This window comes from Spea bombifrons, chromosome 3 (assembly GCF_027358695.1).
Source record: "Spea bombifrons isolate aSpeBom1 chromosome 3, aSpeBom1.2.pri, whole genome shotgun sequence".
Lineage (NCBI taxonomy): Eukaryota > Metazoa > Chordata > Amphibia > Anura > Pelobatidae > Spea > Spea bombifrons.
The window spans coordinates 116,311,373-116,455,551 of NC_071089.1; the positions used below are offsets into that span (position 1 = coordinate 116,311,373).

At 39.1% G+C, this 144,179-nt stretch overlaps 10 protein-coding genes across 10 annotated transcripts; 7 read left to right on the forward strand and 3 right to left on the reverse strand.

Moving 5' to 3' along the window:
• The first annotated feature begins 323 nt into the window (after window positions 1-323).
• RHAG (Rh associated glycoprotein) lies at window positions 324-15,094 on the forward strand. Its single transcript, XM_053460613.1, has 10 exons — window positions 324-541; window positions 7,807-7,990; window positions 8,412-8,559; window positions 9,907-10,054; window positions 10,414-10,580; window positions 11,244-11,381; window positions 11,590-11,711; window positions 12,798-12,871; window positions 14,015-14,088; window positions 14,895-15,094. The coding sequence occupies exons 1-10, from the start codon at window positions 376-378 to the stop codon at window positions 14,970-14,972; spliced, it is 1,299 nt and encodes a 432-aa protein (XP_053316588.1). The 5' UTR covers window positions 324-375; the 3' UTR covers window positions 14,973-15,094.
• A 7,663-nt stretch (window positions 15,095-22,757) lies between these two features.
• Window positions 22,758-30,930, forward strand: LOC128482762 (cytochrome P450 2K1-like). Its single transcript, XM_053458654.1, has 9 exons — window positions 22,758-22,943; window positions 23,871-24,033; window positions 26,580-26,729; window positions 26,862-27,022; window positions 27,689-27,862; window positions 28,341-28,482; window positions 28,776-28,960; window positions 29,623-29,764; window positions 30,749-30,930. The coding sequence occupies exons 1-9, from the start codon at window positions 22,764-22,766 to the stop codon at window positions 30,928-30,930; spliced, it is 1,479 nt and encodes a 492-aa protein (XP_053314629.1). The 5' UTR covers window positions 22,758-22,763.
• Window positions 30,931-38,445: 7,515 nt separating this feature from the next.
• On the forward strand, window positions 38,446-58,925 carry LOC128484164 (uncharacterized). Its single transcript, XM_053460483.1, has 18 exons — window positions 38,446-38,671; window positions 41,039-41,201; window positions 42,261-42,410; window positions 42,629-42,789; window positions 43,596-43,772; window positions 44,105-44,246; window positions 45,150-45,334; window positions 46,457-46,598; window positions 47,176-47,355; window positions 49,456-49,694; window positions 51,839-52,001; window positions 53,211-53,360; window positions 53,530-53,690; window positions 54,306-54,479; window positions 56,090-56,231; window positions 56,851-57,035; window positions 57,935-58,076; window positions 58,391-58,925. Exons 1-18 carry the CDS (start codon window positions 38,501-38,503, stop codon window positions 58,576-58,578), a joined length of 3,015 nt encoding a protein of 1,004 aa, XP_053316458.1. The 5' UTR covers window positions 38,446-38,500; the 3' UTR covers window positions 58,579-58,925.
• A 3,252-nt stretch (window positions 58,926-62,177) lies between these two features.
• On the forward strand, window positions 62,178-73,653 carry LOC128482748 (cytochrome P450 2K4-like). Its single transcript, XM_053458637.1, has 9 exons — window positions 62,178-62,425; window positions 64,778-64,940; window positions 67,122-67,271; window positions 67,441-67,601; window positions 68,218-68,391; window positions 70,161-70,302; window positions 71,811-71,995; window positions 72,772-72,913; window positions 73,124-73,653. The coding sequence occupies exons 1-9, from the start codon at window positions 62,240-62,242 to the stop codon at window positions 73,303-73,305; spliced, it is 1,485 nt and encodes a 494-aa protein (XP_053314612.1). The 5' UTR covers window positions 62,178-62,239; the 3' UTR covers window positions 73,306-73,653.
• Window positions 73,654-84,872: 11,219 nt separating this feature from the next.
• LOC128482747 (cytochrome P450 2C14-like) lies at window positions 84,873-95,044 on the forward strand. The gene is made up of 10 exons (XM_053458635.1): window positions 84,873-84,989; window positions 87,282-87,483; window positions 88,059-88,221; window positions 89,000-89,149; window positions 90,425-90,585; window positions 90,871-91,047; window positions 92,033-92,174; window positions 93,117-93,301; window positions 93,800-93,941; window positions 94,701-95,044. Exons 2-10 carry the CDS (start codon window positions 87,295-87,297, stop codon window positions 94,877-94,879), a joined length of 1,488 nt encoding a protein of 495 aa, XP_053314610.1. The 5' UTR covers window positions 84,873-84,989; window positions 87,282-87,294; the 3' UTR covers window positions 94,880-95,044.
• An 8,588-nt stretch (window positions 95,045-103,632) lies between these two features.
• LOC128484165 (interleukin-17A-like) lies at window positions 103,633-106,342 on the reverse strand. Its single transcript, XM_053460484.1, has 3 exons — window positions 106,316-106,342; window positions 105,017-105,195; window positions 103,633-103,906 (listed from the first exon to the last, which is right to left on the reverse strand). The coding sequence occupies exons 1-3, from the start codon at window positions 106,340-106,342 to the stop codon at window positions 103,633-103,635; spliced, it is 480 nt and encodes a 159-aa protein (XP_053316459.1).
• A 4,688-nt stretch (window positions 106,343-111,030) lies between these two features.
• LOC128484166 (interleukin-17A-like) lies at window positions 111,031-112,771 on the reverse strand. Its single transcript, XM_053460485.1, has 3 exons — window positions 112,745-112,771; window positions 112,004-112,212; window positions 111,031-111,313 (listed from the first exon to the last, which is right to left on the reverse strand). The coding sequence occupies exons 1-3, from the start codon at window positions 112,769-112,771 to the stop codon at window positions 111,076-111,078; spliced, it is 474 nt and encodes a 157-aa protein (XP_053316460.1). The 3' UTR covers window positions 111,031-111,075.
• A 4,794-nt stretch (window positions 112,772-117,565) lies between these two features.
• LOC128484167 (interleukin-17A-like) lies at window positions 117,566-125,595 on the reverse strand. The gene is made up of 3 exons (XM_053460486.1): window positions 125,557-125,595; window positions 118,743-118,951; window positions 117,566-118,066 (listed from the first exon to the last, which is right to left on the reverse strand). The coding sequence occupies exons 1-3, from the start codon at window positions 125,593-125,595 to the stop codon at window positions 117,829-117,831; spliced, it is 486 nt and encodes a 161-aa protein (XP_053316461.1). The 3' UTR covers window positions 117,566-117,828.
• Window positions 125,596-129,871: 4,276 nt separating this feature from the next.
• On the forward strand, window positions 129,872-132,800 carry LOC128484168 (interleukin-17A-like). The gene is made up of 3 exons (XM_053460487.1): window positions 129,872-129,904; window positions 130,236-130,447; window positions 132,578-132,800. Exons 1-3 carry the CDS (start codon window positions 129,872-129,874, stop codon window positions 132,798-132,800), a joined length of 468 nt encoding a protein of 155 aa, XP_053316462.1.
• Window positions 132,801-135,972: 3,172 nt separating this feature from the next.
• LOC128484169 (interleukin-17A-like) lies at window positions 135,973-137,505 on the forward strand. The gene is made up of 3 exons (XM_053460488.1): window positions 135,973-136,005; window positions 136,338-136,549; window positions 137,283-137,505. The coding sequence occupies exons 1-3, from the start codon at window positions 135,973-135,975 to the stop codon at window positions 137,503-137,505; spliced, it is 468 nt and encodes a 155-aa protein (XP_053316463.1).
• Window positions 137,506-144,179: the final 6,674 nt, after the last annotated feature.

Consider the following 144,179-nt stretch of genomic DNA (forward strand, 5'->3'; position numbering starts at 1 on the left):
AAATATAAATTCAAATAAATATACTTTTTAAAATAAGTAGAATAATACATTTACGTTTTTATAAATGCTTGGGTTTTTTCCAGGGACATCTAATTCATGTTTTACGTTATTTTGATGATATTGCCTATTTACTAAAAATACACTTTTTAATACATGGAACAGCATGCAGTCTACTTTTTGCAACAAGTGTTTTTTTTTTTTTTTTGAATATTTTTTTTCTTTCCTTCCTTGGAGGGAGTGTCACAGACCCCCTTTTTTTTGCCATGTCATTCATATCTACAGTACATGCATGCAAACCATTAAATAAAAGCTGCCCAACCTCCCTTTATCAGTCTCCTGCAGGACCTGACGGCAGACAATACGCTCCCAGCCACGATGGCTTTTGAAACTAACATGAGGTTTAAGTTTTCAATTTTAGCAATTAGCCTCCAGATCCTCATCATCATTTTATTCGGGATATTTGTGCGATACGATACAAATCATCACACAGTATCAAAAAATGCGACGGGCGAAGATGACACCTTCATTGATCTCTATCCTTGTAAGTATATATATTTTTTTTTTTGTAAATATTATAATTATAATATATATTATATATATATATTATATATTATTATATATTATATTATTATTATATATTATAATAATATGAGCTTAATCATTTTTAATGTTGAAATAAAACATTATCATTTTTTTTTGCCTTTTTTATGTGTAATCTGCATTTTTATGCCATTTGTTTGTAGGAGTTTAATGAATTTGTAATCTTAAAATGAAAAATAAAAATAAAGTAAATTATTAAAAATATGAAGAAAATATTTGAAGCTGTTTATACTTTTTTGAGTTTTATTATTTTTTATTTTTAATATTTTTAGTTGTAAATAATAATAATTAATAATAACAATGCATTATGATCAAGTACTACCCGCACTTTTGGTTGGTACAGAACAAAACTAAAGTTGGAATACAACATTAGAAACATCATTAGTTGTGATGACGAGTCCCCAAACCCTTCCCAGAAATAATTCTTTAATCACGAATAAAATGTTCCTCCTTTACATTTTTTGCTGGGAACGCTTAATTGACATGTGACAAAGAAGCAAACACCGGATAGGCTGATGCCATAAAAACAGATAAGGTTTCCTAAGGGTTTCTGTATTTTTTTTTCCACTTGATCCTGCAGCTTTGTTTGCAATTAATGTTTTGTCTAAGTGGAACATCACCTTAAATTATGATTTATTTTATTTTTTATTTTATTTCATATATTCTTTTTTTGGTTTAAAAACTTGATTTTTTTACATGACCTAGTATGTGGATCCCTAAGGGGGTTTAGTGTTAACCCCCCCCATCATGTGGGTCCTCATAGCTTGTTTTGCTATGGCATTACTGACCCTTTAAGAAGTTATAGAGGCCAATCACCTTTCATCCTGTTATTAAATCGAATCAAATCATGTTAATAATTACTCTTCATTCCTAGCACAGGGGTATCTGATGAAGGGTTTCGCAACAATCTCATCACGGGAAATATTACCCCCCCCCTCCGAGACCACCCTTTAGATAATGCTGCAACTCCCATCACCCATGCAATCGGCTGAGAATGATAGGAGTCATGCTCTCATTATGATAGAATTATACAGCTCTACAGTAATCTAAACAAAGGATGTATCCATGTTTTTGTTTCGTTAGACAGTTCTGGGGTCTTATACCCAATAAATGCAAATTGGTACAAAATAATTCGCATTGCGACCTCCGCAGAAATACATATATAATTTTATTTTTTACTCGATTCCCTATTCTATAGAAACATATTTCTCCTGCTGTAAAGACTCAGACCTTAATCAGTCGTTGGTCTCGTCTTAGATTCAGGCGCCGTATGTCTAACCCATCCATGTTTAAATCCCCTCACTGTATTACCCTCTACCACTTCTGCTGGGAGGCTGTTCCACTTATCAACTACACCCTCAGGAAACTTCCTAACAGTACATCTAAGATCTGTAACATCTGTTTAACGCAGATGAAGTTGGTTTTATCGGACACTGGACTGCAGGCAATTTGTTGTGATACTCAAGTAGAATATATAGCATGAAACTATTAAATTGCAGAATGTGGTTTCGACCAAGCGTATCCCACGTGCACAGGAGCTACAGCGGACTATGGAAATCATATATTTGGCTTTAACTTGCAAACTAGACCATAAGACGCGGGGCAGACTGTTCAACGGGATAACCGCGAATGCAAATTATATCAAAGAAACGGCAGCCAGCAACAGACATCACGATAACCATAACAGCCGCTTACACGGGAGCGTTCTAGAGACCCCGGATATTCTGGAGAGCGTTCAGAGGGGGGCTGCCAAAATGATGAAGAACTGGCAGGATAAAAATGATCAGGAAAGACTAAGGGATCTCAGGATGTCCGGCATGGAGGAGAGAAGAGAGAGATGGGATAAAAAACCTTTAAACACATAAAAGGATTTAACAAAGTACAGGAGGGGAGAAACAACACGAGACCAGAATCTAACACTAGAGGGTCAGAGGATTAGATGGAATGTAAGGAAGTGGGAGAGTGGTGGAAACGTGGAACAGCCTCCCAGCAGAAGTGGTAGAGGGTAATACAGTGATAGTATTAAACATGCATGGGGTAGACATACGGCTCCTGAATCTAAGACGAGACCAACGACTGATTAAGGTTTGAGTCTTTACAGCAGGAGAAGCGGGCAGACTGGACGGGGAGAACGGGTCTGATCTGCCGGCAGGTTCTACGTTCCCAGGGAGAGTATTTTTTGGGGGAAAATACTATTAGCACTTATGTGTTACGATGTTGCTCTAATATTACATGGTTACAGGGACTCCATGTTTGAAGCAGGATGGCGGGCATTAGTGTCCTCCTCGAGACATTATTCCCCGCGTACCGAGTGGCTTTGGCATTCAAAAGTCCAATTCATTAGGGAGGGCCATTAACGTCACATTCCATTCTTTAGTGAATTGGGAAAGTAATGACGCTTTTTTTCCCCTTGAGCCGAATGTCCCCTTCCTTTTTGGCATCATCGGGAGGGAAATTCCTTCATTAACATTTTGACTTCTTTTGTGAAGACCTTTCAGACCTTCTACAAGACCTATTATCGAGAGCAGCGATGATCTACCCCGGTTTAACGAAAACACACTCCTGGTGACATAACAAGACTATGTTTTCATGATGTTTCTGAAAAATGTTATTTTTCTGTATAAACCAAAATAACACGTTTTTTTGCCTGCAGGGAATCTTTAAAGGGACAGTCTAATGTTCCTGACGGCCCGCTATAGAAGAGTGCATTTTCTATAGGTTCCTTAAAAAAAGGGGGAAAGGTAAAGCACTTAACTGATGTAGAAGCTGCAGCTCTGCAGCTGCCACTTTCTCTAGGGATGCTTGCTTCAAGCAGCCAATCAGTGGCAGGAATCACTCCCATTGAAATCAATGGGAGCACTTTGCCTGTATGCACTGATGGCAATTGCCAAGCGGGAGCTGGCTGGAGGTAAGTATAACTTGTGGAGGGAGATGTGTTCAGCTGAGTTTACCTCCTGCAAGTCAACTAACCGGGGGGGAGGGGGGCGGGAATAGGGGAAAATGCTTATAGGGGACTTCTGTGTAATGACCCCCATGCATTTTAGAAAAAGACACTTCTCAGCTATTCTATGCATTAGCGTGCACGTGATGGTTGGAGTCAGGGCCGGCCCAAGACATAATGCCGCCTGGGGCGAAGTTTAAAATGCCGCCCCCCCCATTATCTACCCTTCCTCTGCCCCCCATTATCTAGCCTTCCTCTCCCTCCCTCCCTGCCGCCCCCCCCCCCATTATCTAACCCCCCTCTTGTACTTACCTTTCAGCAGTCCTGCGGCGAGTCTCCCTGCTCAGTCTCGGTGCCGGCTTGTAATGTTGAGCGCCGGAAATGACGTCATCTTCCGGCGCTCAGCATTACAAGCCGGCACAGAGACCAAGCTAGAGGGCTCGCAGAGGAGAGGGGTGCCGATCAGGTACTGACAACTTGGTAAGCGAAAACCACTTGGCCCTCTCTCTCTCTTCCGCTTTAAAAAAAAAGGGCTTCAAAAGTGCCACCTGGAGCAATTTCCCCACTCTGCTCCATTGTAGGGCCGGCTCTGGTTGGAGTGTATGCTTTCATGATGTCAGTACTAAGATATGAGATCATCAGTTCTACTAGATGTTTGTCCCCACAAACTTTTAGGGTAAAAGAATAGTATTTAAAAAAAAAAATACAAAAATAGTATTCCCAGGACTTCTGTAGGCATTTTTTTTTTTTGTATAATAATAGAAAACCGAGCCTGGCACTTTAAGGCCAGAGTCCACTAAATGATGTTTGTGTGGCTGAAGCTTGTTCAGCCGCATGTTTCCAGTTGTGCGGATTGTGGAAATGCGTATCCATCCTGCGGCCGCACACCCAAGGGCCAGACGTGCCGTGTGAGGCGGCATTGAAGAAAATTAGCCCACTTCATGTGAAACTGGCCCTTCCGGGCATATGCCTGGCCTAATAATCATTGAAATGATATAAGATATTGAAAAGCAAGCAATATTTCTTTAATTTAACAAATGGATTCCGCTGATAAAATTTATTTACATATATCTTATAGAAACATAGAATGTGTTGGCAGATAAGAAGCATTCGGCCCTCTGGTCTGGCCAACCTCTGAATAATTTCCCCGGCCTTATCTTATATCTAGGATAGCCTTATGTTTATCTCATGCTTGCTTAAACTCCTTCATTGGATTAACCTCTATTACGTCTGATAGAAGTAATACGGGGCACAACATTCACTAATTTCCATCTCTAAGCTCTTTTAATAACTTGGGGGGTATCCCATCAGGCCCCATCGACTTATTTGTCTCTCTTTCTCATTTTGTTTAATAATTACTAAATGCTAACTTTTTTTTGGGGGGGGGTTACCATTCTGGCTACTTCTGCGGAGTACCACAGCGGTTTCTTTAATTTTCTGCTCTTACTGACCAGTAAATAAAGAAATAATCCCATTTCTCCTGGATTCCATTTAAATGGTCCCCAGTCCTTCACACATAGTCTCATTTTAGAAAAGTCAGCTTTTCTAAAATCTAAAACGTTTGTTTTTGTGTGGTGTGACTCAGTCACTGTTCGTATATTAAACCGCACAGACTGATGATCACTAGATCCCAAACTTTCGCCTACAGAAATATCTGTTAACAAATCTCTATTTGTGAAAACTAAATCCAATATGGCTGCCATACGAGTTGGCTCCTCAACTACTTGTCTTAAAGATAGTCCCAGTAGGGAGTTCAGAATATCTGCACTCCGGGCAAAACCTGCTACTTTGGTTGCGGAATGAGGACTGCTATACCCCTAGACAGTGGCGGAACTACCGGGGTCACAGGGGTCGCGACTGCGACCGGGCCCTGGAGTTCTGCCAGTCGGGGGGCCCAAGGGGTGCCGAGCGGTTGCTGAAAACGACCGCTCGGCAACTCTTGGGCCCCCCTGACTGACAGAAATCCAGGATGCCTCTGCTCCCCACCGCCGCCGTCGCCTGCCTCAGCACTGCCCAGAGTGCAGTGTTGGGAGCGTGAGGCGTTTGTCTCGGGTGCCGGCGCTTCACACTGAGCGCCGGCACCCGAGACAAATGCCTCACGCTCCCAACACAGGAGTTGACGGTAAGTGACCTACAAAGGGGGGGTAGGGAGGGAGTGGGTAGATCGTGAGAAGGGGGGGTAGGGAGGGAGTGGGTAGATCGGGAGGGGGTAGGGAGGGAGAGGGTAGATCGGGAGGGGGGTAGGGAGGGAGAGGGTAGATGGGGAGGGGGGTAGGGAGGGAGAGGGTAGATCGTGAGGTGGGGGGGCCTTAACAGATTCTCGCACCGGGGCCCTGAGGTTCCTAGTTACGCCCCTGCCCCTAGACCTGCCCCCCTAGATTGAACCTAATTCAGAATACTGTTTGCTGTAACTACTTCACCACAACAACAAAAAATACATGGACTTCTGCCAAGATACCTAAAATTCTTACATTTGTAGCAAGCAGCTCAATTAAACAACTTTGAAGTAGCACTATTCGGAGGGCTGTGATAGATGTCTTGGCATTTACCTCAGAAATACATTTAAATTGTAATATCTAACAGCATAAAATGAATCAATATTATCAATAAAAAACACAGCATTTGGTTTAAATGGTTAACCCCTTCAATGCTGCATATTAAATGAATTTAATTTGGCATTAAAATGGAGACATTATTATTTTAATTATTTTTTTAAACATTTCTATGGTGTGTAAAATTAATTCAGACCTGTCTAAAAATGTTTGATTGTGTCATTTAAGACGTGATAAAATGTAGCGCATCCCATTTAGTCACTTTGGCGAATATTGGTCTTTATGTAGCTTTTTTCTGCAGTCCAAATTTTCTAACCATATACTTAAGAATCACAGTGCTTTTTTTTTTCGCCAGCGTTAACCAATTAACATGTAGATGGCTCATTGAATCTCATTGAATCTGGAACCAGAACTTCATGTTAAAGGTGCTGTTCCACTATTCCTCACCCTGAACGTCTAATCACATAGAAACAAAAAAGCATATACAGCTTCATCCTATCGGTGATTTTTTTTTTTACTAAATTCAGCACAGAATGGGAAACTTGACCTTTAATGTATGATTTAAGAGGTCTCAAGGGTTATAACGCAGAAAGATATCTCTCTGGTAATCCCACCATATATTCATTATCAAATAATCTCGTGTAATCTTGTAATAACCAGTTTATTATTTTGAAGGGAATGAATGGAATGCAGTGGGAGTAACGTGTACCTTTCCCGTTTACTTCTCTCCTGTTAAATCAAATACGTTCTACTTATTTATGGGGAATAACCATTTTTAAAGGCATTTTCTCAATTTAGTTATTTTTTATATAAAGAAACAATAATATTACACATAATAATATAAAATTAAACAAAATCGACTGAAAGGTATTAGTTTGGGGGAAAAAGTTATAGAACTATATCCATCCATCACCACGTCTCTTCTTTTAAGCATTTTAATGGAAATTTGCCAATTATAAATGGTTTCTCAGGCTGTTAAAGATATGATAATCTGTTGGCACAGTGCCAGGTGGAAGCCAGTTTAGCCAAGGAAAAAATACTGCCAACGGACTGCACTGTGGACTGTATGTATTACTACCCCGGCTGACGATCTGAAAGCAAAAGTCGAGGCGATAGGGAAATGAGGTTTCATTGGAAACTTTGTGTCTAACGCGGGCACAATGCCAGGGGATGAGGCTACCAAAAATATTGAACAAATGTGCTGTTGTGCCAGGGTGAATTAAGCTACGGAATCTGTGCCAACTTGATATCATCCTCCGTAGGGTTAATAGGTCAGCTGGAGAGATCAGTGATCTCACTTAATGAACAATGACGTAACAGGAAGCCTGATCGAACAGGTCATTGGCAACCTCATGTGCCTCCCCCTGGACCATCCGACTCTTTACTCTTTACATTTTCTTACTTGGTTATATTACATCTACTCTAGTTTTAGATTATGATCTTTTGCTCTAACATTTCTCCTCCTCTGAAATAAGCGTCCCACCTATTAAATCCCTTTATGTATTGCGTAGCGAGATCCTTTATCCTGCAAGCCATTTACCATTTTAGCCTCTCTTCTACAAACTCTCTCCAGAATGTCAATACCTTTCTCCAGATGTCTATTGGGGAAATTCACTATTTGGTTATCACGAAATTACTAGTGGGGAAAAAACAGCTTACGTCAAGATGATGATGTTGGTATATGCGCATAAATGTTCTTTCGTTGTTTTACAGTATTCCAAGATGTCCACGTCATGATCTTTGTCGGTTTCGGTTTCCTGATGACGTTCTTAAAGAGATATGGGTTCAGCAGCGTGGGAATCAACTTGCTGATCGCAGCGCTGGGGCTTCAATGGGGAATTTTAATGCAAGGTCTATGGCATCTCCACGATGGGAAAATCAACATTGATATATTAAAGTATGCTGAATGATATGATTAAATATTATATTACATACGATTATCAAGTATATTTACTTATGTTAAATATATAAGAGTTAAGTTATTTTTAATAACAAGGTTGATGCTTTCACTAGCAATCTCTTATGCTTATATCTATGTATCGAAATATACTTTATCCCAGCATTCATCTGACATTCCCCAATTGCCTATAGTTCCAAATTTTAATAGCTCCTTCAGAAATCAAGAAGGATAGAGAGGGGAAGATATGTATCATAAATACCCATGGTGCAACCCAAAAAACAAATTGGCCAAATTAATATATTAATGGAATCATTGGCTCTAATGATTAGGGCGCCATTCATGGATCAACCCCGATTTTAATCTGTTTGTACCCCTAATCTAATATATAAAGCTCAAGTAACCATTTTTTTTTTTGTAGAATGATAAATGCTGACTTCAGCACAGCGACAGTACTGATCTCATTCGGAGCCGTGCTGGGAAGGACAAGTCCCATCCAGATGCTTGTTATGGCAATTCTAGAAATCGCCGTGTTTGCAAGCAATGAACATCTCGTTGCCTTTTTGGGAGTAAGTTGTGTTCTGTTTATTGTGTTTTTTTTTAAATGCCGTTGTTAAGCAGATATAAGCAGGTGAATTGAACAAAAAAAAAAAAAATTCTACGGACGTATCATCATATATATAAACCCGATAAATTGTTCAAGTAGGACCCAGATATTACAATATTTGGAGGAGATGATGACCATTGCTCTTAACGTTTTCGTCTCCAATCCTACTTACTAAATTAACCCTCTTGTGTCAAATTTTCCCTTCTAATGAGGGAATCCTTACATCAATGAACAGGCAAAGGATTCAAAACGTTCTTCTAGCGATGCTCCATTTCACTGTTGTGCTTATTCTTGTTGGCCAACATTTTGATGATTATAAGGTGTAAATTCTTGCCATTCTCTTGGCACACAATGTCGCTTGATATTCTCCATACATTTCGTGATGATAGACCTCTGATGTAAAGAATCATTAGTCTAGGTCTACAATCAGACTAAGCTCACTCTAGAATGCACAATGGAAATGCCTCTCTTGGAAGCTCTATGACTTCCATCACCCTGTTTTAAACACGTGCCAATATATTAGCCAATCCCTGATGACCATATGCACACATAAAATACAGGTTTAAATCGTTTATACTTACCAAGAACCTGTGTACGCGCTTTGTGGCCCACCAGGAGGACAACCATGGTCCATACTAAAAGTAGAAGCCCCTTTGTGATAATAGGCGGTCATTGATGAGACACTAAAGTAACTGTCCTGGGCATAGATTATCGGGATCGACTCTTTGACGTCTGCCTTTTTTGGAACCCGAACATCTCATTTTTTTATTTAAATGGTCACATATTGTCCCTCACACAATAATATGAATAGTGACTTATTATAGTTTATTGGTAATTATGTTTCAGAAAACACATAGGTTCATCACGTTCCACGTCCACGTTGCTGTATTTGATCAAACTGCCACCCTTCAAATGGGTGGGGGAAAAAACCTTCTTCTAGACTTTGCTGTAAATGTGTTGGAATGTAGGAATATTTTGTTGATTGAGTGTGCAAAGAGGCATGAGACCAACTTAACCAAGAACGTACATCAACGTAACCTGGCCCATCTCTGGTTGGGATCTTCTCAAGTTTTCACTCACTTGGGGCATTATAGAGGAAAAATCTCCATCCACATACAGGCTTGTCGATTTAACAGGATGATGAGGGGTCACCGCGGTGAGCTTCTCCTAAAAGAAGGACCCTACATAGTTACCATAGTTACTGCTGTAGACTCAGTGAAATGCTTTAGTTCAACGGCACACTGCCGGTTAGCGAATCGAGCCCTGTTTCATATCACTCTTAAGTGTCTCAATTTGTTCCGTTTTATAGGCCAGTGATGTTGGTGCATCCATGATTATTCACACTTTTGGGGCGTACTTCGGTCTAGCTGCTGCAGCGGTTCTTTATCGACCAGGCTTGAAAAAAGGCCATACGAATGAAGGGTCAGTTTATCACTCCGATTTATTCGCCATGATTGGTAAGAGCCCATGCTTGCTTCATACACATTTTAATTATGATAAACACTGAAGAGATACACATCAGTCACTCCATCAAAAATTTCATTTTAAATTGATTTTTTTTCTTCTGATTCATCTTATTTTCTCCCAACAGATTTAACCCTTTTGTATACACATTTATATTTTCCCATTAATGGCAATACCGCCATATTTTGCCCATGGGCTCATTCTTGGATCTGGCCAATATCTTTTTGTAAAATGCCTAGGTATCTTAGTTATATAAACAATGTTTGCCATTTAATCGATTACATATATAGTTCAGACACAAGACTAAATGTAATTTTAATACTAAAAAACATACTGTTTTAATCACATTCAGGAACCCTTTTTCTCTGGATGTTTTGGCCAAGTTTCAACTCTGCCATTGCCGAACCGGGCCTGCCTCAACAAATGGCCATCATCAACACCTACTTCTCTTTGGCCGCCTGTGTACTTACGGCATATGCCTTCTCCAGTTTGGTGGAACACAAAGGCAAACTGGATATGGTACGGAACTCAAATGAAAGAACGCTGAATAGAAAACAACAATGTGAACCAGCAGGGTCCAATATTAAATGTTAAAGACCGTTCGGAATCTTAGGTTATGGCCAAAGCCATTAAACTGATCAAGCTGTACCATAGAACCTGTATCTACTTGGTAGACCCCCAGGAAGACCACCATGGTATCTGCTATAGAAAACCCCATCGTAATAGGCAGCCATTGATGTTTAACCAAACTGAGATCATGAGCAGGATTTAAAGTATGGGCAAAACAAATAGTATATTTTGAGTCTAGGTATATGTATCATGTGACCCCAATGTATGTGAAGTTAAGGTATATGTATCATGTGACCCCAATGTATGTGAAGTTTAGATATATGTATCATGTGACCCCAATGTATGTGTAGTTTAGATATATGTATCATGTGACCCCAATGTATGTGAAGTTTAGATATATGTATCATGTGACCCCAATGTATGTGAAGTTAAGGTATATGTATCATGAGGGATGGCATCAGTAGGCAGCAACTCTTTGTTGAGGCTCTTCAAAGCTTTTGTGGGAGCATAATGAGCTCTTTTTAATTAGTAAATTACTAGAATATAAGAAAACAGAACTCTTAGTCCTTTGGTTGCATGTCCAGGTACTAATTTGTCTTGTACTCGTTGCAGGTCCACATCCAGAATGCTACCCTAGCTGGAGGTGTTGCTGTGGGTACATGCGCAGACATGAACATTGGCCCATTTGGAGCCATGATCATTGGTTTCACTGCTGGGATAATCTCAGTCGTTGGCTTTAAATTCTTAACAGTAAGTGTGGAACGAAGGTAAAGAATCATTTTCATAAAAGATTTAAGCGGTGCAGGAACACTTCCATGTAATCTGAATGCAGGGATCAAAGAGATCAAATGTAAATGTTTAAATTCCCTCACTGTTTTAACATCAATTACTTCTGCTGGAAGGCGGTTCCGCTTATCAACCACCCTCTCAGTAAAAGTTTATGAATGCTGTTTTACAGCCAATTCTAGCTTCAAAGCTGAAAATTCAAGATACTTGTGGAGTGCACAATTTGCACGGATTGCCAGGAATTCTGGGAGGCATTGCTGGAATAGTGGCTGCTGCAATGGGGGCCAAGGATGGGTAAGTTTATTTCATTCTGCTTTATAATATTTATTGTATATTGTGTACTGTTGTAGCCAGAGGAGGACTGGCAATGTGCAGCCCACAGTCAAGTCCACAGAGTGGCCCTGGAATAAGGCATTTAAACAAGATTTGCCCCTGAGAAATATGTACATTATCCAAGTCTGCCCTTTATTCAACAATAAGCACTGTATATAACGCACATACAATTAGCACAGAAGGGATTCAGTCAGGGATAACTCTGAACACCCTGGTGGCTGTATGTGGAATTGCAGTTAACATCCAATAAAAGGTTTTAGGCCGTGGCTCAAAATCTTCAAATCGAAGCAACCCAGGGGGCAATTGGCCTCCTACCCCCTTTGTCAGCCCTGATTGCAGCTACATATGAAAATAGCAGGGCATTTAGTGGCTCCCCTACACAGCTGGAAGGGGGGATCCAAGAACCTTGTTTTTAAACTAACTTATTTTTACTTATTATTTTATGATTACCATTATTATTTTTTAACTAAATTTAAGGAGCTTTTTTTAAAAAAAAAAACAATTGTGAGTTGCAAGTGAGCATATTCACACCAAATGTCCTCACCTGCAACTCACCAAATTTAAAGTCACAGGCAGCCACAAGTACATACAAGCAGCTTATATATACACATAAATACACAATATATATATTTATTTATTTATTCATTTTTAATTTTTTTCCAGCTTCCATGTCATCTTCAATCTAGGGCACGTTTAGGGGTTTATTCTTTCATATGTATCATTCCAAGAAACAATACCTGGGCCTCCTCAGGGGTTGGACTTACGGCGCTCTCCTTCTCCTTATAGGAGGCTAGAGGGGGTGTGAATGAGATAAAGGGGCAGGGCTGGCTGCACATGGGGTGGAGCTAGTCCTAAATCACCTTGAAGTGGGTGGAACTCAAACAGGGAGCGGTCGGGGCCGAATGCTGCTCCCCGATCCGGCAGCCTGGTAATGGTAATCGGGTCTCGTTTCTAGAGCCGCCAGGTAGGCAAATTACCCGTGTTGTGGTAAATACATGTGACATTAAATACATTATAAATAACCAAATCCGGTGACTCTGCTTCCAGCTCTTCTCCCGTCATGCAAGGGGCTGCTCTGGCTGCAACGTTTGGGATTTCTGTTGTTGGAGGAACCATTACAGGTGTGTATGAGCCTTACGGAAATCTCTGTTATAGTTTATAGGGGGAGAATATTCTCTATAAGAACAATAGCTGTATGGCAAGCAAGACAAAATAAACATCTCAATTCAGTTGTGTCTAAACACATGCCTCTTTAAATGCCATTTTATATGTATACCCCATTATTTGGTTAAAAAAAAAAAAAATAACATTAACAATTAGATTAAAAAAATATAGTAAAAAAAGTTTTTTTGTAATTTTACTTCCACAGGTAAGATGCCATTGCTGGAAAAAAAAATCTATGTTCAGCAACATCTAATTAGCTCATTGTTTATGATCCACACGTTTAAGTGATATTTTACTAATTATTATACATGAAAAACATGCAAAATAAATATTTCCTACCAGCAGATGGTGCATTCGTATTAAAATCTGCACAACACTAGCAATATACTGGGAGTGCAGCTGACAGCATTAGTTAAAATACACTATATGACCAAAAGTATGTGAATGCCTGACCATCACACCTATATGAGCTGGATGGAGATCCCATTCCAAAACCCTGGCCATTAACAGCTTTTGCTCTTCTGGGAAGGTTTTCCACAAGATTTTGGGGAGTTTCAGTGGGATTTTTGCCCATTCATCCAGTAGAGCGTTTGTGAGGTCAGGCGCTGATGTTGGACGAGATTGGCTCGCAATCTCCATTCCGGTTCATCTCAAAGGTGTTCAATGGGGTTGAGGTCAGGGCTCTGTGAGGCCGGTTAAGTTCTTCCACCCCAAACTCCTCCAACCATGTCTTTATGGAGCTTGCTTTCTACGCTGGTGCTTTTCACAATGTTTTGGATCAGCCTAGGGGCCCAGCCCGTCCCTGTTTGTGGCAAAGGTGGTATCCTATGACAGCGCCTGTTCTACGGCCAAGGTCTGTCTATAGAGACTGCCTATGGGCTTCAATTTATACGCCTGTTAGTAATGGGTGAAACAGCTTAACTCAATAATTAGGAAGGGTCCACATACTGTTGGTCGCATGGTATACCTCTGTTATTATTATCATTAACATATTGCATTAAATATTTAAAAACATACCCTAAAACGTGTTCGTAAAACTCTTGTTAAGTTGAAATTGTTAATTAAAAAAAACACTATATTCAATTTTTTTTTCCTACCAGGCTTCATTTTGAAATTGCCATTTTGGGGACAGCCGCCTGATCAAAACTGCTACGATGATACACTTTATTGGGAGGTAAATTAATACAAAAGCTACCTTTTCTATGCCCCTGACGTACTTCATAAAAATTGTCTAAATATTCTCTTATAGACTATTATAAAACGAGATTAAAGGCGCTGTTCCACCTACGGTGATAAACTTTTATTAAGATAAAGTCCAATAGAAACACAATTCCTAGTACTGTTAAATTCCAAAACACTATTTTTTTAAAAGCTTGCCTGATTTTGACTAATGAGCACATGAAACAAAAACAGGAAGTGGCAGGCTGTTGCCATAGCAACTAAAAAGCCTCTGAAGCATTTGTCCTCTTTTTATGTGACTAAAATGTTAAAAATAAGAAAAAAAAAACCATATCTGTTCAGGTTTATTTGCTTAAAATGATAGAGAGTGGAAATAATGGTTTGCCTAAGTGGAACAGCACCTTTAATTGGAAATTTAATTTAGAAACCAGCATGGCACAGAATGCGAGAATATGTTAATGGTCTACTTTTAGGACACTCTATAAACAACTTAATAATTTATGCAAAAATCAGATTCTGACAATGTTTCAAAGTTCTGGTTTGCGGAGAGTTAATGATTGATCACAAGCGCCCAAAGTTAAATACGGAGGTTTCTCGTGCTGTTCTCTGAAGTCTCTCCGTAAAAGTGCAGACAGGCTGTTTTCAGAAAATGTGGCAAGCAGGCCCAGACTGGCCAACTGGCACACCGGACAGATGTCTGGTAGGCCGGAGGGATGCCATGCCTACCAATATGGCCGCCCCCCCGGCGGCGTATCTCCTCCGTCTGGCCCTGTCGTAATCCTAAATTAATTTTCGTTCTAGGTTCCATTGGAAGAAGAAGAAGAAGAACATGATAATCATTACCAGGATCAACATGGAAAAAACAAAATTGAAGCTTAAAATTCCTACATTCGTCAACCTGAGAATTAACACCATTTAAAATGTTTCATTACCACCTCTTTCAGCTATGGACTGCAATCTTCTAATATATATATATATATATATATATATATATATATATATATATATATATATATGTGTGTGTATATATATATATATATATATATACCGTATATATACGGTATATATATATATATATATATATATATATACATATATATATACGCAAAAAGCCATTTTTTTCCAAAGAATGTGGCCTATGGTAATATTCCTTGTAAAATTGTACTACACTATCACCAAAAATATAACAAAAGTAACTAGTTAACTGGAATAAAGTCTTTACAACTGGAGTTATTCTAAATAATGCTTAGGAAATGGATCGTATTTTTATGCACAAGTAGCTATATATAATAATATATGTGGATCAGTCTTACTTATGTTATAATCCATAGGGATATAAATATGTAGGATTGGATGTGGTTATATGATACTTCAAATATATATATATATATATATATATATATATATATATATATTAATTATGAATACAAAAAAACGTAGAGGCACCAGGTGAGAAAGACGTAAAGGTCTGAAAAAGGCTTTTTGGGAGAGAAATATTTTTTTCTTGCTTTTTTTACTTTTTCTAGTCATAATCTATTTTGCCAAAACCTAAAAAGGCAACTTTACGCAATTCATAACAAAGAAAATGTTTCAAAGATTTTTGCACAATGCATGAATATTTTTTTCACTCTGTAAATGTACTTTTTTTTCATCAGCCTGCTTCATAGCAAAAAAAAAAAGATATAACCAAAAATAAATATAAATATATTTTTTATGGCATAAGTACTGTAAGGAATTGAAACATTTATACGTGTTCTGGGAAGAAAAAAGTTCTATAGGATAGGTCTGGAAACAACAGGGCATATATAATCTGAACAAAAAACTAAAACCTGCTGTTTTTGGAAATTGGTAGACACTTTTTTTTGTAATTAAAAATCTTGCATATTTTTGTATTTTATAACTAATGCGATATTAATCCTCCAAGAATAACCTCATACATCAAATAGTGATTACTATACATCTTAAATAATGATTGCTCTAAAACTACATATTATTAATCACATATATTTATGGCTAAATTGCCATCATTCTGTTAATGGCTGTTAATTCAGTATGAACCGACCCACAAAACATATCTTTTAAGTTTATATAATCAGACAATGATTTTAAGCATGAGCCGATTTTTATTTCTTATTCAATGAATAAAAAAATCTATATTAATATTAAAATATATGTCTTCTTCTTCATGCACACATTTGGTAACAGGAGCTTCGATTAATGTATAGTGGCTTTTTGTGGTCGTAGGTGGGGCAGGAAGGGTGGAAGGTTGGTACCAATCACTTTACACCTAACATTTACCTACATCCCAAAGGTTATCTTGGGTATTTGCCCACTCCAGTGGACCAAGGTATAAATCAATGTTCATTATTCATTACTATGTCTGCCTTAGTGCATCCACTACTAGTGTATTGCACATATTTACTGCTCTTCCTGTAGAGTTTTTTATCCAATTCACTTAGTCTTCCATTTCAGATCGTTCCTCCTTCTTTTGAAGCTCCATTTTCGATTTGGAATGCTACTGTCTTGAACTTCTCCACCCTTGTCCAAGATGTGCATTAAACAAATTTTCCCCTTCAATATTCACCATTTCTATCTGTCAGTGGGAGATATTAATATGGATTTACATCTCATTCTGTCCAGGAGACTATGCCCCATTCAGTACTTTACAACTCAAATATTATTATTTTTTTCCTTTAGAAAATTTCAAACAATTCTACAATGCTCATCAAAATGTAGTCCGGTGATCTGGAATCTTTTATGGATCATTTAAATTGTGCATAGGCAGTATGTTGTGCATAGGCAATATGCTTAAAAAAAGAGGGACAGATCACCTTAGTATAGAATGACGCTCGGCACGGTACGGGTATACTGATCCTTTCGTACTTTGGAACTATTCACAAAGAGCAACAATGCCCATTGAATAATATGTGGGTTTTTTTGGGGGTGGAAGGGGTTGTAGCATACAAGTAATTTTACACCCCGACATCTCCGTAATGGGCCAGCACAGACCTGTATGTGTTTAGTCCTTGACTTGGTTTGTGTAAAGTTTGTGTTAAGATAACAACCAAGGATTATCATCCAGTGGAGGAGTAACATTTGACATTTGGCCAAGGGGACAAGTTCAGCCAAGGTGACCCAAAACACATTTGGCAGACAATGTCCCTAATCTCCACCGCTGAGTCCTGTCCAAAAAGCAGAAAGGGTCAGGTTATCTGAATTCTACCTGTTACATTAGACACTTTCATGTCTACATGCAGAATCCCCAGTAAAAAGTCCCTCTCTGATCATCTCACTATCTCTTCCAAGGACAAAATATGTGTTATATATGTTAGACTAGAAGTGGCAAAAAAAAAAAAATGTTCCCAACCACCAAATGTGTCTGAGTTTTTTCTCAATGTTCCTACATGAGTAAACACTCAATTACTGTAGGTAACCGAGCTTTTCGGCTAAAGCACTGGTTTTTCAATTTTCACCAAGTTGTAGATAAGACTACATGATGGGATCTTACTCACCGGCAAATTACTTGTGTGGGCAATGAGCGAACGGGTATTATTAAGCTGTAAAAAGTGGAGGCTTTACATTAAATATTCTTAGATTATTAAATTAATATTCCTACAGCCTATTTGGGATTAAACACAGAAACATAGAATCTGCCGTCAGATTGGCCCCAGTCGGCCCCCGTCTAGTCACACATTTTTTCCTGCTGTAAAGACTCAAACCTTAATCAATCGTTGGTCTCGTCTTAGATTCAGGAGCCGTATGCCATACCTGGGGACATCCAGGCTCCAGCTATCCAGAGTGCTTGTTTTTTAGGGTGCAGGTGGGCAGTCATGCTGGCGTCAACGAGCGGGTCACTGACGTCGGTCCATCAATGCATGTTTAAATTCACGTAACGTATTAGCCTATGCCACTTCTGATGGGATTCTGTTCTGTTCCTTACATTACATCTATGCCTCTGACCATCTAGTTTTAGACTATGGCCTCTTTTTATTCACACGCAGACACTGCAATGCCACTTGGCCTTTCCTCCATGCCCAGTCTGGCATGATAACCTGTTAAGCAAACAATAACACAAAAATAACGCAGTGGAAGTATCTGCTTGTCAGGTTACATTGTTTGTTTAAAGCGATGCTGGTCTCCAGCAGGGTCATATAAGTTGACCTGGCAGAGGTTCCAGTTGAAGGAGGTCCATGTGTCCTCTATCATCCCAACTAAAGATTAATTGTGCCACTCGGCATTCACCGGACCTTAGTGGGCACGGGACATCGGGGAGCAAAAAAACAAAGACGTTAAGCCTGTGCAGAACTGAATGATAACTTTTTATTTTAAGAAAACCAGCCTTCCTTTAATTGGTTACTCAACGCCGATTATCCCTCAACTAAATCAGGTAATTCATCTGCTTAAAAGTTAAAATCTGGACAGATCAGAGGCTAAATTATCAGATCCAGACATCTCTGGATTCCCTGCTGAGATAGAGATCAGGATTTGTTACTTTTTACCTAGTAATGCTGTGGCTGATGTGATCATTATATAATGATATATAACATTAAATAAGGTCTATTGTTATTTTTAATATAACATTCAATTGAAGAGTAAATAAATTCATGTCTGCTTATCCCAATACCCCCAAACCCCAAATAATGGTAGGTGACTAGAAACTTGATGTAAAGGGCATTGACCACAAACAATGAAAGGGGCAATCCAGCCGTTATATACACTATAATGCAGGTTATAGCTGAGTGGCCCCCTTTTTATATGTCCGTGGTGTCGCTCTTGCAAATGTATGGAAGGAGATGTGTTTGGCTGCTGGGTAATATACAGAACGTAGTGCCAGTCATCTTCAGCGCTGGCATGGTGAGCGTTTTGAGGATATCTAACGAGACCCCCCCAGTGCACATGGGTGCCAAGCACTCCCTTTGATCTCGACGGAGGTGAGAAATGCTGGAGCTGCAGCTTCTCCTAAAGGTAAGGAGATGGTGTCTTCATACATACTTTCCAAGTGTAACTTTCCAAAAGCTTGCTGAAAGGCGAGTATAAAAACGTCCGCCTGCTATTTTATAGCAGATACACTGTATCCTATAAAGCATCGTATTATACTCATAATAACTTTGGATCGCGTTAAACACCCCATTCCCTCAAGATTGTAAGCTTGCGAACCGGGCTCTCTCCACCTAATGTATTGGTTTGTCTTAGTCTGTCAATTCTCGTCTTGTCGGACCCCTTGAATTTATGTATTGTATTAAGCGCTGCGTAAACTGTTGGCGCTATATAAATAAAAGATAATAATAATAATTATAATAATAACGTGCCTTAACCATGTTTCCATGTCTTGTGTATGGGCTGCAGGTCACTTTTTATTATGACTACTTACATAGCGTGGAAAACTGACACATAAATCACAGTATAAATGCCCCACCGGGAAAACCTCCCTTTGTCTTTAATCCACTTCTATAAATAATCTTCTGGTCTTATTCTCTGAAGCAGATTGACCTTCCTCTCCTGGAGCTCTTTTCCCACTGGGAAGCCTCATTGTTCTTTCTTAAGGATCCAGCACTGTTGAGAAATAACCCGTTTCCCCCACCTACTCCTGACAAACATTTTTGTTACCTTTACTCCTTACGTAGAAACAGAATTTGCCGGCAGATCAGACCCATTCGGCCCGTCCAGTCTGCTCATTTCTCCTGCTGAAAAGGCTCAAACCTTAATCAGTCGTTGGTCTCGTCTTAGATTCAGGAGCCGTATGCCTATCCCATGCATAAATTCCCTCACTTTATTAGCCTCTACCACTTCTGCTGGTCGGCTGTTCCATTTATCTACTGACTTATAATACTGGGTCTCTGAGCCAGTCCATGGCAATGCCTGCTGTATTTACGTTATGTAATGCAGCCACATTTACTGTGTCTTCCCTGGTATTTCCTCGGAAGCAGTAACAGAAGAGATAGGAGAGAAGGGAGTGGGGGTCAGTGTGTGTGAGAGGGTGTGCAGCTGCAGAGAAGATAATGACAGGAGAGAAGGCAGGGTTAGGCTAGGCTTCCACTTGTTTTTTTTTTGCTAAAAACGCCCATAAAAACGCCAATTCAGCCACACTGCGTTTTTTAGTGAAAAAACGCTGCAGCCAGATGTTAGCTGTTCTTCAATAGGAAATCGCACAATGCCGTATCCACTTGGCGTTTTTGTGTTTGGCGTTTTTTCAGTCCTCTTTGGCGTTTTTCTGCTTTTTTGGGCTCTGTGGCAGTTTTTCAGAATCGCAGCATGTTGACACTCTGGCGTTTTTTGCAAGGAAATCTTGGCGTTTTTCTCCAATAGAAGTCTACGGGAGAGAAAAAACGCCATGAAAAAGCCATGTGGGTTTTTTGCCTTGGCGTTTTTTATGGCGTTTTTTTCCACAGTTACAATGCAGAGGATGGACCCAGTATCTGCGTGTCCTACGAGAAATAGGCTGGAAACAAAGTTCATATTGAATTTTACACCATTGGGAACAAACATACCCAACTGGATCCTGCGTGCCAAAAGCAACAGCAAACAATTTGCACCATTTGGGGCCAATCTTCCTGGAGGAGCAGACATTCGGAATAAAGCATGCCTTACAAACCACAGAAAAGAGACAAAAGGGTCCGCCGGGGCGTTTAAGTAAAACTCTACCGAGGAAATTACATCAGGACAGATACTTGCCATTTATCCTAATCCCTTTTAGCTGGGTGAAAATTCCAACGTGTAAAGGCTGGAAAAACTGCCTAAGGTCAAAAAAGCAATTTCCACAGAAAGGCTAAAACGCCAGAAAAAACGCCAAAACGCAGGTAAATGCAGTGGCAGTTTTCTTGGCATTTTTTCCTGGCGTTTTTCATCAAGAAAAAACGCAGGACAAAAACCCAAGTGGAAACCTAGCCTAAGAGGGGAGCAAGTTAGTGTGTGAGAGAGTGTGTAGCTGCAGAGAAGAAACTAGCAGTATAAATGGAAAGGGCAGCAAGAGAAGGGGGGAGGGGGGAGTCAGTGAATGAGAGACTGTCCAGCTGCAGAGAAAAAAAACATACACAGTCCATTCGATAGAAGCTGCAGTAAACTATAATATCATTCTTGCTTGTCTTGTCGTACATTTAGAAACTATACACTTATCCCATGCATGTTTAACCCCTTAAGGACAATGGGCAGTCCCTAAACCCATTGAAAACAATGCCTTTTGAGCCCGCACATTAAGGGGTTAAATTCCCTCATTATCCCCTGTATTATCTTCTTAACACTTTTCTTGGGAGGCTGTTCCACTTATCCACCCAGTTTTACTAAAGTAAATCTTTCTGCCATTAATAAAACTTCCTTACATTAAATAAAATTCGCAGGGGTTCTGTTGACCTCAAGCTACTAGTCTTTAAACTAGGAATAGGAATAGGATTTATGTGTGTTAACTGTTAGGGAATCTTGTGCTGCATCCACAGCAGTAGCGCAGTCTAATCTTTCATTCTAGACTGCGCAGAATCCCTGAGATTTTTACTTTTATTTAATGTAAGAAACTTTTACTTAATGTAAGAAATATTTTCTTTAGTTAGAGGGTGGTTGATATGTGGAACTACCTCCCAGCAGAACTAACTCGAGGTCCACAGAACCCCTGAGATTGTCATTTTGTTTTCCTCGTCTTTGCACCTCTCTAATAAAAGTTGTTTATTTTGGTTGATATTTTAAAAGGAGTTTTAAAAGTTGAGTTTAAGAGTGATCTGAGGTCAGATCTTTTCTGGCATTGCAATAGTTAAGTATATTTTTATTTTGCTGTATGTAACCTGTTGCATCCTGGCCCTGATTGTTTCTTGCGGAGGTTGCATTTGCTGAAATGCCTAAAAATAATTCTGGGAACATTGCCAAAATGCCAATTACAGCTTGTTTATGCCTGTCTGACTCCAACAAATGTAACATCTTCTAATATACTGGCAACCGTGTGAGAGGGAGACTGATGAGTCAGCTACAGCAGGCCAATGAATGAACGAATCTTAACGAAATTTGGGAGGCTTTGCCGTTCATTGTGGTTTGTTCCATTGGGGCCCTCTTTGTAATCAGAGATTTGTATAAATGCACCAAACTGGCTACTTTCATTTAAAAAAAATCAAGTTCATGCAAATCCAAATGCACAAGTCTCCAAAATACTCTACTGGGAAGGCTGAGCTCCTAAAGTGAAATGTAAAAGAAAAAATGTCCAAAGAGTTTTTTTAATGTTTTTTTTCAATTCCACTTCACTTTCCACAGGATGGGGGCCTTGTATGTTCTGTAAATTTCCTCGTATATTGTAATACCCAACAGATTTCAGGAGGATCCAGAACACGGGACATCCGACACAATACTACATGCAAAGGGCACCATGGGGTTAAACCCAGGCAATGCAGGTGTTAGCAAACACAGCAGCGGCTGGGAAGAGTTTAACCCCTGATCGGCCGCTGTACATAATATAACTTTAGACAGATTATTTTGTGGATGGTATCATGTAGTTATTCTTTTAAGCTTGGGATGGATAAAGTTCATGATGAACCATGAGACTAATGCGCTGGTTAGTGATTTCTTGTTTGTCCGGGGTTATTATTGGAATTAATGTTAAGGGTGTGCCAAAAATCCATTTAAAGCACGGACTTTCTTTTCCTCTGCTGCAGTAACTAACTTTTTGTCGCTCGTAACACTCGTGGAATCCAGAGGATGAGTCTGACGTATTCTTCAACAACATGTATCCTTCTGTCATTGGCTGTTCTATACGTCGTCCATATGCTGCTATCATGGATTCAAAACCGGAATTTCCCTCCTGGACCAAGAGCCTTGCCGCTCATTGGAAATCTGCACAAGATTAATCTTAAAAGGCCAACGGATGCCTTTATGGAGGTAATTTTTTTAATGTTATCAGATATATACGTTTTTCTTCAACATAATAGGGTCAAAAATTAATTCAGGTTAAAATCTCAGCCGGATCTGGTCATTTCAGACATGTAGCTTTGCAAATCTTAATTAGCCATATTATTTTTAGTGAAGTAAATTTCCCTACTTGCAGGACCTCATTAAACCTCGGCTGGGTCAACTGAGGTCTTCTTCCTTCCGAGGTCGATAAATGACCATTCATTGGGTAATAATAACAACTATTATTCAGGTGGCTTGGTTCATTCCTAGAGTGTGCGCTAAAAAGTCCTTTGAGACCCACTAGGAGAAGGGGGCTATATAAATACTAGGCGCTACGTTCACGGGTGTTATGTTAATGTGCCTTGAGCTACTTATTTTTCCATTCTTGGATGGACACTAATATTTCATAGCTTCCCAGAGATGTATTTGCCTTACTCCTGATTCCAAGAGAGTTTACTGAGGTCTTTAAAGACCCCAAGTGTATCTTCTGTCAAAAACAAATAAAATAAAACAATTACCGTAAAACTAAAAAAAAAAAAATGGTGGCGGAAACTCCACGTATCCTTTAGGAATGTAGAAATGCTCCCTTATACCTATGTGCATGCAGGGTATTATTATACTCAGAATTGTGTGGAGTTTTTTTTTTATTTTTAATATATTAATCATATTAAATGATAGCTTATACATAAAAAAATAGTATCAGATGAAAGATCTATATGTCTTTGATAACACAATATATAAATTATGTAGACACACCATAGTTCCATAAGCAATTAGATGTATTTCTCAGTACATAATAGACACATGTTTAGTAAATAGGGAAGACTTTCCAAAAAGTCTTTAAAAAGTTTAATTTCCAAATTTTTGGATACGTTAATTTCTATTAATTTCTTCATCCCGTGCAATTTATTTCAGCTTTCTAAGCAGTATGGTTCAGTGTTCAGCGTTCAGATGGGAAGCGTGAAAATGGTCGTCCTCTCTGGATATGACACGGTGAAGAGCGCGCTTGTTGACCACGCAGAGGAGTTTTCAGACAGGCCCTGCATCCCTATATTTGAAGACATCAATAAAGGATGCGGTATATGTCATAAGTTTTTTTTTTTATTCATTTAGAATGGTTTGCGACTCTGTTACAGGTTGATAAGTTTATTTCTACACGATCTAACTTTTTGATAACAGATTCTACTGATATTGCTGATAGCACTTTCCTGGCAATAATTATGACCCCTTTGAATGATAAGACGCAAAATGTTTTTCAGCATTCAAGATGTCAACCGCTTAAGGACCAGAGCTATTTTAATCTACAGTACAAGAACATCTTTCATGTTTTTGCTATGGCTATGCTATAGCTATGGCTTTCAACAATCATTTTTTCCCTATTTCTCATTTAGTGAACCTATGGTTCTAAAATATGGCTTTAAAACCATATTTATATATGTAAGACTTAAACCAGATACGTCTTTGGTCCTGTATGTCCATCTTTTCATGACGTACCTGACACTGTCATTGGTCACAAAGGGGTTGATTATAACAAAATAATCAATAAAAACTATTCTATAGATTTTAGAACCCAACGACCTCCACTGCATTAAGCCATACATTACATTACTCAACATTACTCAAGTCGGTCATCAATCTACAAAAATAGGTCCCCTTATGTTTACACTTTATTAGCAAAATAGGGAGTGCCGTAAAAGTATTTCATTGAAAAGTAAAACATTATATACTTTTTGTCTCTTTTAATATACATTTGGTAATGGGGATGTGTGACAAATTTTTCTGCATTAGAAAGAGGAAAAAAATATTTTTTCCATGATCATAACCCCCAGCGCTGTATACAGTAATAACTAGACTTGGGCGACAGCAAAGTCTTCGCGTTCGTCTTCGGGGAAAAAATATTCGTATTCCCTTTCCCGTGTTTGTTTCGGACGAATATTCGTACATGGTCTTCATATTCATTCTTTTCTTCGTTTTCTGCAGGTTTTCCAGCCTACCTTAAATCTTCCGTAGTATAGCAGGGGTTAATACGGGAATCCACAAGGGAGAAAAAAGCTAATAGTGTGAGAAAAATAAATTCCAAACACTCTAACCCACCGCTCATTTTGCCGAGATGCACCAGGGTTCATCAGGGTGGGGAACCACTAAAAGGAAAACCCAGCTTTGGCGCCAGGATTTAAAGGTCCATAAGATTGACTCTATTTGTCGCCGGCAGGGGGCTCGTCTGGCATCAACCAATGAAGAGCAGCTGCCCTTTCCCGTTACCTTAGTGTGACTGCTGCTGCTAACTGTTACAGTGTTATTCATTTGTTTGATTCGTAGGTTTGCTTCTGTTGAGTTATATGAATGATCCAACTCTGTCCCTCATTCATAAAACGAACCTATGAATGAAACAAATGTATAACACTGTAACAGTTAGCAGCAGCATTGACATAGCTGCATTCATTTCACACTAAAGAATGAATGGGAAAGGGCTGCTGCTCAGACTCTTCATTTGTTGATGCCAGACGAGCACCCTGCCGGCGACCAATAGCAATGTTAATGAAGTCCATTCCTCCATTGACTTTCATTAGTCAGAGTGTATGTGTGGGTGATTAAAACTGAGTGAAGGGCCCTGTTCCCGCAGTAATAATAATAATAGTAATAATACTACCAACAATAATAATAGTAATGATACCACCAACCATAATAATAATAGTAATAATACTACCAACAATAATAATAGTAATAATAATAGTAATAATACCACCAACCATAATAATAGTAATAATACTACCAACAATAATAATAGTAATAATAATAGTAATAATACCCCCAACCATAATAATAATAGTAATAATACTACCAACAATAATAATAGTAATAATAATAGTAATGATACCACCAACCATAATAATAATAGTAATAATACTACCAACAATAATAATAGTAATAATAATAGTAATAATACCACCAACCATAATAATAATAGTAATAATACTACCAACAATAATAATAGTAATCATAATAGTAATAATACCACCAACCATAATAATAATAGTAATAATACTAACAACAATAATAATAGTAATAATAATAGTAATAATACCACCAACCATAATAATAATAGTAATAATACTACCAACAATAATAATAGTAATAATAATAGTAATGATACCACCAACCATAATAATAATAATAGTAATAATACTACCAACAATAATAATAGTAATAATAATAGTAATAATACCACCAACCATAATAATAATAGTAATAATACTACCAACAATAATAATAGTAATAATAATAGTAATAATACCACCGACCATAATAATAATAATAGTAATAATACTACCAACAATAATAATAGTAATAATAATAGTAATAATACCACCAACCATAATAATAGTAATAATACTACCAACAATAATAGTAATAATAGTAGTAACAATGATAGTAACACAAATATATTTAGACAACCACTGTTCCCCAATTGTGACTGAATTTAATAATTCAGAGTATCAGCGTATAATATACAATGCTTTTGTCTTGTCGTTGTAAAATGTTCTATTTGTTATTAAAAAAAAATCAGCAGTCTTAATTCCTGATGAAATCATGTATATAATAACATTTCTGCATGTTTTACAGGCATTCCTTTTTCCCGTGGCGACAACTGGAAGGAAATGAGAAGGTTCACCCTTTCCACGTTACGGGATTTTGGCATGGGCAGAAGGACGATCGAAGATAAAATTATCGAGGAATGCGGATGTCTGATTAAAGAGCTAGAATTAGAAAAAGGTATTGCTTTCCCAACCATGTAAACAACCACTCATTGGAATTTGGTTTAAGGAACATTTTGGAAAATTGATTTCACTATGATTTGTGAGTTTTTAATGACTATATCTCAAAATGTGTGCCTTTATTTAACAGGAAACCCAACGGATCTAAGAATAATAGTAAACGTGGCAATAGGCAATATAATTACATCAATCGTGCTCGGCCACCGCTTTGATTACGACCATCCCACATTAGTTAGACTTATGGAGCTGGTCAACGAGAACATGAGGCTTCTTGGAAGTCCTTCCGTTTTGGTAACATTTTTGTTCAATTAGCTACTCATGTTACTTTTTTTATTATTCCATTACATTATTTTATTACATGTTTTGTTTTCATGTGGACAAAAAATTTCCGTTCCTTCTACCATGCGTTATAAGAAACCAACCAAAAATATCTAAAAGCAGAAAGTTAGGCCCCTTTTGGGCCGACGGTCGCTGAACCGTCACTTAGTTAAGGGGGGGATTCGACTTAAAGAACTGGTTTATTAAGGAAAGTTGTAAGTATTTTTATAGTGTAGAACAATTTTATCTACAAAACTAACAATATAAGCATTGAAAGTTGGTTTCCAGAGCAACTGATCAATAAAAACAAGAGGTTTGATTTATATTAACCAATAGGCTATAGGGAAAAGGCAAAGCAAACAACCAATAGGCGCGTGTCGCTTACAACCAATGGCGTAGGAGGTTTTGAATGCACAGCCAATCAGATAACTGCTTACTTTTCCTCGTCCAGGCAGCTTGGTTTAACCATTTGATGGGGTTAAGAAGAAGGCTGTCCTGTGCTGATTCCCCTGATAGTTTCCTAAATCTGCTGACATGGTCCTTAGTCAGGTTCCATCACAATAACTTAACTGATTAGGTGTAATTATTTAATTAAAAAAAAACGCACCTATTTTAGTCTTTTCTATGTTTTTTTCTTAGCTGTACAATTATTTGTCAATTTTCCGCTACTTCCCTGGGGACCATATGAAACTCAAGCAAAATATCGCAGAGCTGCACTCCTTTCTACAAGAAACATTCTTAAAGCACCTAAAAGAATTGGACAGAGACGACCAAAGAAGCTTCATTGATGTATTCCTTGTGAAGCAGCAGGAGGTAACAAAGGACAGTCTAATGTCCAATCATTAAAGACACATTGTCTATTTTCCGACCAATCACAGGATTTAACAGCATTCTTCCTGTTTCAGGAGAAGCTCACAAGGTGTTTTATTATACATATTAAAGTCTTGGGTTTAAAAGATCCTCAAAGCTCCCAGAATGTCATGGAATTATGCAAGTCTTACAGAGGCTTGGGCCCTGGAACAAAAAAAGGGCCCCTCTTTTCTTCCACCCAAGTCTTTATCTACGTCAACACAAATACAACATAATTAATGTAAAATAAAACCAAGACGGTTTATTGGAGAATTCTCTACGTTCCTCAATGATGTCACGCCCTGTTCATTTTAAGCGTTGGCCACTTCCAATAGCGGTGCATGCAAAACGGACATTGTAGCATTTTGATAGTTCCAAAAGTCTAAGAATAAAAATGTAAAACGTTGCACTGCATTCTTTTATATTGATTTGTGTATTTTAGGAGAAAACACATTCCACGTCTTACTACCATGAATTGAACTTGCTGAGCGTCATAACGACTTTGTTTTCCGCTGGGACGGAAACTACTGCTTCAACTATTCGATGGGCTCTTTCACTCATGGTGCAGCATCCCGAAATACAAAGTAAGGAATATAAATAAATAAATATATATATATATATAGTCTCCTTCCAGATGCCACTACAATTAAAAAGTTATTATTGTTGTCGTTGTAAGAAAGCATTAGAATGTTAGGAAAGTAGCTTGTATTTTGGAAATTACAGGCAGCTTGCATTGCTTGCATGCTGTTACATCTCACCCACCTCCTCTGGTGCTTTTATAGTCATTTAACAAGGTACAGTAGGTAGGAAATAATTGGTAAAAACATCACTATATAAGCAACTTGCAACTTTTTAGTGTCTCTTTAACTTTCATTAGAACGAGTACACGAAGAAATCGACAAAGTCATTGGAACATCTCAACCCAAATTTGAGCATCGAGTAAATATGCCTTACACAAACGCAGTCATCCATGAAACACAGCGATTCGCTAATATTGTGCCAATGAATCTTCCACGAGCAACAACAAAGGATATATATTTTAAGGGCTATTATTTACCAAAGGTAAGCACAGCGTACTCATATACTGTCCCAAACACCCTCACAAGGCATGACAGCTCATTAAAGAAAACGCATTCCCAACCATCACTCCCTAATGCCCCTAACCTTTCTCTGACATTCCACCCCTACTCTATTTTTTCTGCCCCCTTATGGACATGGAAGCAGGGATTACTCTGTTTATGTGCTATATAAGCACACATATTTACACAAACACACACTTACACACACTAACTCTCTGCTAACACACAATCTAATACATACACTTAAACACTCATGCTAACACACACTTACACACACACTCCCTCTAACATCCATGTCCCCCAGCCCATGCTTGATAGTAATACTTCAACATACATTTACTTGGGTGAAATCAAGAAAACACCTGCTAAAAATGCGTCCCCTCCGCTCCATTATTTTTTCTAGTTTTGGCTTAAAAGTGGTATGTCGTTATATAATAATAGGTTCATGTGCTATTTACTATACTGCCTTTAATTCATTACAGAACAAACCACTATACCTGGCAACTGAGATTTTCTAGGCGAAGTCCCAATTCCCTCCCACTAAAACTGCCTTGAAAGAGGGAGACACTTGAGAAGTTCCCAGTATAACGCCAGTCTTTGAAATAATAATAATAATAATAAAATATCTGTATTTTTAAAATATAGGGGACCTATATTATCCCGCTCCTTGAATCAGTTCTGTATGACAAGACACAGTTTGAGAAGCCTCAGTCCTTCCATCCTGAACATTTCCTTGATTCACAAGGACATTTTGTGAAGAAAGAAGCTTTCATGCCTTTCTCGGCAGGTATTGTATTGCTATTTAATTTGAATTAACATCATAACTAAAAAAAAGTTAGAAAATGCTAGAATTACACACAAAGTAAACTGTTGCTCCCCTTCCCCTGGACACAAAAAAGGTGGGACATAGAGAAGGTGTAGGCATCAACATTGCTCATGGCTGACATTGACTGGGGTCTGTGGTAGACAATTTAATGATATTCTATGGACTTTCACAACCCTTGCCGCAGACACTGGTGTCCTTGTAGGGACACTTTGCCTCTCCTTGACATAGAGAGGAAAGCACCACAATTGCTTTATGGAATGGCCTCCAATGGCTTCACACTCCAACCTGGGCCCACCTGTAGCTGATATGGACGATCAGACCTGCCAGTGTATGGCTCCTCGGTAGGTTGGTTACAAGGGAGATCACTGACCTCCTCAACCATCCCATTTACACAGCGGAGGTCTGTGTCGCAGCCTCCAAAGTATGCCAAGTCCATACCTCCCAACCATTGTCTGCTTTTGCAGGCATTTAGGGTCATGGTCCAGTTGGTGAGATCCTCTTTCCTGACCAGCCCAGGGAGATGTAATATAGATCTAGGTCTAGACCTTCACCTCAGCTCCCACATGGGAGTTCTTGGGTAAGGCAGGCAGACAGTAAATAAAATATGTATATGTTAGAAACTTACCATTTAACCTCTGGTTCTCAGGAACTGCATGATTGTTACACCCCATTAAGTAATCTCGCCCATATGGTTAAGTTGCTGATTGTTGTTGATTGATTCAGGCAGCTTTTGTAAGGGCGGAGGAATAGAATGGAGAGAACATTAAGACAGGACTCTGCAATCGACTTGGTTTACCATCATTCCCCAAATATTTACACAAACTGAACATGCTAAATGTATTACCTCTGTTCATCTTGGGTGACTCATGACACATGCATTTAAATTTTAGAGAAAAGATAAAGTGTGTGTTTGTTACTTGGGTTTTTTTATTATTATTTCCCCAGGAAAAAGAGCCTGTATTGGTGAAACGCTTGCAAAAATGGAGCTTTTCATTTTTTTTGTCGGTCTCATGCAAAAGTTTACCTTCTCCGCTGCTCCAGAGGTGACCCATTTCAACGTCAAGCCTTCTGTGGGCTTCACAATTAGTCCAATCACCCAAAAAATGTGCATTAGACCACGCGGTTAAGAGAGAAACATGAATCTGTGATCTCTTACTTAAATCTACTTGATAAAAGGCGCCTTTTTCAAGGTTATTGTTATCTTCTCAATAATACTAAATAACTTTTCTTTGCTTTTCTATTGGAGGCGCTGTAAACAGTATGATTTTGATACGTCCTAAAAGAGTCAACACAGTCAATGGTTTACCTTTGGCCCTATAATTTGTACAAATAATTCCTTATTTTAATAAAAACTTTTGGCGTGAAATATTATTTATTCACTCAGGAACAAAGGCAGAGGAGAACAATAATGTTAAAAGATGACAGATCTTGATTTAGATGAGATGAGCACATACGCCCTCTAGTGTCTGAAAATATATTGCAAATATGTTCATGCTGCTAATATGTTCATTAGAGCTGAAAACAATGAAAAATTTGGATGCCAATCTCAACAAATTAAAATGTAATTTGTCCACGTTTTATTTTAGTGTTTTTTTGTAAAATATATGTTTGATTAAAAAGGGCATGTTCATAAATGTTATAGGCTTTCATACAAGCAGGTAAAACATGTAAGACTGATGTAAAATGAAAATGTATGACTGTATGGATTATACATACAAAGATATTAGGAGACTTCTAGGACCTTCAATGTCCTAGCATTTGCCAAAAGAGGGTATTTTATTAAATAAGAGGCTTAATAATAAAAATAATATAGGAAAAACTAAGATTTGAGAAAAATTATTAAAAATTGTATACGTAAGTCGGAATATATAAATAGATACCAGGTCCAAACTGGCCATCTGGCACACCGGCTGGATATGCCCTGCCACACATGAGCATCTAAATGTTACACCATTAACCAAGGCATAAAAGTCGATTTTTAGCTTTTTTCAAATTTTGAGATTTTATTGTTCGCTACACTAAATAAACCTAAAAAAAAGTGTTTATATAGTAAAGTTAGCAGTACATGTACATGAGAAACCCACCTTTTGTGTATACCCTGTGAGGAGCCACCTGTTTTCTAGATATACACAATGATTCCTCCCCATTATCTCTCCTCTGTTGTTGCTGATTGTTAATGATTGGTTCAGGCAGCCTTTGCAAGCATTGAGGAAGAGAATGGAGAGAACCGTGGAACGTGAAATTGATAATTAAAATGATGATGTCATTATAATAAAAATTATAATATCTGTGAATTACAATGATTGACAAACACAAAGCTCAGAGGGTTGGTAGCTTTAACAAATTCATTTGCGAGTTTGTCAGCTCGCCCTTGACACAGAACAAAAAAACCTGGAGTACATGAAAACCACAAAGAGGCCTTTTGTAATGTGATGTATGAGGTCTGAGTGTGAGAGTGGGTATGATGGAGTAATTATGTTTTAATGTCAATGTATGCGTGTTTGAAACTGAGTGTGTATGCGTAAGTGTGAGTTTAAGTAAATGTGTAAATGTGTGGATACGTTGTAGTGAGTGTGTGTGCTAATGAGTAAGTTTGTTACTGAGGCAAGGGGGCCCTTCTTTTTGGTGAGGTTGATATGGCGGAGGGCATGGCTTTACTCACATGGCCAGAGCAGCCCCGCAACCATTGGCCTTAAACAGTCAAAAGAGTTACCTTCCTAACATGTAACCTTTATCTGCGCATGTTTATGATGTTAGGGGATGCATGGACATTTGTTGGTAATATGTATACCCAAGAACTCTCCAAGTTTCGTCCAGATACTCAGGCTAAAACATAGCTTCTCCGGGTCACAGCAGAGAAACTTTGAGGCTATTGGTCGCCGGCAGGGGGCTCCTCTGGCAGCTGCCCTTCATTATTTGATGTAAGAGGAGCTCAGTGTCGGCGACCAAGAGAGTCGCTCATACAAACCTTTAACTCCTGACGCCGAAACTTGGCCTGGGAAGGCTCCAGGAGTTAAAGGTCTGTACGAGCAACTCTATTGGTCGCTGGCAGCTGCCCTTTATTGGTTGATGCCAGAGGAGCTCAGTGCTGGCAACCAATAAAATTTATTTGGTATTCGGTTTGAACAACAAAAACGCACCAGGCAGTCGTGTTCGCTTTCATGTTCTCCCGAATATGAATGCTCTAGTCTGGTGGAAACACCCTGGGGAAATGGGGTAGTGGAGTGGCTGGAGTGGGTGAGGGGAAGAATGGAGGGAGTCGAGGGAGATGGGGCTAGTCCTCAGCCTCTAAACTATCCATAAGAGGGTTGTCTCCCAGCAGGCTGTGGATAAGCCTGCGGCAGTCACGGACTGTGACCTGCTCCCTCCTAAACACCAGGCGGTTCCTGGCTAACCATTACACAGCACATGCGCAGCATCGTCAATGGCGCCTTTGGTGTGGGTTTTCCTAGAAAAACTCCATAAAGTACAGAGTGGAAGGACAGGTACTTTCTTTCAACAGAGACCTTGAATTCCAACTCCAGGGCTCTGAACAAAGCCTGTCAGAACAAGTGAAGGGCATGTGCACGCTATGTTGTGTACATTAGTTAACCCTTTAACTGTACTTAGAATCATCAGTTAGTGGATGACCCCCAGCATCTGATTTGCTTCCAACTTGTGCCAAGTAGTCTGCATCCCAGACACGGTTTATAATGAATATTTTTTTTCTTGTTATTTCCTAAAGGGTAACTCATCATAGGTTTTTTTCTTTTTTTTAATACTAATATTGCTAAAAACCACTATTAAAATTAGTGCAATTTTCAGTTTCCAAAACAACTTTTCATCACCCAAAATGAAATAGCCCTAAAGTATATTTAGATATCTTTCCACTTGTTATTTTAGCCCGATCTACTAGACAAACATTGTTATCCTTCTGCCCTGTGGTAAACAATAGAGTACCTCAGTCTTAATGACCTTATACACGAATCTTATGTGTGTTACATAGGAAACATGTTATGTAGCCGATGGGGACAGGTTTGTGCTCTGTCGCAATAGACTCAAGGCGTTGTAATCTCTGTACATATATTGCATAATGTAAACATCTGAGTCTATAGAGGAGATTAATCTCTAATCTTTAGACCTTGCGGAATGCAGTCCAACGACGGAGTACAAACACAGGTAGAATTCTGCGCGCCAATCATTTCTAAAGGAATTGTAACTTAATATTAGGATATTTAATGACATTAAGACATTGTTATCCAGTTGAATAAAAAGCTGGATAAATCCAGAAAAAATTATAACGCTCTCCAAGATATATTTGAAAATAAGTGAAATTTCTATATATAAAACTATACTAAAGACTATATTTCCAAGGAAGGCTAATCCACAACTAAGTGGCTGCCAACAGAGCTTTTACGAGATACTCCTGACCAGGCGGACTTCTGGCCCACCTGATGGTCATCCTGAACTCTTAACTTCTTTATTCCTCTTTTTAATTTCAAAATTTTTGTTAATTTATAAAATATAAATTTTGTTACGCTAAAAACCCCAATGTAAACTGAAGATATTCATAATTTCACACTTAGTCCAGGTTGCGTTCCAGGACAGCAGACACAAGATGGGGCAAATGCCCCAGAGCCACCCCAGAGCTGGGGCACCACAACGCTACATGCCCTCCACCATGTGCAAGGAGCTTGGAAGGTAGGTTAGGTAAGTTACAGTAAGTGTATTAGTGAGTGTGTGTTAGACACGATGGGAAACTCGGCTTTATTTGCCCCCCTCGGCCAGAACGTGCGAGCCCTCCCCTATTATTTACTATTGCTTTCGATGTAGTTTTTGGTGTTGTATACTAGAATCCGCAGCTGCATATTTGAGTTTAAGCAGGAAGCTGAATTACAAGCCGTGTATTTTCTACTCTCCTGACACCAATTAAGATTCTGGAAATCAGGCCTCTTGTGTATAAAAAAGAAGAACAGATGGCCCTCCACGGGATTATACTTTCCAGTGGTGTATGCGCAAAAATAGTGGCATTACTACAGAAACCACAGAAGTCGCAACTGCGATGGGGCCTGTCTCTTTAGGAACCAGACGACCCCCTGCAACCACTTTAGGGGCAAAGATGGCACTGGCAGCATGTTTGGGGCAAAGATGGCACTGGCAGCATGTTTGGGGCAAAGATGGCACTGGCAGCATGTTTGGGGCAAAGATGGCATCGGCAGAAGGAGTTAGGATGGCACTGAGAAGCTGCTTAGGGCAAAGGTGGCACTTACAAGTTGTTTAGGGGCAAAGGTGGCACTGTGGGACACGTTGCTTGGGCCCCGGGGCAATTTTCACACTAAGGCCCTGTTTCTGGTTTCTGTGCAAAAAATATTAAGATTTCCTATACTTCTATTAAATTTTAAATTGCAAAAGAGAAATTGAAGCACAATCTGACACCTTAATTCGTAGCTGCAATCGTTATCGTTCTATAAAATTTGTGCTGAATAAACACATTTCGATCTAGTGGTAATTCAAAGGTGTGTAAAGGGTAGCTCTGAAAATAGATTGTAAGCTCTTAAGAGCAGGGCCCCCTTCTCCTTCTGTGAGTTATGAAGCTGTGACAGCGAAACGCGTCTGCGTGGTACGTGCTGACGCCATCGGATGGGGCGTCGGAAGTGCACGTAGCCACGGGGGACCGATATCTGCCTTTAGCGGGACGCTGCTATATGGATTAGTTATACGGTGTCAGGACCTAGGCGAGCAAGTCGGGTAGGAGCCAATGTGCAGGGGATACTGGGGAGTCTGTCTGTACCCCTTTATGCATATTGATGGGTAGATAGGTACAGACAGATTAGCAGGACTGGAAAACGGAATAGAAGGGAACTGAGGCAGAGACAGGGGAGTTGAGGCAGGGCGGACGGCAGGTACAGGCTCGGGTACAGGTACAGGCTCGGGTACACTGGCAGGTAAGCCCACTGGCAGGGCGGACGGGAACGGAGCAATACAGGGTTCTATTTTTTTTAATATATTTGGATCCATTTGAGTTTCTTCCAGCACTTTAAAGATTTGTTGAGTATGTATTTTGTATTATTCACTCACACAAACGTGGATTAGCTACCACACAGACATAAGAATATTTCGGGTATATCGGGTTCAAATGGGATGGAAACAGGACTATTAACCAAAGCCATAAAGGCTTCACAGACAATAGGTAATTGACTGGGAGAATTGAGAGGTTTCATTTTTTGAAGCCCTTTTGTCTGAGAACAACTTCGGTATATGATGTCACAACCCTGTGAGGTAAAGCTTGATAGTACTATGAGATCAGACCTAGCTGACCCATCGGACTCACAGTTTTAGACAAAATAGCAAGGCTATTGGATATTTACAACGTAACCTGGGGAATTATACACAAAGCAAAGTACAAGTGACCTAAAAGGGACTGGAATTGGACTCTAGAATTGGACAGGTTGATAAAACTTTGAATTTGTTCCTGATTCTGGAAAGCTTGCTTCCATCCTTACAGAGTTGAGCCATTGGAATTCCAAACTCAGTCAACAAATCCTGCAAAATATGCAAACTAGAAGGAGACAAATCCAGTGTCTCAAAGGTTAAAACACCATCCAGGTAATGGATAACCATGGGACAGCGGCAAAAACGGAACAGGAGCCAACACAAGGTCTCAGCGAGAATGTCCAAACAACTTAAAGGAGCCCGCGATGTCGGCTTTGGAAAACCATTATCCTTTCCCTGGTCTTACTCCAGCTTGAATGGCGTTATCTATGGAGGGAAAACTCTTCATGAGTGATGAGGAATGAGGAGCTGACAGTTCGAAAATCTCTTTTTTTTTAATGAAAATTTACTAACAGCAATACCAACCCTAAAAAAAAATTTACTGCAGTTTTTCTGAAGTAATACTGCAGTTTTTTGGACATGAAAAAACTGCAATACTGCACTTTTACTGCAGTATTACTGCACATTTACTGCAGTTTTACTGCATTTGTACTTCACTGTACTGCAGTTTTACTGCACTTTTTTTTTATATTGCAAACCTACAGTTGTAATTCAATGTACTGCAGCTTTATTGCATTTGTACTTCCGTACAAAAATAACTGCAGTAAATGTGCAGTACAGTGAAGTACAAATGCAGTAAAACTGCACTAAATGTGCAGTATTGCAGTTTTTTCATGTCCAAAAAACTGCAGCATTACCTCAGAAAAACTGCAATAATTTTTTTGTAAGGGAATTGGCTGTAGGGAAATGAGGTGTATCAAACCTCCCGGTCAGCGTCCAAACGAGAAGACCCCCTCCGACTAATCAAATTAACCTTAAATACATCTATTGATCGCTGAAACAAAGCTGGGTTATAGTTTCTTTAGAAGAGGGGTTAATAAGACTGAGGATTTCTATTTCCCATGGGGACCCCCCCCCCTTTCATTGAAACACTTCCTTAGTCAGGGGCCCAAGCTAGAGATGTAAGGAAGTTTTACTTTACTAAGTGGGTGGTAGATAAATGGAACCGCCTCCCAGCAGAAGTGGTAGAGGGGATTTAAGCATGCATACAGCTCCTGAAAGATGAGACCAACGACTGATTAAGGTCTTTACAGTAGTAGATGGGGGCCGAATTGGGCCGATCTGCCAGCACATTCTATGTGTTGTTGTAACTATGACGATATAATCAGCATCAGCAAAATTTATAGCTCTCTTTTTCCCCAATAATGGAATAACTTACCTTTTTTGTATTTTTATACATGCACTTTTTGGTGCAACTTGATATATTTGACGATAGGTGACAAAGCTTCTGGCATCACATACAGAAAGGGTTAACCATTAAAACGAGGCATTATCTGGAAATTAATCTTTCTTACAGTCTTTAGAAATAAAACCGAACAGGTGCGTTAGTTTGTTGCGTGAACATATTGCCTTGTCTTCTAAACAGCGCGTCAGGCACAACTTATGAATAAATCACTCGGTGGTCCTAATAAACTTGACGTTACAACATTTGCGGATATCGGTAAAACCGCCAGCATTTAACAAGCGCGGCGAGCCGGCCATCTACAAATGTAGTTTCTTTTGCATCAAAGGTTAGCGTTGTGCGTTCCAATAAACTGAGGGTGAGACTGAGAGACCCCAATATGTCCGGCTTGGGGGAGGGGAGTTGGGGCAGGAACATTTAATTACAGGAGAGAGGTTTATTTCAAAAGAGGATTATATAGTGCCATCAGATTCCGTAGCGCTGTACAATGGGTAGACAGGACATAACAAGCAGTATGTAACATAACAACTTGACTTACAGAACAACAGGCGAGGAGGGTCCTGCTCAAAGGAGCTTACAATCTAGAACATCTACTTGTGTTTTCTGTATCCATACATTATTTTATCCTATTCGCTTGAAAAAAAAAGCGGAGATTTAGCTTTTACTACAGTAACCTTCTCTGCTGGGAAGCAATTCCATGCATCCACCTTCTTTTCTCACACATATATATATATATATAGCTTCTTTTTTCCGGATTTTCGCCGGATTGCGGCACTGATACTGTCTTTTTGTACCATGCGAGGGGCGTTTGGGTAATTAGGCATTGAATGGTATCTTATTTCCGTATTACACTCCTGACATATAGAATGTGGGAGGTACTGCGTGTGTAATAGGAGAGCAGGGTGTGGAAAACATGTTTTCTCCCCGATCCTCCGATCCTGTATGTCACTGCAAGCCGTCGCAGGTCCCCGAGGAATCTGAAAATGGATATTTCCTATATAGCAACATTATTTTTGATACTTTTAATAACAATTTTATTCCTTTGCAATGTTTTGGGCGGCTGGACAAATTTCCCTCCTGGACCCAGACCTCTGCCGCTGATCGGAAACCTACATATTCTTAATATGAAGAAGCCGTATCTCACATTGATGGAGGTAAATACCCTCATGTGGCGGCGGCGGCGGCTAAAGGCGATGTCCTGTGATAGACTCCAGTGGAGCTGGACATCCGAGGGTTAATTTTTTTTTAAGGAAAAAGATCATATTTGCAATGGTTTATTGCCATGTAGTTCGCTGAATGATAGATGTCATGACTTAGATGTAAGTACGGACTTTTTACTTTACTGAGAGGGTGGTAAATAAGTGGAACAGCCTCCCAGCAGAAGTGGTAGAGGCTAATACAGTGAGCGAATTTAAACATGCATGGCTTCTGAATCTATGTCAACTTAATTTTCACAAGGAATATATTGTTTTCTTCTGACTTTATAAATTAGAAATGTAATATTTGTTAAAAATTGTCTCTTAAAAGCACAATGTAAAATATTTTTTTCAAAATGCTGAAATTTTTATATACAGCAGGATATTTGATAACATTATCAAATATGCAAAAGCTTTCCTGAAATATGTATTTAGTAACCAGGAGTTTACATGAGAGTAGTAGTTACTTAACTGAGAGGGTAGTAGATAAGTGGAACAGCCTCCCAGCAGAAGTGGTAGAGGGTGATACAGCGACGGGATTTATACATGCATGGGATAGACATAGGGCTCCTGAATCTAAGACGAGACCAACGACTGATTAAGGTTTGAGTCTTTACAGCAGGAGAACCGGGCGACTAGATTTATATGAATAAAAGATAATATTAAATATGACTATTAATAATAACATTAATAATAAAACTAATAATAATCATCATCTCCAGCCAAGCTCGACGTGTTGCCCATGCCAGTTGGCCTTCATTTGCAAGAGATTCCCCTGTATAAAGCATAGTTTCATTGGAGAACTATATAAAAAGTGATTCATTTAACATAAATTAATTATACATTATACAGGATGAAGCCATAGAAGCTCACTGGGTCGGCCTTCATGTACAATGAAGTCAGTGAGCTAAAGCTGAGATACCCAAATACTATTTTATTTACACCGTTTAATTTATAAAGCCGTTTTCTGCTGTTTCTATACACATTATCGGGGCATTTAGAGCTGTAGAGCCCTGCGATACCCTCATACCCAGCAAACATTCTGACCACCTAGAAAAGAGGGGGCATCAGGGGAGAAAAGGTGGCGTCGAGGGAGGAAAGAGGGACATCAGGGGGGGAAAGAGGGACATCAGGGGAGAAAAGGTGGCGGCGGAGAGGAAAGAAGGACATCAGGGGAGAAAAGGTGGTGGCGGGGGAGGAAAGAGGGACATCAGTGGAGAAAAGGTGGCGGCGGGGGAGGAAAGAGGGACACCATGGGAGAAAAGGTGGCGGCAGGGAGGAAAGAAGGACATCAGTGGAGAAAAGGTGGCGGCGGGGAGGAAAGAAGGACATCAGTGGAGAAAAGGTGGCGGCGGGGAAGGAAAGAGGGACATCAGGGGAGAAAAGGTGGCGGCGGGGAGGAAAGAAGGACATCAGTGGAGAAAAGGTGGCGGCGGGGAAGGAAAGAGGGACACAGTGACTTGGATCTCAGAGGGACTGATCCTCTTCAAAAGGGGAATTTGGAAGGTATTAACTGAAGTAATTTTGCCTTAATGGTTTTGTACTTTCTTGGTTGGAACACATAGCATAATGTGAACCCTAATGCTATAATTCCGCCCCATATCATATTGCCCAAAATGTTTCTTTATACCCTTATCTAGTATTAACAGGGTATATAATATATATCTTTGTTTTAAATGTATCTATATATATATATGTATATAGATATATATATATATATATTTACACACACATATATTTGGCACATAGGTTATTCTGTTAAATATTTAACTCTGTAATTTATGCACGAAAAACAAAACACAAAATAAATGTTTAATTTTTGGCGTTCTGCACTTTGATCAGAATTCTAAGTTCATCACCAGACAGTACTCCCAAAATGTGTGGTAATAAAGCCGGCACGTGCTGACGCAGCATTTTGGGACGTTGCCCTGGAAACAGGTAACTTGCTTGGCTAGACTATAAACTTTATTTAGAGAGGCAAAAGTGGAGTAACGCGGAACCTTCCAGAAAAAAAGCTATGAAAAGTCTATGAAAGAAAAACATGAAGCTAAAGAGATGATAAAAAATCTCTTTATATGCCTGAGATTAAATTCTATTTAAAATTAGATTAATACATTTTTTTATTATATTAAAGTTTTATTTTTCCCAAATCTTACATTTTTCAATTCAAGTAAAAATAAGCAATAAACTGTATATTTATTAGTAGATGGATCATATTTATTTACCTACATTCTGTATTGGCCAATTGTTTTTTTTTTCGTGTTTGTACAGAATTTCTTTGCTTCCCCCAAATTAACCAGCGCTCTCTTTTTTTCTTTGCTCCAGCTGTCTAAGAAATATGGTTCCATATTCACCATACAGATGGGCACCAAGAAAATGGTTGTTTTAGTTGGTTATGAGACGGTAAAAGATGCCCTGGTGAACAATGCTGAAGAATTTGGAGAGCGGGCATCGATGCCAATATTTCATAAAATGGATAAAGGAACAGGCAAGAACATCATTATTTAATATTTTATATTTTATATATTATATTTTATACATTTTATTTTTTTTATATTATATAATTCAATATTAAATGCCATTTTTACAGTTTTTAACAAAACTAAATGCATATATTGCAACTTCTTATAAAAGCAAGGGAAGGTGAGAATTTTTTCAAATGCTGGCAGGGAACGAGGAGGAGGAGGGGGAGAGTCAGTATGTGAGACAGTGATTTGCTGCATAGAAAAAAGCAACAAGAGAAAAGGGAGGGGCGCGTGGGCCATACACGAGTCTAGGTGTGTTAGTGTGTATGCAGGGCCGGCCAAGACTTAATGCCGCCTGGGGCGAAGTTTAAAATGCCGCCCCCCCCACCGACGCCATTATCTACCCTAACCCCCCCTGTTTAAAGGTACTTACCTTTAAACAGTCCTGCGGCGAGTCTCCCTGCTCTGCCACGGTGCCGGCTTGTAATGCTGAGCGCCGGAAATTGACGTCACTTCCGGCGCTCGGCATTACAAACCGGCACCGAGACCGAACAGGGAGACTCGCCACAGAGGAGAGAGAGAGGGGCGCCGAGCGGGTAAGCGAAAACCACTCGGTGCCCCTCTCTCCTCCGCTTAAAAAAAAAACGCTAAAGCGCTTGGGGCGGCAAAGTGCCGCCCCTTCAAAAGCCGGCCCTGTGTGTATGACTGTATGAGTGTCTGGGTATGATAGTGTGATTAGGTTGTGTGTTAGTGTGTGTGTCTGTGTGCACGTGTGTAAGTGTTGAGTGTGCTGATTGTATTAGTGGCATTGTATGGATGTGAGTTAGTGTGTCTGCTTGTGTTAGTGCGAGCAAGCTATATAACATAGCGGTTCTAATACCAACGCCAATCCCTACATTATATTACAGAAAGCATAAGTCTTAAAGGGAAAGTCCCATGGAAAAACAAATATTTTTTAAACCTTAAATACAGCAATATAGGTCGGCATTGAAGAAAAAACATTTTTTTTTAGTTTATTTTAAACAGGAGGGCCGGTAAAATTATTTGAGCACTGTGTTCATGAATACCCATGCTTAATGCAGGTGTCGTCATGTCCCGCGGAGAAAACTGGAAAGTCATGAGACGATTCACCATTACAACCTTACGTGACTTCGGAATGGGAAAGAGCAGCATTGAGGAGAAAATCATAGAAGAATGTGACAATTTGGTTAAGCAGTTTCTATCATTCAACGGTACAATATAGAGAAGAGACGTATTGTATACTGAGAGGGGATAACATATACACTGGGCAATATACATTCTAATAGAATTCATATGTGTTGCTGGTTTAGATTTTAATTAGAATTGGTCCATTTTTGGTTAACTACTGCATTCAGTCATTATAAAACAAAGTAAGCAGCTTTTTATTTGTTTCCGTAAAAATATTGTATACGATTGATGTATTTTTAAGGAAAACCATTCGATAACGCGGTGACAGTCAACTCCGCCATTGCCAACATAATCGTGTCGATAGTTCTCGGCCATCGAATGGGTTATGAAGATCCAACATTCTTGAGGCTCTTGAGTTTGATCAATGAGAATATTCGGCTCGTGGCATCTCCTATGGTTTCGGTAACGTGAAATTTCTTTTTTTTTTACTTTTATGAGCATAAAAGCAAAAATCCACTACGTAAAATACATAACGAGACTATTGTACATTACTACCCAGACCTATCATGGAGGCCAGAGGAGCAAACCCATACAAAACCCAACTTGTTTTTATTGCACACGTTTGGGATTAGGGAAATGAACTTGGACATTTAAATATTTTCTCATATCAAAATTACCTTGGAGATAAAATAAAATGAAAAGGGCTACATGTTTTTACCGATACATCCCTTTTTTATATGGTACATCAACTGATGTTTGATGTTGTCAACATACCATGAGAAACACATGTAGATCATTTGTGTCCACCTTCATCTTGCATCAAGCGTTACAATTTAATTCCCTCTAACTTCTAAATCTGACCTCGCGCTCCCTCGCCTCTGGCAGGGCTGGGAATATACTTGGATTGAGGCCTAAACCCAATGCTAAAAGTCCTGAGTTTATATGGTTGACGACATGAGGTCTCTTGAAGAGCTTGCAGTCCTAGACCTTCAAGCGGTATTAATACTAATACTAATACTTACGTGGAAACTGCCCCAAGGTCCTTATTCTACCCTCCAAATGCCAATTTAAAAGTCCGAAAATCTGAGTTGCATTTGGAACCCATAAATGTATAGACACTACCACTGGATTGCTTACCCACATGACCCTGACAGATTTACATACAGAATGAGATATATGGGGAATTGATGGTAAATTTGATAAATTTTTTTATAAAAAAACCACCAGAAACCTGCAGTTTTAATCATTTCTTTGTGTTCCGTTCCCAGATTTATAATTTGTGGCCTAGTTTCTTCGGATTGCTTCCTGGAAGTCACAAAACCGTTCAAAAAAACTTGGCTGAACTAAACCTCTTCATAACAAAGACGTTTGTCGGCCACCTGAAGAATTTAGACGTTAACGATCAGAGGAGTTTCATCGATGTGTTTCTTGTGAAGCAAAAAGAGGTATGTTTTATATTTCTAGCTGTACGTTTACAAGAATGGCGTGTGTCTATATGTGAATATGTACGTTTTTGGGTGGGTCTGCTCACTAGATTATGGGTTGTCCATAATGTTGAGTTAAAAAAGGTTGCTAAACTAACAAAAGTCGCCATATATGTTCACATGACCCAACGTGACAAGTTAATTACCATAAATATTTATTAAGACTGGATTTGCTGTCAAGTTGATTGGAGTACATCGACGAGTTGAGTTGGACCCACCAACCTCCACTCCAGAACCAGCAGATGCCATCTTTGCCCAACCACATTAATTTAATCATATAACCCCTTTTTTAGGAGCAGAATAATCCCAACACATATTTCCATAACCAAAACCTGATTAGTCTTGTAAGAAACCTGTTTGCAGCTGGAATGGAAACAACTTCTACAACCATCCGCTGGGGTCTTCTTCTCATGGTGAAATACCCAGAAATTCAAGGTAATTATGGACAATATTATGGATTCTGAGTCAGCCAAGAGAGCAGACGTGAATTTTGTTTACAAATTATTTTGTTAATTAACCGAGGGAAAAACAGAATGACCATCCATAATATCTACTTATCTAGGTATCTAGCAATACGTCCTCAGGTGGCAGGGGAAACCACGGCTAGGGGGTAATCCTTGTTATTCCTGATCACTGTTTGATCAAAAGTATCCGTGAGAAGTCAGGAAAGTAATAATCATAAAACAAACAGAACATGTTTTTTTTCCACAACAGTATCACTTATGGTGTACATGAAAAGTGTTTTGGGTTTTTTTTCAGTTTTCACTCGCTTTTTTATGTTTAATATTTTATATTTTTTGAATTTATCGTCTAATGAATATAGAAGCAGTCTGTTAAAAAATAGACTGTTTTATGTAAGGACAGCCATGTTTCCCCTCAAAAAATATACATGTGTACTTGCACATACCTGATGCATAATAGCACTAGAAATGCTTGTAAAACATCCATTTAATAAGTAAGGAACCCTACACTACTAAACGAGAAACCCCCCAAGTGTTGCTGTGTGATATCAAGGCATCATCAGGGGAGCATTGGCATACCCCCCAACTGTCCAAATTGGGACACCTGTGTTGAGGTCAGAGGTGTGAGTGGCTGGGGTAAGACTTGAAACCAACTGCCCAACTTACCCAAAGAGGCACCCTGTGGCGCTTAGATGGAGGGTGTCCATTAAGTTTAGTCCGTAATAGCTCCCTGAGACAGTCAGAGAGGATCTCCCCGACTGTCCCATGATCCCCACTGCTGGGTCTAAATAAAACGATATCGATATATATGCTTTCAATTGTTTTAGTCTGTTTTGGGTTTCATGCAAACATGCCATTTCAATTTATGTGACTACAGAAAAAGTCCAAGAGGAGATCTCCAGGGTGATAGGTTCAGCAACACCTAGATATGATCACCGTTCCAAAATGCCCCTTACCAACGCGGCTATCCACGAAATACAGAGATTTGCAAACATCGTACCCATGAATTTGCCACACGAGACGTCTAAAGATGTAAACTTCAAGGGATATTTCATTCCTAAAGTAAGTTTTTATGATTATGGTCATTTTTAATCCCATTCTATGATGCTTTAAGGGAAAGAGTCAAAAATAAATAATTTCAGTATTGTACACAGCATTATAATGCGCCATTTTCTTCACATTATTCAAAATTTCCAGATCTATAGGCTTTACTGCAATTTCAAAAAAAACCACACTGAGCTGATGCTTTATGGCTATGCTAAGGAAGTCCTCCTCATGTTAACGAAGTCCCTTTTCCTAGAGCCCTTAATTATTTAGGAGGCCTCTCTAGGTGATTTAGGCTGAAACGTAATGTTGCATACTACAAAGCAGCAGGGCTGGATTAACCAAGGGGCACATGGAGCAATTGGCCCCTCCATGCTACACTGCTGCCATAACCTGTGAGGGGCCGTCAGAACCCAACAGAGAGGAGCCACTCTAGAGCAGATATGTGTATTACCTGATTAATCCAGTGCGGAGCCGGCTCCTCTCTCCCAGCGTCCATCCGCACCCAGACAGGGAGAGTGGGAGAGCTTTAAGGTCATAGAATGTAATCTGATTGGTCACAGGCTACACAGGAGCTCTAGGCCAGTTCAGAGGAGCTTCAATGCCTTTTTATTCCACCCCTGTGTTGTTTTGTTATGTTGTGCCCTATTTTTGCTAATTGTCCTGATATCAATGGGGCAGTTCTTGACCAGTTTTTGACTCTCTTTTGCTCTTTTTTTTGACACAAGTACAATATGTCTGAAAATATTTCTCTTCAGGGCTTTAGCAAATGTGTAGAGATACAATACAAAATGGCGGCTGAGGTTTCTGTGCTACAAGTGGGACCAGAAAGGGTGAAACATTATTGTAACACACGCATACTGGTCTACACACGTATAAGGTCTACTTTACTTATAAAGAAACCTCTTGGAGGGACCTCACTCCCAGACACTAGCCACATTACCTACTGTCACCCCATTTTATTGTTCATATTTTCATGATTGGTTGCACCTTCTGCCTATTGTCAGTCTTACAAAATCAGTATCTATAAGAAGATCAAGTCCAAGGAATCTAAAATCTCAATCCAATAATGTATAGGCTCTCTGGATGTTGAACTGGGATATACAATATTCATACAGAAATATCTTTATTTTTTTTTAGGGAACTTATATTATTCCATTGTTATACTCGGTTCTTCGTGACGAGACTCAGTTTCCAGAGCCGGAAAAGTTTAATCCGTATCGTTTTCTCGACTCAAAGGGGAATTTTGTGAAGAACGATGCCTTCATGCCTTTTTCTGCAGGTAAAATAAACAATGATGCACCTAAAATAACTTTATTTATATTGTATTTGTATTTTCTATAACCTCTAACAAACATGAAATCCAGGACCATCTTTAACGTGGGGCAAAAGCAGCAGCTATAGTGCTTCCTCTGAGGTAAGGAGGAGCAAATTTTAAGAGAGGTCATCCAAGGTCTAATTGAACTCAGGTGAGGTGAGTAGAAACTGCCCCACCTTTCCCCACTTCCTGTCACACACCCCAACACAGGTGTCCTAATTTGGATACCTTAAATGTTGACAGGTACATAAACCTTAAAATAAAATGTTTCTCCCCTTCCCGCAATGTCAAAGAAGGACAGACATAGAGGGCTGAGAAAGGCCAGCAGTCGTGTCCCCCCTGTCCCTCAGATGCGAGGAGATGACCTTCCTTCCCCTGGTGGATGATACATTAGGCATCAGGTTTTACATAAAAGCTCTTCACATTTTCATAGGTTTTTATTAACTGTTCCATACGGATGATAATGTTAAATATGTTTGTAATTTCAAAAAATACATAGTCGGTTTAACAAAATTTTTCTCTTTTTTTTTACCGATTTAAGGGCGCAGAGTTTGTGCCGGGGAAAATCTAGCAAGAATGGAGCTTTTCCTCTTTTTAACCAGTCTTCTGCAAAAATTTACTTTCCGTCTACCACCTGGTGTGACTGAAGTGGATCTCACCCCTGCTGTCGGAGTTACAACGCCCCCACTACCCCACAAGCTATGCGCAATACCAAGACTTTAACAAAAAGGACCAATAGACACATGTATCATCTGCCGGATATTCTTGTTCTGTTTGATCCACATCATAGATAAGGGAAACCCTCTGCAGTGGATGGGGAAGAAAAACCTACTGGACCTGTTCCTCACACACCTATTAATTAAGCAATAATTTCAGAATGGGATTAAAACCATATGCATAGAACAATTTATATCATAGACTCTTGCGTTACAGGTGAATCACTTCCCAACTTCATGATGTTCCATGCCATAGTGTAGGGGACTTCCTCACATCCAAGGCAGTCATTGGGCGCCGATAACAACTGCCCCCGTCCTGCCATTACACAATAATGTTACCACACATTGAGGTCTATTCACTAAACTCATATGTTCACTAATATACCATGACTTGCTTGTTTTTTTAGATAAGAAAGTGGATATAACCGTATTAGTCCTACCATGCTGACAGTAGTCGGTGTGCTTGAGTTTGCATCAGCATGGACGAGAGTGGGCCGTGTGAGTTTGCGCCAGCATGGCCGAGAATGGTCAGCGTGTTTGAGTTTGTGTCACCATGGCTGAGAGTGGTCAGTATGTTTGTTCCAAAGCAGAGTCCTTACAATTGAGCATCTTATTAAAAGCTTTTGGGTTACAATGGGGGTGCCAGGGATATAGGTGGTGGGGGCATGATCCTGGTGGTGCTGTGTTTGCCACCCGTGGATGAAGATTAAAAACAAAACAAAAAACATTTTTGTTCCTAGTACCCCACAAATATGTGTGCAAATCAATGAAATTATGACATATGGAGCTGGTTTTTATTCCCAGTTTGGCCCTATCTCACAGCGATTATGTTTTAGGAGGAGACACAGAGTATTACTGCATGTCGTATCTCGTTCACTTCTCCTGTGTTAACCCCATTCTGGCATCTTGACAAGCAGACTGCTACATAATGTGATTGTGAAAGCACACCCAGTAATGATATTATCTAGAAACATATTAGCTGTTATAATTTTTGGTAGTATATTATTTTAGTACATGGGAGAAAGGTGGGGGAAAAAAGCAACTCGCAAACCTGTAATAATTTCTAAAAAAACATATGGTTTGTCCAAAATCAGGATATTTTGTCAACTTAAAACTGCTAGTTTTAGAGTGCAAAAAATTTGGATACATTTTTTCGGTTTGTTTTTGGACCATTTGTTTTTGTGCAATAAGTTTCAGCCTGCCCATTCGGCTGAAAACTTTGGCGAATTTTTAATTCAGAAACAAAATTATTTGCTCAGTGCCCACATTCACCTTCAATCTCTCACCATCTCTACATCTTTCCCTACCTTCTTTGCTGACCACTTCCGCAGGTGACCTGAGGGCAATATATGGCGGCCCTATCCTCCAATTGGGGGAGAGGTTGTCACAGCAAGTGCCATCATTTTGCCCTCATGCAAACTGATGTCACCTCCCCGATCCTCCAATGAGGAGAGGACATCACCACAAAGTGCCGCCATTTTGGAACGAGGATGTTAGAGAGTGTGAGTGAATGTGGAAAATTCTGAGGTTTTTGCTACATTTTTGTCCAATTCATAGGGGGTCTGGCCTCGTTTTTGGGGCTTCGTATAAAACGTACGAAAAATTTAGTACATTTGAAATTAGGACAAATCCGAATGTACAAGTCTAATGCAAAGTATAGTTAGCCTAAACCTACAAAATCTTTAATAAATGAATTAAAGTATTTACCTTTAGCAGTAGCTGCAGTTCCCACCCCATTCTTGCACCACTGATTGGCTGCTTAAAGTAGCAAATCAGTGGCAGGAAAGGGTTCCCCCTGAAAACAATGAGAGCAATTTCTACAGAGGGAGTCTCGTAAGACACTCATCAGAATACTTGCTGAGTCAGCAGTAAAGCTAATTGGTAATGAGTATATCACATGACATGGTGCCTTCATCCAAACATATCGCCTACAAACCATGGAACTTGGGGAACAGGAAGTGCCAGCGTATAATGGTTACCAGACAAAAATGTAAAACGCTACCAGTGAGGGCTGGAAAGGCAAACTTAAATATTACCCGGCTTGGCAATAATGAGGGGAAAAAAGGAGGAGGAGCATTTTAAATAAAACCTCATATATAGCACAGTTTTGCCTTTAAACCACAGATTAACACAACACATACCCTCTTTGAAAGAAACAATGGAATTGACTTTCCATGGAGCAACGTTTGTTGTCCTAGGTTTGACGTTACTATATATTTTTAATATTCTGAGCAAATGGAATTCAAGAAAATTGAAGAATTTTCCCCCTGGCCCCAGATGTCTGCCGTTAATTGGAAATTTGCATTGCATAGATCTGAAAAAACCTCACCTGACTTATTTAAAGGTAAGGGATTATTTTGACATTGACAAAAAAAGAAGAAAGTAAAAGGTATCAGATTTATTTTTATATATTTTCATTTTTGCAGGTTGTGTTTTACACCTCAGTGTAATAAATGTTGGCGAAAAGACTTAGACTCTGTCGGATAGAGAAATATAGGCAGACTTACATCTAGAGAGAGAAAGAGAGAGAGAACAAGAAAAGCAAGAAGGGAAAATGGGAAAGGAAGGCGGGTAATGAAAGAAAGTGAATGAGAGGGAAGGAATTAAGGAAGGAAGAAAGGAATGATAAAGAATGAAAAAGAAAGAAAGGATGAAGAATGAAAAAGAATAGTGAAAGAAAGAAAGAAAGAAAGAAAGAAAGAAAGAAAGAAAGAAAGAAAGAAAATAGACATTTATTCCTTAAAAATAGATATCAAAAATGAAAAAAATGGAAAAATCTGATATTGAAAAAATACTCAACCCTCCATCACATATATTCATATAGATATACATACACACTTTTTATACTTTATTTTTTGTCCAAAGCCCCATGTAAACGTTTAAATATTGGTTGATTTTCAGAATTTGGACACAGATTTTAAGACAAAGAAAAATGACAGGTGTTCTATTAAACCCACCGAAAATGCAGGATTCTGGATTAGATTCCCATCATGTGTTCTGCTTTTGATGCATTGGCTGAAATTATAGTTATATTTTCATTTTTGTTGTATATCAATAGAAATTCTGTTTATTTGTTACATTTATTTCAATTTCTGTTGCTGCCGAGTGAAAATGATATTGAACCTTAACATACTCTTCCTCGGATGTTTTGACCTTTGTTTTTGTTGTTGATCTAGAATGACAATGTCGTTTTTTTTCTGTCTCACAGTTAGCTAGGGCCAGATGTTTAATAAATATTAACCACGTTATCTGCAGCGTTTAGCACTTGCTCCGAGTAAATTGGGGATAAAAGCCACGTCTTTGGGTTTATCCAAGGCCTTTAACAAATCCTGTTAGGTGCTAAAATTTGCCAATACCATACATCCTAAACATAGCCTTGCTCATGTTATATATGTATAATGTAATGCATGTAATATAATGTATGTATAACGTAGAGTTTCATACACTATATATATAAGCCATGTGAATGAAAATTATGAATGAAAGCAAGTTCTAACGTATACGATATTCCAAATTAACACCTTTTTTTAGTGAATAGCATGTGGGCCCAGTCATAAATGATGTGCAGTTTTTCTCTTTCTTTTCCTTATTGCTTTTCCTTTCTTCACCTCCATTTTCCTCTCTCCCTTTTTTATTTGCACTCTCTTTCCTCTCCCCAAGCCTTGACTGACCATCTGGCAGGCTGGGCAAATTTCTGTTGGGTCCACCAGCTGAGGGCACCACTCACTCACCTGATCTGTTACTCCAGCTGCAGATCAGGTGTTGCAGTGTCCGGCCCTGTCTCTCGCTAACTCTCTTTTTGTTCTCTCTCTATCTTTCCTTCTCTATTTTCTCTCTTTCACTCTTCTGTCTTCCTCTGTTCCACTCTCTTTTCAAGTTTTAAAGTTTTGCCACCTGTTGCCATATATATATATCTGCAGTGAGATATTTATATTTCATGCTGCCCAAGGTCTGACCTTGGGCAGCATTGCCAGTCAAATGGATCGTTACATAGATCTTGTTTGTCATAGGCCCATTGAGCAGCAGTGAACAGGAAGCCTGATGGCCCGATTGGGTGGTTAGTTTTTGGTTTCGTGGCCAACATCCTGATGCTCTCTTGGAACTATTGTTAGAGGCCTAGGCCTATTTGCATTCCTGGGAACATCCAGGCTCTGGCTATCCGATGCCCTCGCTCTTTGGGACTAGCTACAAATGCAGAAAAATAAACGTAGTAGGGCAAGTCTTCAGGCGAGAACCAGACAGATTTGGTGTCGGGTAGAACACACTTTTTTATATCAGCTTCTCTAACATAAAACAACCCTCTAATTTTAAATCAAGTATCTTCAAATTAAATAGACTGATTGGAAAACAAGAAGTGCAAACCACAGAATGATTCTGTCATGTTAAAAACAGTTTCCCTTTACTCTTACCACTCAATTCAATAAACATCATTGCTGCCAAAATGCTACTTTCCATTTTACTATTCTCTGATACTCTCTTACACTGAAGCTATCCAAAACCTATGGCCCCGTGTTCAGCGTTCAGATGGGCATGAAAAAAATGGTGGTCCTGGCTGGATACGAAACCGTAAAAGATGCTCTGGTGAACCATGCTGAAGAGTTCGGGGAAAGGTGGCTTTTGCCGATATTTAAAAAGATGGACAAAGGGTTGGGTAAGTTCATTTATTTCTACTCCCAAACATCATCTGTTTTTCCCACAAAGCTTGGCCATCAACATAAAGCGGGCATCCATGTTTTCAGGGGAGCGTCCACTAAATAAAACTTCCTTTCCTGGTTTCTCCCTGTCCTGGTTATTGTCTGCTAAATGCCTCTTAAATCCAATGGCATATTATAATTCAAAAGCAACTGTTTAGATTTGATTTTGCTTTAATGCACAATTTCATGCAAGGAATATATTAATGAATGAAAGATTGATATGAAATCCAAATTACTTGTAGATATCAGGTTTTTTTTGCACCTGGAATAATAGTCGCCCCATATTCCCAAGTACCACAGGCTAAAGAATGATTATTCTTTAGTTTTCAGGGATATCACTTACCAAGCAGTACAAGTATGAATTAACAAATTAAGTGCTAGGGGGATTGTGCATTGACACAAAGGAATGGAACACAGATTTGTGCCGCTTTAAGGATGAATGTTTTTTATTCTAGCGGAATATTCCCACCGAGCTGTATGTACGAGATCTTCATTTACACAATACCTCAACAATTAAGAAAACAATCAAGCCAGGGAAATGATATAAAAGGATTATACATATCCATTCCCAACCATGTTATAAGAGAAAACAAGTCAAAACATAATGGCAATTCTCCACGATGGCAATTCTAGAACTATATATATAAATATATATATATATATATATATATATATATATAGTGAGAAAGGGAGAAGGATAGTGATACATGAGAGAAATTAACAAATTCTTCCAATTTTATAAATTCATACACATTTTAAAAATCAAGGCAAGCCCCCCCACACACACACACATACACACACAAATTGGACTAAAACGAAGCAAAAAGCTACGAAATTTACACTTTACAATTTACTTCTGCTTCCGTGTCTCACAGCTTCGCTACTGTGTCTCGCATTTTCTTGTCCTTCATCTTCTTGTTCTTCTCTTTTCTCTCTTCTTTCTTTGTCCAAATCTCCATGGACATAACCTCCCAGGGAAAACTTTCAGTGACCTGAAGCCCAGCAAATGAGAATGTGAGAGAGTGAGAGTCTGAGAGAGTGTGAGAGAATAAGTGAGAGTAAATGTGGGCGTAGGACAACGAATTTCATTCCCGAATTTAAAATGAAAGGGCAGGAAACAGAATACGTTGTCCAAAAAAGGAACTGAAAAATGTGTCCAAATCTAGGTCTTACTCATTCACAAGGAGAAAACTGGAAGGTAATGAGAAGGTTCACTATCACAACCTTACGTGACTTTGGAATGGGGAAGAGTGGCATAGAGGAGAAAATCAATGAGGAAGGTGGCCACTTGCTGAGACATTTTGAATCATTAAAAGGTATAGTAAATGTATAATTGTGAAAGGCTTTTTGTAAGGGGGAATATAGAAAAGAACAATAAGTTGGTCAAAGTTGCCACACACAAACATATATAAAGAAGTCGGTATTATCTTCTTAACTGTATTCTTTACCATGTATTTATGGTTGTCCTTAATTCGGCATTAACAGGTAAACCCTTTGAGTGCACTATGATACTGAATGCCGCAGTTGCCAATATTATAGTTGCCATCCTACTTGGACAGCGCATGGATTACGAGGACCAAACATTTACAAACCTCTTAAGTCTGGTCAATGAGAACGTGAGACTTCTGGGAGCTCCGTCAGTTTCGGTAATATTTATGTGCACGATAACAGATTTACGGCAAAATGGACATTTAGAACAATCAATTAAAACCATTCTTTGACCACGTTCCGAAGTTCAGCTCTTAAAGTGTCAGAGCCTCCTCCTCATTCCCACTCCATGATTCGGGAGACATCGATCATTTCTTATAGCAAACGTAACAAAAAAAGTAGGAAACATGCTATACTTGTATCTCTTTAGGGAAAATAATAATTATAAAAATTACTAATTAGAATTAGGGAAAGATTAGGGAATATATGGTTTCCTATTGTTTTTTTGCTCTAATTTGGGGAAAAATAGTAATTAATAGTAATTTCATCTTTCCCAAATATCAGACATTCTTGGAATCATTTTAGGAAGAGACTATTGTTTTCAAGATGTTGCTCGATTCATGTGGTATAAGATAGGGAGCCCAAAGTGACTCTCAGCAACCATATGGTTGTATTTTTAACATGACATTGTTATAATGAAATATTTAACATATTCAACTAATACAAAAACTGTATTTTCACGAAGCTGGTCTAAGACGGTGACCAATAAGGGCTTTGTTGATGAAGTTTTGATGTCTCCACCTTACTTGCTTTTTCATATTTTATTTTTATAGATATATAATGTATTCCCGTATTTCGGATTTCTTCCTGGAAGTCATCAAACTATTATGAAAAATGTGAAAGAACTTTGTGCCTTCATTAAAAGCAAATTTGTCCAGCATCTAAATAATTTAGATGCAGACGACCAGAGGAGTTTCATTGATACATTCCTGGTTCGACAAATCCAGGTACTAGTTTTGTGTGATTTTCAAACTTGTGACTATATATATATCCTCACTGCTAACTTCTTCCAACGTCATGTTATGACTGGAGTACCCCCGATCTCCGGGTCAAGCCCCCACTCAATTTACCTGATCCCAATAACGACAGACACCAGAAACTTGGGTTGAAAAATCAGCAACCAAGTTTATTTATTAACCAGGTTATTACCATGTAACCTTAGGTCCGACACCTTGTTGCGTTAACAGGGCAAAAACTACCAAACTGAAGACATAAATATAATAATTAACATCAATAAACATAAATAATTAACAAAACCCATAAAGCCTACCAGGCAAACTACTAACCGCCACACAGGGACAGACATACCAAGATGACCAAACCTAAATCTGAGGCTTCCAGCACCACCTACCGGGAAGCCCCCACCAAACGCTCTCCGCCAGAGCATTCACACCCCCTAGATGTACAACAAACAGGGAGGGAGGGTGGGACAAACAACACATGGTAAGGTGACGATAAAATGTTCCTCAGCCTCGTGTGACAACCCCTTAAGTAACTACCCCACCCTCAACTTACCAAAAATTGGCTCCAAAGCCTGGCCCTACTCAGGATCCCAGTCAGGGCCCAGTCTGGTCATGTTGACCCCCGCGAGCATCAATCTGCTTCCTTTCAGGGACAGGCTGACAAAAGGTAGACATCAAATTACATTTTGTGAGCTCTATACCCGACTACTTAAAAGGCGAACTCTTACATTTGATATATATCCATAATTTTAATGGTTAAATGGTTTTGTTTTTCTAATTTAGATTTACTAGCCGTGACAATTACCAAAGACATAGCAAGGGCATTTTATACTAATTGTCTTTCATGTCCCATGATCCCTCAATGGACAATGCGTTGGAATCCCGAGCCCAAGCAGGAAGTGGTAACCAGCTTCCTGCACTCTACCTGCATAGTGAGGCACTAGCGATTGCTTACAGCCATGCAGTTTCTCTGTAAAGCTATTAGCACAAATGTGTTATTTTAGGGCAGGTATTTAAAGAATGTGATAAATGTAAAAAATGATTATTATGTTATATATATAGGTGTAAGAATTAACCTTTCAGGTTTAATGCAGAGCCTCCGGGAGAAGCCATGCTTTCCCTTGTGGGGTCCGTTTCTTCTTTCTACACCGAGGACGCATGGATACACCACCATCACCTCCCATCCACTCCCCATCCACTAGTGGATAGTAATACTCCACTTTTCCGCTCATTGTTTAAAACTTTTAACACATTTGTAACTGAAGGCAGCATTAGAAGAATCATCAATAAGAAAAACGGATCTAGCCATAGTAGCCCAAGAGAAAATGGAGCTTTTAGTTGATACTTTTAGTTAAGCCAACATACAAAAAGAAGACCCCAGAAATCTTGAAAGCTTATGTACCTTCACATCTTATTTTTTGTTAACCTCATAAAAATGTCTAAAGATTCTAAAACTTTACCAAAAAATTAGTCAAATATTTTATTTTTTTTACATTTTTTGCCAGGGACACTTAATTGCCATGTGATACAAAAGCTGGCCCTAATAGGCTACTGCCATATAAAAAGAAAAACAAATATGATTCTCTTAATTTTAGGGTACAGAGGTCTCAAAAACTTATTTCCATGAAGAAAACTTACTCTTTCTTGTAAGAAATTTGTTTTCTGCTGGAATGGAAACAACATCAACCACCCTCCGCTGGGGTCTACTTCTTATGATTAAATATCCAGAAATCCAAGGTATGTCTTATTGATTTTTTATAATTGAATATCATATTTTAGCATATTTAATAAACATTTTATTGTTAATGATTATTCCTTATCATATCACTATTATTTTATTATATGGGTAGTTGTGTCTATGATACAAATACAAGATGAAGCATAAAGAAAACATTTAATGTTATTAATATATTATATCAATTTATCATCTATTTATATTGAGTTATGCATTTGGGAGATTTCCTAGCTTATCTGGGAACCTTTGTGTAATAGTTGTCCGCTCTGAAAATATATTATTTTCCATAGCCAGTGAATATAAGTCAGAATAACTTAAAACTAAACTATTAATACAATGGTTATTTATGTGTTTATTAATATATCATGAATTAAAACCAGCCTGTCACATTTTACAAATCCTGTCGCTTTTGAAATAAACAAAAGATTTTATTAAAACACACCTTTATGTGCCTACCATGGGAGCAGCCATCTTAAAGGGGAGGTCCAATGGAAAATTTATATTTAGCTATTTTTTTATAAATTTGGGGAAAAAATTATTTTGGCATATTGTATCTGTACTATTTTTTTTAATGATAATAATAAATATGCATAATAATAAATATTTTTTTTTCTTATTTAGAAAAGGTCCAGAAGGAAATTTCACAAGTAGTAGGACTAGCGCAGCCTAATTGCAATCACCGTGGACTATTGCCATATACTAATGCAGTCATACATGAAATACAGAGATTCGCAGATATTGTTCCGCTGAATTTGCCCCATGAAACTACGAAAGATGTCACTTTTAAGGGATATTTTATTCCAAAAGTAAGTTTTTACTGTGTTTTATATTTACTATGAATTATGTTCTGGAATATATATACCGTATGAGAGAGAGAGAGAGAAAGAAAGAGAGAGAATGAGAAAGAGAAAGAGATAGAGAGAGAGAGAGAAAGAGAGGGGGAGAGAGAAAGAAAGAGAAAGAGATAGATAGAGAGAGAGAAAGAGAGAGAGCGAGAAAGAGAGAAAGAGATGGAGAAAGAGAGATAAAGAGAAAAAAGATAGAGAGAGAGCGATAGAGAGAAAGAGAGAGAGAGATTTTGGTAGAAGATAGGCAAAGATCATAAAATGAGGGGCTAGGTAGGTGTGTATTTGGAGATAAGTGCAGAGATATATATATATAAGAGAAAGAGAGACAGAGACCGAAAGAGAGAGATAGAGATAGAGATTTGTAGGTTGAAGTCAGATTTTTAAACGTAATCATGAAACATACAGGCAGCCAATAATGAGACTGACAGAGGAGAGAGGTAGGGAATATAAACCTTGCAATCCAGTGCTCGGCCACTAGGTGGAGCTAGTCCTGCAGGTGTATGTATATCAGATACTTTGTAATCAGTACAGTCAAAACTCCTTTTTTGTTGTTCATTTTTTAGTTCAGATTTTAGGATTGATAAAGACTAGAAGGTAAAGTGCTCCTGTGTTCGCTCTTTAACCCTAATCTCTCTGGGCACAAAATGATGGTTAAATTCTATGCATATGCAAGCTTCGCAAAAAGTTTACAAACTCAGTTTATTGAATAGTCCTGCTCTATACATTTGAGACACTGGCAAAATCCGTTATTTTATTTTAATAAACACTGACGGTGAAATAAAAAAAGAAAAACAAACATCTGAGTGAGAAAGAATGCCCTTTCTCCTTTTTTTTATTTCTCTTGTTTTTTAATCCAGGGAACATGTATAATTCCATTGCTCTCATCCGTCCTGCGAGACAAGACACAATTTGATTATCCAGATGAATTTAACCCAAATAATTTTCTAGATGCAAAAGGAAATTTCTTAAAAAAGGATGCTTTTATGCCATTTTCAGCAGGTAATTTTCTTTTTTTTTTTCTTCTTCAAGAAAATGTAAATTTGAAAATGCATTTAATTTTTACATTAGTTTATTTAAAATAAACATTTGTATCGAAACTTATCATTCAAGCACAACACTGGTTGTTTAGTTGTTATTTCTTAACTAATGCTTCATAGATGAGGCTGATTTTCTGAGTATGAGCAGGCTTTAATGCTGGAATCATTGCCCTGAATGCCGTTTATGCTTATAACTCTGCAATTATTATTTTATTAGCTATGTCATGAAATGATGAAAATAAAAAGTGTGTGTTATTTGTGTTCTTCATTCTGCAGGTCGCAGGGTTTGTGCTGGAGAGAACCTGGCAAAAATGGAGCTCTTTATCTTTTTTACTAGCCTACTCCAGAAGTTCACATTTTGTCTTCCTCCTGGGGTTGCAGAGGTCGACCTGACCTTGGGAATTGGATTCACTAATACACCACCACTGCAAATGATCTGCGCTAAGCCACGTTTCTCGAATTAACCTTCCCGGTATGTACCGGAGGCTCCGGAAATCACAGCCGATCTGAATCATGGGCAAGGTCCATCTTCCTAAGTCACCCTATCCCCTCCCATATGGATGGGGAGGACATGGAGCTCCAAAGTCGCAGTGCTGGAAATTTCCTAGCTGTGCTTATACATCCCGTATATAATCATTGGCTGTTAACACAGTAGAAATAATTGGGATAATTTAACTTTTTCTTCTAATGCACTCAACATTATATTGGTTTCCATATTTGTGTTTAAATTGCATCCCAAGTAGGCCAACATATGTCGATTAGACTTTGCTCTCTTTAATAAAGCTGAATAGCCCATGCTAATTTAATGGAACTGTTTCTGGATATAATTGTCTTTGTTTGTCTCCATCCCTTCTGGTTTAGTCTAGGGAGGCTGTGCTAAGTCCATTATGAGATGGAACAAGAGGGACCAAATTGCCCAAGAGGGCGATCTGCCCCTGGTTTTGCCGCCTCCTAAACTGCACCATGTTACTGGATAAAAAGAGGAAAAAACAAATATGTGACTGTAAATATTTGTTAACTTAGATCCCACCCCCCCCCCCTTTGGGAATACACTCACATTTGAGGGAGCCTACAAATACTGGCTCGTGTAGAGGCTGTGTCTTTCATGGTATCTTATTTCTTCGTTATCAAGAAATTCAATGGGGGTTATTTGAAGTCAGTATATATGGTGTGACTAGTAAAAGGAATGAGAGGGGACCGGAAATAGCATAACAATCTTACAAAAGGTTTCTTGGCTCCTCTGCGATGAGGCTTACTTTAAAAATAGTTAAAACCTGTCTGTGTTTCTGTCTGCAGTGAGGAGGTGGCAGCCTCGTCAGTGATGTCCCGTTTCTCTCACGATTACCGCAGGTCGAATACTTCCACAACGCATTTCACCAATTAGGAGGCTTCTTCACAGTTCTTTACACATAAAATGTTTTAGAAAATAATCAAAACCCTTACAGTAAATAAATTGTGTTGGAAAGGCTAAGAAAGGAAAGAGAGAGAGAGAGAGGAGAAAAAAGTTCTTTTAGGTAAAAAGGTGCCAAGTTATGGCTTGTAGCAGGACAGAGAAGTGTACATTTCAAAAGGTAAATACCAACATTTAGCCAAAAATTAAACAATTTCCCCAAAATACATACTTGGTAAATATACAGGAAAATACGCTTAATTATTAAAAATATAAATTAATAAACTTGCTTGTAGATCTGGCAAAGTAGTCCACGTGTGATTGAAAACTTTTTCAATCCTGCAGGGGCTGTGGTATACTGTTGCTTTAAGGACACTCTGGACTGTTTGTGGGGAACTCTATGGTCGGCGGCCATTTTAAGTTTAGTTTCAGTTTGCGGTTGGAGTGTTATGTTTGCATCTGAGCTGAATAAAGAACTGCTCTGTGTAACTACTATCAAGTAGTGCTGGCTCCTGCTCTCCACGTTAAATACTACACATAGAAAACACTACACGGTGTCAGAAGTGCTGAAAGAGTCACTTGCTTGAGTAAAGATATTGTTACAAAGACTGTATTTACAGCTTATCCAGCCTCAGCATGGAGTTTTCCAAACCACCAGGCCCTCTGCAGTTCACAGGAAATGTAACTGAAACCTGGAGGAGATGGGAGCAGAGATTTTAAACCCCTTAAGGACAATTGGCGGTCCCTAAACCCATTGAAAACAATACATTTTGAGCCTGTACATGTACAGGCTTTGTCATTAAGGGGTTAATTTATGCTGATAGATAATGGAAACCCTCTGCAGTGGATGGGGAAGTTGGGAGCTAATATAATTCAATACAGATACAGTATGTCAAAAAAAAACCTACTGGACCTGTTCCTCACACACCTTCTATTAATTACGCAATCATTTCAGAATGGGATTACAACCATATGCATAGAACAATTTATTTCATAGACTCTTGCTTTACAGGTTAATAACTTCCCAACTTCATGATGGTCCATGCCATAGTGTAGGGGACAAGGCAGCCATTGGGCGCCGATAACAACTGCCCCCGTCCTGCCATTACACAATAATGTTACCACGCATTGAGGTCTATTCACTAAACTCATATGTTCACTAATATACCATGAGTTGCTTGTTGCTTGTTTCTTAGATAAGAAAGTGGATATAACCAACCGTATTGGCCCTACCATGCTGACAGTAGTCAGTGTGCTTGAGTTTGCATCAGCCTAGTACCCCACAAATATGTGCGCAAATCAATGAAATGATGACATATGGGGCTGGTGTTGTATTATTTCCAGGGCTGTTTTTTTATTCCCAGTTTGGCCCTATCTCACAGCGATTATGTTTTAGGAGGAGGCAGAGAGTATTACTGCATGTCGTATCTCGTTCACTTCTCCTGTGTCAACTCTTTTATGGCATCTTGACAAGCAGACTGCTACATAATGTGATTGTGAAAGCACACCCAGTAATGATATTATCTAGAAACATATTAGCTGTTATAATTTTTGGTAGCATAGTATTTTAGTACATATTTAACCACCGTATTTTTTGTGTAATACCTGGAGGTGGTATAGTTGGGGGAAAAAGTTAAAAAAAAAACCTTTTTGTCAACTTAATTAGTTTTCTGACTACTATCATCAAGCAAACCAGAAATGTATGGGGCGCAGGTACATATATAGGGAAAAGAAAAAAACAACACAATATAGTGTAGATTGTATGTTCAAATATGATGATTAGGTGATATGTTGCACTCACAAGTGAAAGAGATAAATCCAACCCATCAATAAGGACTGTAAAAGGCTTTAATATTCTTCAAATGAAGATCTAAAAAACAAACTTACAATAGTGCAGTATCTTCAGGTAAAATAAATATACCAATAGGAATGCACTCAGAGTTTTTTCATGCACAACGTGCATATACAGGTGTTTTGATTAAAATTCCATCAAAATGAAGTCCAATTGAGTCTTTCTTTCTACGCGTTTCGCCCCTTGGGCTTCTTCAGGAAAATGAATTGGTGCAGATGTCCGTAAGTATCAAAAAACAGCAATCTGTGTGTGTTTTTTGATACTTACGGAAATTGGGACAAATCTGAATGTACAAGTCTAATGCAAAATATAGTTAGCCTAAACCTACTAAATCTTTAAAAACAATAACTAAAGCAGTTACCTTTAGGAGTAGCTGCAGCTCCCACCCCATTTTTGCACCACTGAGTGGCTGCTTAATCAGTGGCAGGAAAGGGCTCCCGCTGAAAACAATGGGAGCAATTTCTGCACATGTACAGAGGGAGTCTCGTAAGCCTTCATCAGAATAGTTGCTGAGTCAGCGGTGAAGCTAACTGGTAATGAGCATATCACATGAGAGCGGCCATGAGGTGTCCAAACATATCACCTACAAACCATGGAACTTGGGAAACAGGAAGTGCCAGCGGATGAGAGGGGACTCTGTATAATCCCCTCACGTATTTCTAATGGTTACCAGACAAACATGTAAAAGGCTTCCAGATGCATTTAGGTGCAAGTGAGGGCTGGAAGGGCAAACTTAAATATTACCCTGCTTGGCAAATTTCTGTTTCGTCTAAACATGAGGGAAAAAAAGGAGGAGGAGCATTTTAAATAAAACCTCATATATAGCACAGTTTTGCCATTAAACCACAGATTAACACAACACATACTCTCTTTGAAAGAAACAATGGAATTGACTTTCCACGGAGCAACGTTTGTTGTCCTAGGTTTGACGTTACTATATATTTTTAATGTTTTGAGCAAATGGAATTCAAGAAAATTGAAGAATTTTCCCCCTGGCCCCAGATGTCTGCCGCTGATTGGAAATTTGCATTGCATAGATCTGAAAAAACCTCACCTGACTTATTTAAAGGTAAGGGATTATTTTGATATTGACAGAAAAAGGAGAAAGTAAAAGGCATCAGATTGTTAATTTAGATTTTCATTTTTGCAGTTTTAGTTGTAACACCTCAGTGTAATAAATGTTGGCAAAAAGATTTAGAGTCAGTCGGGACAAGAAATATAGGCAGACTTACAGCTAGAGAGAGAGAAAAAGAAAGAAAGAAAAGCAAGAAAGGAAAAAGAGAAAGGAAGGAGGGAAGTTAGAAAGAAAGAAAGAAATGATAAAGAAAGGAAAAAAAGGATGAAGAATGAAAAAGAATAGCAAAAGAGATACAAAATGAAGAAAGAAAGAACTGTTAAGACATTTATTCCTTAAAATACAATAATGTTTATCAAACATTAAAAAATAAAAAAATATGAAATTTAAAAAATACTCAGCCCTCTATCACATATATCCTCCCTACTCCCTAGAAAGCGAGACAGGGAATGAGTGTGAGGGAAGGAAAAAAAGAGGAAATGATAAAGAATGGAAAAGAAAGAAAGCATGGAGAATGGAAAAGAATAGTGAAAGAGATATAGAATGAAGACAGAAAGAGAGAAAGAAAGAAGGAAAGAAAATACAACCGTTAAGACATTTATTCCTTAAAATACAAAAATGGATATCAAGCATATATACATAATAGATGTTTTTATTTACTTTGTATTTCATTTTGTATTTTTTGTCCAAAGCCCCACCTAAAGGTTTAAATATTGGTTGATTTCCAGAATTTGGACACAGATTTTAGGCATAGAAAAAAGACCGGGTTTCTATTTAAAGCCACCGAAAATGCGAGATTCTGAATTAGATTCCCATCGTGTTCTGCTTTTTAGTGCAGGACTGTTTACGCGCACTGGCTGAAATCACAGTTATATTTCCATTTTTGTTGTATATCAATAGAAATTCTGTTTATTTGTTACATCTATTTAAATTTCTGTTGCTGCCCAGTGAAAATGATATTGAACCTTAACATACTCTTCCTCGGATGTTTTGACCTTTGTTTTTTGTTGTTGATCTAGAATGACAATGTCGTTTTTTTCTGTCTCGCAGTTAGCTAGGGCCAGATGTTTAATAAATATTAACCACGTTATCTGCAGTGTGTAGCACATACGCTGAGCAAATTGGGGATAAAAGCCATGGGTTTATCCAAGGCCTTTAACAAACCCTGTTAGGTGCTAAAATTTGCCAATACCATACATCCTAAACATAGCCTTGCTCATGTTATATATGTATAATGTAATGTATGTAATATAATGTATGTATAACGTAGAGTTTCATATACTATATATATAAGCCATGTGAACGAAAATTATGAATGAAAGCGAGTTCTAACGTTTTCGATATTCTTAATTAACACCTTTTTTAGTAAATAGCGCATGGGCCCAGTCATTAAATGTTTTTTTTCTCTCTCTCTTTTGCTTCTTTCTCTCTTCCTTTCTTCTCATTTTTCTCTTTCTCGTTTTTTTTTATTCGCTCTCCTCTCCCCAGGCCTCAACTGACCATCTGGCATGCCAAGCAAATGTCTGTTGGGCCACTAGCCAAGAGCACCACACACTCACCTGATCTGTTACTCCAGCTCTCTCTCTTTTTTATTTTCTCTCTGTCTTTCCCTCTCCCTTTTTTTCATCACTTCCTCCTCCTCATTCTTTCTTTTTTTTTTCTTCTTCTCTCTCTCTCTCCTATCTTGTTCTCTTTCTTCTCTTTCACTCTCTTTTCAGGTTTTCAAGTTTTGCAACCTTTAGCCATATATATATATATATCTGCTGTAAGGTATTTATATTTGATGCCGCCCTAGGTCTGACCCTGGGCAGCATTGCCAGCTAAATGGGTCGATCCAAAGATCTTCCCATTGAGCGGCAGTGAACAGGAAACCTGATGGCCCAATTGGGTGGTTGGTTCTTGGTTTGGTGGCCAACAGCCTGATGCTCTCTTGGAACTATTGCTAGGGGCCTAGGCCTATTTGCATACCTGGGAGCATCCAGGCTCTGGCTATCCGATGCCCTTGCTCTTTGGGACTAGCTACAAACGCAGAAAAATTTACGTAGTAGGGAGTCTCCACACTACTGCCGTGGTGATCCGGAACAGCAAGTCTTCAGGCGAGAACCGGAGAGGTTATGAGATTTGGTTTCGGGTAGAACACACTTCTTGATATCGGCTTCTCTAACATAAAACAAGTATCTTCAAATTAAATGGACTGATTGGAAAACAAGAAGTCCAAACCACAGAATGATTCTGTCATGTTAAAAACAGTTTCCCTTTACTCTTACCACTCAATTCAATAAACATCATTGCTGCCAAAATGCTACTTTCCATTTTACTATTCTCTAATACTCTCTTACACTCAAGCTATCCAAAACCTATGGCCCCGTGTTCAGCGTTCAGATGGGCATGAAAAAAATGGTGGTCCTGGCTGGATACGAAACCGTAAAAGATGCTCTGGTGAACCATGCTGAAGAGTTCGGGGAACGGTGTCTTTTGCCGATATTTAAAAAGATGGACAAAGGGCTGGGTAAGGTCATTTATTTCTATTCCCAAACATCAACTATTTTCCCCACAAAGCTTGGCCATCAACTTAAAGCGGGCGTCCATGTTTTCAGGGGAGCGTCCACTAAATAAAACTTCCTTTCCTGGTTTCTCCCTGTCCTGGTTATTGTCTGCTAAATGCCTCTTAAGTCCAATGGCATATTATAATTCAAAAGCAACTGTTTAGATTTGATTTTGTGTTTTGGTTTAACTTGTACTAATCGTAGTCAATGGCATTATAAAAAAAAAAATCCAAATCAGTTATTTTGTTTTGTTAAATAGTAAGGTTTTCAATGTTGATCAAACACTCGCTTTAGTGCACAATTTCATGCAAAGAATACAGTAATGAATGAAAGATTGATATGAAATCCAAATAACTTGTATATATCAGGGTTTTTTTTTGCACCTGGAATAATAGTCGCCCCATATTCCCAAGCACCACAGGCTAAAGAATGCTTATTCTTTAGTTTTCAGGGATATCACTTGTCAAGTATAAATTAACAGATTTCCACTGAGCTGTATGTACGAGATCTTCATTTACACAATACCTCAACAATTAAGAAAACAATCAAGCCAGGGAAATGATATAAGAGGATTATACATATCCATTCCCAACCATGTTATAAGAGAAAACAAGACAAAACATAAATTCTGGCAATTCTAGAACTATATATATAAATAAATATATATATATATATATATATATTTATATATATATATATACAGAGTGAGAAAGAGAGAGAAGGATAGTGATACATGAGAGAAGGAGAACAAAGAGGGACAGAAGGATCTATTCTATAAAGGTCAAGTGTGAACAAGATAAGTTAAGTCCTGATGAAGATGACTGGCATTAGTAGCAGGAGGAGGCATGAGGTTCTGCCGCTTTACAAATCTCTGGTCAGACCTCACACCCAAGAAGAAGCCCACTGGACAGGGCACAAGGCAGGGAGCTGTGAAGAGGAGTTCAACTCCAGGCAGACCTCTTCAAGGGGCGGCCACGCCTGGCAGTTTGCAAGGCTGGGGCTGAATCCCGACAAGACTAAAGAAACTCTATATGTATAGCTTGGAGAAAAGCAGAGAAAGGAGAGAAGTGATGGAAACATTTAACTATGTAAAGGGAATACACAGTGAACACAGTAATAGGGGACATTATGGATATTTGAATTAACACAAACTGCACATACAATGAGAAGTAAAAGCAGTAAAATATATAATAATATATATTCATATACAGATATCTGAGAAGCCGAACTTCAATCAGCATGATTTTATGTCACAAGTTATATCACATGATCAAAATTGTGATACATATTGTCCCTCCTAACCCTTGGGCACAGGCTTCACGTGTCACGGTCCAACATTGTTGTTCTAGGTGACCTTACATGACTTTTAAAGTTAATTCTCTGTGAATTCCAAATTGTTTTAATATCTTGCCACGTGAAGCTTTCTAGTATATGTCTACTCTTCATGTCGAACCCTAGATTCAGTTACATTAAAGGTTCGTCCTAGTGACATATTTATTTATGTCTACGTTGACTCCACCAGTGGCACCATGAGAGGCAGCCTTACTGAGGATTAAGTAGGCATTACAACACTGGTATTTGAAGAGAATATTAGGCAGTGGCTGAATTTGTACTGAATTTGGACATAACCTCCCAGTGGAAACTTCCGCCAAAATGGCGGAGCATCCAGTGACGTCTTCAACCCCGATTGGACAGACGGGGTAGAGGGTGTCACTGGCGGCTTCGCCATTTTGCCTTAAGATAACCTAATTTAAACTTCCGCCAAAATGACCGAGCTTCTGTTGATCTCCTCTCCAACAACTGGACAAGGTAGGGGGACATTCAGAGAGCATGAAAGAGAGTGAACGAAAATGAGAACATGAGAGAGCGAGGCTCTAAGAGAGTTTGAGTAAATGTGGGCGTAGGACAACAAATTTAATTCCCAAATTTAAAATGATCCCCGATTTTCATATAAAACAAACAGGCAGGAAATGTAGTTCATTGTCTGAAAATGAATGGCCCATAAGAACTGAAAAATGTGTCCAAATCCTTTTGGACCATTTGCATAATATATATATGTATATATATATTGTGGGAAAATGTTGGTTCTTTCATTATGTTACTTTATTTTTCCATTCTCCTAAACATTTAATTCTGTAATTTAGGACTTGTTCATTCACAAGGAGAAAACTGGAAGGTAATGAGAAGGTTCACTATCACAACCTTACGTGACTTTGGAATGGGGAAGAGCGGCATAGAGGAGAAAATCAATGAGGAAGGTGGCCACTTGCTGAGACATTTTGAATCATTAAAAGGTATAGTAAATGTATAATTGTGAAAGGCTTTTTCCAAGGGGGAATATAGAAAAGAACGAAAAGGTGGTCAAAGTTGCCACACACAACCATATATAAAGAAGTCTGTATTATCTTCTTAACTGTATTCTTTACCATGTATTTATGGTTGTCCTTTATTCGGCATTAACAGGTAAACCCTTTGAGTGCACTATGATACTGAATGCCGCAGTTGCCAATATTATAGTTGCCATCCTACTTGGACAGCGCATGGATTACGAGGACCAAACATTTACAAACCTCTTAAGTCTGGTCAATGAGAACGTGAGACTTCTGGGAGCTCCGTCAGTTTCGGTAATATTTTTGTGCACGAAAACAGATTTAAGGCAAAATGGACATTTAGAACAATCAATTAAAACCATTCTTTGACCATGTTCCGAAGTTTAGCTCTTTTGTAATTTTAAAAATTCTGGTTTCCTATTGTTTTTTGCTCTAGTTTGGGAAAAAAATTGTAATTAATGACAATTTAATCTTTCCCAAATATCAAACATTATTGGCATAGAATAATATAAGGAAGAGACTATTGTTTTCAAGATGTTGCTGGATTCATGGTGTGTAAGATGTGGAGCCCAAACAAAGATTTAATAAAAGTGAAATTACCTCCTTCACATACCCTATGCTTACATACATGGGGATTTTCAAAATTACATATTAGCCCTTAAATAGCCCACCACAAAGGATTAGACTAGATTAGTGACTCTCAGCAACAAAATGGTTGTATTATTAATATTGCATTATTATAATGAAATATTTAACATGATTCAAGTAATACAAAACAAAGTATTTTCACAAATATGCAGGTTGCTGCTCAAGCTGCTCTTAGACGGTGACCAATAAGGGCTTTGTTGATGAAGTTTTGATGTCTCCACTTTACTGGCCTTACTTGCTTTTTCCTATGTAATTTTTATAGATATATAATGTATTTCCGTATTTCGGATTTCTTCCTGGAAGTCATCAAACTATTCTGAAAAATGTGAAAGAACTTTGTGCCTTCATTAAAAGCAAATTTGTCCAGCATCTAAATAATTTAGATGTAGACGACCAGAGGAGTTTCATTGATACATTCCTGGTTCGACAAAACGAGGTACTAGTTTTGTGTGATTTTCAAACTTGTGACTATATATATATCCTCACTGCTAACTTCTTCCAACGTCATGTTATGACTGGAGTACCCCCGATCTCCGGGTCAAGCCCCCACTCAATTTACCTTATCCCAGTAACGACAGACACCAGAAAATTGGGTTGAAAAGGCAGCAGCCTTAAATAATTAACAAAACCCATAAAGCCTACCAGGCAAACTAGGAACCACCACACAGGGAAAGACATACCAAGATGCCCAAACCCAAATCTGAGGCTCCCAGCACCACCTACTGGGAACCCCCCGCCAAATGCTCTCCGCCAGAGCATTCACACCCCCTAGATGTCTGGTAAGCAGAAATACCCCAACCTAACACAACAAAGAGGGGGGAGGGCAGGACAAACAACACAGGGTAAGGCGACTACAAAATGTCCCTCAGCCTCGTGTCACAACCCCTTAAGTAACTACCCCCTAAACCCCACCCTCAACTTACCAAAAATTGGCTCCAAAGTCAGGGCTCACTCTGGCCATGCTGACCCCCGCGGGCATCAATCTGCTTCCTTTCGGGGACAGGCTGACAAAAGGTAGACATGAAAGGACATTTTGTGAGCTCTATACCCAACTGCTTAAAAGGGGAACTCTTACATGTGATATATATCCATAATTTTAATAAGTTAAATGTTTTTGTTATTCTAATTTAGATTTACTAGCTGTGACGATGACCAAAGACATAGCAAGAGCATTTTATGCTAATTGTCTTTCATTTCCAATGATCATACCTGGGAACTCTTGGCCTCCGGCTACCCGGAGCCTTCCCTTGCGGGACGCGGCCAGGACTGCACACTGACGTCAGTGGGCGGTCCTGCGTACGTCGGTGGGCGGTCCTGTGTACATCGGTGGGCGGTCCCGCTGACGTCGGGGGCGATCCCACTGACGTCTGCTGGAAACACCCATAATTCTAGGGAAAATAGGCGGGAGCAGGCGTGTCAAGACCCCGCAACCCGGAGAATTCGAGTCTTGACCCGGAGGACTGGAGAAGCGGTCAAATCCGGAAAGTTCCCGGGTATGCCCATGATCCCTCAATGGACAATGCGCCGGAATCCCACTGTTAGCCCAAGCAGGAAGTGGACTCTACCTGCATAGTGAGGCACTAGCGATTGCTTACAGCCATGCAGTTTCTCTGTAAAGCTATTATCACAAATGTATTATGTTAGGGCAGGTATTTAAAGTATGTGATACAGCAGCAGTAAGATGGCAGCTCCCGCCTGTAAAAAATGATTATCATGTTATATATATAGGTGTAAGAATTAACCTTTCAGTTTTGATGCAGAGTCTCCGGGAGAAGCCATGCTTTCCCTTGTGGGGTCGGTTTCTTCTTTCTACCCCGAGGAAGCATGGATACACCACCATCACCTCCCACCCACTCCCCATCCACTAGTGGATAGTAATACTTCACTTTTCCGCTCATTGTTTAAAACTGAGTTTTAACACATTTGTAACTGAAGGCAGCATTAGAAGAATCATCGCCATCATTCTTATTCCCAATAAGAAAAATGGATCTAGCCATAGTAGCCCAAGAGAAAATGGAGCTTTTAGTTGAAGTTGATCAGCTATGACTAAATATTCTAAAACTTTACCAAAAAATTATTTAGGCAAATATATTTTTTTATTTTTTTTGCCAGGGACACTTAATTGTCATGTGACACAAAAGTGTGCCCTAATAGGCTATTGCCATATAAAAGAGAAAAAAAATATGATTCTCTTGTTAATTTTAGGGTACAGAAGTCTCGAAAAAGTATTTCCATGAAGAAAACTTACTCTTTCTTGTAAGAAATTTGTTTTCTGCTGGAATGGAAACAACATCAACCACCCTCCGCTGGGGTCTACTTCTTATGATTAAATATCCAGAAATCCAAGGTATTTCTTATTGATTTTTTAGAATTGAATATCATATTTTAGCATATTTAATAAACATTTTATTGTTAATGATTATTCCTTATCATATCACTATTATTTTATTATATGGGTAGTTGTGTCTATGATACAAATACAAGATGAAGCTTAAAGAAAGCATTTAATGTTATTAATATATGATATCAATGTTTCATCTATTTATATTGAGTTACGCATTTGGGAGATTTTCTAGCTTATCTGGGAACCTTTGTGTAATAGTTGTCCGCTCTGAAAATATATTATTTGCCAAAGCCAGTGAATATAAGTCAGAATAACTTAAAACTAAACTATGAATTCAATATTTATGTGTTTATTAATATATCATGAATTACAAGCTTGTAAAATTTTACAAATCCTACATTTTATGCCGCTTTTGAAATAAACAAAATATTTCTATTAAAAAAACCCTTATGTGCCTACCATGGGAGCAGCCATCTTAAAGGAAAAGTCCCATACAGTAATGTAGGTCGGCATTAAACAATATATGGTAATATATATTTTTGTTCAAATTTATTTGTAGACCCGGAGGCCGCCATTGCTGTCAGTCGTGTGATATTTTAGCTGACTTTCCCTGCTCAAACACCACACTGAGCTGATGCTTTATGGCAATGCTAATGAAGTCCATTCCTCCATAGACTTTCATTAATCAGCAGGTCTGACTGGATGATTAAGACTGAACCATTCTATTGTTTCCTACTGGCAGTATGATAAGGAGTCAGGGTGTTCTGCCTAGCAGATCGGGCTCAGATACTGGCAGCCATTTGTAAGGGGAGGAAAAGGGACAGAACTTCATGACCCTTGCACTGCCCACACCCAGGAGGTTCCCCATTTCCCAAACCCGAAATAAAACTCAGACACCAGCAGGATTTAGAAAAGGCCGAGACATTTATTTAGCAAAAGTCTCAACATAACTTTATTTAACATTTTATAAATTATTTAAAACCACTTTAATAATAACCTCTGTATAAATACTATACAGGCTTCTGTACATCTGTGTACAAACAATCAGCTGAGGGTTCCCAACCTAAACGCAGACAATGGCTTCACACTACCCCTTCCGCCGGATACCAGCAATCGTCCAAACGACCGCGGGTCGGATAGGGGAGCTCCACCTTAACGCTTTGCTTAATCCTGTTCAGGGAGGGCATTAACTCTAACCTCTAACCAAAACCATCAACTCCCACTCCCATTATCCTTCAAACTTCTCCAGGGAACTCCTCCGCCATCAGCAAAGAAAACGGATCCTGCAAAAAAAGAAAAAGAGGGAAAGGGGGGAAGAAAACACCAGCCAAAATGGAAACACACAGCCAAAAAAACAAGGGGGAGGGTGGGTGGTAAACTGCTCCTGTGGTGTTCAGTAATTGCCCCCTGCACTTGTGCTTAGAGGGGCATTATAGCCCTGTCCCCTTCCCCCTAAAGTCACATTCCCTTTTTAATGATAATAATAAATATGCATTTTTTTTCTTATTTAGAAAAGGTCCAGAAGGAAATCTCACAAGTAGTAGGACTAGCGCAGCCTAATTGGAATCACCGTGGACTATTGCCATATACTAATGCAGTCATACATGAAATACAGAGATTCGCAGATATTGTTCCGCTGAATGTGCCCCATGAAACTACGAAAGATGTCACTTTTAAGGGATATTTTATTCCAAAAGTAAGTTTTTACCGTGTTTTATATTTACTATGAATTATGTTCTGAAATATATATATATATAAGAAAAACAGAGGCAGAGAGAGATAGAGAGAGAGATTTGTAGGTTGAAGTCGGATTCTTAAACGGAATCATGAAACATACAGGCAGCAAATTATGAGACTGACAGAGGAGAGAGGTAGGGAATATAAACCTTGCAATCCAGTGCTCGGCCACTAGGTGGAGCTAGTCCTGCAGGTGTATGTATATCAGATACTTTGTAACCAGTACAGTCAAAACTCTTTTTTTGTTGTTCATTTTTTAGTCCAGATTTTAGGATAGATAAGGACTAGAAGGTAAAGTGCTCCTGTGTTCGCTCTTTAACCCTATATCTCTCGGGGCACAGAATGATGGGTAAATTCTATGCATACCCAAGCTTCGCAAAGAGTTTACCAACTCAATTGTACTCAAATTTTATTGAATATTCCTGCTCTATACATTTGAGACACTGGCAAAATCCATTATTTTATTCTGATAAACATTGACGGTGAAATGAAAAAGAGACGCATGTTGTGATGTAATGAACATTAAACATTCCATAGACCTCGTTTTAAGATTTAAAAGCCTTCTTTATTAGAATTTTTTGCTCTTGGTAATTTGTACGTTCTTGAACATCTAATAAACAGTATGATTTGACCATAATTAATATATATATATAAATATATTCCTCATAATGCTTTTTTTGAGTGAGAAAGAATGCCCTTTCTCCTTTTTTTTATTTCTCTTGTTTTTTAATCCAGGGAACATGTATAATTCCATTGCTCTCATCCGTCCTGCGAGACAAGACACAATTTGATTATCCAGATGAATTTAATCCAAATAATTTTCTAGATGCAGAAGGAAATTTCTTAAAAAAAGATGCTTTTATGCCATTTTCAGCAGGTAATTTTCTTCTTTTTTTTTCAAGAAAATGTAAAAATGTTTTTAATTTTAAAATTAGTTTATTTAAAATTAAACTTTTTATCTCAACTTATTCATAGATTCTCTGAAATATGAGCAAGGTTTAATGCCGTTCATGCTTATAACAATTATTATTATATTAGCTATGTCATGAAATTATGAAATTAAAAGTTTGTGTTCTTCATTCTGCAGGTCGCAGGGTTTGCGCAGGAGAGAACCTGGCAAAAATGGAGCTCTTTATCTTTTTTACTAGCCTACTTCAGAAGTTCACATTTTGTCTTCCTCCTGGGGTTGCAGAGGTCGACTTGACCTTGGGAATTGGATTCACTAATACACCACCAATGCAAATGATCTGCGCTAAGCCATGTTTCTAGAATGAACTTTCCCGGTTTGTACCGGAGGCTCCGGAAATCACCGCCGATCTCAATCGAGGGCAAGGTCCATCTTCCTAACTCACCCTATCCCCTCCCATATGGATGGGGAGGACATGGAGCTCCAAAGTCGCAGTGCTGGAAATTTCCTAGCTGTGTTTATACATCCCGTATATAATCATTGGCTGTTAACACAGTAGAGATAATTGGAATAATTTCACTTTTTCTTCTAATGCACTCAACATTATATTGGTTTCCATGTTTGTGTTTAAATTGCGTCCCACGTAGGCCAACATATGCCGATTAGACTTTGCTCTCTTTAATAAAGCTGAATAGCCCATGTTAATTTAATGGAACAGAGTGGCATATAGGGGGGTATAAGGCATTTCTGGAGGCAGAGTGGCACATAGGGGGTTAAAAGGCATATCATGGGGCAGAGTGGCATATAGGAGGGTAAAAGGCATATCATGGGGCAGAGTGGCATATAGGAGGGTATAATGCATTTCTGGAGGCAGAGTGGCACATAGGGGGTTAAAAGGCATATCATGGGGCAGAGTGGCATATAGGAGGGTAAAAGGCATATCATGGGGCAGAGTGGCATATAGGAGGGTATAAGGCATTTCTGGAGGCAGAGTGGCACATAGGGGGTTAAACGGCATATCATGGGGCAGAGTGGCATATAGGAGGGTAAAAGGCATATCATGGGGCAGAGTGGCATATAGGAGGGTATAAGGCATTTCTGGAGGCAGAGTGGCACATAGGGGGTTAAAAGGCATATTATGGGGCAGAGTGGCATATAAGAGGGTATAAGGCATGCCTGAGGGCAAATTTGCATAACTGGGGCAGGTTGGTAAATAAAAACAAAAAAAATAGTTTACATGAATTAATATTTACTGGTAAAACTGTTTTCCTATAGGGTCGTCTTATAATCAGGCTTTTCCTTTTTTTCTAAATTAATATTCAGATTTGGGGGGGTCGTCTTATAATCGAGCAAATACGGTATATAATTTAGAAGTAATCGTTTGCTGAACGTGAAAGGATATCATGGAGGACCCCATTTGGGTATTAGCACGATGAGCTGTGATGGGTTTTGGGTCATGGAGGTCACAACACTACCTTCATACCTGTTCTTGACTCTCCCAATTCCATGATTTTCTGCAGTATTATTTCAACATATACAAGCTTCATTCCCACAATACTTTCAGCGGGATCCGAGCCTCATTTTGAGATTAAAAAAAAAACCACACATCTAAGCCACATTTCGTTTTCGTAGAGCTTTCTTTTAAATTAGTAATTACCACAAATATCAAAAACTTTACCCAGGAATGACAGAAAGTGGAATCCCTAAATCCCTTACAAAAAGGTTTATTGGCTCCTCTGCAGAAACTTGCCTGTCTTTCTGTCTCGTCAGTGATGTTCCGTTTCGATCAGGATCCCCGCGCGATTACCGCAGGCCGGATATTTCCACAACGCATTTCGCCAATCGGAGGCTTCTTCACAGTGCTGACGTCACACTGGGCGTTGGTTCTATTCATAGTCTGATTTTCTTTAATGTCCATCAACATAAAAAAAAACATCTAAAATCAGTTATCTAATCGTAGAGGTTATATGGATCATAATCCGGTGACATCATACTTTATACATAAAATGTTTTAGAAAATAATCAAAACCCTTACAGTAAATAAATAGTGTTAGAAATGCTAAGAAGAGAGAGAGAGGTGGAATAAGAGAACGTTATTTTAGGTAAAAAGGCGCTAAGTTATGGCTTGTAGAAGGCCGGGGGGGGGGTCAGGACACAGAAGTGTACATTTCAAAAGGTGAATACCAACATTTGGCCAAAAAAGAAACAATCTCCCCAAAATACATACTTGATTCCTCTTAAAAAATAATCTACACATCATCTCCATCTTATTTTTTTTATTGACCTTGACCCAAGCACAGAATGTAAACTGTATTTCACCCACATCGAACAAGTATCAGCAAAAATTGTCTACAGCGTATGTTTTCCCCCCATTACACTCTTATCTCGATTAAATTGCTTAACATTTCAACATCAAACTTGCTATGCGTCATGTGACCGATTATTGTACAAGAAGCCAATTCCACCTTGGCCTTTAATAATAAAAAACACAACAAACTCAGATAACCTTACGGAATGGCTCACCGATGAACTTCCCTGATCTCAAAATGTTGGACCATTTTGGGTGTTTTATTGCAATTCTACATACAATCACCAGGTTGACTACACCAATAGGGAAATGTAAGGTGTAGATGGAATTTTCACCCTGACTGGATCCCTTCAGTGTTCATTTTATGAGTTTCCTATGGATTTTCTTGTTTGACAGGACTGGAATAGTACCTTTCTGAAAGGAACACCTTGGCGTCCCTTGTAGCCTCACCAATAAAGAATGCATACATAGTACTATAAATACTTAGTAAACCACCTCGGCAAAAGCAACACCATAAGTGTTTGGGGTAACAGATGTCCTACAAACCCAGAAGCTGGGGGCCAGGAAAAAAAAATCATATGGAGTAATTCTGGAGAACTCTCCACGAAGCTAAGCCACGTTTCTAGAATTAACTTTCCCGGTTTGTACCGGAGGCTCCGGAAATCACCGCCGATTTCAATCATGGGCAAAGTCCATCTTCCTAACTCACGCTATCCCCTCCCATCAGGGACGGCCCGACAATGGAGCCGAGTGGGGCAACCGCTCCAGGGGCACTTTTGCCGCCCCAAGCCCTTTTTTTTTTTTTAAAGCTGAGAAGAGAGAGAGAGGGGTGCCGAGTGGTTTTCACTTCAGTTATCAGTACCCCCTCGGCGCCCCTCTCTCTCTCCTCTACGAGCCCTCTAGCTCGGTCTCAGTGCCGGCTTGTAATGTTGAGCACTCAGCATTACAAGCCGGCACCGAGACCGAGCAGGGAGACTCACCGCAGGACTGCTGTAAGGTAAGTACGGGGGGGAGCGGAAGGGTAGATAATGGGGGGGGCGGCAGGGAGAGGAAGGGTAGATAATGGGGGGGGCGTCATTTTAAACTTCGCCCCAGGCGGCATTTTGTCTTGGGCCGGCCCTGCCTCCCATATGGATGGGGAGGACATGGAGCTCCAAAGTCGCAGTGCTGGAAATTTCCTAGCTGTGTTTATACATCCCGCATATAATCATTGGCTGTTAACACAGTAGAGATAATTGGAATAATTTCACTTTTTCTTCTAATGCATTCAACATTATATTGGTTTCCATGTTTGCGTTTAAATTGCGTCCCACGTAGGCCAACATATGCCAATTAGACTTTGCTCTCTTTAATAAAGCTGAATAGCCCATGTTAATTTAATGGAACAGAGTGGCATATTGGGGTATAAGGCATTTCTGGAGGCAGAGTGGCACATAGGGGGTTAAACGGCATATCATGGGGCAGAGTGGCATATAGGAGGGTAAAAGGCATATCATGGGGCAGAGTGGCATATAGGAGGGTATAAGGCATTTCTGGAGGCAGAGTGGCACATAGGGGGTTAAAAGGCATATTATGGGGCAGAGTGGCATATAGGAGGGTATAAGGCATGCCTGAGGGCAAATTTGCATAACTGGGGCAGGTTGGTAAATAAAAACAAAAAAAATAGTTTACATGAATTAATATTTACTGGTAAAACTGTTTTCCTATAGGGTCGTCTTATAATCAGACTTTTCCTTTTTTTTCTAAAATAATATTCAGATTTGGGGGGGGTCGTCTTATAATCGAGCAAATACGGTATATAATTTAGAAGTAATCGTTTACTGAATGTGAAAGGATATCATGGAGGACCCCATTTGGGTATTAGCATGATGAGCTGTGATGGGTTTTGGGTCATGGAGGTCACAACACTACTTTCATACCTGTCCTTGACTCTCCCAATTCCATGATTTTCTGCAGTATTATTTCAACATATCCAAGCTTCATTCCCAGAAAAAAAAAACAAAAAAAAAACATCTAAGCCACATTTCGTTTTCGTAGAGCTTTCTTTTAAATTAGTAATTACCACAAATATCAAAAAGTTTACCCGGGAATGACAGAAAGTGGAATCACTAAATCCCTTACAAAAAGGTTTATTGGCTCCCCAAGAATTTTGGGGAGAAACAATCTCCCCAAAATACGTACTTGATTCCTCTTAAAACATAATCTACACATCATCTCCACACCGATAGATAAACACTTGATATTTTTCATGAATCTTATTTTTTTTTATTGACCTTGACCCAAGCACAGAATGGTTATTATGTTAACCGTATTTCACCCACATCAAACAAATATCAGCAAAATTGTCTACAGATTATGTTTTCTCCCCATTACACTCTTATCTCAATTAAATTGCTTAATATTTCAACATCAAACTTGCTATGTGTCATGTGACCGATTATTGCACGAGAAGCCAATTCCACCTTGGCCTTTAATAATAAAAAACACAAAAAACTCAGATAACCTTACGGAATGGCTCACCGATGAACTTCCCTGATTTCAACATTTTGGGCCATTATAGAAAACCTTTTGGGTGTTTTACTGCAATTCTTCCTTAAATCACCAGGGTACAATCACAATAGGGAAATGTTAGGTGTAGATGGAATTCCCACCCTGACCGGATCCCTTCAGTGTTCATTTTATGAGTTTCCTATGGATTTTCTTATTCGACAGGACTGGAACAGTACATTTCTGAAAGGAACACCTTGGCGTCCCTTCTAGCCTCACCAATAAAGAATGCATACATAGTACTATAAATACTTAGTACACCACCTTAAGTGTTTGGGGTAACAGATGTCCTACAACCCCAGACGCTGGGGGCCAGGAAAAAAAAATCATATGGAGTAATTCTGGAGAATTCTCCACGAATTTTCAAAGTGACCACACAAAAAAGGGACCACTCTGCTGTCAAATGCATTAATGTGAGTACGTTGTAACTACAGTAATATGCATTCTTCAACCTGTTGAGGCATGGTCACCTGCAGTACCTTGAGATGGAAGGTGACCATGCCTCTGGCCCTGAACACCCCCGGGCCTCACATCACACCTCTGTATCACTAATTTTTACATGAGTCAAGGATGCAGAGATACTGTTTCTTACCTAATGCTGCTGCACTGACATACAAAAACACACACTAGCATAATGCATTTTCATGGCTACACGCACACACAAGCCATACCCACATACGCAGACACACACACATGGATCCAAGCTCCTACCTAGACTATCTCTGTTCCTCTATTTGATCTTGTCTTCTTTCTTCGTGCGCTCCTCCCTGGTATCAGCTCTGTTATCAAGGTACTTTCGCAAAAGATGGGGGGAGAAGATGTCCTTGTTGTGCGCACCGTGCCTCCGCCCTTTCGCGGACGTGCTCCAAGAGGCCAGAATATTGCAGATGGATTTGTGGATTTTTTCTTTTTCTTCGTCTTTTAGCTAATGTATCTGGATAATGGGGCTGATACTGGGGAGAAGCGGACGAAGACAGAAGAAAGAAGAACAAGAAGAGGCAAGAGGAAAAGTAGAGCAGTGGAAAAGGAGAGACGCGGAAGAAGTCTGCAGAGAAGTTAGAGAGACAATGACAGACACCGTGAGAGAGTGTGAGAGAGAGTGAATGAGAGTGTGAGAGAACAGCAGTTTTGATTTAATTTCCCAAAATAATCGTCTTATATTCAGGCCTTTTCTTATTTTTCTTTAATTTTTTACATTTTTAATTAAAATCCAACGTTTAGGGGGTTGCCTTATAATAGACCAAATACGGTATCTAAATGTACTTTTTTAATGAAATTCTTGGAAATAAGTATTCAGATAAATGTATTTAAAGCAAAAGATTCACAGGACGCCTAAGAATAAACATATTTTACATACAACAAGCATTCCTGAAAAAGTCCTCAGTTACCGAATAGTTACCTTTTACCTCAGACCAGTTCATTGACTCTAGACAGGAATAAAGTGTTTTATATTTTTAAACGCATGCCATGTATTTATTATACCAGAATACCTGAACTTTTACCTATAGTCATGTATTTTTTTTTTCACACTAAAAAACTGTGTAATAAGTCATCTACCTGACCTGCAACCCAATTGTTCCTTTACTGTCAGAATATGTCTTTAGGTATATTTTACCTGTCTAATATAAACTAGAATAAATCTGATCATAGATTTGTCATTTTAAACTTTCTATTGGAGGTTTATTGACATAAACACCACACAAAAATGTAAGAAGCCTTTTCAGTTTCTATAGCAACCAATCATCAGTGCCTTTTTTGTGTGTCACATGACTACTAAGCGCTCTCAGCAAAAAATATGAAAGAGACAAAATGTTCAGCAGCCAATAAAGTTCAGCAGCCAATAAAATGACATTTTTGTGGCGGCCTACTGGAAATAAGCGGCCATATGCTACGTTCTTGATCTTTAGTAGCGTGCGGCCATGTGTATTTGTGATGGATCCACATACCTAGGAGCTTTCAGGCTCCATGACATCTGTGGGTGAGAATTAGGAGCTACAGTGGGTAGCACTTCACGTGGGGTCGCTGGAAGAAACCCGGAGAGTTCCGAGTTCTCTGGATACATCTCTTTAGGTCCCTTGGCCTGTAAAGAAGTAAAATAAATCGATTTCTCTCGATTTCATTTTTAAAAATGTGGTATAATAGAAAGTGACTTTGGTGTTATCACCATAGTAATTAATAATTATTGACTAGTCCGATAAACAGCACTATTACATTGGTCGATATTGTGTTTTTATCTACCGTGATTGTAGATAAACAGCTTTGCTGATGCAGCTGACCCAATAAGCAGCTTATTTCTAGTCATTACAAAAAATATTCAGAAAGGGGAGCGCACAGCCAAAAAAAAGCATAAACGGCATAAACATTCAGATTCCCGGGTTGCTGGTAGAATAATAATGACCAATAAATAAGCAAAACAAAGCAAGAATTCAGCGCATACCCAGCGAATAGCATCAAGTTGGGAGTCCTATATAAGATCACAGAGTCCAGATTGTGTGACCCTGAGATTTTGCCCCTTCACCAAAAGATTGGGGCAAAACTCTGGGACTCAGGGTCGACTCTGAGAGCTCCCATGTATGCTTATAGTGAGCGGACTCCAGTAATTAATTGAACGCAAGCAAACATCACACAGGGGGGCTAAGACCCTTTTTGGCTCTTTATTGAAAGAAATAAATCCAGTAATAATCCCTGTTAGCTCCAAAGTGTATTTGCACCAGAATCACTTTTTTTTTATTACTATTTTTTTAAAAATAATTCTCCCCTTTATAATAGCTGGCAGGCCCAAAGCAAGTTTCATGGACCCGGTACAATAGGGCAGAGAGGTCATACCGTTCAAAAACCGTTCAAAAATGTCAAAAGAGGCTCCCTTTGTTATAGGGGGTCTTCTCAACAATGCTGGGGCTAGAAGAGGGGCTTTCCTGAGGCTTTCTATGTGACTTTGCAAGGCTATTTACAATTTATTAATACATTTCTGCATTCATACAAATTATCAGGGATTTTAGGGCCGTAGAACCCTGCGATACTGTCACGCCCTACCCAGGCTGCGGAGCTGCATATCTCGCTCTCGCTTCAGTTTCCCTGTTTTGCTTCGATCCATTCCTGGATTTCCTTTTGCTCTGTTCTGATCTTCCATCCCTTGATTCCAGTCTTGCTCTTTGCGTCAGCTCTGTTTCCTTTATAAGGCGTGTCCCACGTGTTTGTTCTGTTTGTCTCAGTCTGCAGTCTAAGGTATGTCTCAGTGCTATGTGTTTGGATTTCATGTTTGGTTTGTTTCGTATCTTTGTCAGTAGGGATTAGTGTTAGGACCCACCGTCATTGGAGTACTTTGGCGTAGTGGTGGGCTAAGCATACTATGGCCATAAGATGTGATGGAATCTCCAATAGTTATCAAATAGTCCTAGGCTAGTTCCTGTATTTATGTGTGTGTCCTGTATCCCCGGCAGCGGGGTGTCCTGCCCTGTATCCCCGGCAGCGGGGTGTCCTGCCCTGTATCCCCTATAGCGGGGTGTCCTGCCCTGTATCCCCTATAGCGGGGTGTCCTGCCCTGTATCCCCTATAGCGGGGTGTCCTGCCCTGTATCCCCGGCAGCGGGGTGTCCTGCCCTGTATCCCCGGCAGCGGGGTGTCCTGCCCTGTATCCCCGGCAGCGGGGTGTCCTGCCCTGTATCCCCGGCAGCGGGGTGTCCTGCCCTGTATCCCCGGTAGCGGGGTGTCCTGCCCTGTATCCCCGGCAGCGGGGTGTCCTGTCTTGTGCCCTGTATTATGTATATCTTGTCTAGTTATGTTTATTCCTTGTCTGGTTCACTGTTGTGCTCAGTAACATGGATATCTTGTCTAGTTATGTTTCTTGCTTGGTCTCCCTATCCCTTGCTTGTTATGTTTCTGCTATATTTCTCTGCTTAGCTTCCATACTCCCAGCCTGCACATGATTCTAGTGATATGTTTCATGCCTGCTCCAGGGTGCCTGCAGGATATCACTTCGTTTCATTTTGGATCACATCTGCAGCTATGTCAGGGTGCTGGTATGTGGCTGCACAACCCTAGGTGCTCAACACCCGGGTGAGAGCGGTCACCCTGCAACCAGGCCCTGTCCAACTCCGCTACTGCACCGTAACTCCTGCACACAATCTTTGGGCGCGCTGGGTCCTTTCAGTCATCAGCTTGGACCCAGTTCCTGACACGTACCCTCATACCCAGCAAACATTCTGACCTCCTAGAAAAGAGGGGCATCAGAGGAGGAAAAGGGGTATCAGGGGAGGAAAAGGGGGTAATAGGGATCTGGATCCAAAGAAGGACTGGCCAAGCTAAGCAGGGACGCTTTAAAGCATTCCAGTCGACATGAGGTGTCAGAACAGAAATTAAGGGCCAGTAGGTTAACCCTCATGCCCACGACGCACGTACGGTGATGCGGTGTAGTTGTAATGGTTTCTGCGGGGGCCGTAATCAGGGACTTGGGGGCAAGATCAGAAGTCGCTTCTAGCTGCCCCTGTTGTCTCACGGAAGCTCTGGCCCCGGGTTTCTGTAAACTCAAATTTACTGAGTGGTATCCCAATACATGTCCATTTAATTTAAAGGCCCTGTAGTTAGTTGGGGAGTTGTACTACGCTACTCCTGCCGTCCTATCAATGCTTCATCTGACCCAACAGCCTCTTTTTCTCGGCTTCCCTGCTTACTCGTTATGTATATATTCATTATTTGGGATTATTTGTTTGTTGCTTTTAGACTGATCCTGAGCCATAATGCAAAGCATGGAGTGTTCTTCAGTTGTATGACAATGCTTATTCACTAAAGTAAGAGCTTGCAGCAGGCCAACCGCAATGAGTTTCACTTGCAAGATGAGCTGAGCTGGCCCTGCATGATGCATTGTGAAAAACCTTTTCCTTTTTTGAGTTGCACAATGAAGTCATAAATTCTTTCCTTGTTGTCACTTATGGCGTTCTTATCCATGACCTCGTCTTATCTCGTGATTTTCTCAGATAGCCTCCCAAAACCCAGCTCACCTTCGTCCTACTGCTGTTAATGATTTGCCAAAACTCGAGAAGGGTCAGATTGTATAACAGCTCACTAGACAACCAGTGTGTCACAGGTAAACGCGATTACGCTGGCTGGAAGTCTGTGTTCATTTTCACAACAACGAGAGCAAAACAAACAAAATCCAGGTAAAAGTGCAGATGACCTTCTCAAGCTGTGAGAATAGGTCGCCTGAAGGCAAAGAACCTTGGCAAGCAACACCTGGTATGTTGAGTAAGTCGAATGACATCTTAGTGAATAGATACGGTTTATGATTAAAATGCTTCTGTAGTATATTTTCTGTAGAAAAAAAAAATAATAATAAAACAGATCATGTCATGGATATTTAAAGCGAAGCAATGTGACCTCATTGACTCCACTTCTTTACTTTACGAGGTTGAATATATCATAAGAGAATCAAGATGATACCAGCCAACCACAATGTTATGTAAGAGAATGATCCTAGTTTATTAATAAAATTTACATTAATTATATACATTATAATTATGTATTGACTGATTTATACAGCACCATTATATTCTGCAATGATGTGTAGTAGGTAAGCAGAATGTAACGAGTAGTGGTCACATAGTAATAAGGTAATGATGGACCTACTGAAACGATCTGAAATTTAGAAAATGACCAATAACGTGCACACATAGGACAGACTAGTACAAAGAGAGCTTACAATCAGTTAGGAGGTTGAGGGAGAAGAAGACAGAAAGGGTCTGCTTGAGCAAGAATAGATTGTAGAAGAGATCACGTGGAAGTGTCAGTGGCTTGGAGATCTCGAAGCTGGTCTGAATAGATGGTTTGATCTGAGGGGAAGTAGGACCAAGCATAAACAGAGGTCTCTGGGTTAAAGCATGAAAAAAGAGGGTTCACAAGTGGATCAACATTGTCCATGGAAGACGGGGAGACATTGTGGGCCAATGCAGATTCAGATTTGCCGGGTAGTGTGTGCAAAGAATACTGGACGATAACCAGAGATGGATGTCCATATTGTTCTTCCCACCAGCGATGAGTTCACTCTGGATGAGTTAACATTTGCTACCAAGCCATCTCGTCTTCAAATTCCACTCCCAGCAGCTCCGTTAAAGCACCCTTATAGACATTTTACTCGTGTTTCATGTTTACATCAAGTTTTTTCTTATTTTGCGTTCCATGGTTTTGTGACATTGGTTGAAGATGGTGGAGTAAGGCCAAATAGGGTCAAAACAGAATGTGGTATACTTCACGTTTAGACGGTACCTGCCTCCTGAGCAAGCCCCAAAGAGAAGGTGCAGTCTAGCAAAGTAGCTTCTATCTCCCTCATGCAGAAAGAATTCCATGTATATGTCTGTTCTTGTTTATTTTATTCTTGTTTCCTGGAGGAATTCCAACAGGAATCAGCGTTTAATTATGTTATTTGGGGGCAGAATTTATGCCAAAACCATAACCAAATGCTGAATGGTAACACATGTCATAGAACACCCTACAATCCTTAATTTGTTCTGCTTCCCCAAATCATGGAAATCAAGTTAAAAATGAAAAACTTAACCCAGTCGGGGGTAAATTTAATACTGGTACTCACCGACAACGGGGACTTGGCTTCTTCTAGACAGCGTAAGACATTCTCAATGATCTGACAGCTTATGTTTTAACACAAGGAGCCTATATATATATAAAGCTAGAGTGGTAAACGCTTATATAAACTGGCTTTGAGATAGTCCTGAAATATTCATAAATAAGTGATTTGTGCGATTAAGTGTGCAACATTCTTTACTGCAATAAAACCACAACCAGACTTGGTTTTAAATTATTTAACGTAATCACTTTACAGACTTTTTTCACTTTCCATTTTGTTTTTATTATGTCTTAAAAAAGTTTCAATAAAAGCTAAGTTTTATTTCAGGTGTGAGCATCACCATCGCTTTCCTTTATAAATACTGCCCAAGATGTCGGAATTATTAATCAAACAATTATAGATAACTTGTAGCAATTCTGCAATTTATTTGTCGAGAGTTGGACCGTGGAATTAGAGGTGGAGCTCCCGCGGAATGCGGACGGATTCACCCAGTAAAACATCCACAGGGTCAGATAAAAGGTGCGATTCTCCCCGGGGAGAAACGTTCTCCGACTGATCTGAGAGTAGGAGCCAAAGAGAACCGGAGCAAACAGCAAAGTCTAACTAAAGAGAATACAGGTTTTCTATTTATTTTTTTAGAACATATAAGGCTATGATTAAGTGGTTAAGTGTCAGAGAAGTGTATACAATGAAAGGGTTAATGCATGCTTTTTTTTATTTTTAAACTTCCTGCTAATTTGCTGGTTTGCAGTTGATTATAAGGTTATTTTTGTGTTTATGTTTAACCTCTGTACGAGCGCTTTCTGTGTAGTTGAGCTTTACGCCATGCCCGTCTTCTTTTAACTGTTTGCATGCTGGACTGCTCACCTTAAAGGTAACATCGTTTGAAAAGACTGTTTTCTATTTGGTTTGCGACCCAAACAGTATCACACTGCTAATTTACGTAATTGTTTAGAGATATTTTGTTGGTATTTTAATCAATTTCCTATTCTCCCAAGTGCCCCTCTTTAGGAGGGACAGTCTCTCTTCGAGCCCTGAGGGGTTCTGCCCCTGTTTCCTCCCCTGATGCCCCTCTTTTCTATGAGCTCAGAATGTTTGCTGGGTATGAGGGTATCGCAGGGTTCTACAGACCTAAACACCCCTTAATCCGTTACATGGGTATCAATGGGTTACGAAGTCACATAAAAAGTCTCAGTAAAGCCCCGCCTCTAGATACGCCTCTAAGTACCGCCCCCTTTGAAGAAAAACATACCGTATATTATGTAATTTCACTTAGGATTTCTTCTACGGAGTAAGTGCCACCACTGAAGAATATTGTTCAGCAGCAACAACTGGTTACAGTAATCCCCCATGTCCATTGTGTTGTGTTTTTTTTGTTCTATAGGGACATCAATCCCATACATAGAACCCTATATTGTATTTTTTAACAATCCAGGGTTAATGGGTCTAGGGAATAGCAAAATATTTGTAAAAAATTTTTTTACTTCTAGTAGTAGAGGTAATTTGGGACGATTTTTATAGTTTTAATTAATTTTTTGTTTAGTTTTTTTTATTATTTATTCTATTTTTTACAATTTTTATAGATTTACTGCTTTATTAAAACATAAAAACATACAACTTAAGCCAAATAATTTTTTTAAAACCATAATTAATTTTGTGATATTTTCATTGTTCCACATAAATATATATATATATATATATATATATATATATATATATATATATATATATATATTTAGTAAAATTAAGCCAATTTGCCATAAACCATTTGACACCAGTGTTTTGTCTTATCACATTAATTATTATTAATAGAAATTATTATTCTGACACAATATTATTTCTATAATTTTTTTCAGGCACGCAGGAGCCATTATTTTTACCAGCAGCGCCATTGACATTATCGGTACTTAAGCTTCTGCTTTATCCCTGTTAAAGTTTTCCAGTTGCGATATAAAAAAGTAGAAAAAGTAATCATATCGTTAAAAAAAAAAAAAACTCGGTCAGAGGAGTTATTAGTATTTTGTTGGCTCCCCCTCTGAGACAGCAGTCTGGTCTCTGTCCGTATTCTTTTACCTGTTTTCTGTATCCTATGATTATGTGACTTAATTACAGAAAACAATGATAAACCGGAATAAAGTAAACATTAAGGCCGGCAGCGACTCGATATGGTCCGCAGTCCAAAGTAAACTCAACAGCGCAACATAAAAATTGGCTTATGACTTAAAGACGATGCTTGGGACTAAAAAAATATATATAACGATGAACTTTTTTATGACCAAAAGTATTAAAACCAGTGCTTTTTTTTTTTTTTGCAATTTTTACCATAAGTTGGTTCAACCATGAGCCGACTATATTTATGGGACCTACACAAATTGAAACTGCCTTCATACATAGAACGCAATACTTCTGAGGAATAAAATCTAACTAAAGTGGGTAAAACTTTTCGAAATTGCAATTCTTCCATGGGAATTGTGCTAACGATGGGCTAATTTATGTTCATCATCATCCCCTCAGTAGAGAAATAGCCCAGGATTTTTTTTTGTAACTAGAAGGTAACCCTGATAATGTCATGGTGACATCACCAGGGCATCTTTTTTATTTATTTTAATGCTAAAAAATTATAATTAATTTGAAATATTTTTAAATTTAAAAAAAAATTAAATTTAAAAAAAATAGAAATGGAAAACTTTTTTCCACCTCTTTTCGCTTGGATCTCTTTGTCTGCTGACCATACCGGGTTCTACAAATGAGAAAAATAAGATAAAACCAGGTTTTATCTCACCTTCGTTACTGTATAACGGGACTCCCCCTTTAACATTTCTTAAAGAGCATTGGCTGTATCTAAGGTAATATTTAGAGAAGAACATAGAACGTGGGAGTTACCTAATCCAGGTCTTTTTTCCATTCTAGATCTTCTGAAGCCATGTTTGGGCTCGATCCGGTCTCGATTCTCGTATCGGTGGTGGTATTCCTATTTTTGCTCAATGCTTTTTATAACCATAAAGGAAACATTTACCATAATTTTCCTCCCGGGCCGAAACCTTTGCCGATAGTTGGAAACTTACACTCTATGATTCTGAGCAGAAAGAAACAACATGTTTTTCTTGAAGAGGTAATAGCGCTGAAACCAAACGTTCTAGATTGTTGAGCTCTTGAGAAGGACCCACCATGCCTTTTCAAGGCCAGATTGTTATATGACGCTCTACTTGTTATGCCCTGTTTACCCATTGTACAACGCTGCGGAATATGATGGCGCTGTGTTAATCAACAAATAATAATTCTAGATCATCCCTGCCTAGAGCACCTCGTCTTCTGGGAAGGAGTTGGGTTCATGGTGGCTTCACGCATTCCTGAGAATACCCATTTTTAAAAACAGCATTCCTAGTTTGACAATTTCCACTTTTTTGTCACTTGACATGTAGGAAATCTGTGTTCATCATTTAATTTTTTAATGTATTTTTTATAATTATTTTTAATTAATAATTAAAAATAATAATTATAAAAAATAATAATACCAAATAGAATAATTATGTTTTTTACATGTTTACATTTTTTTTAATCAGATGAAAATCTTAATATAGTGAGGACGATTCCTGCCACCAGGTGGCAAAATTGTACAAAAAAAAAAGTTTGTAGAATGGTGAAAAATCTTTTAACCTTTTATCTGCTGTTTTTCTTTTTTTTCAGCTGTCTAAGAAGTATGGACCGGTATTCAGCATCAAGTTGGGACCTAGAAAGATTGTTGTGCTCTGTGGCTATGAGACAGTTAAAGAAGCGCTTGTAAACTATGGGGACGAGTTTTCAGAGAGACCTTTTGTACCGACGGTAGAAGAAACATCAAAAGGATATGGTACTTAACCCTTGAAGACCGTAGGGGCTGTTTAATGATCTGGTGCTATTTTTCAAATAGCTCGGGCCTCTATGTTACTACTGAGATACACCTGTCTACTCCAACCTAAATTCTAGAATAGTAACATCTGGCACCCCTGGCCGACAAAGTCAGTGTCAGTGTGCGGTAGCCGCCGTCATCGGGCGCTGGCGGCCTTAAAGTGCCAGGGCCGCCTTGGCAACGTCAGTCATGCCCTGACGTGGGCAAAATAATAATAGTAATAATAACAATTTGGTTATATCAAAAAATATGAAGGACACAGATCCACGTAAGTGCTACCGACGTAGGCAATTCAATATGGAATAAGGAAAGCAATGCACAAACAAAAATTCTACCAAGATCGTAGACAATAATAAAAAATGTAACTCTAACTTGAGCTGAGACAAGAAATCTTTTATATATATAACAGGACTATCTTTAATAATAATCTGGCCCCAGGCAAAGTTCCTAGCCGTATCACTCCTGACACCAGCAGCCCAAAGGAATAAAATACTGCAAATTGCTGTTGGAGGGACAATTTATGCTCCTGTGGGCCCCTAAGGTAAGCCTGGGCCTGGGTCAGCTCATCTTTTGCCCCATGTTAAAGACAGCCCTGACGCAGAGGGTTGGTAAAGACCTTTCCATCCGATAATTTGTTTCGTCTTGTTTTCAGTATTTAGACTTGTATGTCCCAGATAGTATCTTTATTTTTAAGCACATAGAAATGAATTTCAAAATGTCATTTCTTAAATTTATTTAGGTTTAATCTTTTCTCATGGAGAAAACTGGAAAGTGATGAGGAGGTTCACTCTTTCAACTCTACGAGATTTTGGAATGGGAAAGAAGCTACTAGAAGGCAAAATTAATGATGAATCCAACTCATTAGTGGAAGTGTTTAGATCCTACAAAGGTTAGTTCTCTTTTTTCTCGCTGAAGGTTCGTGAGAAATTATCCACATTTTATTGACCCGCATCATCTTATGACCGCACTCTCCATGTTATTTCTATTTTCGTCATGAAGAGGTATAGTTCTGAGGGCCAAACTGTCCAAAGGTAGCTCCGATGTATTTTATTTCAACTGCAGATTTAGAAATAAGTCACCAACACGTCCAATATTAAAGTGCTAAATCAATGAGGTCTTATTCTGGCAAGTCTAGGGGATTATAGTCAATGGACCTTATTACCAAGGGCATATTGGGATGTCTGGTGCACCTCATTGGTGTTGGTTGGTGAGATCAGAGATCTTCCTTGTAACCAGCTTCTTTAGTCCATGGAGGCCTAGACCTAGTCAAAAGACCTAGAGTACAAGTGGTGTTAGGAAGAGATCCTCTGCACGGTAAGACCTGAGGGGTGATTGGGCCCCCCATGGCCACATCCTGCTTGGTTATTTGAACAAATAGGATAGCCACACTAGCTGAGAATGTATCCTTTTTGTGTAGCTTCTCAACTCTGAGACTCTTTATAAACGAATAATATCTCAGAAGCCTCTTCTACATATGGTGAGACATAATAGGACATTAGACATTATTGGAAGACAGGATTCCGATATTCCACAAATCTTGGGCCAATCACCACTGCCCCTTCTTCACCCGCATTCTCCTGTCATTACGGATAAACCTGGGATTTACCAAACACCGTTTAGAGTATAATTAGCATTAGATCTAACACATTTCTTTTTATCCGATAAAAGTGGCTCCTTTTATGGGATAAAAAGAAATGTGTGAGATCTAACACTAATTATACTCTAAACGGTGTTTGGTAAATCCCCTATGGAAAAGATCTTGGATGTTGTTATTGACAATAAACTGTGCACAATCCCAGGCAGCTGTTGCTAAGCCAAGACATGTATTAAAAGAGGATTAGGTTTAAGGATTCGGACCATATTTTTTTCTGGCACTAGAAAGGGTTCAGAGAAGGGCTACAAAAATGACTAAAGAAATGGAAAATGTCGGCTAAAAAAAAAGGCTGTCCAAATTGAGATTGTTTTGTGGAAAAGACGCCATCTGAAGTCGTTTTGGCCAATTCGGGCAATGTGTTCAAAAAACGTTTGGATATTTTTCTACATATGAGATGCATACGGGATCATCATGAGTAAAAGTAACCTCAGCCTAGTAAATAAACAACAAGATGTTTTCAAGTAACTATTTTTTTTTTCCGATCAATATTTTTTTTTTCTTCTATCGAAGGGAAGCCTTTTGAGAACACAATGATAATAAATGCCGCTGTTGCCAACATCATTGTATCCATTCTGCTTGGCCACCGCTTTGATTACAAGGATCCCACGTTCCTGAGGCTTATGGGGTTAATTAATGAAAATGTGAGGTTTATTGCAAGTCCTTTTGTTCTGGTAAGCACTGCATCTGCATTGGTTTTAGTTCAGAATAAATGTTTAAATGACTAAAAAAAACCCTTCAATTATTAGAGATTTTAGAAACCCAGGAAACTATTTAATAATTTTTTTTTTTTTTCAAACTCTCCTTATAGTGATCAAATGACATGGCAGGCAATAATAATAACAATCATTAGTATTATTATAATAATTATTATATATATTTCCAAATTTGAGAGGCTTAAATCCTCACAAGTATATATATCCCCCAAAATAATACATTTCTCTAACCCTTTCCATAAGCTATTCAACGCTTTCCCATCTCTGATGCGCTGGCTACCTGGAAGTCACAACAAAGTTTTTAAAAATGCTAGGGAGTTGCGGACCTTTATTAAAGGAACATTTACCAGACACAAGGACCAACTGGACGTAAATGACCAGAGGAACCTTATCGATGTCTTCCTTGTCAAGCAGCAGGAGGTATTGTACTGTATTCCAAGTTGTATCATAACATAAGTCAACATGGCTGCCTCTATGGCATGCACATATTTTCTTCTAAAACATACTATATGCATTGAGTACTTTAATCAGTTATCGTTATTACATGGCTGTGTGCAGTGACAGGGGTCCCTGAGACCATTTATCCACCCCGGAACGTCAAGGGCTCGCAGCTTATCTCTTCTGCGCTCGCACACTGTGCAAGCAGTCTTGCAAATCAATGTGATGGACTATTGATAATAAAAAGTTAATTATCATACATTGCAGAGGTTTGATTCTTCCTGCAGAGGTCTGTTTGGGCTGTGTGTTGGTTTAGGTGAGACGCCGGGGCAGTGGACTGGACCTGAAGGCTGCAGTCCCGATTTTGATTTTAGGGGGCCACCGACAAGCTGTTTGGTGGAAAAGATGGCACAGACAAACTGTTTAGGGGCACTGCTAGGCTTTTTGAGGACACAGATGGCACAGACAAGCTGTTTGGGGCAAATATAGCACACGGAAGCTGTTTGTGAGCCAAGACGGCACTGACAAGTTGTTTTGGAGGCAAAGGTGGCACTCAACTCACAACTGTTTGGGGGCAAACATAGAACTGAGGAAATGTTGCTTGAAAAGTCAGGGGACCCCGGGGTAGGCAGGCAAAGTAAGCAAGATACTAGTTTGTATAGCTAGAAGCATTAGAAGGGCAATATAGGAGAAATGTCTGACTAGAGGTAATAGTCTGAAAAAAGAGGGTTGGAGGCTTATGAGTAACGTAGGGAAGTTTTACTTTACTGAGAAGGTAGCAGATAAGTGGAACAGCTTCCCAGCAGAAGTGGTAGAGATACTGGTGGCTATACTGGACATAAGAGAATGACTAGTGTCTGATGTTTTAAATAGACAGATGAGCCAAATGACTTTTTACCTGCTCCCTAATTCTGTGTTTTTTTCTTATTTACAACAATTATTGTATTGCATAATGTTTGTATTTCAGGAAAAGCCCAGCCATCAAATGTTCTTCCACAATGACAATTTAGTAAGTCTTGTGAGCAACTTGTTTGCAGCTGGAATGGAAACCACTTCTACAACCCTTCGGTGGGGTATTCTATTTATGATGAAATACCCAGAAATTCAAAGTAAGAATTTAGTTTATATGAAGCATTGTGGAGTTGATTGCCTATGAGAGATTACGGAATGGCCAATATGACTTTTAGGGACGCAATAGGAACAAATTAATATTTCTAAATTAGTTTATATCATAACCTACACCTACAGCGCTTCCATGCCAGAAGTTACCTCAACGAAGCTGGACATCTTTAATCAAATCATTGTGGAACCTCTAGCAATTTCTGCCCTTTTCCTACCCAGCTTCACCTATCACCACTCACATACAAATGATGAACTTTACAGCTCTTGGAGAAGACAATTAGAATTTCCCAGGTGTACCTATATACACTATATGGACAAAAGTATTGGGACACCTGACCATTACACCAACAGGGACTTTTATGACATTGCATTATAAATACATAGACATTAATATGCAGTTGGCCTCCCTTTGCAGCTATAACGGCTTCCACTCTTCTGGGAAGGCTTTCCACAAGATTTTGGGGAGTTTCTGCAGGAATTTTTGCCTTTTCATCCAGTAGAGCATTTCTGAGGTCAGGCAATAATGTTGGACGAGACGCCCGGCTCGCAATCTCCATTCTAGTTCATCCCATCTAGTTCATGTTGCTCTGTGCGGCCAGATTAGGTGTAAATTGTCCTAATCCAACCAGGACACAATTGTATCTATCAATAGCTAAGGCTTTGCTACTTGAATCCATTTGCATTAGTTATGTGGCTCTAGAGTTCTGTACATATTGATGGTAATATATTATTATTATTATTATTATTATTATTATTATTATTAATAATTATGCATCAATTATTGTTTAATAAGGAAAATTAAGCAAGAATATTTTACCCTACTTGACTTAAGTATTTACTAACTGGCTACACTTACACCAAGATGCCTAAAGGTTACTAAAGGTTTATTTTGATTGTTTTCTACCTCAATTTTTTTTTATAATTCGCAGAAAAGGTCCAAAATGAAATAGACAGAGTGATTGGATCTGCCCAGCCTCAAGCAGAACACAGAAAGCAAATGCCGTATACCGACGCCGTTATTCACGAAGTCCAAAGGTTTGGTAACATTGTTCCGGGTAATGTCCCACATGCGACTACTCAAGATATTACATTCAGAGGATATTTTATTCCTAAGGTAACTCATAATTCTACTTATTTATACATATATTATTATATTATTCATTTTTTTTTAGTAGTTCCAAAAAAAGACCATTCCATGAAACATATATAATTGTCAGTTTTAAAACACTTTCAGGATGAAGCTAAAGCATGTATACTTGCCAATAATAATAATGTTAAATATAATAAATAATATAATATAATAAATAATAATAATAAAAAATATTGGATGTATTTGGAATAGAAGAAGCAGGGAATGTTAAGTAATTTCTTCTAAAAAATATTTATTTTTTTTCCTGGTATATTGGTTATAACAAGAGTTCCTTTTTTAAATGTACATAAAACAATATCAATTCAGATTCCGGGGTGTTGCTGAAATTACATTAAACATGTACACACGACAAAGCAAGGAATCAGCACACATGTATTGAAGAATTGACATTGTACTGATTTCATGTGCTAGGGATTTAGGAAAGAGTAAGTTATGTCATTTATCCATTTATTTATTTTTTAGGGTACTCATGTCATCCCGCTTTTGTCATCCGTGCTGCATGATAAGGCTTATTTTAAGAAACCAGATGAGTTTTACCCTGAACATTTTCTTGACTCTAATGGAAATTTTCTGAAAAATGAAGCATTCCTGCCTTTTTCCGCAGGTAAGGTTGATCTATGAGGAAGGGTTTTCCAAATAAATGCTTTACGATAGAAAAAAAGATGAGACCATTCATGATAATGTTTTGCCAAAAAGTGGCACTATCATTGTTTCGGAGTACTCACCTTCCATCCCTAAAAATGTATTACACCTCCTCGGAGGAAGGTATTATGCTGTAGAAGGAGTAATGAGAATGCATTGGGTCTATTTAGCTGAATTAACATTAATGTTTTAGGTGAGGGCATGCAAGGGCTTGAATAAAAACTTGCATGTTCTCGCTTGAAACAAAATTTAGTTGAACTTTTGTCCCTTTTCTGATTTTTTTTTTTAGCCCAACTTTTTTGTATGTGAAACTCTAATACAATTGTCACAATCAGAAGCCATTATGCTATACACAGTGGGGTTTATTCACTAAAGGGAGAGTTGGCAGAAGAGTTTGCAGGAGAGTTATGTTTCAGCTCCTTGACGTCACTATACATTATGAAGAGCCAACTCCAGCGAGCTTCTGCATTTAATGTGAATATAATATATTTACATAAAAAATATAGTTTAATCAGTTAGATTTCTTCAAAGTCTCCTCACTCATTGAATGATACATTATGCAGGGCCAGTGCAGCTCTTCATGCTGGAGAAGCCTGGTGGTGTTGGCCCTTAATAATGAATAGTGAAGCAAGAGAGTTGAAATAACTCCTGCCTACTCCTTTTTTAGTAAATATACATTATCCATTGTGCCCGCTAACTTCCCTGCGTTTATTTGTAATAGGTCGGAGAAGCTGCGCTGGGGAGAATTTAGCAAAAATGGAGCTGTTCCTGTTCTTCACCAGACTGCTGCAGAACTTCACGTTTCGGCCTCCTCCTGGGGTCGAAGTTGATCTTACCGCTGGCAATGGGGCAACCAGGAGCCCTTTGCCACATGAGATCTGTGCTCTTCCTCGTAACTAGAAAGAAATCCCAGGGGAAGGAGATGAGACTTAATTGGAAGTTGACGGATTTGTAGTCGAATAGATGTGAAATAGGAGAAGCAATGAAGGTGTCGGGCACGGCTAGCATCTGTTTATTTTTGTGTGTAGAATGCTATTTTTGTATAATAAAATATAAAAAAAATCAGTTACATTGTTTTTTTGAGTCCATAAGATCTAGGTTTTTGTTTTTTTTTACTTCAATCTCAGCAAGAGCTTTTGGTACATGGGGGGGTCTTGTAAGAGACCACGGCCCACCCAGAGCCTTTGCCGAGCCAGCGATATTACGTGTCTGGACATGTGTTTTGACCGAACACGTATCCCTCACGGCAAATAGCTGAGGGATAGGGGAAGGGGCAAATGCATTTTGGGGGAATTCTGCTAAAAATTAAAACCTTAAAGGGGCCCCCACGCTTTCATGAGCATTAAAGTGCATATGATGTCTGGAGGGGCTGTTTAGTGCTTCACAGCCTGGCCTCGCCACAGAGGTTGCAATCTGCCCAGAAAGACAGAGTACATGACAACTTGATTCACTAACGGAAAAGGGTTTGACCCACTTTCCAAGGACTTTCGGTAACAGCTGTCTAATTAAAACTATTTATGGTAAGTTTCCGCTTACAGTTAACACACGAATGAGCAAAAAAAACAAAACAGTTTGACCCTTTGGAAGATATATTCACATATTCAACACTTCACATAGTAAAGCAGCCCATGGTCTAGGTGGCACAAACTCTTGGTCCATAAAAAATGTCGTATATATATATATACTTACAACAAACAAAACAAAAAACGTGAGTAATATAATTAAGACCACCATGGTGATGGGTGGTCCGCATTCGTGGGAAATGAGTTTCGGCCAGGGGCTCCGGGTCACTGGGGGGTCGTGGGACCGGCATTGTGGCACTCCATGTCCACTTTCCCTGCAAAAATGGCGTGTGTCCCGCATTGTCAGCGAAACCACCCAAGGACAGGGACCTCCAACCCACATGCAGCAAGGGGTGGCTCCAGGTAGCTCCAGGTAGCTAGAGCTAGAGAGTTCCCAGGTATGGCGGTCAGGGTAGAGAACCAAAACCCTTCTCTTGGATATGAAAGGACGGGACCAGGTCCATGCTGGAACTTCTTGGTTTAGCAGGTGAAGAGGTTCAGATGGTTGGGGTTTGACATGTCCTGCTTTTCACAGCCATGTTTGTGACCAGATATTTTTAATTTACTCTGGGAACATATTATATGTTGTGAAATGCCCCTATGCATTTATAATCATAGGATAACATCGACAGGAACTACCCCGTTAACCAGTCCCCATGTGGACTTAAATTGGTCTAATTGGCAAAAAAACAGAACACATTATTGAATGATTTTATTGGGAAGACGTTGAAGGTGGGGTTAATTTGGGACTCTCCCTCGCCCCTAGGATGGTTTAATTACCCATCATCACCGCCATACTCCCTTGGCTAATATTACATCTTAGGGACCCACATTTTTTTTATCATGGATATGATGGGGAATGAGGAACACACAAGTCGCCTCACGACCCCCCAGGGGTTCTACCATTTATGTATTACTAGCAGGCAACATATGGGTTAATTAATCTGAAAGTTGTCTGCTTTTTTTTAAACTGAATACACTTTGGAACACTTGGAACCGATGCAAAGATCTCAATCAAGCTGGCTTCGATATTGTATACCATACAATATACAATATAACGCTCTTAGATGTTAACATCTATGTATTAAATAACGAAAAAATAAGGCTATAATGCACCTGACGCCTGTAGATGATACGTGAATAAATATTTTTTTTATAGTCGGATAATAAAATATATTTTATATTCGTTAATAAATGTGGTTGTCTAGACAGGTTTATCAGATTTTTTTTGTTCTACGCTGCTCTATATCCACAGAATAAATAACAAGCTTGGGGAGGAGGAGGAGGGGGGGTTCATTGCAGGTAAAGGTAATTTAATCACCTTATTTAATGATAACAGATAGACAGTCTATATTCCACATATATTTTTTTTTATAAGGATCTACATGTTGTCACTCCACAAGAATTTGTCCCAACCATATCAATATATCATTCCTCCGGCAATGAAGGGGTTAAATATTATAGACCGTGCAAGGACCCAACAAAATGTGGAGATCCTTAGAAGAACTCGGGGGGTGGGGGGCAGGACAACCCTGATCAGGGTCAAGCAGGTCATTCCCCATGATCCATAGAGATGGGACATTAAGGTATAATAGGGGTCAACTTATATTTAGATGGGATCTGTTGGTTCCTGGGTTGGTTCAGGAGATCCTCCGTTCTCCTCTGGCTGGCCCAGGGAGCTGTAAGATCTCCAGAGGTCAGCACAGGCGGCCATTGTTGCTCCAGCATGGTCAACTTGCGATGCCCTGAAGCTGAGCTCTGCAAGGTGGCTTTTGGGGTAATGTCCATGCCTGTCTCATCCGCTTCTGGCACCAGCCATACCCCTCACCACCTTTTGCCACACATCCCACCACAAGTGTCCCGATGTAACCACCTGAACTGTTGGGGGGAATGGTAAATATGCCAGCACCCATTGACAAAGATCCCATATTCCATTACATCTATTCATAGAGCGCCAGCGGACTCCGTAGCTCTGTCCCAATGGGATAAAGTAAAATCACACAATAACTAACTGGTACAAGAAACAGGGCTCATGACAGGAATGAAGAGGAATGAAGAGGGCAGTAAGAGATGTATTTGGATAGGAGGGTACAGATATAGGGGGTTCGGAGTTGTAAGGGTCTCTGTAGTCAGGAGTTTGAATTTGACTCTGAAGGGGTCAGTAGGAAGATTGGCAAAGAGAAGCAGCAGAGAAAGATTAATGGAGCTGCAGTGTTGAGGGCGTCGGTGAGAGGCGGGAGACCAGTTAATAGAGAGTTGCAATAATCCAGATGGGATAGGAGTGGATTAATATTTTGGTTGTTTCTTGCTTGAGGATTGGGTGAATTCAGGAGATGTTTTTGAGGCGAAGGCGGCAGGATTTGGTGACTGGATGTGAGGGATAAAGGAGAGAGCAGAGTCAACAGTGACACCAAGGCAGAGAACTTGGTCCGTCGCTTGGATAGTGGAGTTGTCAACGGTGATAGAGATGTCATGAGTTGTAGACGAATGGCAGAATAATCGGTAGGAAGGGGTTAATACGCCTTTGCCAAGCCACATTTCATACATCATTAAATTGAGGTAAACACTGTAAATTTCTAGAATAGTTTTGGTTTTAATATCACCACATGTTTTGCTAAGTATCCACCGAACGTATAAGATTTAGATTCTGTTAGATGTTAGCTTTATCCTATAAACCTAATTCAAGTTCGCTATGCAAATCTGTGACCCACTTGAGGTTCATAATTTTGCTAAATCCATACCCCAGGACACCCAACCCATATGCATTAGGATGGGGTGATATATAAGTGAGAAATAAGTTGCAGGATTTGTATCGGATATTTGGTTCCATTCTCCAGTCCGGAATGCGCCCAGCGCTGTAGTAATTATTACATGAATAGTATTTTTATAGGCGTATAAAATATTTTATATGCGTTAGTGAATGTGCTTGTCTAGACACCTGTATCTGTCTATTCTGCGCTATTATACAGCCGAGATAAATTCACAGATCAAATATTTGACTAACGCGGGCGGGGGAGGGGGGGTCATCGCAGGTAATGCTTTTCACCTTTAGATAACGATTTAAAGGGACACTCCAACCATCACAATCACTTTAATGCATACGATAGCTTAGTGTCCTCTTTAAATTCTATGTTTCTCCCCCTTGCAAGTGTACGGGGGGAGATTGCCCCCTCTGTATTTGTTTCCTTTACCCCCCCCCAGCTCCTAGGTAGCCCACGGAGCAGCCCAGCTTAGTGGAGGGGGCTTCACAGAGCTAGGAGGTGGGCTTAAAGGGTTAGTTTGATTTAAGTGATATAAGATGTTATGTTTGGGGTTAAGGGTGCCATATATACGGTATTTGCTCGATTATAAGACGACCCTGATTATAAGACGACCCCCCCAAATCTGAACATTGATTTGGGAAAAAAAGAAAAAGCCTGAATATAAGAGGACCCAATAGGAAAAAAGTTTTACCAGTAAATGTTAATTCATGTAAACTATTGTTTTTTTTAATAAAAGCTATGATTGAGAAAAATATTTTTTTTATTTTCCAACCTGCCCCCCCCAGTTATGCACATCTGCCCCCAGGCTTGCCACTCTGCTCCAGAAATGCCGTATACCCCCTTTATGCCACTGTGCCCCATGATATGCCTTTTAACCCTCTATATGCCACTCTGCCCCATGATATGAGAGGAATAGTCATAAAGTTGCTAAGATCAAAAAGCTAATACGGCTGATATATATATAATATATATATAATGAATATACGGTATATTGTTTATTTTAATTTGTTACATATTTAATGCCATTACGTAATGTAGCTTTATTTCGTGTACAGAACTGTTAAATGCAGGATTTTTTTTTGGGGGGGGGAGTAAGAGATTTAAATTGAATTAATACTAAATAAAATGCAAAGCGATAAATATTTAGATTATAGACACTGTGAAATACGAGCTCAGATCAAATATTTCGAAAAGACCCGATGGGGTCAATGTAGGTAATGGGAATCAGAGCCAAATATTTTTTTTTGCTTTAGTGTTTTATTGATAACACTTTATGATGAATAGGATGAACGTGACTAATATACAACATTTTTATCTGTTTTTTTTTGCTTACAATATTTTTTTTTAATTTTTTTACTGACATCAATTTAACGTTTTTTGTTTTTTTTACCGTTCTCCGAGACATAAATAAGTCATCTTGCCCTGATGTGCATTAATCTTAAATTTTCACCCCCAAAAATGATAAAATAGAAACGTAACTATGTATTTTACAGTTGTGTACTTCCTGCCCCAATTTGGGTAGCTATAGAATATAAGCTGACTCAGCAAATCTTACAAACTTACAATGCTGAACTATGTTAACAACAACAAAAAAACCTTGAATTCTGGTTCTCAACTGCTTGGTCGGGGGTCCACTTAACCAACAGTGTGGAGACAGGAAAAACTGTGGGAGGGTGGGAAGGGATGCAGAAGAACGAGGTCACTTTTTTAGTTTTAAGTTATTTAATTATTACTCTTATTAATAATTATAATTATCTATTTCACACAAGAGAGAAAGAAATCATTAGACCTATGGGCAGAAGCGGTTGATCTACGTGTGGACTATTTTATATGGTCCAAGGCTATCCGAACACCTGTAGGTATGAGTGGAAGTTGAGGATCCTAGGGTTTTATTCCTGGTTGAAAGGTGGGATTCTTAGGAGAAGAGAGCGTGTCTGAAGGGGAACGACTAATTTTAAGGAGTATCCAAGTAATTAGAGAGATAATAGGTTGCTAAGGTCTTGGTCCGAAGCTAGTCTTTTTATATTCTATTCTACTAAGAAGATGCTTGAGCCTCCTAAATGGTGTTTTTTCTGGAGCTTTGTTAAGTATGATGTCATAGATGAAAATGGCTAGTGATTATTGGATTAAGGACGATTTAAAATCCAAACAATTTTAACAAGGAATTTACCAAACTATATAGACTATATAGGGACAGATCTTTAATCCAAGAACACATTTTTATTCTTCAAAAAACATTGACGCTATTAAAAGTAGAGATTTCTTAAAATAAAAACTAAAAATATTCAAATAATAATAGACAAAAGAAGGAAGGAAGGGAGACTAGCACTCTAATGCCCTTAAGCAATGAAACGGCCATTGTAGTGCCCGGAAGAGAATTGTGATGTGAAAGGGTTAATGGTGTGACGAAGGCATGGTTTAAGGGTTCATTGGAGGCAAAAAGGTATCTCGGAGGAGCCATGGCCGGACCGGTGATGATGGGGCAGCCCTGGCACTTTAAGGCCAGCAGTTGACCGATGACATAAGTGGGGCCGACGGCTAGATATGTCCAGCCGTGGCATGCGGCCAGACATATCCGGTTGCATTTGCCCGTTGTGCCAGATGGCCAGTCTGGGCCTGGAAGGTGCCGACTGGCACCGGCCTACCTAGTATTGGCTAAGTGTGCTCAATGTCTTGTGGTTCACAATATTACATGAATACCTTAAAAAAAATGTTGAGTTTCTTTATACAACACATTGATGTTGCAATCCATGCCACTGGGTAATGATTAGCTCACATACCTCATTGTGTACATATGACTAACTCCATGCGGTAATTTGTGTTACTTTACATATCCACTTATATAAAATGAAGCATTTTTAAAAAAAATGAAAATATTGAGTTTAAAAAATGTGTGATTGTTGTACTGCATCCAAGCCACATTAAACGTGTTGTAACAGTAAAAAGAGTAACACAAACCACCATGGAGAGAAGGTAGCTGAGTCAGTTCCTGTCTGATAAATAGATTTACGGCCGAGTTTGTGTGCATGGAGTAAACAAGAAAAAGCCTAAAAACACATAATTTCATGTGTACCCATTGGGATAAAAGAAGTTTGCCACGTTGTGATAAGATACCATGAATTAGTTAACTTAATACATTTTGAGTGATATGTATGCAGTGAAGGGAAAGTGGGTTTCATTTGCACAGCAAGCAAAAATACAGGCATAACACTAATGGGTCTCATCACTAAGAAGTCAAGTGCTCAGTCCAGTTAAGAGTTAACTTGACTCATATTACACATCTGTAGCTTATGAGTCGTTTGCAAGAGCATACAAGGACATATGACTACATTTTGCGAGGTACAGGCAGGGACATGTAAAGGTATACAAGTTCAATGTGAACTTGCGTGTCCTCGCCTGAAACTCGTAAAAAATATGCCCCCTTCCAACAGAGGCATTACAAAATTCTGACCCGATCTTTACCTCTCAAAACGTATTGTTTCAATATTATTAGAGCCACCTGGTTACCATCAGGGGTGTATTTACCTTCGGGCGGCCTAAAGGTTAACCCATGACAGCACCACCTCTCACCCCCTCTGCATCACTGTGCTTTCTACTGGGCATCGGGATATGACATCATATCCTGGTGCTCCATTTTTAAAGGAAGGTAACGATGAAGGGCTGCGCCAACAGTGCTGATATTGCATTGCAGAGACTTGGCCCTTCAGGGCCAGCGTAAGAGGGAATAGGTGTGTAAAGATTAAGGTGCAGGAGGTGGTCTATAAGGAATATACCGTATTTGCTCGATGATAAGACGACCCTGAATATAAGACGACCCCAAAGGAAAAAAGTTTTACCAGTAAATGTTAATTCATGTAAACTATTTTTTTTAATAAAAGCTATGATTGAGAAAAATATTTTTTTTGTTTTTATTTCTTGTATTTTCCAACCTGTCCCCCAGTTACGCACATCTGCCCCCAGGCTTGCCACTCCAATATGGCACTGTGGCACATGATATGCCTTTTAACCCTCTATATGCCACTGTGCCCCATGGTATGCCTTTTGACCCCCTATGTGCCACTCTGCCTCCAGAAATGCCTTATACCCCTATATCCCATTCTGGCATTTAGGGGGTTAAAATGCATATTATGGGGCAGAGTGGCATATAGGGAGGTATAAGGCATTTCAGGAGGCAGAGTGGCATTAAGGGAGTTAAAAGGCATTGTATAGAGCACTCTGCCTCCAGAAATGCCTTATACCCCTATATGCCACTCTGCCATTTAGGGGGTTAAAAGGCATATTATGGGGCAGAGTGGCATATAGGGAGGTATAAGGCATTTCAGGAGGCAGAGTGCTCTATTAAATGCCCCCTTAACGCCACTCCAGAAATGCCCTATGCCCCCATTTAACACACACACACCCTATACCCCCATTTAACTAACTAACACGCACACACACACACACACACACACACTCCCCCCCCCTCTCTCACCCCCCTTCCCCCCCTCTCTCACCCCCCTTCCCCCGCTCTCCCCCCTCTCTTACCGGTGCTTCCAGCCGGGGCAGCGGGTTGACGTCGCCTTCTGCTGCAGCCGGAAGGAGGTGTGGCTAGCAGCGGGGGTTTGTATGCGTCCGTCGCGTATACTTTCCCCGGCTGTCAGAGATCAGAGTTCCCCGCACCGGTGTTCCCCGACGGACGCAGACAACCCCCGCTGCTAGCCACACCTCCTTCCGGCTGCAGCGGACGTTGTCTACGCGGATCGCGTAGACGTCAACCCGCTGCCCCGGCAACACAGCAGGAAGCACCGGTAAGTGTGTATGATGGGGGGGGGTCGGGTGAGACAGGAGGATCCAGGTCCCCTGCAGCGGTGCGGGGGATCTGGATCTTAGTCTCCTAATCAGACCTCTATTTGAGGTCTGATTAGAAGACGACCCCGATTAGAAGACGAGGGGTATTTTTCAGAGCATTTGCTCTGAAAAAAACCTTGTCTTATAATCGAGCAAATACGGTAATTATTGTTCCCTGAAGTAAGAACCAGCTGATTTTACGAAAAACATGCAATTTATGTTACTGTTTTTGACAAAGGAGACTTTGCGACACATTTGAATATTTTTTTTTATTTTAATAAAAATACATAGTATTCGCTATTTAAATATCCTTAATATACCATATACCGTATTTAATTCTATATATTAAGATTCTAAAACTACATTTAAAAGAAAAATCATTCCTGGTCACAGATTTTCAGAATGCAAATTATAGACAAACTGGTTGAGATTTTGAAACCCTGCCCGAGATGCGAAAAGACATAAAAAAAAAAAAGTTATTTTATAGGAATCCACGTAAAGTCTATTTCATTTGAGAAACGGATTCTCTCTCCAACCCGCGTGTAGCCGCCTGCGTTTGGTGCCAGATACAAGTGCACCCGACAGTAACCATCTGCTTGTCCAGGGTGAAGCTACTTTCGCACTCCTCCACATGACGCCTCAGGACCAGGACTTCTTGCTTGATGGGAACGGACACCACGCTGAGGTCCTCCTTACCATCCGAGTCCAGGCACCCACCATGATTGCATTTCGCCTCTGCAATGATCGCAGGGAATCTGTTGGGATCCTCGTTCAAACTACAAACCGAAAAAAAAAGAATAGAATCTGTGTTTAGTAAATAACACGGAAGCCTTCAATCGTTCAGTAACTCAAAACCATAACTGGCTTATTTTATAAAAACCTGAAAATTCTCACTCCACTGCTCACACACCTTCTAAATTAATTCAACCCCCCCCACAACAGTATTATTATTCTTAATATTATTTTCTTTTTATGATTATTATATTTCATTTTTATTATTGTTATTATAATAATATTATTTTGTTTTTATTATTATTATTTTTTTATTATTATTATTATAATAATATTATTATTTTATTTTTATTATTACTATTTTATTAGTATTATTATATTATTATTTTATTTTTATATAGCACCAACAATTCCCGCAGAGCTTCTTCCAGTCCCTACATTCAAAGGATCTAACAAAAGTAGAACTGATCGATGAAAGAGGTATAGAGTGGCGAAATCGGGACCTTCAACCGCAAAGCAGGACAGTTGGAAGGCAAGTATATACAAAGACGTGTCTTCATGTATAACCTAAGGTAAAGCTATCACAATATAGACACGTATAGATTAGATAAAACTCTCCATACATAAGTACAGGGCCGGCCTTAGGGGTGTGCGGCCTGTGCGGCCCCACAGGGCGCCATGGCAACAGGGGTGCCTGCCTGGGACTTGAATTAAAACATTGGGGTTTTTTTGTTTGTTTGTTTTTTAACTTTATTTAAATCCTCCATGTTAAATAAAGTTTTTTTTTTAACTTTATTTAACATGGAGGATGTTAAATAAAGTTAAAACAACAAAAAAAACCCGATGCTTTAATTTAAGTCCTGGGCAGGGGCGCCGAACGGTTGCTCGTAAAGTTTTCAGCAACTGCTCGGCGCCCCTCACTGTCCGTGACTCCGTCGCGGTGCCGGCGTTTCATGCTGAGCACCGAAATATGATGTCACATGATGTAATTACCCGTTCCGTCTTGTAGTTCAAGAAAGGGGAAAGTCCTCAACCTTGATTTGGCACGTCATGAGTTTTGTTATTGCCTTGGCTCTCACTACAGGTTTTTCTTTGATTAAAATAATTAAAAGTTGCCCCCCCCCAATTTTACATGCAAAATATTTCAGATTTACCTGTAGTTCCATGGAGACAGAGAACGCATTCGGGTCTCGTCCTGCATGCTTGGAGCATGATGGTTGCTATTCATGTGGAAATTGACTTTGATATTTTGTAGAAGCATCATGTTCTTCGAGGTAGGACATCTTTTAGCGAGTACGGCTCCGAAAACGAGTAACACGAGGACCCCCTGTAACTGAAACAGAGAGTAAAAAAATTACATTATCATCTTCATCTTGGGTTGTTTGGTCTCCACGGTCTAAATGATCTTCTACTTCTTATTGGTTTTAAGCAGACATGGGGAAACAATTGACCCTTGCACATGCAACTTCCTGATGTACAATGCTTGGACTTGCTGATAACACAAAGAAAACAAGCGCAAGGGAGAATTGTTCCCCCGAGCTACTGAAAAACGAAATTCCACAACGCATCTCAGTGGCTTCAAGATACATATTTTCTTTTTAAAAGTTAAACAGAACCTGAATTTTGGTTTATTTCTAAAAGTAATTAAATATATTTCTTTGATTAAACTACAATAATTGGTACATTTTTATCATAGGCATATGAATATTATCCAGAATATTTTGCTCTTCACCCCTACCGTATTATCTCAAATTCACGTGTATTAGTAGAAGACATAGATGCAAAAACAAAACAGAATATGGAGGTAGAAGAGGAGTAAGGAGCTAAAAAAAAAGAGATGTTGAGGCTATGTAAGGGTGTTAGAAAGAATGATGGTGCAAGAGCGAGCTATTTCTTCGCTATTTCTGGAGGGCTGAGATGAGACATTTCATGTAACCATCATTCATCGTGTATGGTCAATATGGTCAAGTCCTCAAGAGAGTTTTAGAGAGTTATATCTTAAAATAAATCTCACTATTCTGACTTGTGCATTATAATAATAATTGAACAATAAAAATAATTGATCAAACCCCATGGAAAAAGAAAATAAGCATTCAAATGCAAAAAAAAGATCAATATGAATAAATCCAGGGTAAATCAGTATTTTCTGGTTGCCTGAAAATGATTTCTGGCTGCCCAACAAAGCGTACTAACCTTTAAGTCATTAAAACGGACTCTTAGGGCTCTTGTTTATCCATTCCCCCCCCCCCCGTCAAGTTAAGGGAGATGATCATATTATTAAATTGGTATAATTTTTTAATTTATGTAATTTGCCTTTAGATATACTATTGGTGCTAGAAAGAGTCATCCCTAAATTATTTCTTAGAACACATAAGATTCGAAGAGCCCCCCTAATATATGATTTATTTCATTATGATATATGGGGTAAAAAAAAGTTGTGATCTGAAACTTACCACCACTTTGTCTCTTCTCCAAGTCATTTTAAATGTTCAGCTGTCTCGAGCGAAGGTTGTCTTCTAAGCCCAGGGTTCTCAGACCTCCACATTTTATATGATTTCGATACATACTGGGAATTCCATTTTACGTTATTGTGGTTTTTATCTAATTAAATAATAAAAAAAGAACATTTATTTTGAAGAGCGGGGCTCTGACGTAAAATGGAAATCTAACTTAAAAATTGCAGTTAATTATTCCTGTAATTCATTATCCAAATATATCATATTTTACCAGATTAAAATTGGGTCACACATTTGCATATTGACGTCAAGTGCTTGGTTTAATTAGGTCAAGATTTTAAGGTTTGGTGTAGTAAAATATGGTGACATTAAAGACCACCAACATGTAGGTGGGTGAAGACGTCTTAACCCTTTCTACAAGTCTAAAAACTTTTCCAACCCCTCTATTTAGCTCCATTTTTACTAGCCTAAGCCAAAAACCTGAAAAGAGTTTTAGGATCTAACGTTATGACTTTGAGCAGATCTGCTATTTTTCACCCCCGATTCCTACATATTACATTTCTATACACCAAATCCAGTTCCCAGTCATAAACCAAGTAGTCACAGCAACGTAAACACACAAGTTTGTTTAACCCCTTCAGGACCGGCGTTGGCGTACTGCGTCTTCCCTTGAAGACCGCAGTTTTATTTAAATATTTTAATTCCGTGCTCGTGATTCGCTTCTAAGCGATCACGTGTACGGAATTGAGGGGGAGTGGCTGCTACGGATCGCCCCTCGCGATCCCAGCGTTCATAGCGACGCTGGATCACGCATCATCGATGACGTACCTGCTACGTCCCGGTCTGGCAGTGACGTATGACCAGGAAGTTCCAGGTACGTCCCGGTCTTGAAGGGGTTAAACTGTGCTTCTCTCCCTGTTGTCAGAATCCTAATGCCTCCAAAGGCTGACCTTTAAACATCGCAGCGCAGGTTAATTGGATTCACCTGAAAGGGATGACTTCCGTCTATTAACCCTTTCATGCCGGGAATAGAGAACGCTCCAATCCGCTAATGACATAGAAAGCCTAACTTTGCCACTGTAGATATATATTGTGGCAAAGTTAGAGAGGCTTTCTATGTCATTTTATAGTGAAACATGGTATGCGCATGCGCAGTGGCCACTGGCCCGGCCTTAGATTAGACAGGACGTAATGTGATGCTAGTGCTTAATATAAACGGGGTGTGAGGAATGTGCAATAAACTGTTTTTGTTTAATTTTGCATTATCTTTTATTTGGAACAATACTTCAGCGTAATAAAAGTCGGGGTCCTTTTTGTAGCCACGTTTCTGGGCTTCAAGTTCCTTAATCTGGCTTTGGCTCTAGAACTTTAATTGAAGGCAAACATATAAGTAAAGAAGACAGACAGGCTGCTTCTGGCGGTGTGTCCTTCTGACCACATTCCAGAAGGACACACATATCGTGTGTAATATTGTCCCATGGATGGTCCAAATCAAGGCCAGAGTCCGGATGACTAAGCACTTAAGGCCAGCGGCCGCCAAATGACGTGCAAGCAGCCACCGGCTCGAAATGTATGGCCATACATTAGGCTTTCATGCTCACATAAACGTGTGGCCGTGCATGTCTAGCCAACTGCCACACACCGCAGGGATGGGATTATTTGCCCAATGCAAAGATGTCTCATGTCTCCCAGAAAATCTGTGAGTCTCCTGTAAATGCGGTTGATTCTCCCACCTCCCTTACACAAGCAAAATGATGCCCACGGGGGGGCCAGCATGGGCTATAGTGGGCCTTGACTGTTGTGCGGAGGAGGGGTAGGCTTTTTGGCGGGAATTTCGGGGGTGGAGTTGGGGGAAGATTATATAAGTGGCTGCTTTCCCGGGCTCAGGAACCATTTTTTGTGGTTAGCTTACCTGGTTGCGCGTCCCACCCTCCCTCCCTTTTTCTTTTGTTTGAAGGTTTGTGTCGTTTGTCACAGTCTGTGGGGCGGCAGCTTGCCAGGTATCCAGGGGGTTAATGTGGTGGTAAGTGAATGGTTGGTAACATCTGGTGGGAGGTTCTTGGCTGTCAGTGCTGGAACCTCAGGTCAGGGTGGGGGCATCTCGGTATGTCCCTTCCTTAAGTGGCATTTGGTTCTGGTACCCGGATTACTTGGCAAGCTTGGGTGTTTATTGTATATATTTACATGTTGGTGTTTGAGTCATTGTCCTTGTTAACGCACCTATGTTTATTGTTTCAGGTTTTGGCAATTTTTAATAAATAAAATTGGCTGTGGCCTTTTCTCATCCATATTTCTGGTGTGGTGTCTTTATTGGGGGGTTTTTAATGGGGAGTTAAGCCTAGCCCGGAGAATCGAAGCTACAACAGTCAATATCCCTGATGCACGCTCTCTCTTAACGTCTACCTTCCTTTGCGGACTGCGTCCAAGTCCCTGTCTTCTTTCCCTCAGCTCCGCTTCTTCTCGTGCCTCTTCTTGTTCTTCTGTCTTCTTTCTTTGGCCACTTCTCCCCTGTAAACGCCAGGGTATGAGAGAGAGAGAGTGAGTAAGAGTGAGAGAGGATGAGAAAGTGAGTGAGAGGTTGACAGAGCATAGGTGAGAGCGAAGGAAGCAAACATTCTGAGCTCTCTGGTTGTTTTGTTCTTTCAATCCTTCATGCTTATGCCGTAGTGAAGGGTTTTTTTTTGTCAGATTCTACAAACGCTCAGGTTTCCCTGAGTGAGAAATTGATGAAAAGAAACACAAGCTTTTGGAAACGCTGGAAGGTACTGGAGATACTCTTCATCGGAGCTTATTAACATCCCAAAAAATAATGGGACAGATGTAAAACCAAACGTTCAGCAGCAAAAAATATATTAAAGTCTTCTCAATGCAGTGCAATGTTGATTAGATTGCTGTGTGGGTTCCTTGCATTAAACTCATCAAAAATATAAACTTTAAGGAAATACTGTAATACTGTAAAGCTAGCCAAAAAATTTAGGAGCCAGTTTTTTCCTCAATCATGCTTTTATATATATATATATATATATATATATATATATATATATATACTGTATTTGCTTGATTATAACCCTCGCCTTATATTTGAGGTCGTCTTCTAATCAGACCTCAAATAGAGGTCTGATTACAAGACTAAGATCCAGATCCCCCGCAGCGCTGCAGGGGACCTGGATCCTCCTCTCTGGCAGCCTGTGCTACTGCTGCTGTCACTTCTTCTGGGGGCATCTATGACAGAGCACCGGCATCACATGACCTTCCGGTGCTCCATCACAGAAGCCCCGGCAGCATTGGAGGTTGTCTGTGCCCGTCCCGCAGCTGTTGAACGTTTGCGGGATGTGCACGGACAACCACCGCTGCTGCCGGCACCTCCGCCGGGCTTCTATGGTGGAGCACCAGAAGGTCATGTGATGGTCATATATTCACAAACACACTGATTCTGGCATTATACACACACACACTACAGTACAGTAAGCATACACTGACTCCAGTAATATATATATATAATTCACACACATACACTTATTTCCTCTTATCTTATTTCCTCGAACATGAGAATAATAGTGATGTCTACTGGCTTTTTATAGTCCATAACATCACTAGTAGTATTTTTTGACATAGTGACACCTGGTTTCTCTACTTCTGCTTATGCAACGATGAGGTGACCTTTGCCCGTAAACAGTTTATAAATGTAAAATCAAAGAGAAGTTCCCTGTATTTCCCTTAGCAGCGTAGCTGGGTTATTTGCAGTTAATTCCACAGGTTTCAGATGCCACATTTTAGAAAAAAAATAAATGTGGGGATTAGGAGGTGAAGGATAAGATCATCTCCAGGGGAAGGACTAGAAACCACGGGGCCCTGGTTCAAAAAATTGCCCAGGGCCCCCCAACTTCAACAGCTGGGCTGTGCCATCATTGTCCCCACACAACTGGTCTGTACCTTCTTTGCCCCTTGCCCCTCCCTTCCAACATACAACATGTGTAAACACACTTACACAAATTACACACACTCATACTCACTAACACACACTCACCCCACTTAGACAATTACACATCTATACTCACACACATATACACAATCACACACCCATGCTCATATACATACACAATTACACATCCATGCTCATACACATACATAATTACACACCCTTGCTCATATACATACACAATTACACATCCATGCTCTTACACATACATAATTACACATCCATGCTCTTACACATACATAATTACACATCCATGCTCATACACATACATAATTACACATCCATGCTCTTACACATACATAATTACACATCCATGCTCATACACATACATAATTACACATCCATGCTCTTACACATACATAATTACACATCCATGCTCATACAAACACACAGGTACACACCCATGCTCAAACACACAGCAGTACACATCCATACTCTCTCACACACACACTCAGAAGTACACATCCATGCTCACACACACACAAGTACACATCCATCCATTAGAAAGGACCCTTCCCATTTAATATCGTACACATTACAGAGACTCATTTTTATTTTGTTAAAATGATTTATTAAATCATTTATTAGAATTGTTTGAAAAAAATCTGAATAAATAAATAGAGCCTTATAAATAAATACATAATAAAAACATAAATAATTTTAAGATGCAACATGCATTCTTACACGTATGTCCACTCTTAAGAGTAACTTATATAATTAAACAGGGAAATATTCCCATTACTGCTATATCTTCTGTTCAAAGTAAAAACCGGACGGGTTATACTAGATGTTGGATGATGGGACGGACGCAGGTGCAGCCCACGGTGATCATCTTCTTCTCCATCCTGAAGATCGCTTTGCAGTCCTTCATCTCGCGGTGAAGGACAAGCATCTCCTGCTTGATTGGGACGGAATTCCCGCTGTTGTCTAAGTCACCATCTGAGTTCACGCAACTGCTGTGGCGGCATTTTGCCACCGGAATGACCGGAGGGTATCTGTTGTTATCGACATCATAGCTGTGGGCAAAAAAAAAAGAGAGAAATATTTAGAGATGAAACAAAGAAAAACTATATAGAATAGAAAATATATAAAAAGTGGAACCGTCTTTATTATAAAAGATAAAAACTAATAAAAATAAACTTGGTAATTGTATAACTTTAATAATTTGAGTTGGAAGAAAGGTCTAGAGGAAGGTCCATGGGAATGGGGAAGTGGACAGGAAAGAGGGCTTAAAGGTGCTGTTCCACTTAGATAAAACATTGTCGATAAAATAAGTGATTCATTTTGATTCAATATTAAAGTTTTTTCCCCAAATTCTTCCTTACACAATAAGTCCCGAGTCGCATTGTATAAAAAAAAAGGGGCACACAATCTGAAAAGCATTATCATTCAGATTCCTGGGTTGCTGCTAGAATAATAATGACCAATAAAAACACAAAACAATACAAGAACGCCCAGCAAATAACATTCAAAAAACGCCTAACTGCGGCATAAATATTGAGGATTCCGTCACACTATACGTTCATAGACATAACTTTGCCCACCACAACGTCAAAGTACCCCAAGTTTGGAGAGTCCTGTCTAAAAGCTTTGAAGGAAACGGTTCCTATCCCAAAATACTTTGAACTGTACTCATTCTGTAATGCTGTATTTTGCTTGTTGAGAGTTTATTATTTGAATTCGTGGGTAGGCAGCGTGCTCGTTACCTGTAGTCCCAAGGAGAGAGGGAACGCTTCGCCACGTTGGGTCCATGAGGCTGAGATTGTCCAGTGACGTTCAAGGTGACGGAGATCACTGATGGAAACTTCGTGTCTCTTTGGAAGTGACATCTTTTATTGAGTCGATGCAAGTCCATACCCTGGGTAGAGTCCAACACGCTGCTTCCCAGGATAAGTGCCAGGAACGTGAGATGGAACTACAGGAGAAATAATAATATTATACTCTATAGATACTCTATCTCTACAATATCCCTAACTAATGATTGAATTAATGGTCAAGAAAAATCAGGCAGATTCTAAAGATATTCAATGAATCTACTCATTTCCAAACATTGCTCATTCTTAAAATGTGTATTAATTATATATTGTATATACATATATATATATATGTTATATTTATTATATTAAAAAAAATGGCTCCCAACAATAAAGCTCCTTCTCAACGTATTAAGCAAATTAAAGACTATGAACTATGATAAAGTTCTTGCTTCTCTGCTGGCTCCCTAAATTAGCATTACCGTGGTGGCCATGTAAACTTGGACATCTATACATACTAGATGCTTCTGGAGAGTATTTTAATCCAAAACTGGGTAGATCAACTGCATGTCCAATGAAAAAATACATCTCTCAGAGTCTTCAGTCCTCATAGGAAAGGATGAGCATCCTCGGTAGAGATAACTCTAAGTATCGCATACCTAGTGCCACCAGTATGTTGAATAGAAGACTCACCATGGTTGGTTTCCACTGGAGGTCCATTGCGTTGCAGCTACTTCGGTTCCTCTATGTGAATAGATGCTGCCGGTGTGAGGTCTGAGTTGTACATGTCCAGAACCCAACATTATATAGAGAAGGAGCTGACACTGGGGTTTCCACTCCATAACAAAGAGTGGTTTTCCTCTGTGGTTTTTTACATCGTAATTATGTCATAGCCATTCCACAAATCAAAGGAAAGTCTGAGATAACTGATCGAGTATAGCTACTCTTCCTGGACTGCAAGCGGCAGGTGAATCATTAACCAAGTCAAATACAGAAATCTCTGAAAGTCGGTCATTCATTTGCATACTTCTTTAGAATGGAATAAAGCTGTGGTTTTCTAGTACTATGACCTCACAAAAAACAATTCATGGTGCGTTTAGGTTAACCCCCTCCACAAGCTTACGGCATTACTATATCATTAATATGACCTTAAAAAAAAAAATCTGCGTTTCTCCCTCTTTGGGAAAAATTAAATAGATAATAAATAAATTATAACGCCTTTTTTAAAAAAAAAAAAATTAAACATTTAAAATAATTGAATACACAATTAGACAAAGAGCAGTGATGTTACTATGACATCATCAAGGGTACTGTGTCGTTACAAGAGAGATTCTATGAGGTCTATAAAGTTCTGTAAAAAAGATCTTTAGTCAAAAACTAAATAATAGTAGGAATTTTAGTAGTGATAATAAAATGGAAGATTGTACAAAAGTGCCTAAAAACACCTTCTACCCCTCCCATTAGAAATAATAGAAAAATAACTGCCCTGTTCAACCCAAATTTAAAAAAAAAATCTAAAAAATATTGTAGTGTGGAAGGGAGAATCTTGTCCGTCTAAAACATATTAAAAACAAAATATGAATGTAGGTTATTATTTTCTCATGTAATGTTATTTTATATTTCAGCAGCGATTCCAAGCCAATGGAAGAAATGTCAAGAATTTCGTTTTGTCCTTATAATGTAGATTTTGTACATCGAAACGATATGCTATGTGTTTGAATATGGCTTAAGACAAAATTTTCAAAAAAAAATAAATAATAATAATTAAAATAAAAATAAATTCTGGTATTATTCTTAGATATCCTCCGATAAGAATCACTAACTTTGTGGTTGTAATCAGAAATGAGGCCCTAGGTCGATGTAACCCCGCGTGGCCTTTGGTCATCTGGCGATTCTAAATTTAGAGGTTCATAAAATTCAAGGTATTGTAGTAACGTCCAAAATAATTATTTTTCTGGCAATGTTTAACTTGTGATAACCATTAGAACGTACGTATGGTTTTATTGGAATATTCATAGCTCTGTTGGATGGCCATTTCCGGAGGGGTACTTGGCTTTACATGCCCCCTCCGGCCAGAAGGTCCTAGCCCTATAATTTAATTAAAGCACCCAGTACTTCCACGCTGAGCCAATGGGTTCAGAATTAAACCCAACAGTGTCTTTTCCATACCCTCGCCATTAATACAAGTCAGACATGCTCGGGTGGGCAACAGGGCACCTACAGCACTAAAAAGTGGGAGCGGGAGGTTGTCGGGCAACCAAAATGCGTAGACGTAAAGAAAGTTGGCATCGTCGGTCCGAGGGGTGCTTCTTTATAGATAGCAGAAAAACAAAATATAAAAATGCGAACAGAATAAATATAAGAGAAAGAAAGAATACTTTAATTATAAAGAAACTCTGCCGGGAATCTTCCGATCCCACCGACGTATGTAAAGGAACAGAATATATCACCAAACGGTCGATAAAGTGCGTGTAGGACTTGGTGTCTCCTCGGAGGCGCAAATGTACATAAAAGAAGAAAAAGGTATATATATATATATGTGTGTTTTTATCAAATATAATAATTATATCAATTAAGTTCTTTGGTAATTAAAGGACTTGATCAAGATTGGACTACAGGGGACGGATACAGGTATATAGGGCATAGGGTAAATAATAGGGGGCTGTATAGCCGGCGAAACGCGTGGGGCGATCGAGATACGCGTATCCTTTCTAGAGTTCTGGTATTTTATCTATATATTAATATTAATTGCGAGCGTATTTTAATTAATACATTTTGTTATTTTATATGAAAACAGTGCTGTGATTCCTATCTTTTATGTACGTTAGGGATTCTTTAACCTTTTGAATGCCAGAGGGCAAATGAACCATTGCTCACAGTTCTGGCACTCAAAAGGTTAACTCGCTGGCTATAACGCTCGCTTGCGATCGGCGTTGCCTTCCTTTAGTGTAACGTGACAGCCGTACTTTTCCTGTTCCCTTTTTTTTTCTCTGTATAGAGCCCGGTCGGCGGACTTTTCCCAATTTAGTTACGTTACAGTTCGCAAGTCGAGTGGAAGTTACCTCCGTATAAACAACGAGGAAACGGCGGGATTATTAGCGGCGAGGAAATTCAATCAGAATGTCGGGGAAGTTACATTCACAAAACACATTGTTCTAGATACCTGTCGGGGTTAATTTCCTTTGGAACTGGAACATTCAAAACTCAAGTCCTGTCTTAACCCTTTAAGTGCAAGAGGGTGAGAAAAAAAATTCCCCTCTTGGACTCCGGGCCAATTTTGAGAGATTTAAGAGTCAGATTAAAACATCCACTTTATTTCTTTTTTTCAGTAACAAAATTAAGCTATTCGTAGATACCTAAATGAGGGCAAACCAACTATCCGTATTTACGTGATATAATGGTTAAAAAACACAAAAATAATGCAATATTTATCATTATTTTCCTATATATATATATATTTGCAAAATCACTAAAAAAGAACTAAATAATTTCCCTAAAGCCCCCATAAAATAAAGCCCCCCCATCGCCTAAATAAATGCCTTCAGTATAATGGCTTGAAGGCTGCATACAAGTCCAACCCAAGTGCGTACCAAATCGCAGACAGGCTCGTATAAGAAAGGGTTAAATAATTATTGTAAAGAAACTAAATTTAGGTAGAAAATACACAAATATGCCAACCTTTTTACAACTATGCTTTTGAGGGCAACCCTCATTACCCTTATGATCACTCTGGTTGTGCGTGATAGGAGTTGTATTCGACAAAAAATTATATCTCCATGCCTTTTTTATTGTTTTTTTGGGGGGTTTTTTATGAGAAGCGGGGTTTTAGTGAGTGAGGGCATGTGACAAGACAAGAAATAATAAAAAAAATTCTCATGGCATTTTTTTCTTTATACCTTGATGAAGACCCTCATATCACGCAGATCGAAACATTGGTGTCGTACGGCGGGGTGGATAGGATTGCACGTTCCTAAATATAGTGACTGTCCCGTGTAAAACGTGACAGTTGGGATGTATGAATAATGTTGCTTTACATAGCGTTTTCTTTTTTTTTTTTGCATCACTACGTGTATGAGTAAAGATGGGCATCATGCAAGGAAGTTGCATAACACAAAGCCCCTACTTACCTGAATTCAAGGTCAGCTGTCCAGTTTCCGCCTCCACTAAAGTCGTCCAACGACTCCAGGACACCAGAGTGCGTGGTCTTAAAGAGACAGTAAAGTCTCAATGATATTAGCATATGTGTTATACATGCTTGCATAGGCTACTAGTAAAATAAGACCACTAGATTAGTAGAATAGTGGTTAATTAATTAATCTATTGGCTGCCAAGATTTATTTTTTTATTTTATTATTATTATTTTTTTATTATTATCATTATTATTTTTTATTATTATTTTTTTTATTTTTTTTATTATTGTTATTATTAGCATTATTATTTTTTATTATTATTATTTTTTTATTATTGTTATTATTAGCATTATTATTTTTTATTATTATTATTATATTTTTTTTTAATTATTGTTATTATTAGCATTATTATTTTTAATTATTATTATTTTTTTATATCCTTTGCTTTGGGTCAGCTGTTCCTTTCATGTAGGGATAGAGATAGGGACAGTATTTGGCCGTATCTGTGATGAATTATTAATTATTTAGTATTATATTTATCATTAATTAATAACATAATAAATTCTAATATAGTAAAATAGTATAATGAGCATACAAATTATCTGTTTACTTTGGTGGAAACGTACTGACACCCTTATAATTGTATAATAGGCTTTCACTTTTTTTTCACAGGTAATGAATACAAAGATATTTAAACATCATTTTTTTTGACGTGTTTGTTGTCTAAATTTATTTTTTATATATATCTTTTTGTTCTGAAATATGCCTCTGAAATACAGTCCGTCTAACCTTTGATGATGTACGTCAGCAGCAGGCAGATGCATAAATAAATTCCACGGCCTTCTAATAAAAGCAATTTATGGTTTCAGTGTTTTTTGTTGTTTTTAAGGGTTCTGTGTCAGACCGAGGACAGGCACATGCCACCTTATCAAGGATGGGCAGGCAGCATTCTGCCCAAGGGGGCAAGTCCAGCCAAGTGAACAAAAACAGGCAACACTCTAAATGTATTCTATCCACTACGTTCCGAAAACACACAGAGAGAGAGTACGTAAAAAGCCTATGAATGGAGCATAGAAAGGATCCAGTCTAAATGTGTTTCTCTATGCTTCCCCCGGTGGATATATGAGGAATTGCAAGCAACTTCAGGTAGTGGCCAAAAATGTTTAAATGAGAACAGCTCTGGGGCAATTCATCTTCTTTTACCCAAACCAACTAGGTTTTGACAACATTTATGTTTCTATTGATTGCCTGCCACCAAACTCATATTTCTACATAACCCCCATAAAATGGCTTGTAGTGTTTATTAATAAAGAAATATTTACGGTCCCAGACGCAATAAGCTCATTTTTGGATCACGATAAAAGTTTCATGGACTCTTAAAGTACTTTTTTTTTTTTTTGTATCTTTATTAAAATGTTCAAAGTACAATTAAAACAAATAAGAATAAATATCCGGAAGATGCGTTCGTTTTATAAATACACGGTAAGACAAATTAATACTTTCTAAAATGCAACATGCATTCGTACATATATAGTTTCACACTTTATAAGTGTTACTCTTCTGATACATTTGTGAAATGCATCTAATTTTACCAGGAAATATTCCCATTACTGCTATATCTTCTGTTCAAAGTAAACATCGGACGGGTTATACTAGATGTTGGATGATGGGACGGACGCAGGTGCAGCCCACGGTGATCATCTTCTTCTCCATCCTGAAGATCGCTTTGCAGTCCTTCATCTCGCGGTGAAGGACCAGCATCTCCTGCTTGATTGGGACGGAATTCCCGCTGTTGTCTAAGTCACCATCTGAGTTCACGCAACTGCTGTGGCGACATTTTGCCACCGGAATGACGGGAGGGTATCTGTTGTAATCGACATCATAGCTGTGGGCCAAAAAAAAGAAAGGAATTTATTTCGTCTTTCGTAGTAGCATATGTTTTTTTTATTTATTTTTCAATTTTTTTCACTTTTTTTTTTTTTTTGGTTTATTAAAAATAAATTATCTTACATTGTAAAAATACATTGAGAACATTCAATCTAAGACCTCAATTTTTTAATATCATTAAAAAAATGAAGTTAAAATTTAATTGAATCATCGTACATTCAATAATCATGTTAATTAACTCGGCTCAAAAAGGAGAAGGAAAAAGAGAAAAAAAATAATACAATCGAGTTATTGGAATTAATTATCACGGGGGAAGCATTAAGAGAGGGACAGCGGTAAATTCTTACATTTGATGATTTTTTTTTTAACCCCTTAACGTTGTTGCTTCTTAGGTAGGTGTGTTCATTCATGATGTCATAGGGCTCTTATTTTATTGTCTGTGCAAATGTAGCTAATGTGATCCCTATTCTTCCCTCCTCTTTTAGCGTGAACCCAATACATTATTTTCTTTTTATAAATAATTATTTATCTCAAGTGTTTTCTTTTTTTACTCACTGATTAAGGTCTGAGTCTTTACAGCGGGATAAACGGGCGGACTTAATGGACCAAAGGGGTCTGATGTGCCGCCAAAGTTGGTCACGTTTTATAGTAGGGGGGAGGGGGAATCTCGTTACCTGTAGTCCCAAGGAGAGAGGGAACGCTTCGCCACGTTGGGTCCATGAGGCTGAGATTGTCCAGTGACGTTCAAGGTGACGGAGATCACTGATGGAAACTTCATGTCTCTTTGGAAGTGACATCTTTTATTGAGTCGATGCAAGTCCATACCCTGGGTAGAGTCCAACACGCTGCTTCCCAGGATAAGTGCCAGGAACGTGAGATGGAACTACAGGAGGAAGACATACTTGAGTGACTTTTTGGGGTTCGGTTGTTTGTGACCTCAAAATGCTCCACGCTTTAACGGTACCCACTGAGAGGGTAATAGGGGGAAGAAGACAACTTTTGGAGAGCTGCAGTTATGAAGACGATGACTTCAGTGTTCCTTTCAAAGACCCAAGCCCAGCGAGCTTCTCGGGAGATATAAGTCTCGCTGGTTTAACTATGCATTATACGGGGTGAGCCGAGAAGCTCAATGGAGTTGACCCTTCGTAATAAATAGTGAAAAGCACCAAGTCTTCTGCAAAGCCCTGCTTTACGGCACCCGAGAAGACTGTCCCAACAAAGACTAATAGCTCTGGCCCAATTTGGGAATAATTATAATAAATAGTAAAAATAATATTAAGCAATTTTTGGGGTGTGTTTTTGGTTATTTTAGAACACGCTGCCCCATATACCGTGAACATTAAAATCCTTACTGGTCATATTGTGTATATGTCATATCAATACAATTAAATTGGTTAATAGAATATTTGGGTCAAATTACAGAAAATATTCCAGAAAATGAGAGAATATAGCACTAGCATTTAAATGTAGCTTTAAGAGATATTTTTCTCTAAACATATTACCTGTTCAGTACTAGATATTTCTATTCCAGAGTCAGCTATCTGGACTAACTGTATATAGAATCTGCCAGCAGATCGGCCCCATTCGGCCCCCTGTCTAGTCTACCCTTTTCTCCTGCTGTAATGACTCAAAAACCTTAATCAGTCGTTGGTCTCGTCTTAGATTCAGGAGCCGTATGTCTATCCCATGTATGTTTAAATTCCCTCACTGTATTAGCCTCTACCACTTCTGCTGGGATGCTGTTCCACTTATCTACCACCCAGTCAGTAAAGGAAAAGGACACTCACCAATGATGGTCTGCTCAGGAGGTCCATTGCTCTGCTGCTTCTTCTGCTTCTCTATGTGGATAGATGTGCTACCGGTGTGAGCTCTGAGCTGTACATGTCCAGAACCCAACATTTTATAGAGCGGTGCTGGCACCGGGGTTTCCGCTGTAAAAAAAGTGAATGTGGTTTTACTTCAAAGAGTGGTTTTCCTCTGTGCTTTCGAAAAAAAAAAAAAAAAACTATTATTATGTCATAGCCATTCCACAAATCAAAGGAAAGTCTGAGATAACAAATCATTGTGTCTCCGCTGAATCTGCAGATCAATCATTAACTAGATAAGTCAAGCAGAACCACCTCTCACAATACAACCATACAGAAATTCTACATTATTTTTCTGGAAATAAAAATAAAAATCTATAATGACAAGGTATAAAAATGTTCCTTTTCTTACTATAAAATTTTGATGTAAAAGAAGAAAGTTTTACTTTAATGAGAGAGTGGTAGGTAAGCGGATATGCCTCCCAGCAGAAGTGGTAGAGGTGGTAATACAGTGAGGGAATTTAAACATGCATGGGACAGGCATATGGCTTCTAAAAGACAAGACCAAGTACTGGTTAAAGTTTGCGTCTTTATAGCAGGAAAAACGGGCGACTAGATGTTTTTAAATAAATATTAAAATCATAAAAAAATAATAAATAATTCCAGCCCTGTCTCAGTTTTAATAAAATCACATGGAAAATTTAAATTGAATCATTTTGTATTTGTTTAAGGATTACGTATTACCGCACAATAAACAATGTGAGGATTTAAAGAAAAAAAATATATATATAATAATATAATAAAATAAAATTCTGAAATAAAAACTATGGAAAACATAATAAAACAGCAACATTTTTTAAAGTGGGGAAATAAATATACATTTATTTTTGATACAGTTTATTTTAAAAGTCTTAAGTGTAAAAGTCTACCCAAGAATTTCTACCATTACACCAAGTTGACGCAAAACTCTAGAGGTCTACCTAACATTTTCCAACATTCCGACCATTCCGGTCCATGAAAAAAAGAGAAAAGGGATCCTTAGCCTCAGTCCACTTAAAGGATTTATTGATATGAGTTATGGATTTAGTCATCTGTGCCCAACCAGGTATACTTTTTATAAAATACCGTCTTTAAGTGGGAAGAGATGTGAAGACCACTTATCTTAGACCCACCATGGATCTCTCCAAATCAACACATCTTTGTTTAAAGCTTAAATATATATATATTAATAGTCTGCCCTGTATCGTTTCTCCAAAAGATGTATAAAGTAACCTCAATAAACAGTAGGACTGGCTTCAGTAGGTCTGATCATATAAGCTGTGCGGTCCCTTTAAATGTCCATGAGGTCCCCCATGTCCTTGACTGTATTTCAAATAAAAATTGGTCATTCTTCATTCCAAGCAGAAAATGGGCTTATAGTGAGAAAAATGGCCAATCAAGCTTTAACGTGTCTGAGGTCACAAATAAGAGGCGCATATGCCATGGTGGGCTAGGTTACATATAAGTCCCTCCCCAGAGGAACCCCAAAGAAAAGTATCTTTCCCGACAACCATTTGATGGTTTTGTTTTCTCCAACTTATATGATTTAGTGGGTAGACGTTACTGAAAAAATACAGTTTCCTTATTTTTTCCATAAAAAGTCTATATATATATAGATATATGTCACTTATATAGCATAAAGCCTCCAAGCTCCATGTGCAAATTTCTATGAAAAAAAAAAAAGTATGATAATTGTAGTTATTTTCGCCCCACTTAATGAATGCACGGACCTCAACAACCACATCTTTTTTTCTGCCTTGAAGCTTACGGGAAAGAAAAGGAAGCCTTGCGGTTAACAAACCAAAGTCACCTCATTTGAGATGAAAGGTGACATCCGTCTGGTAAATTTGCATCGGAGAAGCAGTGCTCGTCTTAGAGTAGGTTATGGCCGGCTCGAGAGATTTGGAGATCGCCTGTCAAGTAACCTCTGATCGAAATATGAGCAACGTATTGTAGTCATTTTACAAAACAATTAGAATTTACAGGATTAACCCCTTAAGGACAATGGGCGGTCCCTAAACCCATTGAAAACAATGCATTTTGAGCCCGTACATGTACGGGCTTTGTCATTAAGGGGTTAAGCAGCTCTGTTTATATATAAATATATATATATATATATATATACTCCATGGTGAAGTTTCAGAGTCATGGGCAACATGGAGATCCAGCATGATAACCATCAATGGTGCGGTTCAAATCTGTAGATGAATTAAGATTAGTATTACGATACCGATACAGTAACTTACAATAGTTTCTGGCTTGGCCCTTGAGGGCTCTTATCTTATAATTACCATTTTACAAGCCAACAAACTGTGCTTATCTTCAAGTAATATATTAGTTATTGCTGTTGATTGAAAAAGAATCGGATTGGAGCCAAAGCTAACACCGCTTTATTGTTCAAATTGTAACAGTGTGACCCTGATAAAAAAATAACTTTTAGAATTCACCCCTCTGCCTTGGATCTGCCCATTTACCCCGAGGCCTAAGAGATAAAACCTTCAGGCCCCAAAGAGTTTATAGGTATTCCGGTGTTTATTTCAGTATCGCAGTAAAAGTTCGGGAAGAAAGTGATGTGCACCACTGGAGTAACTAGAGGGCTCGCAGTGGTCTCATATATATAGATATACGAGCATGGATGTGTAACTGTGTGTATGAGTATGGATCGTGTGTGTGTGCGTGAGCATGAATGTTTAGGTGTTTGTGTGTATGAGCATGAATGTTTAGGTGTTTGCAAGCATGTATGTGTAGGTGTTTGTGTGTGAGCATGAATGTGTAGGTGTGTTTGTGTGTGTGAGTATGTATGTGTTTGTGTGTGTGAGCATGTGTGTGTAATTGTGTGTGTGAGCATGTATGTATACATGGAGTGTGTGTGTTAGAATGAATGTGTACGTGTGTGTTAGTCAGTGTGTGTAATTTGTGTAAGTGTGTTTACATATGTGTGCCAGAGTGTATGTTAGAAGGGGGGCAAAGAAGGCACAGACAAGTTGTGAAGTTGGGGGGCCCCGGGGCAATTTTCGCACCAGGGCCCTGTAGTTTCTGGTTACGCTCCTGATGTGCACGTAGTAAATATTTACATTTTAATTTTGTATTTATGTCTTCTAAAGCAACATATCCAGTCATATTATAATAATAATCATTATCTCATACGCGACTCCTTCCTCTTTTCGAAAATTCACAGAAAAACTTACCTTTGTCAGACAACACAGGAAAGCATTCAGAGTACAAACCAACTTCCTATCGGCTCGTTCTGGATTTTCAGCTAAATGTTTGTTCTTGTGGATTTTCCGCAAAATATCTGTCCATAGCCTTACCTCAAGCGTGTTCGAAATTTACATTCGAATTTTCATGTGTTTTAATGAGTTCATAGAAGTGTGTGATGTCACACACTCAGAATTTGAAATATATTTCCTGCTAATGTTGAATGCTTGTACCATTCCCAGAAATCATTCTGAAATCATATTACATTTTGCCTCATACTTCGGGGAGAGCTTTATTGTCATGTGAACAAAATGACACCGCTTCCCTGCCCACAGAAAGTGACCCGGAGTCCCAGGGAAGCAGCTCTTTACCCCGAGGCTCCGGGGTAATACTTTTGTTAACCAGTTTCAGTGTATATTGGACAGGACTACGAAGTTTACGTCTGTGCCAGGTGGTGGTGTGGGAACCACTGCATTAAAAGGATTATCAGCCCCTCGTCCTTATTATTCTGAAAAGGCCCAGGAATTTGGGGTCCTAGGGTCCCTAGAAGCTTATTGGGGTACGAGTGTATCCTTTGATGCTAGCACTTATATCTTCTGCTAATGAGTTTTGTGATTATTTACTACCAGACATGAGAAGGTGTTTGTTATCATACCGCTGACTTATATGGGTTAAAAAAAAAAATTAGCTTCATAAAACTACTGCACATAATAGAGTCCTAACTCTTCTAAGAGGCTACTAAGACACAGGCATTCTGATCCGCCACAGGATAAATAGGAGGACAGACTCATACACTCCATTGGTTACATTAATGCAGTGAAATAGAATCTCAGTTGGTTTTCTTAATCACAAGTATTAAGAAATACAAAAAGAAAACAGCATTCTGGAACTTGGGATTCTATACTATATTTGCTTGCAAATGCTTGCCAAATCTGTATAGGTCGTGCCAGGTCACAAACATAATTGGTATGTAGTAAAATGATCCATTTCACAAATTAAACAAAATAAGAATGATAAATATCAAACAATTGGTACGCATCCAGATAAAGTAGGTGATATATTGCTACATGCTATATCTACTGTATATTAAATATATATATATATATATATATATAAAAACCTCAAATTAACTATTTGTTATGAGTCTTAAGCCCATTATATGTTTAGTGTATTTTCTTTGTATTATATCTATATTTTAGTGTATGGGGTAATAGTGTTATGCAAAAAATATAATCTTTTTACAAACAAATATTTTCTTCCACCCGTTACACTGAAACTTTTCATTTGGCAGGATCCAAGTGAACGTTACCGCAGGGCCAGTTGCCTAGGCCCAAACAACCACAGGGGGCCATGCGCGGCTGTCATATTACCTAGCAATTCCGTGGCAGACCTCTTTATTTTAAGGTGTAATCTGAGACCGAGAAACTGTAGAAAATTTAAATAAAACTGAGAGTAGATCCCCCCTTTCTCTAGTGGTTTGCTCCATGTGCACTTCCTGTCTGGAGTATGAGCAGGGAGTGATTCCTGTGACAGAGTGCGTCAGGGGCTGTCTGCTTAAGTGTATTCTCTAGATAAGGACAGTACACTCAGTAAATGTGGGGACTTAGTGAGTGAGGAAAATATACTCAGTGAGTGAGGACATTATACCCAGTGACTGAATAACGGCACAATACTGTGAATGAGGTATTTAGTTACCAAGGGCTTTATACCCTATGAATGAGCGAGAACAGTATATGTTTGAGTGGTGGCGGATGGACACCACCAGTATAGACCTTCAGAGAGGTCGTGTGCTCAAGATGTTGAGAGATTCAAAATGACAGTACTGGAGCCGGACTCAGATTGGAGCTCAAACCGAGTCAATAAGCCTGTGGTATGGGAGCGGAGTTTCCGGCTGGGGTGACCCAAAAAAGAGAGGAGGGCTGGTAACCAAAATAGATTTCCAAGGAGGCAAAAGGTAGTCGAGGCTAATGATACTAAAGGGGCCATGCTTGGATACTGTGAATAGTATTTTATAGCTTGTTATGGTATATTTTGTATGTATAGATTTATAGCAAATCATATAAATCTAAATCTTAAGAGATACGTTTATTCTGTAGAAAGTAGGTAATTCATTTAATTTTCAAATAAGGTAATAATTACACAAGTGAATGCTTTACACACCAGATCTTTTTTGGATCTTAATCTTAAATGCCGATTTCATTCTAATGCGACTTACAGTGAAATCAGGTCACCTACAGAGAACTTTCCTCAAACTGCGACCTATAATAATTACTCATCCTAAATCTGGTCACAAAAAAACGAATTTAGAGATCTTTACAAATAATTGATACGCGTTCGTAAATCTCAGCGCGTCGTGGAAATATTTTGTATGATGCCAAAAAATGGAAAATTAAAAATGTTGCTGCTGACAATATGGAGATTACTTTTAATTACGTGATCCACCTACCTGGCTAGATAGAACACTTTCAAAACTAAATATAGCCATCGTAGCATTATCTGTATTATTCATAAATGATGACACCAATGCAAAATAGTTCCCTGCTCACATCAAATTTTGCCCCCGTCATATTTCTCCAAGTCTTAAAGGCACGCTAAAGTCATGCAACAAAGCCAGGCTGGGGGGGGGTTCATGTCCTGGCAAAGGGCCAGAAAAGCCAAGTGACCCCCACACACAAACTGGCCAACATATTTACACACATTCTCACACTTACAAAAACTTAGAAGCTCATGCTATCACACACATCCATTCACACCCACGCTAACACACACACACATACTTGCACTAATGCATACTTACACATCCACACTCTTAACACACGCTTCCTCTAGCACTCTAATGCTAACACATAGACACTTACACATACAGATTTTTGGGCACACTGCACATGTCAGGTCCTGGCCCCAATATGTTAGGGGAAAAACCCTGCATTTTAAAAGGGCTGGGACCATTTTGCTCCTATGCGAAAAAACATCTGAAGTATAAAGAAATGAACTGTTTTCAAATGCATTTAAATATATTACTGAAAGAAAGTAATTTAAAACAGAGAAATTATTTTCACAGTAGGTAATAAACAATTCCAAATAAACTTGTAGTTCCCTTAAAAAAAATGTAAAGCTAAAAATGTAAGCTCAGAGGGAGGCTGAGGGAGGCGGACGTGTGTGAGCCGCGTGGATTATCAGAGAGAGTGAATGTGTGTATGAATATGAATATGCAGTTACAATAGCCATTTACAACATTAACAACGCCTGCGCTGGATTTCTGATCCGTTTCATGTTATTTAATTGGACAATATGTGCTTCAAAAAGTAAAAAGGACATTTTATATAAATTATATATATGTACAATTGTGTGAAGAAGAAAGTACGCCCTCTTTGAATTCTATGGTTTTACATATCATAATAACAATCATCTGTTCCTTAGCAGGTTTAAAGATTAGGTAAATGCAACCTTAGATGAACAACAACACATGACATATTACACAGATTTATTCAACAAAAATAAAGCCAAAATGGAGAAGCCATGTGTGAAAAACCAAGTACACCTTATGAATCAATAGCTTGTAGAACCACCTTTAGCAGCAATAACTTGCAACACCTTGGTTCTTTTCTTTAATTTGCTTTAGTAAATTCTGATAAAAATTTGCTACAGCTTTAGTGAGAGAGAATGCATAATAACGTAAAAACCAAAGAAAAATTAAAAAAAAAAAAACTTTCATGTGCTAAAATAATTAAATTATTTGTCCCTTACAACATTCGTATTAGTTATTTTACATCTGATTAGTAAAACCATGAATAAAAATAGACATTTTTGCAGATTTTTATTTTGCTTCTTTTTTGGGGTATGATATAAGATTTTATTCACTCAAAAATACGGCACAATTTGCAGACATCTTTAATGCACACATCTTTAACGCACTATAAAAACGCAAACATAAAAGGATATACTGAATAAAAATAAACGAATGGTCTCCAAAATGTGAAAAATAAATACAGATTTATTTTTATCGTATTTTTAATATTTGCTCTTGTTTGGAATAAATGGGTTAAATTTTTGGGATGTCCTTGGCACCACAGGAGTTAAGAAACTAAGATTTTTTGTAAAATATCATTCTGTCTCCACCTACAGATGACAGAGGGAATTACCTTCACATTTCTCTCTAAACCACGGCATGACTACTAAGTTTGCCAAATCCAAAACTGAAAAGAAAACTTGTCAACATTTCAAATGGCCAAAGGGACGCCTTTCTTTTAAAGGGTGTGGTTAGAGGTGTGGCTAGGGGGCGGGACTTTATCAAAGCTTTTCATGTATCTTCAAGATATTTAAGTAAATGAGTACAGACTTAAAAATATTCTTTACAACCTTTATTTTTATTAGCAAGTCTACAGCTATTATAGGGGTTTTTTATCCAAAAAACATTTTACTTGTTTGTCTTCCAAATAAAGAATAAAACCATAAGACATAATTGTTTAGAATACAGAATTATTGGAGCATAATTACTGTTTATCTCAAAATATAAATACCCCCAGCGCTGTATACAGTAATAACCCCAAAGCGCTGTATACAGTAATAACCCCCCAGTGCTGCATATAGTAATATATTCCCAGCACTGTATACAGTAATAACCCCCAGCGCCGTATACAGTAATAACTCCCAAGCATTGTATACACTAATAACTAGAATCGTGCATTCGTATTCGGGCGAACATGAAAACGATCACGAAGGATGCGTTTTCGTTGTTCAGCCCGAATACCGAACATATGAACATGGCGACACACAGCACAAAGAATCTTCGTTCAGCGCTTTCGTTTACTAGACTACCTGGTCCCTTCCCCGTCTAGCCTATGCGGCATCGCAGGGGTTAATAGAAGTGGAAATCCATAGGTTCGCCGCCAGGAGTTAAAGGGCCGTGCGAGCTACTCTATTGGTCGCCAGCAGGGGCCATCAACTTCATTAAAGACGTTCTTATGGCCCTTTAACTCCTGACGGCGAAGCTATGTATTTCTGCTCCTGTTAACCCCTGCGATGCTGTGTAGATAACGGCAGCGGAAATCCCTAGGTTCGCCGTCAGGAGTTAAAGACATTTAACTCTTGGAGCAGAGAGACAGGCCAAGTTCCCCGTCAGGAGTTAAAGGGCCATGCAAGTGACTCTAATGCAGGCGACCAATAGACTCACTTGCACGGACCTTTAACATCTGACAGCGGAACTTGGCCTGTCTCCCCACTTCAAGCGTTAAAGGTCCATACGAGCAACTCTATTGGTCGTTCATATGGACCTTTAACTCTTGGAGTGGGGAGACCAGAAGTGCCCCCTGCTGGCAACCAATAGAGCCGCTCGAACAGACTTTTAAAATCCTGGTGCCAAAACTCGGCCGGGGCCTGCTCCAAGAGTTAAAGGTCCGTACGAACGACCAATAGAGTTGCTTGTATGAACCTTTAATTCTTAAAGCGGGCCCAGGCCACATTCCGCCATCAGATGTTCAAGGTCTGTGTGAGCAAATCTATTGGTTGCCTGTAGGAGCCTCTTCTGGCATCAACCTATTGGTTGATTACTGTATACAAAGCTGCTGGCTGTGCTCAAGGATTTTTTTTTTTATATGGGGCTTCCCCTCTCCCATTAACCCCTGCGATGCTGCGTAGATAAGGTAGGCTAGATGGGGAAAGGACCTGGGAGGTTAGTAAACAAAGATGAACACGAAGATAGAAGATGAAGAGAAAGGAGCAGATAGAAGACAGATGATAATAAAGAAGAAAAAAGATGCGGAAGAAGATGCAGAAGTGGAAGTGGTTTGCAGAGAATGTAGTAAAATATTTAAAGAGTGTGAGAGGGAGAATGAATGAGAATGATAATGTGAGAGAGTGAGTAAGAGTGTGAGAGAGTGTGAGTGAATGGGGGCCCCCAAATTTCACATGAAACTTTGGAGCTTTTCACTTTGGTTTTGCCCAATTCGTTGGGGTCTGGCCTCGTTTTCTGAGTCTTGAACGAATCGCTGAATTTACCAAAATTTGCTTAAGTTGCAATTCTTACGAATCCGAATGCACAAGTCTAATATCCAGACACATATATAATAACTAGACTTGGGCACCGACCAAGTCTTCGTGTTTGTCTTGGTGAAAGAAAAAACTTTTCGTATTCCACAAATATTCGTGTTCGTTTGGGGGTTAAAGGGGGTTAACACTGTAATAGTTAGCAGCAGCTTTGGCACCAGGATTTAAAAGGTCCGAAAGAGCCCCTCTATTGGTTGCCGGCAGGGGATTCCTCTGACATCAACCAAGGAAGGGCAGCCCAAAGACCCAAACAGGATCTTCTTTGGACTACACCTAATGACACAAGGAAGACACCACGACCGAACACAGGATTACTTTTATCTTTATCACATTTTCTGCTTTTTGTGATTATTTTTCTGTAATGTCGCTAGGTGTGTTACACGCAAGCTCTCTACACGCCATATGCCGGATAATCCCTGCTAGGAGTTCCTGTCACTTCCCCATTTGATCAGCACAATATACCCGGCCTGTCAGCATCACGTTGTTACTCGCTCTTATATATTGCCCTGGAATTCACGCTGACCGTATATACTCCATACCTCCGAATACAGAACGCTGCCCCAGAACAAACACCGAGACGAGGAAAATCCGCTGGAAAAGACATTCGCACAGAATGGAAACCCCTTCAGTCAAGATTTCTAATATAAAAAGGCTGTTTGTGGGTCTGAACTTCATTCTCCTGACACAGAATCGAGGAAAGAAGACAAACACAAAGAATGGATCTAACAAGCAGCTCGTTCTTACTGCTCGTAAGTCAACAACCCCGACACTCCTTATTTTTATGTAAAGCGACAGGTATGGGGTTAGGTTCATGACTTTAACATTTTGACTGTAACAGATGGTCTTATTAAATTCATAGCATACGAGAAGGAGTCAGTGGGTTTTTTAGCAGATTAGATTAAAATAACAGTTCTAGAACACATACACACAACAAATATACATTTTTAGTATAATTGAAAACTGATTTTAATGTAATAATAATAATAAAATTCCCCATTAATCAAAGCATGAGATCTATGAGTACTGGGGGTTCTAAGCGATCATCACCTGAATAGTCTGTAATATTGGCTCCTGTCTCAGGTGGCTTTGCTTGTGGGGCTGTCTACAGCGAACTTCCTCCCAGAAGAATATTCTTCAGAGAAAGGAGAGAATGAGGAGACAAAATGCACGATGAAAAGGATCAGACGCTTCCCTCGTAGAATGAGCGTTAATATCAGCGATATCGACAACGATTATCTGAGCTCCCTGCAGGAGGACGTTCAGAGCAGCTTCCTTGCACCTTGGGACTACAGGTCAGTCTTCAGGCTTCAGCCTCAGAAGAAGCAAATCAAAGAAATGAAGAACCATCAACATCTAACACACACAGCCAATCAAATGAACACACACAGAAAGTCATATTAACAAATATGGACACTAACACACTCAAATACTAACACACATAGACACACCTCTTACACATCCAGACACTCACACTAACACATACACCAAGACACTTACACTAACACAGACACACATAAGACATAGTCAATCACATTAATACAGAGACTCACACTAACACACCCAGATGCACACACGATCACACAGCACACTATCACACATCCAATCACGCTAACACAAACATCAATACACTAATACACACACCCAGACACTCATAGTAACACATACACCAAGATACTGTACTAACACACCCACCCAGACACTTACACTTACACACCCAGACACTTGCCCCATGCGCTAAACTAAATGGTGTAAAAAAAATTCATCATGGATAGAACATACTTGAAATTAATAAAACCTGGTCGCAATGTCCATAATGGACTGGACAGAGAAAACTTGGATGTATTGCAATTCCATGTCTACTTTGCCTCTTTTGGCTCCATCTAACCAAGGTTATGTACCCTGAGACCTGTATTGGTTAGGTTTGGGTGTCTGGCCAACTGCTTCTATATCCAACAAGTCTATGTATATCACAACCCATGGGGGGGTCTGGTGACGAGAGGGAGTCCAATAATCAGAGAGCATCCAGTACATAAACTAAAGTGTAAGCCATTCCTGCAGGATACCCCTCTGGTGTGATAATATACCGTATATTCCGGCGTATAAGACGACTTTTTAACCCCAAAAAATCTTCTTAAAAGTGGGGGGTCGTCTTATACGCCGGGTACTTACCAAGCCGGAGGTTCCCACGAAGCCACCAATCTCTCTAATCACTACGCGCCGGCTATTGATGCCGAGCGCAGGGATGCCGTCATGTCCCGGCGCCCGGCATCAATTGCCGGCGCGTAGTGATGAGGGAGCAGGGAAGCCCGAGGTCTGGCACTTGAGACCTCGGCTTCCCTGCTCTCTAATCACTAGGCGCCGGCTATTGATGCCGAGCGCAGGGATGACGTCATGTCCCGGCGCCCTGCATCAATAGCCGGCGCGTAGTGATTAGAGAGCAGGGAAGCCGAGGTCTGAAGTGCCAGACGTCGGGCTCCCACAACTGGATGGAAGAAAGAAGACAGAAGATAAGGTAAGAGATGGGGAGAAAGGGACAAAGGGGGGAGAAATATATATATATATATATATATATATATACACACACACTGGTGTGTATATATATATATATATATATATATACTGGTGTGTGTATATATATATATATATATATATATATATATATACATACGTGTGTGTGTGTGTATATATATATATATATATATATATATATTGACGTCACTTCCGGCGCTCTGCATTACAAGTCGGCACCGGGACCGAACAGGGAGACTCGCCGCAGAGGAGAGAGAGAGAGGGGCGCCGAGCGGGTAAACGAAAACCACTCGGCGCCCCTCTCTCTCCTCCGCTTCAAAAAACAAACAAAAAAAAAGCGCTTGGGGCGGCAAAGTGCCGCCCCTTCTAAAGTGCCGCCTGGGGCAATTGCCCCAGTCTGCCCCATTATAGGGCCGGCCCTGTATATATATATATATATATATATATATATATATATATATATATACATGTGTGTGTAAAGGCAGGGGTGTGTGGTGAGGGCAGTGTATAAATGTGTATGTATGGACAGGCATATGTGTAGATATATATATAGATATATATATTATATATGTGTGTGTGTGTGTGTGTGTGAGGGCAGTGCATGTATGTATATGTCAGCAAATCAACCAGCAAATCACCGGTAAGGTACATCGCTTGCCGTGATTGGCTGGTTGTTGTATACTGGGTAGAGGGGTAGTCTTATACGGCGAGTATAGTCCAAACTCTATATTTGGACTGTAAAAGTTGGGGGTCGTCTTATACGCCCAGTCGTCTTATACGCCGGAATATACGGTATATGTGCCTAGGCCGATCCAGGCGGTAAAGTATGGCAAACAGAAGTAATGAAAGTAATTATGTTGAATTAATCCTTCCATGTGTAATTTTTTTGACAGCCTCAACGTGGACCCCAACAGATACCCTTCGGTCATCTCTGAAGCCAACTGCCTCACTTTAGTCTGCGTCGACTCTGATGGAAAGGAGAACCCGGATCTGGGAGCCCATCCTATCCACCGGGATGTACTGGTTCTCCGCAGAGACGAGAGAGACTGCGATTATACGTACAGACTGGACACCCAGACAGTCGCTGTGGGGTGTACATGTGTCCGAACCCAATAGCCAATGAGCATCGAGCTTAGCAGATTTTACTTGTGGTAAATTTAAATAATGAACCCTGTATTTCTTCTGTAACCTACATACATTCATATTTATTCTTCTACACAATATATACTGAGCACAGATTACTAGATTTTATTTATGTATTTATTTTCAGGAACTTTTTGGCCAAAATATGATATTTGATTGAATCGAATAAAATTTATTATGTGTTTGAGGAATGGAATATTCTGTTTATTTGTATTATTTATCGTCTTCTTTTTAAACTGACAAGTACTTGTCACTAGTCGCTATTCCATCAGCATGCGCAGCCTGAAGATTCACTATGAATAATATATTATAAATGGAAGAACTGAACACATTGCTCTTCGTGTTTTTCATTTTTTTTTATGACAATTGCCTCTTAACTAGAGTACCCCAGATGGGTTCTTTTTAAACACCCTGATTCTGGGGAATCTCACGTTTTAAAGAACATCTATATAATTCTGGCAGTTTTATGGCAAATATTAAAAGGCGATGATCGCTTTTTAAAGGTGGGAGTTTTTTCGATGTAGTTTTTTGGGTTTGTAACGGTAATAATGGGCAGCCAGCGATAACCCATAAACTATATATTTCTGGAAAGTAGGTAATTGGTGGCATTTCACTCCGGGGGGGGCTTCGGACGCTTGTCCTGCAGCCGTCTAACACGGGTCTCTGTCGAAGTCATCTTTGAGCTGTTACACAAACTGCTTACATGTTGCTCTATTAAATATATTCTAAGGTTATTTGCCCTTGATCTAGCTGCAGCCCCCAATAGTTAACAAGGACCCCAGAACAGGATATTTTTTAAAACAAATCAACATTAATTTATGTCATTTTAAATTCTTCAATTGTTTTGGCCAAAACATTTAACGCTGACCATATATTTCGCCTATAAAATCTGACTAATATTCCATCTTTGTAAAAGTAGTTAAGTCCCGGCAGAGGGGGTAGAGCAATCAAAGAAAGGTCTTAGTCGCTACAACAAATTAGTCTTGTAAATAATTAGTGCTGCTCACTTAAGATGTGAAAATTATTAACAATTGAAAAAAGCATAGAAATAGTAAGGGGACCTAACAAGTATTTGACAAATCAATTGTATCAAGTGTTAATTAAAAGATTACTGTGATTAAGTTAAGAAAATAAAACAGAAAAAGTGACATTTACTACATTAAAATAACAGAAATTATACTTATGACCAAACTGTAGATCAATATTGCTTGAAGACTCAGACTCAATAGACAGGACCGAAAAAATCAATCAAAAGAATAACTATTAGTGTTCTCTGATAAAAAAAAAAATGTTCGAAAGAAGAATTACAAGTAGATGGTATCCCACGTACAAAAATAGAGCAATGTTCTGCTCTGCTGTATGGAGGGGTTTAATCAACCAGGTGGCTTTCGGGGCAGCTTCTTGCAAATCACTAACAGAGTGGGCACTCAATATCCAAATTGTGACAAGCTGTCAGTGTCTCAAAAGTGTAACAAAATGACCCATATGACCCGTATACTAAGCCAGACACAGACTATGGTACAGCGCAACTCATATTACTACAGTATATACTGAGCCAGTTATTAATGGTGGTACAGCATAACTCTCATCACTATATACAGAATGAGAAATAGACAGTGGTATAGTGTAACTTCTATTACCATATACAAAGCCAGGCATTGGCATACCTCCCAATAAGACATACTGAGCCAGACATTGACAGTGGTACAATATAATTCCTAACACTATATACTGAGCCAGACACAGACAATGGTACAGAATAACTTCCATCACTATATACTGAACCAGACAAAGACCATGGTACAGAATAGCTCCCATTACTATATGCTGAGTAACACACAGACAGTGAAACAGCATTACTCTATACAAATCCAGACATTGATTGTGGTACAGCATAACTCCCATCACCTTATACTGAGCCAAGCATTGAATGTGTGCAGTATAACTCCCTTCAATATATACTGAGCCAGACACAAATGGTGGTACAGTATAACTCCCATCGCTATATACTGGGCCAGACACTGGCATTGTACCACGTAACTCCCACAACTATGTACTGAGTTAGACATTGAAAGTGGTACAGCATAACTCAGATTACTATATATAGATCCAGACATTGATGGTGGTACATCACAACTCCAATCACTACATACTGAACAAGATACTGTCAGTTTACAGCATAACTTTTATAACTATGTACTGAGCAAGATATTGACAGTGGTACAGCATGTTTCCCATCACTATATGCAGAGCCAGTACTGCATAACTCCCATCACTATATACTGAGTCAGACACATAAACTGGTACATCATAACTCCTATTAATATATGGCGACTGCCTATAGAGAGAGGTAGGGACAGTTGTAAAGCATAACTCCCTTTACTATATACTAGGCCAGACATTGACTGTGTACAGCATAACCCTATAATGACTCTGGACACCCATAAGGAGCAGATAGGTAAAGCTCATCGAGATGAGCCAGATTAAATTCCAAAATAAAACTGTTCATAAAACCCAATATCATTAGATCAGTTCTTTCCAGACGTGTGCATTTGGATTTGTAGGAATCTCCAAAAAGGAGGGCAATCCCTGAACAAATTTATTTAATTTCCAGATTAAGAAATGACCCTGAATTTCATCCGAAACGAAAGGGCAGGAAACCAAAATTGTTACCCTGAAAAGAAATTAGTAAAAACTAAAAAAAAAATTCATCCAAAATGATTTTGGACCATCTGTCTTTAATTATGATTGCATATTATGATTTTAATGCACTTTAAATGTATTCCTTATAATTCCACTGGGTGTGTTACACGCGAGTTTTCTAAACGCCATATGCAGGATAATCCCTGCTAGGAGTTGCTGTCACTTCCCCATTTGATCAGCACAATATACCCGGCCTGTCAGCGTCACTTTGTTACTCGCTCTTATATATTGTCCTGGAATTTGCGCTGACCGTATATACTCCATACCTCCGAATACAGATCGCTGCCCAAGAAAGACACCGAGACGAGGAAAATCCGCTGGAAAAGACATTCGCACAGAATGGAAACCCCTTCAATCAAGATTTCTGATATAAAAAGGCTGTTTGTGGGGCTGAACTTCATTCTCCTGACACAGAATCGAGGACAGAGGACAAACACGAAGAATGGATCTAACAAGCAGCTCGTTCTTACTGCTCGTAAGTCAACAACCCCGACACTCCTTATTTTTATGTAAAGCGACAGATATGGGGTTAGGTTCATGACTTTAACATTTTGACTGTAACAGATGGTCTCGTTAAATTCATAGCATACGAGAAGGAGTCAGCGGGTTTGTTTAGCATATTAGATTAAAATAACAGTTCTAGAACACATACACACGACAAATATACATTTTTAGTATAATTGAAAACTGATTTTAATGTAATAATGATAATAAAATTCCATATTAAGCAAAGCATGAGATCTATGAGTACTGGGGGTTCTAAGCGATCATCACCTGAATAGTCTGTAATATTCGCTCATGTCTCAGGTGGCTTTGCTTGTGGGGCTGTCTACAGCGGACTTCCTCCCAGAAGAATATTCTTCAGAGAAAGGAGAGAATGAGGAGACAAAATGCACGATGAAAAGGATCAGACGCTTCCCTCGTAGGATGAGCGTTAATATCAGCGATACCGACAACGATTATCTGAGCTCCCTGCAGGAGGACGTTCAGAGCAGCTTCCTCGCACCTTGGGACTACAGGTCAGTCTTCAGGCTTGAGCTTCAGAGGAAGCAAATCAAAGAAATAAAGAACCATCAACATGTAACATACACAGCCAATCAAATGAACACACACAGAAAGTCATATTAACAAATATGGACACTAACACACTCAAATACTAACACACATAGACACACACTAACACATCCAGACACTCACACTAACACATACACCAAGACACTTACACTAACACAGACACACATAAGACATAGTCAATCACATTAATACAGAGACTCACACTAACACACCCAGACACTTATACTAACACACCCAGACACTTACACTAACACACCCAGACACTTATACTAACAAATACACCAAGATACTAACATGGAACATACTTGAAATTAATAAAACCTGGTCACAATGTCCATAATGGACAGGGCAGAGAAAACTTGAATGGCTTGCAATTCCATGTCTACTTTGCCTCTTATGGCTCCATCTAACCAAGGTTTTGTACCCTGAGACGTGTATTGGTTAGGTTTGGGTGTCTGGCCAACAAGTCCATGTATGTCACAACCCATGGGGGGGTCCAATACGCAGAGAGCATCCAGTACATAATCTAAAGTGTAAGCCATACCTGCAGGATCCCCGTTCTGGTCTGGTGTGATAATATATATGTGCCTAGGCCGATCCAGGCGATAAAGTATGGCAAACAGAAGTAAAGAAAGTAATTATGTTGAATTAATTCTTCCATGTGTAATTTTTTCACAGCCTCAACATGGACCCCAACAGATTCCCTTCAGTCATCTCTGAAGCCAACTGCCTCACTTTAGTCTGCGTCGACTCTGATGGGAAGGAGAACCCTGATCTGGGAGCCCATCCTATCCACCGGGATATACTGGTTCTCCGCAGAGACGAGAGAGACTGCGATTATACGTACAGACTGGAGACCCAGACGGTCGCTGTGGGGTGTACATGTGTCCGAACCCAATAGCCAATGAGCATCGAGCTTAGCAGATTTTACTTGTGATAAAGTTAAATAATGTACCCTGTATTTGTACCGTCCCCCACATACATTCATATTTATTCTTCTACACAATATATACTGAGCACAGATTACTTTATATTTGATTTATGTATTTATTTTCAGGAACTTTTTGGCCAAAATATGATATTTGATTGAATCGAATAAAATTTATGTGTTTGAGGAATCTAATATTCTGTTTATTTGTATTATTTATCGTCTTCTTTTTAAACTGACAAGTACTTGTCACTAGTCGCTATTCCATCAGCATGCGCAGCCTGAAGATTCACTATGAATAATATATTATAAATGGAAGAACTGAACACATTGCTCTTCGTGTTTTTCATAATTTTTTTATGACAATTTCCTCTTAACTAGAATACCCCAGATGGGTTTTTTTAAACACCCTGATTCTGAAGGAATCTCACGTTTAAAGAACGTCTAGATGTTTCTGGCAGTTTTATGGCAAATATTAAAAGGCGATGATCGCTTTTTAAAGGTGGAAGTTTTTTCGATGTAGTTTTTTGGGTTTGTAATAGTAATAATGGGCAGCGCGCCCCAGCAATATATATATATTTCTGGAAAGTAGGTCCTTGGGGGCATTTTAGTCGGGGGGGGGCTTCAGACGCTTGTCCTGCAGCCGTCTAACACGGGTCTCTGTCGAAGTCATCTTTGAGCTCTTACACAAACTGCTTTCATGTTGCTCTATTAAATATATTCTAAGGTTATTTGCCCTTAATCTGGCTGCAGCCCCAAATAGTTAACAAGGACACCAGAACAGGATATTTTTTAAAATAAATCAACATTCATTTATTTAATTTTAAATTCTTCAATTGTTTTGGCCAAAAAATGGCTGACCATATATTTCATATATAAATTCTGACTAATATTCCATCTTTGTATAAAGTAGTTTAGTCACAGCAGAGGGGGTAGATCGATCGAAGAAAGGTCTTAGTCGCTACAACAAATTTGTCCTGTAAATAATTAGTGCTGCTCACTCAAGATGTGAAAATTATTAACAATTGAACAAAAAGCATAGAAATAGTAAAGGGACCTAACAATTATTTGACAAATCAATTGTATCAAGTGTTAATTAAATGATTACTGTGATTAAGTTAAGAAAAAAAAAAACAGAAAAAGTGGCATTTAGTGTTCTCTGATGAAAAAATGTCCGAAAGAAGAATTACAAGTAGACCGTATCCCACGTACAAAAGTAGAGCAATGTTCTGCTCTGGTGTTTGGAGGGGGTTTGATCAACCAGGTGGCTGTCAGTGTCTCAAAAGTGTAACAAGATGACCCATATGACCCATATAATAAGCCAGACAGAGACTGTGGTACAGCGCAACTCACATTACTATATACTGAGCCAAATATTAATGGTGGTACAGCCAAACTCCCGTTGCCATATGCTTTGCCAGACATTCATAGTGGTACAGCATAACTCCCATCACTATATACTGAATGAGAAATGAATGAGAAATAGACAGTGGTGCAGGGTAACTCCTATTACTATATACAAAGCCAGTTGTACAACATACCTCCCTATAAGACATACTGAGCCAGACACAGACAATGGTACAGAATAATTGCCATCACTATATACTGAACAAGACACAGACCAGGGTACAGAATAACTCCCATGACTATATGCTGAGTAACACACAGACAGTGGAACAGCATTACTCTTATTACTCTATACAAATCCAAACATTGATAGTGGTACAGCATAACTCCCATCGCCTTATACTGAGCCAGACATTGACATTGTACAGCATTCTTCCCATTAAGATATAGTGAGTCAGACATTGACAGTGGTAAAGCTTAATTTCTATCACTATATACCGAGCCAGACAATGGTACAGAAAAACTCCCATTACTATATACCGAGCCAGTGCAGCATAACTCCCATGCCATGTACTTGTTAACACACAGACAGTGGTACAGCATCACTTCTATTACTATATACAGACCCAGACATTGACAGTAGTACAGCATAGCTCCCATCACTATATACTGAGCCAGACGGTGACAGTGCTACAGCATAACTCAAATTACTATATACTGAGCCAGACAGCGGTACATCATAACTCCCATCACTACATACTGAGCAAGATATTGGCAGTTTACAGCATAATTTTTAAAACTATGTACTGAGCAAGACATTGACAGTGGTACAGCATATTTCCCATCACTATATATTGAGCCAGACACATAAAGTGGTACACCATAACTCCTATTACTATATAGAGATTTAGACAGGGACAGTTGTAAAGCATAACTCCCATTACTATATACTAGGCCAGACATTGACAGTGTACAGCATAACCCTATGAAGACTCTGGACAACCAATAGGGAGAAGATAGATAAAGCTCATCGAGATGAGCCGGATGAAGTTCCAAGATATGTTCATAAAACCCTATATGATTAGATCAGTGCTTTCCCAGACGTGTGCATTTGGATTTGTACGAATCTCCAAGAATGAGGGCAATCCCTGAACAAACTAATAATTTCTAGATTAGGAAAAGACCCTGAATTTCATACGAAACGAAAGGGCAGGAAATAAAAATTGTTGCCCTGAAAACTAATTAGTAAAAACTAAATAAAAAATATTTTGGACCATCTGTATTTAATTATGATTGCATAATATGCTTTTAATGCACTTTAACTGTATTAACAAAAACATTATTTTGTGGTTATTTCCTTCTAATTCCGCTGGGTGTGTTACACTCGCGCTTTCTACACTCCGTATGCAGGATAATCCCTGCTAGGAGTTCCTGTCACTTCCCCATTTGATCAGCACAATATACCTGTCCTGTCAGCGTCACATTATTAATCGCTCTTATATATTCCCCTGGAATTCACGCTGACCGTATATACTCCATACCTCCGAATACAGAACGCTGCCCCAGAACAAACACCGAGACGAGGAAAATCCGCTGGGAAAGACATTCGCACAGAATGGAAACCCCTTCAATCGAGATTTCTAATATAAAAAGGCTGTTTGTGGGGCTGAACTTCATTCTCCTGACACAGAATCGAGGACAGAGGATAAACACGAAGAATGGATCTAACAAGCAGCTCGTTCTTACTGCTCGTAAGTCAACAACCCCGACACTCCTTATTTTTATGTAAAGCGACAGGTATGGGGTTAGGTTCATGACTTTAACATTTTGACTGTAACAGATGGTCTCGTTAAATTCATAGCATACGAGAAGGAGTCAGCGGGTTTTTTAGCTTAAATTAACTTTAAAATAAAGTGATCTAGAATTTTTAGTATAATTGAAAACTGATTTTAATGTAATAATAATGATAATAAAATTCCCCATTAAGCAAAGCATGAGATCTATGAGTACTGGGGGTTCTAATCGATCATCACCTGAATAGTCTGTAATATTGGCTCCTGTCTCAGGTGGCTTTGCTTGTGGGGCTGTCTACAGCGAACTTCCTCCCAGAAGAATATTCTTCAGAGAAAGGAGAGAATGAGGAGACAAAATGCACGATGAAAAGGATCAGACGCTTCCCTCGTAGGATGAGCGTTAATATCAGCGATACCGACAACGATTATCTGAGCTCCCTGCAGGAGGACGTTCAGAGCAGCTTCCTCGCACCTTGGGCCTACAGGTCAGTCTTCAGGCTTGAGCTTCAGAAGAAGCAAATCCAAAAAGTGAAGAACCATCAACATCCCAATAGTTTATGGGCATAATTGAACGAAGCATCGTTTTGCTCTTTGGGGGAATGACACTGCGTAGTCCTGGTCACAATGTCCACAATTTAGTGAGGAACGGTCAGGTTGGAGAAAACTTGGATGTATTGCAATGCCATGTCTACTGTGCCGCTTATGGCTCCATCTAACCAAGGTTTTGTACCCTGAGATGCGTATGGGGGGGTCTGGTGACAAGATGGAGTCCAATATGCAGAGAGCATCCAGTACATAAACTAAAGTGTAAGCCATACCTGCAGGATACCCGGTCGGGTCTGGTGTGATAATATATATGTGCCTAGGCTAAACCATACGTCAAAGTATGACAAACAGAGGTAACGAAAGTAATTATGTTGAAATAATCCTTTTTTTTACAGCCTCAACGTGGACCCCAACAGATTCCCTTCAGCCATCTCTGAAGCCAACTGCCTCACTTTAGTCTGCGTCGACTCTGATGGGAAGGAGAACCCGGATCTGGGAGCCCATCCTATCCACCGGGATATACTGGTTCTCCGCAGAGACGAGAGAGACTGCGATTATACGTACAGACTGGAGACCCAGACAGTCGCTGTGGGGTGTACATGTGTCCGAACCCAATAGCCAATGAGCATCGAGCTTAGCAGATTTTACTTGTGATAAATTTAAATAATGAACCCTGTATTTGTACCGTCCCCCACATACATTCATATTTATTCTTCTACACAATATATACTGAGCACAGATTACTTTATATTTTATTTATGTATTTATTTTCAGACACTTTTTGGCCAAAATATGATATTTGATTGAATCGAATAAAATGTATCTGTTAATGTATTTGTATATATTGTCTTGTTTTGGTTGCCTTTCTCTAACTTGAAGGTTACGTTAAAAATCATGTTATACAATGTTACTCACAATGACAATAATGACGAGTCATCCAGAGATATGAATTTAAGACATTTCTGGATTTTTGGCAATAGTCTAGACGCGGCCAAGAATTATTTGTCATCACGTGGGTTCAAGGAACAATAAAACATTTTCATTGAAAAAAGTCAGATGTGATTATTTTTATCAATATTTCCTGGGCAAAATAAGACACTTCCAAATAGAATTTATGTGTTCTACTGCATCTTTTTTTATCCTAATGCTGGTGTTGAAGCCGATCTTCTACTCAAGCTTTCACGCTGTTGTTTAGAGCCAGGTGAAAACAACTATATGACCAAAAGTATGTGGACACCTGACCATCACACCTACAGTACATACGTTTCTTGGACATCCCCTTCCAAAACCATGACCAAAGCATGAGTTCACTGAGCAGCAACCACAGCATTAGTAAGAGGAGAACAGGAGAACACCAAAACAAGAGCCATGGAACCCAAGGACACCAAGAGCACACCATGCCACTGATAACAGCATTTAGGTCACAGTACCTACTGCTGTGGTGTTCTAGAGCAGCTCGCCAACAAGGATCTTTTCAGGGGAGGTCTTCAGCTCAGCCGGCTACATCGAGGACAACCAGAGAATGTCTATTCCCAACCGCAGCATGGAGAAACCAGCGTTCTTAAAGACTGGCAAGAGGGGAAGGATGGTGGCAGTTCTACGGAAGGGAGGTCGATTAGTGGACAACGTCTTATACGGCAACACCTCATTTGTGACGCACACCACATTAGTCCCGTTCAAGATACACAAAGTAGACTCATATACGGGGGTATTTATCATGGTGGTAGAAGGTTGGTATGAGCTGAGTGTAAGTAATAATAAACATGGGCATAGTCGAGATAAAAAAATAGGCAAACTTGGCAATTTTTTAGAAACAAAGAAATATAAATCGGGAATTTAAATAGACTTTTTTTTAACTCTTTAGGTTTTGTTGATTTGTTACTTATTCATATTTATCTATTTATCTTAATAGGTAGTAATAATAATAATACGCAAAAAAAATATGATATTTTCAATATTCCACACAATTTCCATCACGTTGACGTTTGTCTTATTTATTATGTGATGCGCTCAGTAACCTACATTTGTCTCTACCACAGTTTTAGAGATTAGTCAGTGTAGCTAAGGGGGGGAAGTCCACAAACCTTTGCTTTTGTTCAAAAATAGTCACTTTTTGCAAAACCTAGCAGTAAAATAAGGCTTCCAGTAACATTGTCTACAGGGTCATCTCACCTAAATAGTTAAAGCATATTTACCTGATAATCACGAGGTTTTTACAACTGACTTCTGAAACTTGCTTCTTTAGACAGGTTTTTGATGGGGACGCCCCGAGGTATAGAAACTGGAAATAGCCAAATTTACTTAACCGCATCTTTTTTTTTTTTGCCTTTTTTCTGTTGTCTCAGATCTTATCTAAAGTAAGGGTTTTTGGTAAAGTCAAAAGATTGATTCCAGAAATAAATAAAGAAGAAGAAACGAGGAATCAAACAACGTCCAATGGCCCAAAAAAACAGGATTGCGTTAATATTTTGTAAATATTGGTTGGTCCTTGGCGGAAGGACGTCTAATGACCTCCCACACATACATTGTGACCTTATTTTTCACCTTGAAATGTTTTCTCCATACAACCTCTTATTCACTATAATTCATCTATTCAAGAGGACAGGTCCTAATGGAAAAGGGCTTTAATCCATGTGATTTATTTAACGGACCGCTGAAGCTCCACACAGTGCTTTTTACTACATGGAGATCTGCGCATGCGTCCTTCTCTCATCACACTTATCACTCATCATTCCCATCACACCTTTCGCACATCACATCTATCGCACATAATTTACTACCATCAGACTTATCACACATCACAGCTCACACCCATCACACCTCACTCCCATCACACCTATAACACATCGCTCTCTCACACTTCCAACCTTACATTCTTACATTGAATGGAGCAACAAAATGTTTGTGGGGTCACATAATATTGCATTACATGACCCTACTACACTCCTGCCTCCATGACAG

What these genes read in the sequence shown, in the direction of transcription:
- RHAG (XM_053460613.1), top strand. Translation starts at nt 376, where the DNA reads ATGGCTTTTGAAACTAACATGAGGTTTAAGTTTTCAATTTTAGCAATT. An exon ending in CTTCATTGATCTCTATCCTT is followed by an intron (nt 542 to 7,806) that starts GTAAGTATATAT and finishes GTTGTTTTACAG; the next exon opens with TATTCCAAGATGTCCACGTC. An exon ending in CGATTTATTCGCCATGATTG is followed by an intron (nt 10,055 to 10,413) that starts GTAAGAGCCCAT and finishes AATCACATTCAG; the next exon opens with GAACCCTTTTTCTCTGGATG.
- LOC128482762 (XM_053458654.1), top strand. Translation starts at nt 22,764, where the DNA reads ATGAGTCTGACGTATTCTTCAACAACATGTATCCTTCTGTCATTGGCT. An exon ending in CAACGGATGCCTTTATGGAG is followed by an intron (nt 22,944 to 23,870) that starts GTAATTTTTTTA and finishes AATTTATTTCAG; the next exon opens with CTTTCTAAGCAGTATGGTTC. An exon ending in AGGGCTATTATTTACCAAAG is followed by an intron (nt 28,961 to 29,622) that starts GTAAGCACAGCG and finishes TTTAAAATATAG; the next exon opens with GGGACCTATATTATCCCGCT.
- LOC128484164 (XM_053460483.1), top strand. Translation starts at nt 38,501, where the DNA reads ATGGATATTTCCTATATAGCAACATTATTTTTGATACTTTTAATAACA. An exon ending in CTTCATGCCTTTTTCTGCAG is followed by an intron (nt 46,599 to 47,175) that starts GTAAAATAAACA and finishes TACCGATTTAAG; the next exon opens with GGCGCAGAGTTTGTGCCGGG. An exon ending in ATGCGCAATACCAAGACTTT is followed by an intron (nt 47,356 to 49,455) that starts AACAAAAAGGAC and finishes TATATAGCACAG; the next exon opens with TTTTGCCTTTAAACCACAGA.
- LOC128482748 (XM_053458637.1), top strand. Translation starts at nt 62,240, where the DNA reads ATGGAATTGACTTTCCACGGAGCAACGTTTGTTGTCCTAGGTTTGACG. An exon ending in CTCACCTGACTTATTTAAAG is followed by an intron (nt 62,426 to 64,777) that starts GTAAGGGATTAT and finishes CTTACACTCAAG; the next exon opens with CTATCCAAAACCTATGGCCC. An exon ending in ACATTTTGAATCATTAAAAG is followed by an intron (nt 67,272 to 67,440) that starts GTATAGTAAATG and finishes CGGCATTAACAG; the next exon opens with GTAAACCCTTTGAGTGCACT.
- LOC128482747 (XM_053458635.1), top strand. Translation starts at nt 87,295, where the DNA reads ATGTTTGGGCTCGATCCGGTCTCGATTCTCGTATCGGTGGTGGTATTC. An exon ending in AGTGTTTAGATCCTACAAAG is followed by an intron (nt 89,150 to 90,424) that starts GTTAGTTCTCTT and finishes CTTCTATCGAAG; the next exon opens with GGAAGCCTTTTGAGAACACA. An exon ending in GAAATACCCAGAAATTCAAA is followed by an intron (nt 92,175 to 93,116) that starts GTAAGAATTTAG and finishes TATAATTCGCAG; the next exon opens with AAAAGGTCCAAAATGAAATA.
- LOC128484165 (XM_053460484.1), bottom strand. Translation starts at nt 106,342, where the DNA reads ATGACTTGGAGAAGAGACAAAGTGGTG. An exon ending in GGAGAAGAGACAAAGTGGTG is followed by an intron (nt 105,196 to 106,315) that starts GTAAGTTTCAGA and finishes TCTCTGTTTCAG; the next exon opens with TTACAGGGGGTCCTCGTGTT. An exon ending in CTGTCTCCATGGAACTACAG is followed by an intron (nt 103,907 to 105,016) that starts GTAAATCTGAAA and finishes TTCGGTTTGTAG; the next exon opens with TTTGAACGAGGATCCCAACA.
- LOC128484166 (XM_053460485.1), bottom strand. Translation starts at nt 112,771, where the DNA reads ATGGACCTCCAGTGGAAACCAACCATG. An exon ending in TCCAGTGGAAACCAACCATG is followed by an intron (nt 112,213 to 112,744) that starts GTGAGTCTTCTA and finishes TTTCTCCTGTAG; the next exon opens with TTCCATCTCACGTTCCTGGC. An exon ending in CTCTCTCCTTGGGACTACAG is followed by an intron (nt 111,314 to 112,003) that starts GTAACGAGCACG and finishes TTTTGCCCACAG; the next exon opens with CTATGATGTCGATAACAACA.
- LOC128484167 (XM_053460486.1), bottom strand. Translation starts at nt 125,595, where the DNA reads ATGGCTATATTTAGTTTTGAAAGTGTTCTATCTAGCCAG. An exon ending in AAAGTGTTCTATCTAGCCAG is followed by an intron (nt 118,952 to 125,556) that starts GTAGGTGGATCA and finishes TTCCTCCTGTAG; the next exon opens with TTCCATCTCACGTTCCTGGC. An exon ending in CTCTCTCCTTGGGACTACAG is followed by an intron (nt 118,067 to 118,742) that starts GTAACGAGATTC and finishes TTTGGCCCACAG; the next exon opens with CTATGATGTCGATTACAACA.
- LOC128484168 (XM_053460487.1), top strand. Translation starts at nt 129,872, where the DNA reads ATGGATCTAACAAGCAGCTCGTTCTTACTGCTC. An exon ending in GCAGCTCGTTCTTACTGCTC is followed by an intron (nt 129,905 to 130,235) that starts GTAAGTCAACAA and finishes CTCCTGTCTCAG; the next exon opens with GTGGCTTTGCTTGTGGGGCT. An exon ending in CTTGCACCTTGGGACTACAG is followed by an intron (nt 130,448 to 132,577) that starts GTCAGTCTTCAG and finishes TTTTTTTGACAG; the next exon opens with CCTCAACGTGGACCCCAACA.
- LOC128484169 (XM_053460488.1), top strand. Translation starts at nt 135,973, where the DNA reads ATGGATCTAACAAGCAGCTCGTTCTTACTGCTC. An exon ending in GCAGCTCGTTCTTACTGCTC is followed by an intron (nt 136,006 to 136,337) that starts GTAAGTCAACAA and finishes CTCATGTCTCAG; the next exon opens with GTGGCTTTGCTTGTGGGGCT. An exon ending in CTCGCACCTTGGGACTACAG is followed by an intron (nt 136,550 to 137,282) that starts GTCAGTCTTCAG and finishes ATTTTTTCACAG; the next exon opens with CCTCAACATGGACCCCAACA.